This window comes from Pocillopora damicornis, chromosome 4 (genome assembly GCF_964200805.1).
Source record: "Pocillopora damicornis chromosome 4, jaPocDami1.2, whole genome shotgun sequence".
NCBI lineage: Eukaryota > Metazoa > Cnidaria > Anthozoa > Scleractinia > Pocilloporidae > Pocillopora > Pocillopora damicornis.
The window spans coordinates 19794952-19932795 of record NC_142673.1 but is presented as its reverse complement, the minus strand read 5'-3'; the positions used below and the strand labels follow the sequence as shown (position 1 = coordinate 19932795).

General features: G+C 37.1%; 12 protein-coding genes and 2 pseudogenes across 19 annotated transcripts in view; 9 read left to right on the top strand and 5 right to left on the bottom strand.

Moving 5' to 3' along the window:
• The window catches only part of LOC113686147 (selenoprotein F-like), a 6396-nt pseudogene extending 3475 nt beyond the window's left edge, over positions 1-2921 (top strand). The window contains exons 2-5 of the transcript XR_016185919.1: positions 398-461; positions 858-907; positions 1206-1273; positions 1972-2921. The product of XR_016185919.1 is annotated as a selenoprotein F-like (transcript). The remainder of the gene's footprint in view (positions 1-397; positions 462-857; positions 908-1205; positions 1274-1971) is intronic.
• A 96-nt stretch (positions 2922-3017) lies between these two features.
• On the bottom strand, positions 3018-10633 carry LOC113686146 (influenza virus NS1A-binding protein homolog B). The gene is made up of 4 exons (XM_027203749.2): positions 10069-10633; positions 8761-9411; positions 5859-6318; positions 3018-5264 (listed from the first exon to the last, which is right to left on the bottom strand). Exons 1-4 carry the CDS (start codon positions 10087-10089, stop codon positions 4420-4422), a joined length of 1977 nt encoding a protein of 658 aa, XP_027059550.2. The 5' UTR covers positions 10090-10633; the 3' UTR covers positions 3018-4419.
• Positions 10634-21399: 10766 nt separating this feature from the next.
• On the top strand, positions 21400-36134 carry LOC113686131 (anaphase-promoting complex subunit 5). Its single transcript, XM_027203731.2, has 21 exons — positions 21400-22443; positions 22566-22645; positions 24593-24702; positions 24925-25126; positions 25817-25877; positions 26535-26636; positions 26889-27097; positions 27919-28000; positions 28266-28358; positions 28695-28762; positions 29236-29349; positions 29963-30119; positions 30796-30870; positions 31124-31245; positions 31961-32038; positions 32432-32485; positions 32962-33109; positions 33828-33897; positions 34524-34619; positions 35136-35230; positions 35776-36134. The coding sequence occupies exons 1-21, from the start codon at positions 22282-22284 to the stop codon at positions 35893-35895; spliced, it is 2298 nt and encodes a 765-aa protein (XP_027059532.2). The 5' UTR covers positions 21400-22281; the 3' UTR covers positions 35896-36134.
• LOC113686132 (ubiquitin carboxyl-terminal hydrolase isozyme L5-like) lies at positions 35995-43163 on the bottom strand. 2 transcript variants are annotated; one of them, XR_016186201.1, is made up of 12 exons: positions 43026-43163; positions 41777-41840; positions 41161-41266; positions 40939-41064; positions 40233-40294; positions 39348-39478; positions 38507-38570; positions 37909-38023; positions 37749-37781; positions 36974-37634; positions 36729-36861; positions 35995-36176 (listed from the first exon to the last, which is right to left on the bottom strand). XR_016186201.1 is itself a non-coding variant. In XM_089205102.1 (12 exons), the coding sequence occupies exons 1-12, from the start codon at positions 43099-43101 to the stop codon at positions 36132-36134; spliced, it is 1059 nt and encodes a 352-aa protein (XP_089061228.1). In that variant the 5' UTR covers positions 43102-43157; the 3' UTR covers positions 35995-36131. The 2 variants fall into 2 exon arrangements, 1 of the variants encoding a protein (XP_089061228.1); XM_089205102.1 differs by having other exon boundaries at positions 36729-36827; positions 37497-37634; positions 43026-43157.
• LOC113686142 (ribonuclease 3) lies at positions 43164-65553 on the top strand. The gene is made up of 38 exons (XM_089205101.1): positions 43164-43416; positions 43572-44809; positions 45196-45331; positions 46014-46508; positions 47034-47114; positions 47511-47597; positions 47938-48024; positions 48821-48892; positions 49967-50048; positions 50166-50228; positions 50829-50917; positions 51344-51427; positions 51755-51823; positions 52003-52067; positions 52298-52351; positions 53060-53105; positions 53199-53227; positions 53760-53838; positions 54245-54352; positions 54461-54599; positions 55215-55275; positions 56509-56568; positions 56988-57087; positions 57307-57344; positions 57423-57487; positions 58084-58154; positions 58247-58291; positions 58526-58579; positions 59422-59525; positions 60322-60427; positions 60637-60726; positions 61078-61123; positions 61211-61293; positions 62032-62135; positions 62752-62795; positions 63366-63414; positions 63922-63968; positions 64639-65553. Exons 1-38 carry the CDS (start codon positions 43357-43359, stop codon positions 64854-64856), a joined length of 4548 nt encoding a protein of 1515 aa, XP_089061227.1. The 5' UTR covers positions 43164-43356; the 3' UTR covers positions 64857-65553.
• An 852-nt stretch (positions 65554-66405) lies between these two features.
• Positions 66406-83796, top strand: LOC113686139 (ubiquitin carboxyl-terminal hydrolase 20). Of its 2 annotated transcripts, none has more exons than XM_027203742.2 (30): positions 66406-66979; positions 69171-69224; positions 69516-69578; positions 70623-70751; positions 71260-71320; positions 71809-71878; positions 72563-72676; positions 72867-72945; positions 73294-73471; positions 74163-74522; positions 74997-75097; positions 75458-75506; positions 75674-75794; positions 76124-76194; positions 76697-76730; positions 77325-77370; positions 77499-77613; positions 77865-77945; positions 78390-78467; positions 78685-78733; positions 78989-79052; positions 79419-79485; positions 79803-79841; positions 80446-80527; positions 80630-80681; positions 80865-80921; positions 81466-81565; positions 81837-81905; positions 82166-82329; positions 82548-83796. In XM_027203742.2, the coding sequence occupies exons 1-29, from the start codon at positions 66908-66910 to the stop codon at positions 82315-82317; spliced, it is 2607 nt and encodes an 868-aa protein (XP_027059543.2). In that variant the 5' UTR covers positions 66406-66907; the 3' UTR covers positions 82318-82329; positions 82548-83796. The 2 variants fall into 2 exon arrangements, with proteins under 2 accessions (XP_027059543.2, XP_089060911.1); XM_089204785.1 differs by having other exon boundaries at positions 66416-66979; positions 69519-69578.
• Positions 83797-85259: 1463 nt separating this feature from the next.
• Positions 85260-86500, bottom strand: LOC113686135 (torsin-1A pseudogene; annotated as a pseudogene).
• A 662-nt stretch (positions 86501-87162) lies between these two features.
• LOC149047179 (torsin-1A-interacting protein 2-like) lies at positions 87163-88293 on the top strand. Of its 2 annotated transcripts, XM_089204783.1 has the most exons (2): positions 87163-87232; positions 87485-88293. In XM_089204783.1, exons 1-2 carry the CDS (start codon positions 87178-87180, stop codon positions 88201-88203), a joined length of 774 nt encoding a protein of 257 aa, XP_089060909.1. In that variant the 5' UTR covers positions 87163-87177; the 3' UTR covers positions 88204-88293. The 2 variants fall into 2 exon arrangements, with proteins under 2 accessions (XP_089060909.1, XP_089060908.1); XM_089204782.1 differs by having other exon boundaries at positions 87163-88293.
• A 3704-nt stretch (positions 88294-91997) lies between these two features.
• On the bottom strand, positions 91998-95412 carry LOC149047178 (torsin-1A-like). Its single transcript, XM_089204781.1, has one exon. The coding sequence runs from the start codon at positions 95392-95394 to the stop codon at positions 94399-94401; it is 996 nt and encodes a 331-aa protein (XP_089060907.1). The 5' UTR covers positions 95395-95412; the 3' UTR covers positions 91998-94398.
• A 132-nt stretch (positions 95413-95544) lies between these two features.
• Positions 95545-97899, top strand: LOC113686134 (torsin-1A-interacting protein 2). The gene has a single exon (XM_027203735.2). It carries the CDS (start codon positions 95621-95623, stop codon positions 96821-96823), a length of 1203 nt encoding a protein of 400 aa, XP_027059536.2. The 5' UTR covers positions 95545-95620; the 3' UTR covers positions 96824-97899.
• Positions 97900-98049: 150 nt separating this feature from the next.
• LOC149047177 (uncharacterized) lies at positions 98050-104935 on the top strand. 2 transcript variants are annotated; one of them, XM_089204780.1, is made up of 5 exons: positions 98050-98384; positions 98551-98714; positions 100050-100188; positions 100517-100720; positions 101295-104935. In XM_089204780.1, exons 1-3 carry the CDS (start codon positions 98202-98204, stop codon positions 100069-100071), a joined length of 369 nt encoding a protein of 122 aa, XP_089060906.1. In that variant the 5' UTR covers positions 98050-98201; the 3' UTR covers positions 100072-100188; positions 100517-100720; positions 101295-104935. The 2 variants fall into 2 exon arrangements, with proteins under 2 accessions (XP_089060906.1, XP_089060905.1); XM_089204779.1 differs by having other exon boundaries at positions 100050-100720.
• An 8701-nt stretch (positions 104936-113636) lies between these two features.
• Positions 113637-115311, top strand: LOC113686137 (uncharacterized). Its single transcript, XM_089202634.1, has 4 exons — positions 113637-114203; positions 114485-114601; positions 114814-114867; positions 115001-115311. The coding sequence occupies exons 1-3, from the start codon at positions 113693-113695 to the stop codon at positions 114864-114866; spliced, it is 681 nt and encodes a 226-aa protein (XP_089058760.1). The 5' UTR covers positions 113637-113692; the 3' UTR covers position 114867; positions 115001-115311.
• A 4839-nt stretch (positions 115312-120150) lies between these two features.
• On the top strand, positions 120151-127547 carry LOC113667892 (alkylglycerol monooxygenase-like). Its single transcript, XM_089204778.1, has 16 exons — positions 120151-120299; positions 120616-120729; positions 121343-121470; positions 121835-121986; positions 122262-122365; positions 122549-122644; positions 122806-122872; positions 123040-123072; positions 123497-123529; positions 123958-124040; positions 124491-124550; positions 125317-125391; positions 125536-125652; positions 125851-125933; positions 126260-126348; positions 126712-127547. Exons 1-16 carry the CDS (start codon positions 120291-120293, stop codon positions 126816-126818), a joined length of 1350 nt encoding a protein of 449 aa, XP_089060904.1. The 5' UTR covers positions 120151-120290; the 3' UTR covers positions 126819-127547.
• Positions 127548-128689: 1142 nt separating this feature from the next.
• Positions 128690-137844, bottom strand: part of LOC113667890 (exonuclease mut-7 homolog) — a 13475-nt gene continuing 4320 nt past the window's right edge. For 2 of the 3 annotated variants that reach the window (XM_027183752.2, XM_089204777.1), the window contains exons 7-20: positions 137160-137233; positions 136979-137017; positions 136303-136454; positions 135527-135722; positions 135080-135147; positions 134337-134473; positions 133763-133872; positions 132977-133175; positions 132174-132303; positions 131618-131660; positions 131024-131182; positions 130516-130569; positions 129952-130080; positions 128690-129588 (exon numbers count right to left, since the gene is read on the bottom strand). In XM_027183752.2, the coding sequence (XP_027039553.2) occupies positions 129286-129588; positions 129952-130080; positions 130516-130569; positions 131024-131182; positions 131618-131660; positions 132174-132303; positions 132977-133175; positions 133763-133872; positions 134337-134473; positions 135080-135147; positions 135527-135722; positions 136303-136454; positions 136979-137017; positions 137160-137233 (1793 nt within the window). In that variant the 3' untranslated portion in view covers positions 128690-129285. Of the gene's footprint in view, positions 129589-129951; positions 130101-130515; positions 130570-131023; positions 131183-131617; positions 131661-132173; positions 132304-132976; positions 133176-133762; positions 133873-134336; positions 134474-135079; positions 135148-135526; positions 135723-136302; positions 136455-136978; positions 137018-137159; positions 137234-137844 lie in introns of all 3 variants that reach the window. The other variant, XR_016186089.1, reaches the window with a different exon arrangement.

Genomic DNA, 137844 nt, shown 5'->3' with positions numbered 1-137844 from the left:
TGATACTTTTTTTTTAAACCCTTTAACTCCCAAGATCTGATTGCTAACTCTCCCATCTAGCTGCTATACATTTCCTTGTAAAAAAGTTACGCGAATTTGGTGTTATATCATGATAACAACCTCTAACTGATAGGTTTGACTTATCTCATTACCTGTCTGTTAGATAGTGTATGGATATTGTAAGGAGAAGTTACATATAAATCACTTCTGGGAGATGAAGGGTTCAAGTTCTTTTGTATTTAAATGTGTTTCACATTTTTATGCATTGCATTGAATATATGTTGGATTATTATGGTTACAAACTGAACACTTTCCTATTTTAAATGAAGTAAGCTGTCTTGGTAAAAGACAGGTCATTGGTATAACAGAATTTGACAGTTTGTGTTATTATTTGTAGAGATACGCTTTTGGTACTCTTGAAGTGTGCAACTGAAAGCTGGGGAGGTTCCCTCAGATACAGGGTGAGAAAAACTTATCCAATATTCAATTTAAAACTGTAAATTTTTATTATTGAGACTCTATTATAATTATTTAACAGGAAAACAATTTATTGATGTCAACTCATATTTTTTTTTAATATTACTAAATATTATTTGATAATCCCAAAGAATCTAAGAAAGAAATAAGTTTGTGATTTTTCAAATCTGCGTTTGTTGTTGTTTTTTTTTATTTTAAGTTCTGTTTTTAATATACATTTTTTTGCACTTAGTGTCAACCACTAGTTTGTATTACATTTCAACATGAAATTATAAGATATCTCTTCTCTTGAAGGTGAAATTCACTCACCAGTATTAACATTGTTTTAAATTGCTTTATACCTCTGCCTCAGTATCATTATTGTATGTTTGTTTTTACAGCCTTTGTCCGTAGTGACAGGCCTGAGAAGTTCCCTAATCTTAGGATAAACGTGAGTAGAATAGCTCTTAAATTTTGTAAAAAGCAAACTCAGAGAGAATATGTTGAGTTATAAAGAGAGGAAAAAACAAAGGAAAGGAAATATTGAAAATCAAGAGAAGCACTATTTTACTGTATCGATTAATGTTCATTTAGATTTAAGGCATGTGCCCAATTAGGTAGCTCTTTTTAAAGTATTCCATACTAATGTACAGATGAACTTATTGTCCCATCTTTATTGAAATTAGTTCACTAGTCCATAAAAAATTGGATGGTTTTGATAAAGAATTTTTCTAAACTGTACCTTCTAGTTCGTACGAGGAGCCGACCCTGTTCTAAAGCTTCATGATGAGAGTAACGAGGTGAAAGAAGTTCTAAGGTGAGTAAATGATATTTGTGATTAATTTTTAAATTAGTTATAATAATTTTACTGTCAACTAACAATAGGAAGAAGGTTGCAGAAGTACTTAAGTGTTGTTAAAAAGTTGCTAAGCTTATTGCATCCAAGGGTCTTAACCCTTTCATTTCCAGGGGTGTTCAAGATGTAATTTCTCCTCACAATATCGATACAATATGCAGACAGGTGATGAGAATATTGGGAACCATTAACTTACAAATTCATGCTTGACTCAGCACCAGATTCTCTGAACCAAGGTTATAGGAAGGAAATGGCAGATAGTTGAGAGAAGTACCATGATTGGGACCTTAGGGAAAACCCTTTAACTCCTAAGTTCTGATTGTTAATTCTCCCTTCTAGCTGCTGGACATTTCCTTGTAAATTAGTGATGAGAGTTTGGTATTAAATCAAGTGAACAAGGGTTAAGCCAAATCATATTATACCAAATCATGTTATACTCTGACCAGATGGTTCAGATACTGATAACATTTTTCAGGGATGAAAGGTGCAACTTCTGGCTCTATAAGATTTTCTTTTTCCCTTCGATGTTGAATCTAACAAAGTAAAAAAAATAATAATGTTGCTCTGCACAGTAAATAACTAATCATTTTATTTTTATGAATCAAATTTAGGAAGCCTAAAAGTAGTCCTGATTCCTTTTTTTTTTTTTTTTTTTTCAGCATTGAGAAGTGGAACACTGACAGTGTGGAAGAATTTCTCAATGAGAGACTTGCAAAATAAAATTATTTAGTTATTAGAAAAATATATAATGAGAAGAAACCTTGTACATTATGATGAAAACTTCATGTAAAACCATGATAGGTGTATGAAGTTGGAGGAAATTGTGTCCAAAGGACTTCTTTAATATTTGTTGAAAAAAAAAAAACTTTAAAAACAGAAATGTCTGTTGTTTCAGAAGTGCTTAAACACCAGCTGTCTCAATAGATGGCATCAGAGTAGTAAGAGAATGTCAACATGTGGGAATAAGATATTATGGAAAGTAGTTCCAGAACCTTTCACTAGCTATGCCTTTATTTGTTGCGAAACATACTGCAGTGCTTTTCAGTAGCATGCAAACTCCTGAAATTGGGATGACATCAGTGACATTTTTTTAACAGCCTTCAATCACATTATGGACCTTGCAGCAAGCTGGTGCAATGTTTCAAAAGGTTATGAAAGGAGTTAGATCCATTTTTTTTGTTTCTGTCTTTCAATGACTCTTACAGTAATGATTCCTTTCAAAGGAAATTGTAAGTGTGAGTAACAGTCTCAGAGTTTACACGTTTCTGAAAGGCAATGTAATCTTAACAATATTATTGATCTTGTGCATGAAAAGCTACTAGTAAGCAAACTCTAACAAGCTTTTATCCATAAGCCCATTGAAGGTAACACAAGTTATAAATTCTCACAAATAACCTTTTTTTGGGAAAAATGACAGCTAATTTATGCTCTGTTTTCATGATGACTTTACAGTAAACTAGATACGAGTTTGTAAAGTTGGAGGCTTTGAACAGAATGATATTAGTGATACATCCATCTTCAATTGCCTGTTAGATATGTTGTTTTGGGAACTCATTTGGGGACTCTTGTATAAAAATGCTATTTAATAAAAGTATTGTTTCTGGTGGAATCCTGTTTTGCATAACTTACTCAGCAAACTTATTAATGAGTAATGACGTTTTCCAAGAACATCCAACAGGACAATATTGAAAAAAATTATGCTGCATTTCACTAATCATATTTTATTCACACTCATGCAAAGACATAGTATCTTAAACAAGTCCTTGCATGTTAAAATATTTAAAAAAGTTTTTGCAACCACATAGATGGGTTTACTCAATGCTTACTTAAATAGTTTTACATTTACTGTGAAAGTCTTCAAAAATCATTTTTCAGCAGTCACTCTGGCTCTTCAACACTTCCTTCCCAAAACACAGAGCATCTCAACCAATGTGTTAATAAATATTAGTAGTTGTACACTAGAGGGCATATTTATTCCTCTCCCTTCAAGATGACGTGATTAAGCTAAAGCAAGCTGAATAAACTTCACGTCACATTGTTTACTAAAAATTACATAATTCAGCTGCTCCCTAACATGCCAATGCTTTTAAGGTTTTTAAGCATAATAGTAAACAAGAAACTGCAAGAAAAAATTGAATCAAGCCCATGCCATTCAACATTTGTTGACTTTTGACCAGTCATTAATTCTAAATAACTTTCTCTTCTCTTTCTTTCTCGTTTCAAAACACGACTTAAATAAGAAACACTCTGTAAATTGTTTTTGATTGGCAAGAAAATTTTAAGCAGTCAACTAATCAACAACTAACATCAAATAACTTAAAACCTTAATGTAACTCTAAAATCAAATCACAAATTTGCCTTTGGGTTCACTGACAGATCACAGATTACTGCTAAAATTCTGCCAATTTAAATAAATTATGTCAACTTTCATGAGTTCCAAACTCCAATATGTGTTTTCCAACAAAAACTCTTATAACCAGACATAACAGAGGTTTAATTATGGAATCTACTGTAACATTCTGCATCACCACAAAGGTACAAATCAACAACTAACAGCTCATGTTTTAAGTTGTGCTGAGCTTGTTTGCCTTTTTCTAACAGTATTTATATATTAAGTACAGGTTTCACATTTCTGTAATCTTTTCCAGACTAAATGTAAAAAACTCAGTTCAATTCCACTAAAGACTCAATTTTAATGTGACTGAAAATGAGTCACTTTAAAATAAAATATTGTCAGGAGCAAGTACCAAATCTGCAAGGATAAATGTATTATAGGTATGGTTGAAAATACAAAGGCTGAAAAAATCACTGATGTTAATGAAAGAGAATTGCATCACTCATGGTTTGTACTTTTTTTGGAAAAGTGGTGGACTAAACTATGTTCATCAACTCTAAAATATAAAATTTTATAAAATCTACCTCTAATAAATTAATAAATTAATATTAAAACTAATATACTTCCAAAACCTATCCAGGAAGCTCAAATACAAATACAATGAAAAATTAAATCAATATCCTTTCCAGGATTAAAATGAAGTCCACTCCTTTATAATTGTTTTGTAATCAAGATAGATGCCGATGCTGCAGTTTCTGAATGAACTAATCTCTCAATCGGAACTAACAAAACAGTTCCATTTGTCATTTTTTGCGTCATAACATTCAATGCTCTTCAGAAATGATGTGCCACCAAAACCTCCCACGGTGTAGATGTGGTCTTTAATGACCACAGTTCCAACATTATGGCGGGGAATGTTCAAACTAGCCACTGTTTTCCACTCATCAGTTGAGGGATCATAGCACTCTACACTGTTGAGGAAATTCGTGCCATCAGATCCACCAATCACAAACAATTTACCATGAAGTGCTGCTGCACCAGCCCCCCGACGGGCTGTCTTCATGGGTGGAACCAAATACCATCGATCTTCTTCAGGGTCATAGCACTCCACAGTATTGAAACAAGTCCATCCATTGTACCCCCCAATTGCATATAGCTTTCCATTCAAGGCTTCCACACACAGGTTGTTTCTCTCTGTGTTCATTGGGGACACCCTGGCCCACTCCCCTTTCTCTGGACTATAAACTTCAACACTTTTCAGGTTTCTGGGACCTTGGTAGCCCCCAACTGCATAAATGCATCCATCAACGACTCCTGTTCCAAAACTGCATCGGCTTTGTATCATGGGGGGTCCAAAGCTCCAAATGTTGGTAGATTCATCGTAAGTTTCCATGGTGTTGAGTTCAGTGTTTCCATTGGAGCCTCCTATGGCAAATATCTTCCCATTCACCACTTCTGACTCCAGCCGTCCCCTATGCGAGTTCATGCTTGTGACAGGCATCCACTCATTTGTCTCACAATCATACTGTTCCACTGTGTTTAGACAGTCGCCCCTATCATAACCACCAATGGCATACAGCTTTCCATTTAGTTCGACTGCTCCCACACTACAGCGACCTGATAAAAAAAAAAACAGTTACACCTGTCATCGGTCTTCTTCCCACTTTCCTTTTGTTCCAATTACCTACCAATGCAGCACAACAGCTTCTTGGTTAACCTTCATGTACTTCACATATTCATTAAAAATTTAACAGGGTACAAACCAACACTTAGATCCAGGTTTTGAATTGTTCCAGATAACAAATAAGTTTTGTTGTTTGTAACTAGATTTTCTTCAATGTGGCCGTAGTTTATATTTGACTTTCATTTTAAGCACTACCAGTAGCTGAGCCAATCTGAATGCTTTATTCCTGTAAATTCAATTAAAAAGAGTTTTGTGAGTTCCTAGCAGAAACTAATCCAACAACAGATTATGTTACTGTTCATGAAAGCCAGTTACATTCATTTAGCATGGTTACTAATTAAAAAGCAGAAAATAGCTGAATTTTATTGAAAAAATAAATGTTTTAATGTGGATGGGACAAATTTTTATGCTCTCATCTCAAATTCTTAATCATTTACCATCACTCCCATGATTAAATAAGTAACTCTCCCTTCCACTACTCAATACATCCTTGTTAATTGGACAAGAGAATTTACACTGTTACACACCTCTGCTCATTGGGGCTATGAGCACCCATTCTTCTCCAGAGCAGCAGGAGTCACCAGAGTCTGACATGTTGGCACATGTTGAGGCTTGACTATGAATAGATATGGCTACCAGCATCCCTTCGACATGAGCAACACCCACACAGCCACTGTCACTGGTTTGAGTGGCACCGATCACATTGAAATCCTGAATCATATGAGTGTTTCTGTTTCTTTTGTTGTTGTTGTTTTCCATCAAAACAATCAATTCCTCTTCATCTTCACTAGTGCTTGCCTCAGCTTTAGCCAGCTGCTCAAGTGACGTGTAGCGGATGTATTCACGTTGAGCCTCTGTGATGATAAGCTTGGATTTTTCATCTCCAGAGTCAAGATCTTCCATAGTGCACTCTTTTAATTCCTCATTGGCTGTCAGGAACATAATGTGGGTTTTCTCCAGTAGTTCTCTCAAGCTGATATTTCCTTGCTGCCAAACAAAAACATCATAGCAATTGATAAACCAATGTCTCATTTTTAGCCCAAAAAAATAAACCAAAAAAAAAAAAACAGTACAGGTTTGTATGTTATTACATGTTGATCAGTTCAGAAGGGTCAGATTTTATAATAACAATAATATAATAATACTTATATAGTGCCGATATCAATATTGCTATTTTCATCAGCCCTTAAAAATAAAAATATTTCAAAATTACCTTGACTACTTAAATCGTAACAATAAATTGCATAAAACCTAGTAAAAACAAGATTAAAAGGCACATAAAATCACAAAAAAGCTTTCTGAAATAAAAATGTAGAGTGTCTTTTTTAAGATGCTATTGAAGGGCTACTCCTAATTGCATAGGGCAATGAATTCCATAGTTGAGGAGCAGCAGCAGCAGCAAAAGATCGAAAGATAGTTATTGAGGCACATAGGTAACCATTGAAAGAAGGTTACCTATGTGCCCTGTTAAGAGAGCAAATGGTAAAATAACCCAACTATTATGTGAAAAAGCACTTAACAACCAAAACAGAAAGCTTTATTTTAGAGAGACTAAAACAATATGCTTAATAAGACAACAAAAACAAAACAAAAATAAGTCTGAAAGTCTTGTCTCACACATTTAGTTATTATCACATCCACTTTCTCATTTGGTATTGTCTACTGTGCAGAAAATGTACTCCAGCTCTATAAAAAGAGTAACATTTATGGTAATAAAAGCAGACTTCACTACTTTAAAAGAAAAATAAACATTGCACTCTCACAAAACAAGAAGGAGTGAGGATTTTGTCTCTCACAATGATCCAATTTTGTAATTTGACCAAGGCATTTACATAGGGAAAAGTTAGTCAAATATATGGATCTCATGGTACACTTTACGACCCATCATCAGAGAGGAAAAGTGATGTTTGACATAGGAAAGAAATTTACATTTTCCTCAGATGAGTTGATAGAAAATGGCATTAAGAGGATGTCAGCTTATACTAAAATTTTTCTATTGGTCATTTCAAACAGCATAAAAAATCACTGAAATAACTCTTAATCTCTGGAAGAAAACTGCAAGGGCTTAATCACACATACACCAATACCACAAAATGTCACTACCTCGAAAAACGAGAAAACTGCAAGGGCTTTATCACACATACACTAATACCACAAAATGTCACTGCCTCGAGGAAAGTTTTTTTTAATCAAGGAATTAGGATGCCATGAATAATTTAACAACTTCATATAGTTTTTAAAGGGAGTCATTCAATAATATTATTGTTGAGTTTAAAGTTAATGAAATGTCCCACAATTTAAAGCCACAAAAACATAAAACATGAACTCGTGCTACACATACAGGTTCACTGATCCCTACAAAAACAAATCAGGAAGTGCTGCAGCTTCTTCCAAATAAGACCAAGTCTGTTGGAGGCCTTGATAGTTGATATTATGCAAATTGCAAGAAAGATAAAACCTTTGACAGATGTAAATCATTAACACAATGTCTTTCTCTTTCGAGTGTCCTACTGCAGCTCATCAAAAAAAAAATCTGGTTGAAAGATCTCTGGATAACAATTAGGGTATTTGACTATTTGGGGGTTTTTCATATTATTTTGCTTCATTAAGTTTACTCCATTTTCATCATTATTCTCTCCTTTTTTTTTCTGGCTTGGATCCCTCCTTTCCTGATACATTGCCTAGGATACTAATTCGCTAAAACAGATCATCAGTAATTTACAATCAGTCCATGCCAGTGTCTGGAAAGAAGAGGCTTGTCCCATATCCAAAATGATGCACAAATTTTGGAACAACAATTTTCAAGGAAAGTATTTTCAAGGGAAAAATTTGCTATAATATATTGACTTTATAGAGATTTTTGTGGGATTAGCGAAAATTCTACTCCAAAGAGTTTCCTTTTGACAAATTTTGATGTAAAGTAGTTTATGCTAACTTTGCATAAAAATATAAAATAGCTAGAGTAGTTTCCGATTTGGGCATGGCAATAATGACAAAAATCAAGGTAAAAAGTAAAATTAACAAAGAACAGATTTTAAGAGGTCACTGTAAGATCTAAGGGGCAGGCACGAAAGCTGCTGAAACATTTTACCCTAATCCTTGATTAGTCAAGATATTGGATTTCAAGACCTGGCGCTTAATTATTCTTCCCGCGAAACATGAAAATTGGCGCGTAGCGAGCAAAAAGCGCCAAAACTCTCCTAAGTTCTGCTTTCGTTGTGGAACTTTGAGTGTAAGGGCTTTCGACACTTTTACAACAACTGACTGATCGTTCCTTTATTTTTATTTTTTATTTTTGCCCAGATTAAACTACAAGGCAGAATTGTCAATAAACGTCCATAACAAGAATGAACGTTGCTGTCAAAAAGCGGCAGGTGAAGGAAGTGCTCACAAGTAAATATAGAAACGCCTACAAGATTTATTCCTCACCTCTAGCTGCTTCTGTGCCCACGTTAAGGCCATTTGGCAAAGATTTACCGGATCAATGTTTTCTTCTGGTCTATTATTTGTAGTTGCAAGTTCGATCTGCAGCCGAGGTAACTGGAAAAAGTCCTTCTTATGGAAGATGTCCTCCACGTTGTGCGCTATAAATTCGTCGATTGCCGTCATCAAATTAGGGCAGTCGTTTCCCTCTGCAAACGATCTCAGAGCAATCCAATTCAGCGGAAGAATTTTCTCGAGAATAAACTTCTCCGATGAGTCCTGAACTTGTTTCATGCCAAGACCTTTGGCGGCTTGGAATAAGTTCAGAACGCCGTCTGAAGTGACAAGGAGCTTGCCCGTGTACACAAATTCCACCAAAACTTCCACAGCGGTAGGATCTAACCCTTCCAAATCGACTATAAACTCGGTATCACCTTTCTTGACTTGTCTATCGAGGATTTTAGGTACGGCTGCGACCAAAATAGATCGGTGGCCCCTAATCTCTCGTTCGCCAACCTTCAACACTGCATCGCAAAAGCGCGTGCTGTTTCGTTGTTCGTTTAGAGCATCGAAGACTGTTCGAAGATGGCTATCGTTTTCGAATGAAAACTTTCCATCGACCGTGATGTTCTGATTCTCCTCCTTTTCATCGGTGATCTGAGAAATAAAAACCAGACTTCAAATGTAATTTCGCTCGGAAAATGAAAAGACAAATACTAATAACAAACAAATAGGGTTTCGCAATCTAAGCTGTAGTAGAAAAAAGTCGCGAAGAAATATGGCTTCAATTTGTTTCTCAATAAAATTCTCGGTCTAGAGCGAGTGGAGCCCTAATTTCATAAAATCGATGCAATTAACAACTACAGTTAGGCCCACGCTTTTGCCAAAATTTGATAGAGGTTTTTGAAGATTTACGGGAAAGCGCGCGTACGCGCTGGCCATGAATTGGCAAACGGGAAACGAAACTACATGTAAGCAGACTGTTAATTAAAACTTAAACGTTCTTTTCCTTTTTCTCCACGTTTTACACTGGGGAAGGAAAGCAAATCTGAACGATCGTGTCAGACATCGCTTGTCATATAAGTCTTAGAAAGAACAGCTTGAATGTTTTACTTATCATTTCAACAGCAACAGTAATACTTTCGAAAGAAGACATTAAAACTATTAGGGTATACCACCATAGAGGAAACTAGTTGAAAACCCTTTCCGTAAGAGCCTCAAGTTTTCCAACGTTTTTTGTATAATTGCTGGTCGAATACTAGGACCAAACTAATAAAACAGAATTAGAGACATTAACTAATTCAAGAAATTTACCTTCGTCTGAGCTGATTTCATTACGATATCTGCACGAAGCGTTTCGTTCGCTGTTCCTCCTCAAAAAGACAGCCCACAGTTCGAAAAACGATTTCCCAACACGAACACCTCTTGGAGAAGCAGATCTCTGCATGTGAGAAATCTTCGGCACCCAGAACTCACCATTCGTCACCATTCACACAATTACAACTCAGCGAAAGACTTCCTTGCTTTTCACGTGGTACAATGCCTGAAGCCCGAAGAACCTGGGAACTCGTTACCGCTTACCATTGGTTTTCACAGACAATAGGTATCATCATGAATTGTCAATTTTACAACTGTTGACATTAACAAATATAGCCTACGTCACGTACTTAAGCCGCGTTGCTAACAATAATTTTCCCGAACGATTCTGTTGCGGAAAAAAAGCATTTTTAAAACAAAAGCAAAAATTTTTGAACGAATATTGTCATTGATGAGCGACAGCTACGAAAGCAAGGGAGATTTTACCCGAGATTCCCTCGAAATATTATTTGACAAACAAAGTGACGTTCTACTTGACTGACCACGTCGAGTGAGGAAAGTGAGAACGATCACGTTTTAAGTAGAATGTGATGAGGGGCCTTTAGAATGTTCCAGAGAGCACCCCTGCACCCAAGATGTGAGCTGTCGTGTTGCCTGATTTATTCTTAAAATATTTTTGCGACATCCTAGAAGCGTGAGTTATCTCAAATGAGACAGGGGTCGAGTTTGCGTGGACGAATAGAGTTCGGTACGGGCTGGGTTGGATTAAGATTTAATCCAACGAAAAACGAAAGCACTATAGAATTTGCCAGATCAGCCAACTTTTTCTTTTGTGTGGCGTTCGTTCTGGACAAAAAGAAAGTGGAAGATTTAAACAGTTGAATTTTGTACCAAAAAAAAAAACTTCGACAATCATGGTTTAAAAAAATAATCGTCATGGTGGGAAAAAACCCCTATTTTTTTGTCAGGATGTCTAATTTTGGGGCTGAGGCTGAACGTTCTTAATTTTTTATCACTATTTGAGCCTGAAAACGTTCTTAATATGTTCTTAACCCTTTGCGTACCAAGTGGCCATATATGGCCACTTAAATACAGACCCCATTCGGGCGGCCTGAAAAGAGCACTTTGAGGGGCTGGAAACTAATACTACATTTCAATGTAAATTACATAAAGGCGTTAATTAGTTTTTTCGAGGATTTCTTCCATCGAGCTTGTTTTTGGGCGAATTTTGAGGCTTTTTGTGATTTGGACGTTTTGAACGGGGAGATTTAAAAATGGCGGCTCTTGAAGGTGATGCTGAACTACATTTCGACGATCAAAACAATGTTGAAATTCAATTTATCGACGAAGAAGACTTGCCTTTAGCGAATTTCATCGAGCATCGAGCCTCTGATGAGGAATTTTACTCTGGTGCATCGGAATCAAGCTCTGACGATTCTAGCGAAGAGTTGGAAGAGGAAGATCACACTGACAACGAAGTGGAATTGGATGAGGAAGATTGGTCTAGAGAAATTGGACGCAGAGTAGATATTGAGTTTAGTGAAGAACCTGAAATAAATGTCACTACAAGAAATCTGAAATCGTGTTTGGATTTTTTGGAGCTGTTTTTCACACAAGAGGTATGGCAGTTGTTAGTTAGTCAGACTAATTTATATGCAGAACAGAAGAGAGGGCCAACAGAAAGCTCTGTTTGGTATCCAGTCACAGAAAGTGAAATGAAGGCCTGGATTAGTCTGTACCTAAATATGGGGCTGGTTACTAAACCGAACCTTAGTTCTTACTGGAGTACTGATCCTGTCCTAAGTTCTCCTTTCTTCCCATCCGTGATGTCCCGAACTCGATTCCTACAAATTTTGCGGTATCTGCACTTTGCTGACAACACCCTTGCTCCCCCACGCGACTCCGCAGACTACAATAAGCTGTACAAAATCCAGCCTTTCCTAGATTTGGTCATAGCAAGGTTTCAGGAAGTGTACACCCCTGAGTGGCAACTTGCCATAGATGAGACTTTAATTAAGTTCAAAGGCAAAGTGCATTTCAGACAGTTTATCCCTATAAAGCCAGGAAGATTTGGAATAAAGGCTTTCACACTTGCAGAATCCACCAGTGGCTATGTGTTGAACAGCAAGATTTATACTGGCAAGGAGAATAATGAAGTTCAGAAAGACTTAGGAAGGAAGGCAGTTATGTCTGTGTTGCAACCTTATCTAGATAAGGGATTTTATGCCTTCATGGACAATTATTATACTTCTGTTGCTTTGTTTGAAGAGTTAGAAGAAAGAAAAACCCTTGCATGTGGCACAGTTCGGGCCAACAGGGTAGCCTTACCAAGAGAGATTTGTGGTGTGAAGGAAAAAGCAGTGAAAGATCTTAAAAGAGGAGAGTGTTTGTACAGGCAAAAGGGAAATTTGACTTGCGTGACATGGCGTGACAGGAAGCCAGTTAGTGTGTTAGCTACCCTTCCCACCAGTACAATGGACTCGAGCCCAGTTCAGCGGTCAGTAAAAGTAAATGGGAAGTGGGAGAAGAAGCAATTTTCTAGACCAGGTGTTATTGACCTCTACAACACCTATATGGGTGGTGTAGATGTGTCTGACCAGCGAACTGTCGCATATGCCAGACTTATGAAGGGGTCAGTCTGGTATTACAAAGTGTTTTTTTATTTGATAGAGGTGTGTGTATCAAATGCACACATTCTCCACACCAAATCCCAGAATCATTCCAGTCTAAGAGCACTGCAGTTCAGAAAGGAGCTGGTCAGCACATTAGTTCAAGGCAAGTGCTTTCGAAGAGACACGGGATTTGTGGAAACTCCTGTTGCTATCCCTGACATAAGATTCAACCGGGATCATTTCCATTACCTTGTGAGCAATGAAACAAGACTAACTTGCAAGGTCCATATCCAGAAAGTGAAAACAATATACAGCTGTGCAATTTGTGGTGTTAGAATGTGCCCTGAGCCTTGTTTTCAAAGGTACCACACGTTGCGAGACTTTTACTATGATGATGAAAGTCGAAATGGTCCCCGTCGGCTAAAAGAAGGAAGAGGGAGGCCATATCAAAGAGGAAGAAGAAGATCATTAAGAAATTAACTCTTGGTTAATGTGAGAGCATAGTTTTGTGCAAGTGTGGTACATAACTATTGGCTATATAACCGATAAAGAAACTGTTTGCATCTTTTGAATATTTCTTATTTCATTTATATTTTACTCAATTTTTACTTTATGAAAGGCAATTATTAATCTGTCTTAAATTCTCTAAAAGGAGGGTTATTGCCCTAATTAATATTTCTTACCTTTTGAAATTGTGTTAAAAGGTGATTAGAATTTCAAGTAAGAAACCAAAAGTTGGAATTGTTTGTTTAGAGCTGGTGATTTCAAAGTTCCTTTAGAAACTTGCATAATTATGCAAATTATGCTTATTGTGACGTCACAATTTTGACATGTGTCAATTTCTATAATTGTTGTGAAAGTAAATTTTTAATGCACTTCCCAAATATATATAGTTTTATAGGGTTTTGTTGTAAAGAGCAGGCTTGACAAGCATTCTTGTATAATGTACTCATTTTTGTGACAAATAAATACCACCCCCCTTGGTATACAAAGGGTTAAAGATGTGGTATAGTATTTCAATAAATCAGTCTCAAAAATGTCTCTAAGTAATTGAGTTAATTGTCCTGTCAGACCACAGTTTTAAATTTGTATTATCGGACAAAGGAATGAGGTAAAGAAAAAAACTGATCTCAGGTCATGAGTAAAAAGTTAAAAAATAAAAGAAATCATCTGATCAAAAAATGAAAAATGAAAAAAAGATAATAATAATAATAGATATATAATAGAGTATAACTTGGAAAAAATCGTGCAATCATGCTTGTAGCCTAATATGCTACTTTTACAAACCCAGGCCAAGTATCGGAGAGGCCTATCTAGAAAAGGAAAAAAGTGCTCTCCAATAGCGTGTATTTTTAAAGAAATCTAAGGAAGAACTGCGCTAAAGAATATCGACTCGTAACAATCCAGAATAGTGGTAAACTTATGACAAATATAGAAAGAACCCCATGGAGCCCTGCCTGTCAAAATACAAAATCAGCCAGTAGTGGCCAAAATACCAAATCGGCCACTAGTGGCCAAAATGCAAAAACGGCCACTAGTGGCCAAAATACAAAATCAGACACTAGTGGCCAAAATACAAAATCGGCCACTAGTGGCCAAAATACAAAATCGGCCACTAGTGGCCAAAATACAAAATCGGCCACTAGTGGCCAAAATACAAAATCAGACACTAGTGGCCAAAATACAAAATCAGACACTAGTGGCCAAAATACAAAATCGGACACTAGTGGCCAAAATACAAAATCGGCCACAAGTGGCCAAAATACAAAATCGGACACTAGTGGCCAAAATACAAAATCGGACACTAGTGGCCAAAATACAAAATCAGACACTAGTGGCCAAAATACAAAATCGGACACTAGTGGCCAAAATACAAAATCGGACACTAGTGGCCAAAATACAAAATCGGCCACTAGTAGCCAAAATACAAAATCAGACACTAGTGGCCAAAATACAAAATCGGACACTAGTGGCCAAAATACAAAATCGGCCACTAGTGGCCAAAATACAAAATCAGACACTAGTGGCCAAAATACAAAATCGGAGACTAGTGGCCAAAATACAAAATCGGCCACTAGTGGCCAAAATACAAAATCGGACACTAGTGGCCAAAATACAAAATCAGACACTAGTGGCCAAAATACAAAATCGGACACTAGTGGCCAAAATACAAAATCAGACACTAGTGGCCAAAATAAAAAATCAGACACTAGTGGCCAAAATACAAAATCAGACACTAGTGGCCAAAATACAAAATCAGACACTAGTGGCCAAAATACAAAATCAGACACTAGTGGCCAAAATACAAAATCAGACACTAGTGGCCAAAATACAAAATCGGACACTAGTGGCCAAAATACAAAATCGGACACTAGTGGCCAAAATACAAAATCGGCCACTAGTGGCCAAAATACAAAATCGGACACTAGTGGCCAAAATACAAAATCGGACACTAGTGGCCAAAATACAAAATCAGACACTAGTGGCCAAAATAAAAAATCGGACACTAGTGGCCAAAATACAAAATCGGCCACTAGTGGCCAAAATACAAAATCAGACACTAGTGGCCAAAATACAAAATCAGACACTAGTGGCCAAAATAAAAAATCAGACACTAGTGGCCAAAATACAAAATCAGACACTAGTGGCCAAAATACAAAATCAGACACTAGTGGCCAAAATACAAAATCGGCCACTAGTGGCCAAAATACCATATCGGTCACTTAAGGAAAAAAAAACAAATCAGCCAATAGTGGCCAAAATAAAAAATTTGCCACTAGTGGCCAAAATACAAAATCAGACACTAGTGGCCAAAGTACCATATCGGCCACTTAAGGCGAAAATACAAAACAGCCAATAGTGGCCAAAATAAAAAATCTGCCACTAGTGGCCAAAATACCATATCGGCCACTTAAGGCGAAAATACAAAACAGCCAGTAGTGGCCAAAATAAAAAATCGGCCACTAGTGGCCAAGATGCAAAATCGGCCACTAGTGGCCAAAATACCAAATCGGCCACTAAAGGCGAAAATACAAAATCAGCCAATAGTGGCCAAAATACCAAATCGGCCACTAGTGGCGAAAATACAAAATCAGCCAATAGTGGCCAAAATAAAAAATCGGCCACTACTGGCCATGATACAAAATCGGCCACTACTGGCCAAAATACCAAATTGGCAACTAGTGGCTAACATGCAAAATCGGCCGCTAGTGGCCAAAACACCAAATCGGCCACTGTTAGCTAAAATACGAAGTCGACCACTAGTGGCCAAAATGGAAAATCGGCCACTGTTGGCCAAAATACCAAATCGGCTACTGTTGGCCAAAATACCAAATCGGCCACTAGTGGCAAAAACACCAAATCGGCCACTAGTGGCCAAAATGGGAAATCGGCCATTAAGGACCAAAATGCAAAACCAGCCACTAGTGGCCAAAATACAAAATCGGTCATTAGTGGCCGAAATAGGAAATCAGCCACTAACGTTCAAAATGCAAAATCGACCACTAGTGGCCAAAATGCAAAATCGGCCACTGGTGGCCAAAATACAAAATCGGCCACTGGTGGCTAAAATCTAAAATTGGCCATTAGTGTCCAAAATCAAAATCGGCCACTAGTGTGTAAAATCTAAAATCGGACATTTGCGTCCGAAATACAAAATTGGCCACTAGTGTCCGAAACGCAAAATGGGGCCCCAGTGTCCAAAATTTGGGTCCACAATCCAAAATTAGACACTAGTGTCCAAAATCTAAAAATGGGCACTAGTGAACAAAATCCAAAATCGGACACTTAGGTCCAAAATCCAAAATCCAAAGTCCAAAGTCGGCCACTAGTGTCCAAAATTCATAATCGGCCACTAGTCTCCAAAATTCAAAATCGGCCACTAGTGTGCCAAATCCAAAATCGCCACTTGCGTCCCTTATGCGTCCCCCTTGAGGGTAACATTTGACAGTAATAAAACTGATAACTTAATGGCCCTCAAAAAAACAAAACAAACTGATAGCAATAGTTGTAACAATATAAATTGTAATTAAAATAGTATATAAGCCTTTGTACATCGCATAATAAGATTATAAAATGTGGTTATATACAGATTTTAAAATTTACATGAATAATTGCGTAAGAATTTGATTATTTGAAACTATTTTAAAAAGGAAACGCTTTAAGTTTTTGACACTAGTACTCCGTTTTTGAGGTCCACACTTAGTTTGTTCCATTCCTTTGTTACTCTCACAGCGAACGTTCGACCACCTTCCTTACTTCTCTGATATCGAGGGCAACCTAAGTTAAGATTGCAGAAACGGGTTGATCTATTATATGTGTGTCAGAGTTTCTGATATGTAAATCATTTACATATTCAGGGTATTGCCATTCAGCCTTTTGTAGGTTAAATCGCTTCGATTTACATATGATTCAGCATAAAAGGGAATCCACTTTAGGGAGTTAAATAAGCCGACAGAAGGTGTTGTTCTTTGGCCATCGAGAATTTTTCTAGCCGCGCGTTTTTGAAGACGCAGAACTTTCAAAAGATTTTGTCTACTGCAAGAAGTCCAAATCATACTGCTGTAAAGCATTATAGGTTTAATGATCTTAGAGTAGTATATGTCTCGTTGACTGCGTTTTAAATATGGACTTATGTGACGAAGGAGTCCAATGTGTTTCGCCAACTTTTTGCATAACTCCTCAATCTGGCGATTAAATGAAAACTAGGGTCCAAAATTCCAAATTGGACGCTAGTGTCCAAAATCCCAAATTGGCCACTAGGGTCCAAAATCCCAAATCGGCCACTAGTGTTCAAATTCCAAATGGGACACTTAGGTCCAAAATTCCGAATAGGACACTAGTGTCCAAATCCAAAATCGGCCACAGGGGTTCAAAATCTGAAATTGGACACTAGGGTCCGAAATCCAAAATAGGCCACTAAATCCAAAATCGGCCGCTAGTGTTAAAATTCCAAATCAGACACTACTGTCTAAAATCTTAAATTGTGTTTAAAATCCAAAATGGGCCACAAGGGTCCAAAATCCCAAATCGGACACTAGTGTCGAAAATCCACAATTGGCCACTGGTGTCTTAAATGCAAAATCGGACACTAGCGTTCAAGATGCAAAATCGGCCACTTGGGTCCACAATCCAAAATCGGTTACTAAGGTCCAAAATGCAAAATCGGCCACATGGGTCCATTATCCAAAATCGGTTACCAGGGTCCAAAATGCAAAATCGTACACGGTATGCACATTAGTAGCTATATAGACATCACAGACGTAACGATCTTTCCAAGCCTAACGTTAAGTATATCGTTCCGACGAAGGGCTAACGCTCGAAATGTCTCTTTATGGTGGCCAACTTGCGTTATCAACGCTGTTGATAATGCTGAATTACCCTGTTATATTCCCCACCGACGTAGCACCACAGTTTCTTTGGAAACTTTACCCTTTTAACATTAAGTATCGTTACGTCCCATCTAACGAAGAAAAAGGGATATGATCATATAATACGCGATTAGCCAGGAACTTTTCTCTGTTTCCTGGAAATTGTAAAATATTACATATCTTTTTCCTTCTTGTGTCTCTAGGTCAAGGAAACTGACACTCTGTCACTCATTAGCTTCTGAGAAGCGTGGATTTTGTGTGGACTTAAGCCCGTGTCTGCGCGCTACAAGAGACTCTCGCGAGTGTTCTATTCTCTGAGTGCGTGGCGTTCAGGCACTACGTTTGTTCCTGGCTCTCCTTCTAGTCACTACTAAAATCATGAAATACAGAGTCACATCCGCCGACTATCTCTGTCATTTTTGTTTAGGTTATTCATGTTCATTTTAAAGCAGCGCTTCCGATGGGAGGCCGAACAAACAAATTTCCCCAACCTTAACCACCGCCTTCGCTTCGTATTACCAGAGTATGGTGGTTTTCCGTTGTGTAAACTCCGTGTTCATCGGGAAATTGAATTGTTCGGAGTGGATAAGGGAGCGGGCATATCAGGGTTTTTTCGGTTTACTGGGAATCCTCTGAATGTGATGACCTGAGTAACAACGAACTACTTCGAAGAGCTGGATACTGACAATTTTCTGTCATTTCCAAGAAAAAAAAATCGACAACTTAAACCTCAGGAATCAACGTGTAAATTTCAACTTCCGTTAATTTGTCGGTAAACTTGGGACATTTTATCATTCGTAGACATTCATCTATATTTAGTTATTTGTTTGATCTCATAGTTTTCAATTTCGATGTTTTATGACTTGAGATTAGTTAACTTTTTCTTGCTCTCTATTTCTTTTTTGTCCGCAACGAGACGCTATGAAGTCGTGCGTCTTTCCCGATGGTGCGAGAAAACAGATTCCACGGTCTGCCGAAAAGGAATTCCTGATCAGCCATTTCATTCCAGTTAATCATTTACCTGGATCAAGACCTAACATTAATTCTAGATCATAAGCTAGCTTTACCTTTAAACCAATTTGAAACAGAAAAAAAAGCTAGTACTGTATGTTAGCTCAGTCGTCCCTATCGTACTTAATTAAATGATACTGTTGTGTGCAAGGAGAGCCTCTATAGTGACTTGAATTTGGTTATTAGGCTACACACTCCCTTTTTAGTTTTCCAGGTGGCAAAATGAGGTTGCAGGGAATGCAAAATATCACGTTATAGCCGAACCTATTATTTGGGATACATTTTTTTCATTTTCCGTTACGTTTCAGGAAGACATGAGGACCTATGGGTTAGTGCTTAAGGTTAGTGATCATAAGGTTCTGTCTTGAGACCAGCATGGGTCATTTTGCTGGTGTATTCCACCCCAAGACATCCTTTATTTTCTCAGTACCGGTACCTTTATCTACTCAGGATTATAAATAGGCACAAGCTATCTGTCTGGGAACCTATGAAGCCTGTGATTGATTGGGTCACCCTGAGATTGATTGATATCCTGCATTATCAGGAGTGGTTATACTCTATCAACTAATGCTACTGAAACTGGTTCTGACTGCACGAGCCATCTGCTTTTGAGCTAAAATTTACCTCTTTAGAGACAGATCTTCCTTCAGGGGCAAAAGGTTTGATCCTAGCCAAGGAAAATGCTTCTATAACCTTAATGGAGAGATCGCTTCCAATCAAGGGAAATTTTTACTTGGCCTGAGTGTGCCCTTTATACTTACTAGATCCAATGATTCCAACTTTCCAAAATGGAAACCTTAAAGAAAAATATGTCATTGTGCACACTTAACTGTACACCATTTCTGATCAAGGGTCAGTAACCCTTTCACTCCCAGATCAAATTTGTAATTCTCCTTACTGTCTACCATACAATTCTTATAATATTAGTTCAGAGAGTTTAGTATTGGATCAGTGAAATATCCCCAAATTGATATTTCTCTTTATTCTCATCACTCATCTGTTGATATTGTATTGATATTGTAAGGAGAAATTCTGTCTTGGTCATGCATGGGAGTTAAAGGGTTAAGGAAAGAAGCTGTACAGTACAGTAGCTAAGCATAGGTTGGAAAATACACCCTGCTGAAAAAATTTTACACCCAGAAAGTATTAACAATATGAGATGAGATATGATGACCTTGTGCAGGTACATGATAATAACAGGTAGTTGGCCATGCCTTCCTGGGAGAAATAATCCTCATACATGAATGGAAAAATTAAATCACATATTGTGTATATGTGTGAACATTGCCAATAAATCCATTGGTGTACACTGTTTATGGTTCATGCTGTCAAGGTGTCCTTTTTTCTGCAAATAAGAATATATGACATGATGATGTAATGCCTCTCTTTCTGTTACAATAATGATAGTAATAATGATGTGGAAAGCAGCCAGTGGTGATAAAAACTGATATGATAAGCTGTATGATACACTTGTTTTGATTGGCTCTTACTCATGATTTATAACAGAATGGACGAATAATTGACTTAACCATTAACAATAACTTGCTTTCTTATCATAAAGAACAAATACATTCCATGTTACCAAGGGTCTGTACAGTAATAGACCACTAAAGACACCAAAATATGGTAAGAACATGAGTGACACACTCTGCTGCATCAAGTGAGCCTCTTTTTTTGTTCTTACCACACTTTGACATAATCTGTGATGTATTACTGAACAGACTCACAGCAACATGAAATCAATTTGTAAAAGGGATCATAACAATAACCAATTCACCATAGACATAGTTGTTTAAAGTATTTTCCTGGGACTTCACACAGACAAAACTGATCTGGGCTGACACTTAACTAACACTGCATCACCACGCCATGACTAGCTTGCCCACAGAAAGAAACCCCAGTCTCTTCTGCTATTTCTTTTCTTTATGAAAGAAGAAATTAATTCTGATCAGACTATGTAAGGTCAATCATGTCAAAATGATCTATTTACAAACTTTATTTGTTACTTTCCTGTGTTGAAAATTTTATTAATTCAATTTAACTCTATTTTGGCAAATGTACACGACTAACTTTAAATGGAAACAACGCATTTCCTCGATTTCAGCTTTCTAAATGGACAGCTGTCAAATAAATCCATAGCCGGTAACCTATACATTGTTTTCTAATGACAATTTTCCGTTTAACGCGTTTCAATGTACAGAGTAATGTGGTCACAATTACTTAAATGCGCGAATCAGATATTTGTATTTGTCGAGATCGCATGCATGGATGGTACCTTGACTTCAACTTCTACATCTACGAATGTCAATAGATCGCCGTGTTGCCCTCTGTATTTCATCACGTGATGTGGCTGTGCTAGTAATATGAAGTTCGAACGTATGATCATGCTGACTTGGAGTATTTCACTTCGATCATTAGCAGTCGACTTGACAAGCTCGCACAGCGAGGACCAATAAGAGAAGGAACAGGGGAACGTGTATAACAGCATAATCTCTAACAATGTAGTTTTCAAGTCGATGACAGAGAAGTATCTTATAACTTAACAACAAAGTTAACAGTAATAAGCTCCACGCGGTTCTTTTTCCCGCTAAACGTCGATCACCTATCAAACAGAGTCTTATGAAAACGATAGCTGTGAAGTAAGCCACGCATCCATCGCACACAAACAAAGGAACAAACACTGTCCACCATGATAAAGTTCCGCCTTCCAATTTCACGGCAACCAGAACTGAAAATACAAAAATTGCCACTATATGAAGCCACAGCTCGAAGATCGATAGTCCCAGCCATTTTATGACTTCTTTGAGCGTAAAAATCATTCTACGAAAATCGTTTTCGTTGATAGACAAGCCACAAATTCGTGCTTGATGTCATGTACCAACTCTTTTCCATGATTCAGCCGCCATTTTCATTGTCGTTTTGAACGCTACTCGCCAGGGCTTCTGGGTAGTTTCATATTTGACTTAGTAGGAAGGAGGTAGGGAAAACTATCTCAAATGAAACTCACCTTGATTCAAATATAGAATTAAGTGTTTTTTCACCATTCCCTTTACAATATACAAATTAAAATTGAACTTATGGGTAAGTATTTGTTTGAATGAGAAAGGGTCAGTCTTTTACCCCTCTAGGCAATGTAAGAGGTTTTTTTTGACCTACCCCTCCCTAAGTAGTTGAGCTCGAGAGGTTGGCGCTAATGTTCAAATAGGAGAACTTTCAAAATGGCGACAAAGTCACAAAAAGACTGGGTTTCTCCTCACAAGGTATCTCTTTTGATTTTCATCAAGCTCATGGGCTCCACCGATGAGGAAGACGAAGAAGATTTAGAATGTATGAAAAGATGCAGATATAAACTATCCTTGCTTTTATTGGAATTGTTTGAGGTATAGTACACGTAAATGCATGTACTTCATCTACCTTTGTAACTATGTTATGAGAGGTTGCTTGATCTAACTATCGCAGTGGTAAGTGTTAATACTGTGCAACCACTATTTTTCGCTTTCAGACTCCAGATTTGGAATTAAACGAGTTGTGCAAGCGGCTTACTGCGGTGGATGTCGGCCTTAAGGATCTGCTTCTGAAAAGGTCAGACGACTTAATTAATTTAATACAGTAAATGGTTTGAACCCGGGGGTAACATGTAATAGTTGTTGTCAGTCGAATGAGTCAGTCGAACAACAACCTTTCACTTGACTCTGATGATGACTTCCGCTCAGGTTGTCGAAACGTCAGTCACCACTACCGACAAAAATCCTTCTCAGGACTACACTCACCCGGACGATCAAACTACACTATTAATTAATTTAATTAGTTATTTTTTAATAAAGCTTCATGCAGACGTGAGATTCGTTTTTAAGGTGAGATACTTGGCCTTATTTAATTCCTTAAGACTGTTTTTAGCTTGTAGAGCATAAATATGTTGCATTCACTTTCTATGGCCCAAATGTAAGTATGCAGATTCTCCATACTGTTCTCCATACATTTGTTGACCCTTTAACTCCCAAGATCTGATTGTCAATTCTCCCCTCTAGCTGCTACACATTTCCCTGTAACTTAATTATGAGAATTTTGCATTAGATCAAGACAACAACCTGCACCTGATAAGTTTGACAATTCTCACTATCTCTTTGCTGGATAAGGTATGGATATTATAGGGAGAAGTTACATGTCAATCACTCCTGAGAGCTAAAAGGTTAAGGTGCTGACATGGAGAATATGTTTAACAATCAGAGATTCTACCGTTTGGGATCATTTCCTTTAATCTTGTGACCCTAAAGTGTGATGCAGGGTTTATATTATAAGGAGAAACCATTTTCCAGTCACTTCAAGAGATCAAAGGTTTGAGGGAAGAAGGTGGAAATGGAGCCTCTCCTTAGTTACCTTGACTTTTTGGGAAGGTTGAGACCTTGTCATCAGGGAAACAACCACTTCTTGGGGCTTGTAAAATGTCCTGGTTACGAAAGAATCTTATTAAAGAGTGTTTCCTGAACTGAAAAACACCTGTCTGTAGGTAAAAGGCTCTGCAATGACTTAATGCAGGTTACAATCAGAGGCTTTGCAGAGAGTCTTTTGTTCCTCCCACCCTCTCCACCCTTTGCAGTGCTGATTGAAAAAAAGATTTGTAAACCTGAAAATGGATTTCTTGAAGATTTTAATTGGGTAGTGGTTTAGAGAGTGGATGGGACCGAGTATCAAGTTTCACTTTGGGATTCTCAAAGATTCTTGTCAGTTCAGTTTTGAGTTGTGACCCTGGTAACAGTTACCAAGAAAATCTAGCAGAGTAAACAGAAAACTTCAGGCATCAAGGAAGCTGTCTGCTTCTACAAACAGATAATTAAGGTTTTATCAACTGAGTTGATGATATAAATTGGCCACTGCAAAGAGTGTCAAAGCAGACATTTCAAGTGTTTACCCTTTAGATACATAATTATAAACATACACACAGCCCACAAGTCCTCCATTTTCTTTGGGGAAGGGCTAATGCTAAAAAAAAAAAATCAGCTTTGAAACTTGTTATGGTGACCAATTTACATAATTATTTATCAACTGAGGTGATAAAGCCTTGTAATACCCCTCCAGCTTTGCAGCACCACCCACAGTTCATGTAGAAATTTACCCTCTACTCTCTTTATTCACTGCTCCTATACACAGCCCTTTCTGAGCTGTAATCAAGTGTTTTCATACTTTTCTTAAGTTCTCCCAATTGTTTACATGTGTATGAACAAGGTACTGGTTTTATTTTGTACTTTTCGGTCTATATTGAAAGTGACTTTATCATGACTTAACCCTTTAACTGTCAAGATCTCATTAGTCTGTCATACAATTCATATGATGTTAGTTTGGAGACTTTGGAATTGGATTTACTAATAATCCCGTAATTGATATTTTATTTTTCTTTATTCTCATTACTTGGTCTCAGTCATTGGTGGGGCTTAAAGGGTAAAATTTTTATACTATACTACAATTTTATTCACTATGATGACTTACAGCGACCTTTTTAATAATATTCTAATTCTGCTTTATACCATGTAGCTTACAAAACTGTGTGAAGACTGGAGTGTCTGGCCTTTCAGAATTCTTTCAGTCACTGGAGGACCTGTTAACTGGACAAGAGCCTGCTTTGCATAAGAAGAGCCTGTTTGGTATGTGTTGTGCTTAAAAATTGAAATTGGTACATTTGATGTCAATGATAGAATTTTGAGAGTCAAGATCTATCACAGGCTATAGTGAGGATCCTACTGGTATAGAGAAAAAAATGTGTTCTTATTAAACTTAAGAATCACTGTATTTCTTTAAATTCATTACCTATTTTACTCATCCAATATAATTTCAGTTTATGATGACTATTTGACTTTGATCTGAAGGTCTTTTCACAAGACGAATGACTTTATCATTTAACAAGATGACATTTGGTCAAGTGAGTCATTTTGTGGATCAGATGAAAGTTTATATAGGGATGGAAACACTTAAACATAATGCAGATGAGGAGGCATTGGATATCAGTTTAGATGTTAGCATGCAGAGTACAGAAAACGAAGATGAAGGAAAAGTTATCAACATGTCTAGGTTAGCTAAATGGTTTTGGTGTTTCTTGGCTGCTGAGTGATGTCCCTTGCTATTAAAGGGTAGAAACAGATGGAAGGGGGGGGTATATCAACTGAAAATACCATACTTGGGTACTTATATAACTAGAATACTCTCTTTGGACAGACTTAACACAGAAGCATGTTTCTAAAGAGAACTGTCATCATTTCTGGTGTTCAACAAATCTTTCCATTTTATTGCTTGATTGGAATATCAGAATTGTTAGGATAGCCAAGTTTTCATCATCATCATCAAGAAAAGCTTCTTATTTTTTGGGGGGTCAGGGGGGGGGAGTGAGGGTGTATAAGAAAGTCTAAGGATCTCTTGCTGTTTTGAGATTGCAACTGATGCAGTGCAGAAAAGTTTTAGAAGTAATAATTTTGTCATTTTCAAAACATTTCTAGCATTTTAGATTCTAGTTTCTGATATACATCTTGTATAATCTAGGAGTTGTATTTACCAGCACAAGAAATGGGAATGACACACCACAAGAGCATATTACACATTTATATTTTATTTACTGGTTCAGTTTGTGTCAGTGATGAAATAATAGAGTAGTCCCTAAGTCAGAATAGACACATGTCTAAAACTTCATATCTTTAGCCACGCTTATTAGACTAGTATACTATTTACTTAATGAATAAGGATGTGTAATTTCCTGGATGCTTTTAGAAATCCTGTCCTCCATGGTCCAGTTACAAACAGGCAAGCAGAGTTTTTTCTGGCTAATCAGGTAATATAATACATTTATTGTCACTTAGCCTTTGATAGAAAGTGGAGATCCATTAGTTGAATTTTGTAAAGGATATATAAACTAGTAAATTGGAAATCTTGAATTGATGAAACATTCAGGGGTGATCAATTCAAATGATTAATAGATTTCTTTGGTGCAGTTAGGCCAATGGAACATGTAATTTATTTTTCACAAAATTACCAATTGAGTTTACAATATCTCAAATATGAAACAAAAATGCAAGGTTAGTGAAGCTGTTAGGGAAGTGTTTGTCAAGAGATGAATTTTGAGATGTTTATGAAATATGTCTTTTCAGTTAGTAAGAGGGAACTCATATTAGGGCTGCATGGGTTTCATGTGTATTTGTTGTGGTTAAACCTCATTTTGGTTTTTAATTATAAAAATTTTTTGGGGGTTTAAATTTTATTGACTTTTATTAGTGTTTAGGCTTTTTGCTTGTACAATCAATTGAAAATAGACTTTCAACTAGGGATAGAATTGAATCACATTACTTACTTACTGTAAAATACATAATAATAAGTAAACTGCAATAAAAGTTATGTTTTTTCTCAGATTCTAGATGTTTGTGGGGCATTTGAGCATAGGGAAAGGGATTATTACCCACCACAAGTCACATTTATTTTTTTCTTTTTCAAGGTGTCTCTGATACAGACCACTGAACAAGAAGCCCTACCACCCCCTGAATTGCAGTTAAGGATAGCAGATATTTTAACAGCTTCTCCTGACATTGCTGAGACTGTAAGTCTTTTATGTTCATCTATAAATCTTTTAAAGAAACAATAGAGACAGAACTACAGCTCTGAAATTGTAGTTAGATCCTTTATTAGGTGAGCTAGAGAGAACTTGTTGGTGAGCCAGTCCTCATGATGGATTCATAATTTTATCAGATGTGTCTTGCATACTTATACTTTTTTATCATGAGCAAGATCCTTGGAACTGATTATAAAACAATTGGTAAAATCATCTAGTTATGTGTTTCTCTATCAACAGCACTATGCAACTTTTCTCAACTGTCTAAGAGCCAAGGAATTTAAAGGAGCACTTGACAGTCTCTATCATTATTTTGATCAACAACAATGGCACAGGGAGTCAGCCATAAAAATAGCCTCAAGTTCGGAAGGAACAGAGCCTGAGAGGTGCCACAGATTCAGATATGCTGCCTTGAACCTGGCTGCACTCCACTGCCAATTTGGTCACAGGTATGTAGACTGGGGTATCATGTAACACAGACTTTATATATCATAAGTGTCAGTCATGTGGAAAACTTTCTGTGGTCATGTTGCATCTGGAAATAATTTAGCCAACCCTCCTCTGCTGTCAATTCTTGTGAAAACTCTTTTTAGCCCTTGTTGAACCTACAATATAGTCTCCTACTGGGGGTACAGGAAAAGCATTTGGTTAGAGGGAGGACTAATTATTGGGGCAATGGACTCTGGATTGAGAAAGAGATAGTTCAAGACCTTGGGTGTAATGCTGATGTCATTGTGCCTATCCACCTAGGAGTATTAACCCTTTTTTCCCACAAATATCTAAATAGTAATTCTTTGTAGCTTCTCCATATATTGCTTATGATTTTAGTTCTGAGAACTTGATGTTTAATCAAGGAGTATCACCTTGTTGGTATTTTTCTTTCTTCCCTTGACCTCTCTGCTTAAAAAATTATGGTTACTGTAAGAAGAAATTGATTGTTGGTCACTCTTGGGAGTGAGACGATCAATAAGTTAACCTCCAGCAAAATGCTTGGGGCAACCTGAGATAAAGTAACATCCCATCCAGAGAAAGAGAATGGAGATACACCCAGACACTCAATGCTACAGAAACTGGGATACGCCTCAGTCTGTAGCTATATGATCATGAGTCAGGCTTGTTTTTATACTTATCATGTAAGGCTATTAAACAAATTAATGTAATGAACAGAACCCTTGGTACAAACGTTCACATTAGACTTTCTATATCTGTAAGGATGGTTAAATATTGTTACTATTTAGTGAGATAAATGGAATTCCAAACTGTTTTTCAGGGAAGAAGCACTAGCAGCTTTGAAGGAAGCCATTCAAATTGCACAGGAAACCAATGATCATGTTTGTTTGGAGCACTGTTTGGCAAGTTACATTTAACCATTGTTTAGTTCTGTTCGGTAATATTATTAAAGCCAAAAATCAAGCAGTTTATTTGCCAAATCTCTACTGACTACATAGTAAAAATCATGGGTCATAGCTTGGGTTTGTAAGAACAATCAAAATTTTCTATATAGAAAAGAAAGTTTTTCATGCAATTTTGTATACTAGACTTTTGACTGAAGTATGATTTTCAATATTATGTTACTTTTTTTATTTCATGAGATATGATGATTTCTGGCTTCTTCAGGGATGGCTTTATCGGTTAGAAATGGATGGCAGTTCTCAAGCAAAGCTTTTGTTGGACAGATTTGTTGCAAGGGCTGCTGAGCTCAAAATTCCTGTAAGTAGAATTAAGGTGTATTTTGGAATTATTTTTCATACTTTGTCTTGCAGTGGTATATACCTCCCAGTTTACAAAATTATATTGAAGAAAATGCTATGTGAAATACAACTTACAGAAAGTCATAGAAAAGGAGAACCAGTCTTTCTTATGCATTCAGAGACACAAAGTTACTTTTAATTAGATCTTTGAGAAACACCAGCATTGAGACTTGTGTTTAAAAAAAACTGAATTTTGAGATCCCTATACACTCAGGTATATTGTTGGTTGTGTTTGCTTTGTATTTCTTAATTGTATACTTCGCCTTTTTTGTGTTTTATCACTTTTATTGTTCAGTACTTGACTTCTCTTGGAATGTTGAATCACTGTCAGTATGATGCCATGGCTGGAGTACCACCCCCTAAGTAAGATATGGCATTATGTAATTTTAGGTGTTAGAATTTTGAATGCGCATGACAACGACTTTAAACTTGGCTTTAAGCTTCAAGAATAATTTTATCTTATTTTTGTGGATGTGAAGATACGAATTTTTCTTGAGATACTTTAAGCATCTGTAAATAGAATAAGAAAGATTGTATGTTTTGAACTTGTAAAGAAATGAAGAAAGATCAAAGCTTTGCATTTATCTCAAGGTTTGAGGTTTTATTCCTTATGGGAACTCAGAATTTTTTCCTCGTCCCACACTTGTGACAAGACAAAATAGGTCTTTCTCTACATCTGGACTTTCAAATTGCAATCTGCTCTGTTTCCTGAGATAGCTTTTTTAAAACTTGGACAATTTTTTTACCTCATTGATATTTTTGATTTCATGTACAAACTATCAAGACATACAATATCAAAGCTTTGTATTTATGTACGTCACTTTTTTTTTCATCAGAGTTCTACAAAACCTTACCCAAATCAATATCATCAACTCTCAGAAAGCATTAGGTGACTTGAACTCTGCAGCACATGTCCAACAGGCAGCTATTTGGCAGATCTATGGTAAAAAGTAAGTTTTACTCAGTTATATTAAAAGTTTCTATCTCACAGGATATGTACCCTGAGAGGTTTTGGCATCCACTACTTGCAGGGATCTACTTTTCAAAACTCATTTAATTAGCTTCTTTTTAAAACTCTATTGGCAGTACGGGAGAGTTACTCGAAATTGCAATATTTACTTTGGGTCTAGAGAAGGGTTAGTTTGAGTTTTTATAGAATAGATTCTTTAACTGAGTGCCACATGGACCACTTTTGACTTAAGGATAATTTTATTGTTCTATCATATACAGTCCTCATTGAGGGTGGGGAGGTGGGGGGATTTGCATCTGATGTTTTTCAGTAAAAGCAGGTGTAGGGCACTAAAGGTCATATGATACACACCAATAAGAGAATGCCAAAATGCACCAATAGCAGCTAACTATCATGCTATATGTCATATACCAATGCCTAGGCATTCAACCTCATTGTCTGAGAAAGTACCTTGACTCTGTAACTGAGAGTAACCCTTGACTCTACAGTTGAGAGTAACCCTTGACAACTAAACTTTAATTGATAATCTTAACCTTCATGAACAAACACATTTTGTCATTCTCTTTGTTGATACTCTCATTTTCTTTTTTCAGTTGTATTGCAAGTATCTTCACCCAGTTTGCACTTCATCAAAATGCTTCAGCCAGCAGTGACTTAATGACATCTGTTAGTAGAGGTGCAGCTGGTATACAAAGTGCAGAAGCCACATGTCTGTCACTGTGTAGTCTTGCAGAACAACATGCTGACAGAGTAAGCTATACTGAAGAGATTTTAATAAAATTTCCTTTTTTAACTGTGTTAACAACTGCAGGCTAAGTGGAGGTTGGGTGCCGGAGACATCCAGAAGCTTCCACCATTAGCAGCCAGCTCCTAGATGGAGACTGCTGATATGGCTGGAAAGGGAAACAGGCACCCATCACACTGAATAAACAGTGGAAAGAGGGAGGGAAGGGGTGGGGAAAACTGCCTGGAAAAAGCTGCCAATCTGAAAGAGGCTGAAAGTTCATGCTCAAAGCACATGCAAGGAAAAAAGAGCCAAAGATAAGGAAACATTTACATTTGATACCCATTTACTACTACAGAGGAAACTTATTCATGTTGAGATGGCCTTTCAATAATTTCTTCAGTTAATTTTCATGGGCGCTCTGTGACATCTGGAAAAGGCTTTTGGACTATTGACCTTTGGCTCTCTCCTAGTATAGAGCAAGGTCCTCTATACAACTATGTGAATGTTTAGTTCTTGAAAAATAGCCAGCCAACAAACAGGCAATTATTTGCACAACAACCAAAATGTCATAGTAAGTCATCCACTGACAGGTAAAAAGCAGCTAAAATATTCCATATGTGCTCTTCCAATTACCTTTTTTTTTCAAACAAAATGAAGAAATTTTAGTTAACCTCATAAACCATCTGTTTGTTGTTGCAGGGAATGTTTCAAGAGGCCTCAGATATCCTATCATTTTGCAGAACAAAGTTTCCTGAACATTCTAGGTTATCTCAGGTGAGCAGAATCTCGTCAAGTTGCTGATAGTAAAATTAGCTTGTATTTGTTCAATAAAGCACTCAAAGATCAGAATGGTTGTTAGTCTTTGAAACTTCACGCTTGAAGCCCAAAATTTAAGATTGAGAATCTTTGGTCTTTTTTCCATCAGTGATATCATTTTAGCAGCAAGACCAACAAGAAATTGGAGTGCAAAACTTTTCATTTCTACACCTTCCTCTTTTATGTCTTTTCTCTGTAATTGTGTGAACAGCTATGGATGACAACAGGAGCTGTCATAGATCACAATAAAGCTTTACTTCAAGGTAACATGGAGAGAGCAAAAGCGTGTGTTGAACAATTAGCAGCGCTAGATGAACCTGAAGCCGAGTATAGGTAAATAAGTTTTAGTTAATTATTTCACTTGCCATAGGGCTGTTTTTAGGGAGTGTACCATACACTGAGGGAATACGGTTTTTTTCTTACTTATCACGCGTTAAAGTTCTCACTTTTGACTTCCAAAGATCTGAATACTTACTTTTGTTCTCCCTTCTCACTGCAACATGATTCTTCTGGCTGAAACTTTTGTCTGTTGTCTTCAAGTTTTTGATGGATCACGTACTGATAATTTATGGTTAAGTTTCATCCGTGTTTAAGTTATGGTAAACCTGTGGAAGAGAAACTTCCTTTAGCTACATGAATGAGTCCGTTTACAAGCGCAAGGGGCCTCTGGAAATTAGACATTTTAGGAGCTTTTACATTTTGCTGAAATCCCAACAATCTGATTTTTTTTTCTTGCTAAAACTGTTTTAAGCCTTCGGCTTCGGTAGATCATTGAACTGCTTGGCACTGACACGTCACGTTCGTGTGGGACAATTGAGAATCACTTTTTGACAGCATAGGAAAGTGAATTGTCATTTTTGGCAGGAGAGCAAGGGCACAAACTGTGCTTGAGGAGAATTATGATTATTGGAATCAAAACACAGTGTGACGGACGGTACAACTTCTTAGTATTGTAGGCAGTTATTTACAGATCATCTGAGAGCCCCTGGCCAGTAAAAAGAAGAAAAATGAATTAGGCCATGATAAAAGTTATCTTTCTCTCTTTTAGGTCCGCTTTGAATTTGCTTCACTTAGGAGACTACACCACAGCATTTCCTAGGTTAGAGAAGCTACTTGAAAGCTCAAGGTAACAATATACATGAAACTTACACAACCTGCTGTAAAGAGGATAGTTGAAAGTGTTACATCTCTAAGCGGGGACTTACTGGTAATTTTCAGGGGTCATGTCATAGACAAGAGGAATTTATTACACAATCAAAAGCGTGCTAACTTGGTGATCATCTCCTTTTATCTTCATGACCCATATGTTTGATTGAGCAATGTTACCGTTAGGAGAAATTGGTTTCTTGTCACTCTCATGCGTTAAAGAAGGGTCTTTGTGGGGCCATAACCCCAACTATGCAGCAACACAGTTTCTTTAGGAACTTACTCCCTTTATTCTAAGTATAAGTTTTTACATTTAAATGCAAATTCTTTGATTTTTGAAAATCCTTTTGACTCACAAAATGGCTTATTCCAGAGAAAAGGTGTTCCTCAATGATGAGAAGAAATCAGCTGCTGAATACAAAGCAAGGTATTGTGAGATATTCCTTTTCAAGAGCCATGATAACCTTGATAGAATTTAAATGTAAACTCAAAGAAGCAGTCTATGTAAATTGTCAATTGAGCTAGAAACATTTTTTTTAACGTTGCCCTTTAATCAACCTCCAGCTCCCTCCTTCTCTGGTTTCGCCGGGTTTCCAACGGTTTCATGCAATTTTGGACGTTTCCGTGCAATTTGGAACTATTTGCTACACTTTTAGCTAGACATTGATCTTGATCATTAGTGTCTTAATTTACGTATTTGGAATGCTTGACTTGTTAATGAGCTGTTACTGAAATATCGTTTTTGGACCACTCCAATGTCATGCTCTCTTCATGTACTCAAGACTGTTACAAACTTCTTAATCATATAACAGTGTGCTTATCACCAAACAACTGCACCTACCGCAGTTTGACCAGTTCCCGGTGATGAGTATTCATGTCTGTATTGTTTTCATTTACCCTCAGAATTCTTTTAGCCCTAACGCAGCTCTTTTTGTTGCTGAGTGACCCAGTATCTGCATTGCCTCACGCTCTTGACTGCTTGACCACCTCATGCTCACACTACATGGACAACTCCGCTGCTTTAGCCTCACTTTACATTGCACAAATCCAGGTATATGACTTACAATGGCGAGAAAACTATTAACTGTATTACAAGGTATTTTCTTGTTGTTAAACTTAGATATTGATACAAGTTGAGTCTTGGTTTAAATCGGATTCAGTTTTCAGTGAGCCAAAGGAGCGTTCAAGTGAAAAGCTTTGTTCAATTTTGGATGCATTCGTTCGGTGTACGCGTTTTTTTCGTTTGTATTCGTGAATGTAATGCATCGCATCAGTGACTTAAACAACTATTAAAGGTATATATGTTTTTAGGTGGGTTAAAACCTCCTTTCGAACAAGTTCGCTTACGGTTGCACGTCCACAAGCTCTCGAGTAGTCTGGCATTTGTTTGATACAACTTTTTCTTGTCATTAACTTGTTGAATAGGGAATAGTACTTTTGGTTACGCAACCTTAACGTGACCTCAATACCTTCACAACGGCCAATCAGAGGAAAGTAAAGTATCATAAGCAGCCAATCAGAGCTCAAAGTGAAGAGATGATCTTTAGCACGGGAAACGCGAGTAATTAAGTCACGATTAGTTTCAATTCTGCATTCTATTGTTTGTGAAAACAGCACAATCATTTCTTGGCCAATCACAGTCTAGTACCGCAAACAAATTCTTTATATACTCAATAAAAATTAGTTTTATGGTATTATCGAACATCATAAACTGTCATCATTCACTCTAACTGTAGCAGTAACGTAAAACACCACACTGTCTCTTTCAGCTATCTTTAGGTTTACCAGAAAAAGCTGTGGCTCTGATTAAGAGAACCATGGTTCAGATCCTATCACATGGTGAGTTGAGAGCTCTTAATTATGTAAATTCCCACACTGACCATGGTATGTCAATGTGAGGAGGAGGCGTGGTGGCCTAGTGGTCAGTGCGCTGGACTCCGGGTCGAGAAGTCTGGGTTTGAGACCTGGCAGGGTCAATGTGTTGTGTTCTAAAGCTAAACATGTTACTGTCACAGTGCCCCTCTCCACACAGGAGTATTAATGGGTACTGGCAAATTGCCAGGGAAGCAATTACTGGGGGGTAACCCTGCGATGGATTTGCATCCCATCCATGGAGGAGTAGTGATTCTCTTCGTCTCTTCAAGCAAAGGAAACCGGAATAAGCTCCGGCTGGGTGGAGAGTGGGCCACTGGACTCAAATACAGACTTAACTTACGTTTTACTATGACAGTGTCAGGTACTTAAAAACGAACATTCAAAGATTAAAGGTTTCTGTCATTTTTGCAAGAGCTCAAAAATAACTGATTGTATGCAGCGTAAAAATGTCACCCGAATTACAACCCAAGAATTACTGGATCACAATCATCTCCAACGAAGTTATGTTTTCTTTGTAAAGTGATTCAGTTAACAAATTGCAGTCATTCACATGACAAAGCAATGTTACGTCGGTCATTCCTTATCCGCAGGTTCTTTGTACGTGCAGTGCTGTGCTCGGTTTTTGTTGGTCAAGTGTCAGCTGACTGCCTCATCGCAAAATCAGGATAAGAGCCGCCGTGAAACTGGTAACTAGAGCAACGAGAATAGTATTTTATCGGATAATGCATAATGTCGCACTCGCAGTAGTAATTTATCCTGGGTAGTGTCGATGAAGGATGTTAACAAATTCCTCTTTAATAAGTTCCGATTATTCGAACAAGGAATTTGTTTAAAAAAATTTGCGTCTGTGGATAACTTGACATAGGAGGTTTGGTTGATCGAAGAGAAATTTGCACCCGCAAAACTGGCTCTAGCGAAACCTTGCGAGCGAAATTATGGCGCAGGCATTTTGCTTTAAAAATGGTGCGAATTCCCCTTGTACTGGTGGCAGGAAAACAAGCTTCTTCCATGGGTGCTTTTTATTATCTCTGTTGCAACAGTAAAGCCAATAGGCAGCTGTCGCTATTGTAAGAGTGCTTTCGTGTCCTCGTTTATTCGATAACGTCTGTGATACCTTAGAAATGTTGCTAGTGTCTTGAAACGCATTGCAACTCAAGTCAGAAAGAAAAGTTACTTACATTTCTTGTTTCTGTATTCATTAGACTTGCGTTCTGCTTTGCCGACGCTGGAAAGGATCGTGAAAGGATTTAGGAAGTTAGGGGCTGCCGACAAAACCAGAGATGTCTTATACTTTCAGGTGACGATTAAGCCAAGAGTCGCGTCTGATGATTTAGGGGTCATAAATTAAAGCCATAAAAAGTTTCGGATAATACGGAACCAATGAGAACAAAGCAAACACGTGACTGACCTCGCGCTTAGAGGAACATGAGCAACCACCATGCGATGGTGTTTAGCTTTGCATCTGATTGGTTGAGAGAGCGGCTCGAGCTTGTAGACCAACGACAGGGCCATGTAAAGGCAAAACCAAAGCCATTCCAGATTACTTACGGAATTTGATTTAAAATGTGTGTATTAGTCGGCGCGGTGTTTAGGGAAGTTTACTATGGCGAAGATGGGTGTCTCTTTCCTACTTCCGCATTAATACCACGTCAAAAGGTTTTTAAAATTAACTCGGCGTCTTCTATTCTAGCTATCTTCTAAAGAAGGCCCAGAGCCTCAGAACGTTTGTAACTTACTCATTGACAGGAGACAAAGAACAGGGACCTCTTTCTGGGGACTAGTCCCTGCTCAACTTTTTCTTAGCATTTACTTCTTAAAATGACGGTTTTTCTCTTTTCTTAGGCGAGGATATACGATGAGCTGGGTTTCACCATCGAGAGAAATGCCTGTGCAGCTGAGTGCTGTGAAATAATCCAAAGACAACCAGCATACAGCGCCCGGTCTTCACTGTTTGTTTTATAAGTAGATATCGTTTTAGCGGTTGAGAAAGCATAGCAAGGAATTGCAAGCGTGGTGTTGTTAAGGAATTGTCTGCTGGACAAATAAACAAGGAAACAGTGCTTTCATTAAAGGGAAATTTAGTTTAATATTATCCATGGAATAACAGGTGTGTACAAAACATACAGAAACTTTTTAATAACCCATAAATTGCTGCTGTACAGTTGTTGCTTAAGAAACAAAAGAAACATCTCATTGCTTTATTTAGCCTGTTCTGCCTTCTTGGCCTGTACTTCCTCTTTTGCCTGAAAGAAAAACAAAGTATATCTGAACAAGTGAAGAGACTTCCAAAATTTTATTACCTAAAAATCACCATAGGAAGATGACCACAATCCCTCAAATCTTGAAAAATGAGCCAAGTCATTATAAAGATGCTGAGGAGCTTTCACATGGCAATGAACAACAAGACTACCAAAACTTGTCCAGTTTGTGAAACACAAAACACTGTTGTAATAAATTAGCATGAAGTGGAATTAATTAACAAACTAATTCCCTCCCAGATCCTAACAATCACACTTTGCCTCCTGTTCATATGCTTTGCCTCCTTTGTACGCTGGCCATACAAGTTTGGTATGGGATAAAAACTAATATGAAAAACTTGTCTTGACCAAGAATGCAACTACAACTTGCAAGATGTAAAGTGAATGTGGATCTCAATCTGACTCAGTGCACACAAATTCTGTTAAAAGATTTCTTTTTCCAGGGCATTAGTATCTCTTTGTGAGGAAGTTGCATTTCCTTTTGCAGCCAGAGTGAGATAAAATAGGTCATAAAAATGCCTCACAAGGTTAACATACTTTCTCCACCAATGGCACCAGGTTTCCTTGTTTGGCCAGAACTTTTAGAAGTTCCATAATCAGTGGTAGATAATTGTGTTTTCTTCTTATGTTTTCAACCTGAAATTTTCAAGAATTCAAGAGAAAGTTTTTGCTTTAAAAAATTGGATATTTCTGTTTAAACAGAAGAGTTCAATCTTTCTTGTTCAAACAGGAGAGATAAGGAACTTAAAGAGGGGGGGTGGCACATTTACTCATTGTGGAACATCACCTTACCAATGTAAAGGAAAAAGGAGCCATTTTTAATGTGTCAGTTATGCATGAAATTGTGTTTATGATATGTATCATTGAGTGATGACCTCACACATGCAAACAGTGAGCTAACTTCTGTTAGAGACACCAGATTTCTGTTAGAGACACCCGAAGATATGATTTACGTTCCAATGACAGCTTACTCCTTGCTCCTTGCAGGGGTAAAACACTCACCACACTCAGTGATCGATCTTTCCATGTGGCTGCCCCTAAATTGTGGAACGATCTTCCAGGCTCTATCAGAAACACCCAATCTTTAAGCAAGTTTAAGAAGGCCATTAAGACTTTTTTATTTGCAAAAGCTTTTTAATTCTTTGTTTCTAATTTGTATTTTTACATCTTAGTGAACAATTTTGTTATTTTTATTATTTTTTTTCAGTTTTCAGTATCTATCTAGAGTTGAATTTTTAACATTTGATTGTAATGCGCAATTGAAAATTCTTACTTAATCTGCCTTCAACAAGATTCAATTCCTACCTTATATCGCAACATTTTGTCATCTTCTCCAGCAATAAGTGTCTGTAGCCGAGAAAGTTCACCATCGATATTCTTTAAAATAGCCTGACAATCATTGACCGATGTTGCCATCTGGTCTGTCTCCATTCCCTCCCCTCCCTGCAAAAATTAAAAAAAATTGAAGGCTGTATTTCAACTGGTCTCACTATCTTGACAGAACTTTACATCAATTTTAACAGAGTAGAACAGAAAGCTATGGTTTTGAAAAATTACCTCAGCTGAAGTCCGGCTTTTTAATTCTTCCAGCTGAAAAATTAGCATTAGGAAAATTAATTAACTTGTTATCACTTGATGATGGATTGAAAAAGTCAAATTCAGAGGAAAAAAATCCATACTCATCTGACCAATTGTTAGAAATAAAATGTGCTCAGACCTGATCCAGAATATGTTGCTTCCTCTGGTTTAGTCTGTCAATGTCTTTAAGGTGAAGAGCTTTCCTTGATGAAACAATTGCCATGAGATTGAAGTGAATTTCCTCTGCTGAGTATCTGAGATTAGAAAAATCATAAAACAAAGTTGGGTTTTAGTGCATAGTTTTCCTCAATCAAACAGTCGCCATCAGGTTGAAATGCATTACCTCTGCTCAGTATTCACAATGAGATAGTTAACCCTTTATTTCCCAGATCAAATTTGTAATTCTCCTTACTGTCAACCATACAATTTTTATGTTAGTTCAGAGAATTTAGTATTGGATCAACTAATTATCCCCAAATTGATATATTTTTTTTAATTCTCACCACTTGTCTGCATGATATTGGTCACTCACGGGAGTTAAAGGGTTAAGCAAACAAAGCCATGTTAGAGCTTCTCCATGTTCAAACAGCTTCATTTGTTACTGTCCCTGAAAAATCCCACCCTATTTTGTAAAAAGTTGTTTTTAAAGAACCTGGTTGTGCAGAAAAACAAAAATAACCTACTGAAAATAACAGGAACTATAACTGGGAAAAGAAATGCTTTGTAGGACTACATACTTCTGCATTCTTGTTTCAATGATTGGTTTGCATGTGGCAAGCCAGTTTTCAGGAGTACATGGTCCTAACAAGATACAAATAAATGAGTTAGTGTTTAAATTTGCACCCACAGAAAATTAATAGAAAAAATTCAACTGACTTAAACCTCCCTCTGACTCAATTGTTTGCCTAGTACAGATTGAAATGTATAACTTTCAGAAGATGTTGAAACACTAATCAATGTTTGGAAGTTGTACTGTGTGACAAGTTGACTGAGAACAACTTATGTTCAGTTCTGTGAGATGGATACAAAAAATGTTAGAACTGAATGAGAGGCTCATATCTATAGATAACATGATTTGTGTTTCAATATGTATTGCAAACAGCTGTACATAATGTACACGACAAAATTATTCTGGAATGCGATTGGTTATCACCAGCCAAATAAGAGCACTAATAGGACAGTGTGTGCATTGGGCTTGCTATTAGACTGTGTAGTAGAACAGTTACAAGGACAGTTAACATGTCATGCTTGGGTAAATGGACAGTAAGCTTAATGTGTGTGTGCTGTTCTCATGCATTTTGCCAAGTTGACGGGTTTTTTTTTTAACGTATAACAGATGTCTGGTTTCTTTTTCAAATTTTGTTATGGTTTTGATTACTGGGTATGATGACTTTGTGTTGTTCAATTCTCTCAGTAATCATAGTCGTGATTAAGAAATTAGACTCTTGCTTTGCAGTTGTCCAATTTTGACAATCACTCGGACAGCTGTATGATCACAGACCAAACTGGACTTCACTCATTCCTATTACAATTATAAATTGGATTAAATTTGACAGTACAGTTCAATAAGAGCATTACCAAGGTCAATAGGCCCATCTCTTAAGCCATCCAGCTCATAAAGTTTACCGAGAATTGGAACATATGCAACAAAGTGATATACATTGTCGTCTTTTGGAGGAAGTTTGGCATCAAATTCAAACATCTGTTGCCTGAAGTAACAAGAAAATGGATGAGGAATGACATTTTGTGAAACTTGTTAGGGATACTTGAACATTTCCTTTGAATAGTGTTACTCTGGTAATTGGAGAAGCCTTTTGAATTATTGCGTCAATCAATCAATTAGTCACTCATTCATTCAATCAGTTAGTCATTAAGTACACCTGTCAGTAACCAGTCAGTGCATCATTCAATCAGTACACAATGTAAGTCTGTCAGTGAGCCAGTCAGTCAATCAATCTTTCAGTTGATAAGACAGTAGTCAGTACGTTAGTCAGTCAGGAATTAGTTGATGCATCAGTCACTTTGTAAGTCAGTTATAAAGTAAGTTAGTCAATCAATCAGTCAGTAAGTCAAGACAATTTGGTCTTATCAATTGAGTTGATGATGTAAATTGGAGTTTTAAAGCTGACATTCTGAGCGTTAGCCCTTCAACAGTAAGTCAGTTTGTCAGTCAGTGTGTCTGTTAGTGTCAGTCAATCAGTTAGTAACTCAGTACATCTGTCAATCTGTCTGTGAAGCAGTAAGTCAATCAATACCTTCAGTACACAAGTTAAATGCAGAATTAGAACTTGAAACCAAACAATTTGTAGTTTAGGATTTCTAACACACTCTTCAGCATCTTGCTGTCACCTCATCTCTATGATGACCATAAATCCACTTGTAACTTATACTTATTGTGACTTACTTTGAGATGCTTCAAAGTATTAAGAATAAGTTGCACACTTTGTAAATATTGATACAAACCTGGCAAAACCATTATGAACTTGTCTTATAACATCAGAGTTACTGAGACTGAGCCCCTTTAACTGTGATCAATAAAAGATCAAAATGACCATTAACAATTTATTATTTTATTCATTTCATTTATAAATGTGTGTGCATGCAGTAATTGGCTTAAGGCCTAGGAAGGCCAAATCACAATTGTATTGTACTCTGGGTGAAAATCTTACTCTAGAGAGAGTTGAACCCATGTCTGCATGATGTTCTTAACCCTTTGACTACCAGAAGAGACCATTCTTTAGATTCTCATCACAATGCTAGTGATGCATATGCATTCTGTAAGGAGTGAGAATTGAGTAAATCATCAAACTTAGGGACATACTTTGGAATTTGACATGGCAGCATGATCTCAGGACTAGCTAAAAGTTTGAAAGGAATGTTTGGAGATTACTTATTTAAGAGAAATCTAAATGAATGAATGAAATATTTAAGTGTAGGGAAAAAACATAATTATAAAAATTTACCAGAAAAGTTGATTAGAGCACACTTTTCATTTCAGTGAACAAGACATTCATAAATGTGTGGGCATTCAGTAATTGGCTTAAAGCCTAAATAGACCAAAAAAATTATCTTACTGGACTCTTGGTGTAAATCCTACTTTACAAAGAGTTGAACCCTGGTCATTTCAGTTTACAAGAGTGTGATGCATAACTCTAGAAATTGAACTTACTGATGAATCAAATGTTGCTGCAAATTCTTTAAAGCTTGACAGGGTTGGTCCAAGATCCATGTCTGGATGATTGCAGTTGAGAAGCACACTTAAAATTGCTTGTGTTGCACAGGCATTTGTGATAACCTAAAAACATAATTTAAGGTAGATATGCACCATGAGCTCTATCTAGTACTGACAGTGAGGAAATTTAAGAAATGTGGTTTAAAAAGGTGAACTTACTTGCTTTGCAAAGAATATGCCAAGAGATCGACTTTCATGCACAATAGGCCCTGCAGGCTCTTCACCAGGCTTCCATTTGAAAAGAAATATTAAACCATGAACTGGTCTGAAATTAAAAAGAACAGAAAGGTTTTTAACCCTTTAACTCCCAGAAGTGATCAACATAAAACTTCCTCCCATAATATCTTTACATTATCCTGCAAACAGGTAATGAGACTATACAAACTAATTGAGTAGAAGTTGTCATCTTGATCTAAAGTCAAGTTCTCATAATTAATTTATAAGGAAATGTGTAGCAGGTAGAGGGGAGATTGTGTTATAGGCTGCTAAGCCTGAAGCCATAAGGCAAAACCTAAACACAAGAGCCTGACTGCAGGCTAATCAAACCGTGGTTAGAGGTCTAACAGATAGCTGTAGACCAGTTTTTTTTTTAAACCCCTGATAATGAAAAAAAAACATTTATTTCCAGTTAAAATAACTCAAAATGTATAGGTTGTATTCTCCCTGAGACTCTAAGCACAAGAGACTAACGCAACAAGTGAAAAATGCTTGTGAAGATTGCTCATAAATCATATATCAAATTGAAAAGATAGCAGAACAGCTGTCTCAGTATTACCTTAAATCATCGAGAGATGCCTCATCAAGGCTGTAAATCTCTTCCACTTGAATGCCAGAACATCCTTCAGTAAAATATTAAATAGCAAACATTATTATACAGTAACAGCAGTTTGGTAATGGGAAATCGAGATACTTTTATCTAAAGAGGGAAAATGAATGAATGATTGACTACAAGTTGTTCCATTGGGTATTTTCACTAAGGATATACATGTACCATTTCTATAGAATCTAGATATTGACCAAAGTGGGTCCAGTGCATGCCCTTCTATAATCCTGTGGGGATCTTTCTTCAGGAAAAGAGGCTCAAGAGAGGAGTACCCCAAAGAAAGTTTCAATGTATTTTTAGAGTTACATGTACAGTAAGTTGGTGAGAAAATAAAGAAAAGACAGGAAGTGAGGAATTGAGAGAGTTAGGCTATGTGACAAGCAGTAGCTATGATATCCATGGTCACGATAGGCATGTTTTCAAATACTATATTTAAAAAGAGGAACTAAAAAAAAAGTATTAATCCTTGGGCACAATTTTTTTGCACCCCATATGATGATTAGGTGTAAGTGCTGTGAAGCATTTCCTGTCATAGTGCAAAAATCCTGCAAAGCTGTTGCTCTATAATGAACATTACATTTCCTATATTTTCCTCACTTTTTTCATCAACAAACTAACTTCCACGCTATCCAACAGTGTACTGCTTTCAATTAGAATAAGATACAATGTAAACCCTCATGTGGACGACTCAAAGAAAAGACTTGTATTCTGGGAAACTATCCATGAAAATGGCATAAATATAAAATTAATATAAATATATCAAGTTTGAATGTTGAGAAATCACAAAGCCTGGACTAAGGACCTCCCTCTCTATTCCCTGATTTCTTTTGCAAGTGAATGGTTGCATATGAAACAACGACACGTGTTTAATTTGACAGCGGAATACATTAAATGCAAAGAAAAATACAAGAGTTCTGAGAGGGAACAGAAACGTGCAATAAAAGCGATTCCATCTCACTGCGATCAGGTTGATCATCACCAAGTTCATAGCGATTGATAGTGCCTGTTAGGTTGAGAAACGTCTTAAATATCAAAGACTGGCTGCAACGTAATCTTATACCATCATAGTGATAATTTTTTCCCCGCTGGAGGATCAAAATCGAACGATAACAGGATGATCTCGACTCTGTTCCCAATAGAAAACGAGATTATTCGTATTACAAGAGAATGCTACATGGTCAACTATAATCTCAGTACGTACCAAAACCTCGAATTAATTCAGTGAATACACCAGGATCGCTCTCAATCAAACACCATTCGCCTCCGCCAGAAGCCATCTTGAAATAATTTTTTTTTCCTACCAGTGTCCAGGCCCTTAACCTATTATAATGACAAAACCTGGAAACTAGAAAACAACTTTGAACGAAAGATGGCGAATGTGCGGCTGCGGCATCTTGACAGACTTTCAAAATATCTTACCTCTACTTTTAGATGAAGCTTTGGTATTTTATAATTTCCATATCTCTTCGTGTTATGCACGTGAGTATCTCACAGATGATTCTTTGAGATCGCGTAGCTGAGGTCTATTGAATATGTGGAGACCTCCAACTTCTTCCATACCGAGCGCGCAAACGTTCGCTTCAGCGCCTCCGGTAAGCATTGTACTTGATCAATTATTTTAACCCTCACGATTGTTTATTATGTATATGTTAATCTATTGTTACATATCGTTATTTGCCACACAGAACAAACTCCAGCAGAGTTTCGTCATTCTTAACCACAACTCTTCAATGTTCTATTTTTTCAGGCAAATCAGCAACACATCCATCCCAGATTTCAGACACACTTACGACAACCAGCTATCAGACAGAGTCCAGTAACCAAGCCTGGGGTAGTAGCACCTGTACGGCATTTGAGTTCTTCTCCCAGATTACATGGTCCATTTCACCCAGCAATAGCTGGTATCAATCCACCAAGGAGTATTATACAACCCTCAATAAGACCTGCTCCAAACTCTTCCTTACCTTTACAGCAGCCCTCTCCGTTGATTTCAGCCAGAGGAATGACTGTGACCCAACTCCAGCCACATAGATCCACCACTTTGCCCTCACCTGTTACAGTTCCATCTCCAGCCATACCGTCTTCACCTTTCAAGGGCCCTTCATGGCAAGTGAGGAGCCCCCAACCAACTGGACTAAATTTAAACCAGCCACCTTCTTTTATAGTATCTACTCCTCCTTCTGTCAACAGAATCACACCTTCAACCCAGCAGGTGTTTGTGTCTTCTCCTACAGTTCCTCAAAGAGGCACTCCACTTCCAATACAGCATTTACCTGTGAATTTTGCTTATTCTCCTCCAGTAACAAATCCTCCATCTCCAATGCAGGGATTTCTTCAGTCATCTACTTCAACTTCTTTTAACAAAGTTGCTGGCCCAATCCATCAGCCATTAACATCTCCATCAGTCCCTATAATGAGAGGGGTCCAAGCTCCTCCATCTTCAGTATTCAGTAGTCCACTTTTGCAGATGAAGCACCCACAGCCAACCTTTAGACCTCCAGTTCTGACATCACACCCTAGACCATACACATCTTCAGTGTCAGCTGTGCCCAGAGGGATGCTGCCTAGGCCCAGGGGGATGTCACCTGTGCCCAGAGGGATGCCATCTACAGAGGGAGTTCTACATCAAGGACTGCAGTCATCACCTTTGATCAGTTCAGCTTGGCAGGCTAGAAATCCTCAATCTGTTCCAAGCTTTAACCCAAGGCTTTCTTTTGCAGCAGGCTTTGATAGACACTTGCCTGAGCCACACTGGAGCAATGCAGTGCCCAATATTCAACACTTTATTGGTAGAGAAAACTCAGTTCCTTCTCATTTTGGAAAAAGAAGTATTCATAGTAAAAATGAGAACCAGTCCTCTGAAATGCAACAGCCCATTACTAGCAAAAAGAGAAATTCTGAATTCAGTCCTGATGGTAGACCTCTTTATCGAAGGACAGGTTCTTACAGAGATGGACAAAGGGGAAGAGAGCCTGGAAAAAGAAGGTTGAGATATAAGTAAAAGTACAATTTGACTAAAGTTCTTGAATGGGCGATTTCAAAATTTGAAATTACAGGCATAAGATTTCAAAGTTACTGAAAAAACTTTTTAAATGAAGAAAGTCGGAGGTTCTCCAGACCTGGATATTGTATCTTAAAAGAATTTTGGAACCAATCGGGTAAGAAAAAACTAGAAAGGACAATTAACATGTTTGTAATGAACATCCTGCTGGTAGAGATTTCCCAATGATTGGCATTGAAAGTCCAGATGCAAAAATTTATCTACAGACACCTGTAGGTCTTGGAGATACTTAAATGCAAAAATTGTTCACAAATATTTCTGTAGCTCTTCTCTGAAACAATTGTCATTTTGGTCTTTTTCTTCTCTTAAGGAGCTATATTCCAGGTGCAGGTGGCAGAGGTAGTCCTCGAGTTGATCGTTGTTATTCTCCACCACCCCCAGATATTGAGAGAGTGATAACATATCTGGTAACAGAAGATTTTTACATTAAAAAGCAGAGTAATGAGGTATGTCATTCCATTGCATGCTTTGGAGAACTGTGATTATCCAAATGACAGCAATCCTTAAAATTACAGTCAAATCTTTGTTGGTTTGTCATCTTGGCAACCTGAATAGCTGACAGTATTTGTTCAGAGTCAAAAGTTGTCAAAACTCCTGTTTCTAGCTACTGGTTATTTTAACCCTTTGAACTTTAGAAGTGACTAACTTCTACTTTCTCCTTACAATGTCTCCCTTGAATCCAGGAGTAAGGTCACAAGAATAAAGGAAATGATCACCAACTAAAAATCCTCTTGATTTTTATACAAATTCTCCTTGTCAGCACCTTCAGGAAATGTACAGGGAAGTGAATGGAGAATAGGGTGTAAATGATCAGGGACTACCTTCAATGCACTTTGCTGTGATCCATCCATTGATTAAAATGACTAAAAGTTATTCATTTTATTTCCATCTTGTTAAGTGGATAATAAAAAAAAAACCTTTGGGTGTTCAGCACATCAGTTGTGTTGTGAGTGACTTTGCAGATCTACTGGCTTATTAAAAACTAATTGAACCAAGAAAGGAATCTAACCACAGTATTCATATATTCAGTTTTCTAGCTTATGTAGTATTTGATTGGTGATATGATAATTCTTTGTCTTTATTAGATTTATTTTAGTTTCATTTGTGTTGTTTTTTTTTTTTGCTTAGGGTGATATTTCTATTGTTCAGGGAACAGAAAAGCTTAGTGAACTTCAGAACAAATTTCATAAGGAAATAGTTAATATGACAGCTGTGATTGCTGATGACGATGAGGAGAGTGTTGACAGTGAGCAAAGTAACCACACTGAAACAGATGTTGGTGATGTAGAGTTGCTGATGGACTGTGAAGCCAATGACAGCTCTTCTAAATCATGGATCAGACTAGGGTCAGGTGTCAGTAATTCTACAGAATTCCTCAGTGATGAGGAATCTAACATCGATGAAGATGATAGTGAGATTGGAAGCAAAAGGTTGGGCAGCAGCAGCTCTGAATCAGATGACAGTGATGAGAATGAGGATGACGAGGAAAGTGGGAGCTTTGATAATGACAAGAACTTGCATGAGCAAGACCCCAAAGGTTCTTTTGTGGCAGAGACCAGGAAGAGAAAGATAGAAGATCCTTGTCGCCTTCATCCAGAACTTTGGTTCAATGAAAAAGGAGAGGTGGGTGTAGTTAGATGACACTTTTGGAGAGTAGTGTATAGCAGTGGTCAGCTCAACTAAATGATAATTAAAGTAGAATTCCTTTTTCAAAGAGTTTTGGAACAGTTGAGTGTACTGTAGATAAGGGGTCAAATTGAGGGTCAAATTAACTTTAAGGGTCAAAGTATAAATTGAGTTGACTCAAACATATTAACCTTATTGGTTGAACTTTGTAGTAACACACCATCACAGGTTGTTTGCCTAACAGTTCTGCAAGAGAGTGTACAGTTTGTAAATTATAGTTTAACTCAAACTTTTCCACTCTATCTTAACACTATGACAGGCTTCATGGTACCTGTTTTAACGTTTTCCATTAATCTGATCAAGGGATGAAATGCTCATACCACCCTTGCAATTTTTTGTGCTTTCATTTAGAAATGTTGCCCCTGATTTGTAATATAATCTGAGTCCTAGAAAAAAAGTTTTTGTTCAATTTTTATTAAAATTTCTATGAACTCCTTATTGAACAGCTTTTACTTTACTTAGACAAATGATGGTCCAGTCTGCCGATGCAGTTTAAGTGACAGGCAGCATGGAATCCGTCATGGTATCTACCCTGGTGAAACTGTAAGTATAATCTAGATTATTGTTTGTTTATTACAACAGAGCCTGTGGCCCATTAGGGCTGAGCTGATCCTGGTATCTGTACAGGAAATAACTGGGAGTATTGCTACTCCCTCCTGGATGGGATGCCAAACCATCATAGCTTAACCCCCAGCATTTCTTCCACTTTTCCTATCAGTGTGTCATAATCCATTTATACTCATGGGTGAAGAGAGACCATGTCAAAGGAAAGTATCTTCTCCATAAACATTGATCTAATTGGGAGAGTATTACAAAATTGACAGAAACTATTTACCTGTAGTTGGAAATTAATGAAATCAAACAATACTAAATATTTACATAAAATGATCTTCACCTAGTTGCTCAATCACATTCTCTACTCCATACAATTTTTTGCAGGTCATTCCAGCCTGTGACCCTTTAACAAACAATGCAGACAAGTTGGACCATTATTGGGTGACTGTTACACCACACACCAACTTCATGGTATGTTATGCACATCATGGCTTAGGATTGACAGAGTTATGGTTTTTATGTTTTGCCCATTCATGTTCCCACTGCTTTTTTAGACAATGCTATAAACCCACCAACTTATGTGTTGCTACTTTAACTTGTGTAAGTTATGAATAGAAATATTTAGTAGAAATAGCTGAATTATAGAGTCTACAATCCATTGCTGTCTGAGTCACTTACTACATGGTCACGTTTTTCAATTTGATTGTTTTAATTTCCTAATCCGATGAATCATTTTATCTATCACTGTCCAGTTATTGTTGCTGTTCTGTTCCATAACTAAGCTTTATTGTGTCAAATCTCTACTTTTTAGACAGAGAATCCAAGTGTCATCCAGTTTGATGGAAAGGATTACACATTTGAGGGGTTTTCATTGTTTTCCCATCAGCCACTTAAAGATGTGAGTTTCCCTGTTGTCACAAATTTCACCATCAAGATTGTCGATGATACTCACAGATTTGTGTGACAATGTTTGAGGATCTTAATTGGATATCTTACTCATCAGTGGTCCTCAACTATCCCATATATTGTTCATAAAGTTGTCTAAGGCCCCTGGAAAGATTCTTAAGGCCACAAGATTCCCAGAAGATCCAGTAGGCCTTAGCAAATTCTGGTATTCTTTCCATGTCCTTAACATTGTATTGGTAAGATTCCCAATACTGTTAAAAAAATCATAGCTGAAGTATTAAAAGCATGATTGGCTAATTTGCTTATAAAGCAATATTGAGTGTCAACACACACTCAGCTTGTGCGAGCCAAGAATAATTGGGTTGAGCACAAAAAGAGTTGATTGCTTACATAAGAGGTTTACAGTGGGTAAAGGCAAGCATAGGGCAGATTTCTTGAGTTCTGATCCTAAGCCTTGAACTCCCAAGATCTGATTGTTAATTCTCTCCTCTAGCTGCTACACATTTCCTTGTAAATTAGTTACAAGAATTTGGTGTTAGATCCAGATGACAACTTCTACCTGATAAATTTGAATATTCTCATTACCTGTTTGCTGGATAATGTATGGATATTATTGGGAGAAGTTGCATATTGATCACTGCTGGGAGTTAAAGGGTTAAACAGCACAAAAGAATGACATTAACATAACAGAGCCAGGGTGCTTATTACAAATTTTTTATATACACCTTTATCTTGTTATAATTGTATACTTTATTGATAATGACTGTAAATGTCTATTGATTTCCTAGATACCAAGTTGTTCTGTGATAAGATTCAACATTGAATACACTCTTCATTTCATCAGTCAACCAGTTCCAGAGGTCTGTGAGTCAATATCACTTTATTCCAGTGCTGGGTCACAAGCTTCAATTTTATTTGTCTTTAATTTCTTTTAGTTATCAACTCAGACAACCCTAGTTAATTGAATTACACTTCTTATGAAAAAACATTTTTTGCACATTATAAACCAGGATACTGAAATGGTAATAAAAATTGTTGGAGTAAAAAATGACAATGTTATTGTAAATTGTATTCTTTAATAACTACATGGTCTGTGATCAGTTAAGCACACCATACTCTGTGAAGTTTTATATGAAATAATTCATATTTGTACTGCGGTTGTAGATGAAAGTGAAATGTGATCTTCGCAGTAAATTTTCCAATTTAAGCAACTGGAAAGAAGAAGCCTGAAAAAAATCAGGGCTTCAACGGGATTGAAGCCCTGATTTTTTTCAGGCTTCTTCTTTCCAGTTGCTTAAATTGGAAAATTTACTGCGAAGATCACATTTCACTTTCACACCATACTCTGTTATACAGTCAGCAACTACACTTTAAAGCTGTTTTTGTTGCCACAATCTCTTGATGTTCATCACAAAGGGAAAGTTGAAATGTTTTTTTGTCATTTTTTTACCTTTTTAAATGTGCTTTAACAACACTTAACAATGACTTCAAATTGACTTTGCCTTCTTTGGACATGGGTCAGCTATTTGAATCCCTTTTTATGACTAGAAATCAATTCTCTAACTTGTCACACACACAGTTGGCTAATAATTAACTTCTTATTTTCCTCATCTTCCGCTTTTCTCTTATTTGATTAATGGTCTGCATGCTTTGTGCTTAGGCCCTTAAATCAGTGGGCACAAATGCCAATTTTAACTTCTTTTACAGAATTCTTATATGATTATGTGATTATGGGCCTATTAATTTGAAGCTTCAACTTCTCCCCCCCAAAGGCAACCCATGGAGGGGGAGGGGGAAGGGGAAATTTGTGCGAGCCAATCTTCAAAAGTTAGAATGTCAGGGGGGACATTGAAGCTTTGAATAGATTGATGCATCAGTGCATGTAAAGAGTATTTATTATATTTTCTCATCCAACTGGCTTGTTTCAATTTCAGAATTTTTGTGTCAGAGATCTAGACTTGTTTACAGAGTTTTTCTTCTACAAAGTGCTTGAACTGGCAGATTGGGACATAAATGGTAAATACTAGTGAAAGTAAACTTAACATTTACAGCAAAGAGCAATTAGCAAAACATTTGCCATTCATGTTAAATCATGCACTGTAGATTTAAATTTTTGTATGATGCTTTTTGCAGGAAATATTCAAGATTCCTGTCAGAGATTTCACTTTATGCCAAGATTTGTTCACAGATCTTCAAGTTAGTCAACAACCAAGTTATCATTTTTTCTTAATTTGTGTTGAAATCTGATATAGCTGATTACATGTACATGACTTTTTAAAGTGAATTTTAATACTTAATAAGTTGATCATCAATGTTTAGTGAAGGTTCTGACAATTCTTACCATTAGTTTCTCTGCTTTTAAGTTTGCCTTTCCAAATTCATAGTGGGTTAATGATCAACTATGGGTGTCTCAATTTTCCATCATTATAAGCACACTTAACAATTGTTACATATCTTCCTTACTGTAGTATGTGTGCTATGATTAGTCAGTATGCAGACCATGGCTCACTGTTTGGCCCTCTAATTTCAAAAGTTTGTTTGAATTAAAATCTTTCCCCTTTGAACCCAGAGATCATATAGTAAATATCTTAAAAACTTGTTTTCTTGGTCCTTACTTTAAGTTATGGAAGCTAGTTTTTTTCCCTTCTAATTTATGGTCTGTGTATGTGGTTTTGGTGTTAAAAACATGGTCCATTATTAACGGTATGGACCTTGGATTTTGTCAGTATAAGGTATTTAGTCACTGAAGTGGTGGAAAATTCCTTTTACCTTGTTTTTCTTTCTTCCTCTGTCTAGATGAGAATAAATCAGCTGCAAACCATGAACTTCTTCCAATGAGCCATGTGTTGTCCCATATTTTAGACTCTACTGAACCTCTTGTTCAGGTAAGAAATTAGGTATCTTAACACTAGACCTAAACTAATGTGGCCTTGAAAAAGCTGAGGTCAAAATAGATGCTGATGGAGGGAGCGTATCATTTAGAGATTGCAGCATTAATTACTTCTTTGGGAACATATTGCTTATTGCTCCTTATATTGTCCCTGGGTTCATTTGATTGTATATAGATCTAAATGAAGACTAATTGGACATCATATCTATGGCAACATGTCCTGGTTTCTCTGGCTTGAAGTAATTGTTAGTATTGCCAATCTTTCCTTCCAGCAATTTCTCAGGTACCTGGTCATACCCACAGGTGGAGAGGCATTGGAAGAAAATTTACCCTAGATAGAGCTTTGACCTAATAATTTTGATCTGCAGTCAAGAGCAGTAATTTTTTTAAGAACAATAATTTCTTTGATTTTCTCTAACAGCCAAGTGATTTTGCCCTTAATGCTGACAAATTAGGGGAATATTCAAAGTTATGTGTCAATTCTCTTGTCATGAACCCAAACAAGGTGAGTCACAATGTGATATTGTTTAGATGCAAAAAAGAACAAATTTTGTTTTGTCAGATTTTGCACTATACATGTATGTGGGAGAGAAAGTTGATATGCATTTCAGTGCCATTTTGAACTGTAGTTAAAACAAGATATACTATTCAAAGTTTTGATGATCTTTTTTAATATTACTATTATTGCCCACACTACCTTACATGTAGTCATGTCATGTAACATTTATCTTCTGCCAACAACCAAAGATCTGATTATTTGTCATTATCCTATTCAATCTAAGTAATCCAAATCCTGTCCTATACGCATTTTGTGTTTTCACTGTTGTCTTAGAAACCAGCAGCCATCAGAGTGGACGACCTACAATTTCATACAGATGATAAGCGATTGACCAAACGCAAGGTACGTTTCTTTGTGGTTGTCGGCTAATAGTCATTGAAAATAACTTTCCTGAAAGGAAGCTAAGGAGTATACCATCTTGTTTTGTTTTTCTTTTATGGGTATTGTGAGTTTTCTCTGGAAATATTCTGACTTATCATTCAAAATCACTTTATGCTTTTTCTTGTACAAATGGAAAACAGATGTATCCTTACATTGTGCACCACGGTATCAGGCCAGTGCAGATGAGTTTTGCTGGAGATCCTAGGTAAGTATTGTTTTATATAATACAGTTCACACCCAGGTGGAGGGAAGATAGATATCGTGCATTCGCTATTTTAAGCCTCTGTTCATCTTATTTTACCTCGCGTGGATACATATATCTTTCTTAACTTGTCTCTCTTGAGTCTTGGTTAACGCTAACGTCATTTTATCATTGCACGCTTATATATAAATGTACGTGGAATGCATAACCCATACCGTTTTTCTGTTTTCCAGGTATCAAAAGCTATACAAGTCATACGTCAAGTTAAGAACCCTGATATCAAACACGTAAGTGAAAGTGTTTCACTTTAAACACGTTCTTAACCATCTTTTAATCAACTGAACCGAAAATATCCCAGTCACCAGAAAAAGCCTATTAATGTGGGCAAGTTTGCTAAATTTGAGTGCTACTTGCTTGAATATAGTTCACTTTTCAAACCTCGTGTATCCTTCAATCAATACCTAGCTCTCTAGTCGAGGAATTTTTAAAGGCCCACTGTTTCCTTTCTAAATTTTACACATAAATTTCGCATTGTGAACTGAAAGTGGACATTCTTTACTTGTTGCGATGCACTTTCAATTCTATTCAGCGCAATCGATTGTATTATTTCATGTCTGCTATCCTACTTCGTCGGAAGGATGGGTAGTTACGATTCATTCATTAAGAGCATTTTTAGTTAAACCTGAGTGTCAGAGCAAATTTTAATTGAGTGTCAAAAGCTATATAGAATTGCATTGTTTTTGCGCAACTCTCTCAACCAATCAACTGCAAAGCTATCACCGATCACGACTTTGTGGCCCGCATTTTCCCGCGCTTTAGGCGGTCAACGTTTATTTACTTTGAATTCTCATTGGCTCTTAAAGGTATTTCCTTTCTTCTGATTGGCCACTGTAGTTGCTTTGGTTTTGGTTTCACTACACTCAATTGAAAAGCGCTCTATTAGTGTTACACACTCCATGTTTCACATTCATTCTAATTGAGACATTTTTTCCCAGGCCAGTTCCGAGTCGGAAGGACCAAGATAAGCTTGTCAAACTCAAGGTAATTGGATAGCTTGTGGAAAAAGTGTTACCTTTTTATTTTGTTTGTTAAGTATTTTGAGCGACCATGTTATTTCTTTTGTTCTCCCTCTAGACTGACTTGGAGCATATGCGCGTAAAAAGGTGAGGTTAAAATTAATCTGAGCCACACTCTGAAACGAAAGTCTATCACTAAGAATAAAGGGAGAAAGTTTCTCAAGAAACTGTGGTGCTGCGTCGGTGGAAGAGTATAACAGGGTAATTTGTCGTTATCAACTGAGTTGATAACGTAATTTGGGCACAGACTCACGCCACCTTGCGACCGATCACATGCGAAAAGTCAGCGGCTGATTTTGAGCACATGATCGGTCGCAAGGTGGTGTGTGTCTGTGGTCCAGTCACAGAAAAAGGTAAAGAAAAAACAGTACAATGCTGGATTACTTTCAAACCTCGATTAAACTACTTCCATGTGTGCATTTCATAAGGATAAACTTGATCAATATCAGTATCTGGGCAACTGCCCACCTACCCCTCCCCTAACTCAACAACAGTCAATTGACAATAAGTGAAGGTTAATGTTGGGTTTGGGGAGGGGTACGTGGGCAGTTGCCCGGATACTGATATTGATCCAATAAACTTATGTTAACCTGCCTTTATCTCGTGCTTATTTTTTCAGCGCTATGCGCCGTGATATATTAGCAGAAGTCAGCAGCAAAGGAATGATCAAAACTGGCCTTAAGTCTGATATCTGCCAGGTTTGTTAACTCTTTGGTCTCTAAGAATGACTAGCATCTATTCTCTCCTTGCAATATCGTCCTTGAATCACTCATTACGGTCATGAGAATAAAGGAAATGATCACTAACTAAAGAAGCTGTAGATTGTTAGATAATTTCTCCATGTCCGCACCTTAGGCCATGTATGGAAAGCAGTATGGAGAATATGCATATTGATACTGGGATATAATGGGTTGAGCATGCAACTTTTACAAGTAATCATTCTCTTCACATGGTGAAGATAAGAACTAGAATAGCGGAAATAGCCATGTAATTAAAGTTAATTTTCAGTAAAGGCTTGTGTTTAGTCTTTATTTACATCTTCATAGACCCTGGGTGAGTTCACAATTAGCTGAGGCATTGACGGTGATACTTGTTCTTTCCCAGCATGCTCTACTCCTTCCTGTACTCGTACACCATGTACGCTATCACATGTGTCTGAAAACGCTGGACGAGAAGATGGGGTACATATTCAAAGACCGATCTTTATTACAGGTATTTTATATTGCGCGAGGCAAATTCAAGCTGATTTGTATTTACAATTAGTTAAGAGTGTTCTGTTTAAAATTTAATGTGCTTTCTCGTGTTTGTTTTGATCCAAAGCTTGCCCTGACTCACCCTTCCTATCACCTCAACTTTGGTATGAACCCAGACCACGCGCGTAACTCATTGTCAAACTGTGGAGTGAAGCAACCGAGATACGGCGACAGAAAAATCCGACATTTGCACACGCGTAAGAAAGGTAGGGGTAGAGAATACCCATTGATAACAAGAGATGGTCAAGTATAGAGATCGAACTCTCATCACGATACTTCGCGATATTTTTTCTTCCACCAAAGGCCCATTTCTCTGAGGTGCTAATACCTTAACGGGGCTGAGGCCATGTTTTGATATCTCAATCTAAGGAATAGTAGAGCGAGTCTTAACAAAAAAAAAAATTAACAACGAATACGTTCTTTATCTTTATCGTTTGAACTTAAATGCTATACATGATCAACAAAATCAGCTCTTTAGAACTGATTTGTACCGGGACTTTCGAGTGACGGACCCTTGGATATCCCTTGACTATCCATTCATCCTCTAAAAAACCTTCAATTAACTCGTTAGAGACACGTCACATTTACTCACAAGATATAAGATACCTTGAGTCTATATAGCGCTTTTCGACTGAGCGTCGTTAAACCAAAACCAGTGTAATTACAATGGCCAATTGAACAATATTTTCTGCCCTTGGATTTTAAGATAGTTTTTTAAGAACTGGGGTTTTGTTTCAGTTTCTTTTTTTTGGCAAATTCTTATTCGTTTACATGATAGTACTTTAGTTGTTACTCAGTTTAAAATTGTCTGTTTTGTTAAGGTATTACCCAGCTGATACGTGTCATGTCTAACCTCGGCAAGATGGAGGAACACCATTCTATGTAAGCACCTCAAATAATTCTAACAACTAACGTTCCTATCGCCATTCTCATGTACAGCTCTGTTATGTTAAATTTAGGCACTATTATTTTCTTGTATCACCTGTAAGCGACCGACAGTCATTTAATATAGTTTAACTAGTGGAGAACTAGGAAATATTATGTCCATGGAAAGCCCTATTGTTAAAAATGAAGTACAGCAACGAGAATCAATAGGAAAGTCCGTAAGTAATTCAAGTGGTCCATACCAACTGACACTCTTAAGTGGAAAGAACATACAGTACATTGACCGCCAGTGATGGAACCCAGGCCCCTGGATCTGTTGTTCAGCATACTAACCATTCGGCCACCCAGGTGGTGGTGGAACGCTATAAAACTGGACTTGAGTGGGACAGGGTGCTTACAGACATCAGAGATTTTCCCTTATCCTGATTATTCCAAGTGGCGATGTTGCCTTCATGAAGAGAGAACGCTCATGACGTTGGTGTCCAATATTTTGATCATTGCTCTCACAAGCACGTCGACCCAACAGAACAGTTTCTATAGAAACTAAATCACCTAAATTGAATACCACGTTGCCCCCAAAAACCCTTCTGAACGGAATATGGTTTAATGTGCTCTCAGCTTCCTAATTTAATCCTGGTATTACAGAGTTCTGACCTTGGCTTCCAAACTCTCTCTAGTTTTGCTGATGATTCTGGCACTCTTGTTAAATCTAAATCCCTCAGTAAAGCGAGAAGGAGAATAATTGGAGGCAAGATAACGCATTGGTTAGACAGGTAGAGTAGGTGGAGTCAGTTAGGAGTCAGACAGAGACAGGCAGACCGTGTAGACAGACAGACAGACAGACAGACAGACCGTGCAGACAGACTAACTGATAGACAGACCGTGCAGACAGATAAACTGACAGACAGACAAACTGAAAGATGGACGGAAAGACTTACTATGCACATAAACCGACAAGCAGGCAAACTGACAAACTGACAGACAGACACACTCGAAGAAACAGACTGACAGACCGTGCAGAAAGTCAGGCAGATCGATCGACACACCAGACAGAGTGGCTTGCGAAATTTTAATATGACGTAGTTTTAGCGTAATTTAATTAATTGAGGAGAACACACTTGAAGCCTTAGAAGGCGACTGGTATCAGCGTTGTATGAGGTAATTACAAGGTGGGCCATTTTGGCCTCTTGAGCAGTATTTATTGTATGTACTCTTTCCCATTTTCTCCAGGATACGACATAACGAGAGGCTTGAATTCCTTGGAGATGCTGTTCTGGAGTTGATTAGCAGGTGAGATTTACTGGAAAGCTCTTACTCTCGGATAAATTAATACACAAACATTTCGACTTGTGTTCCTCAAAAAACCTATTTCATCCTCTGGTGAATTCTGTGAATTTATCCTTGGAGTATTTCTGTGCTGAAGCTCACCGTGGTTAGATGTGGAGACGCAAACCAGGAAAACTGGGTCGAGTACGTCAAGTCGGGGCATGCTGGTAAATTTGCCGGAAAAAATGAAAAGCTTCCACTTAACGTATTCAACTCAGATCTCTGGGCAAAACACGTCTAAACATATGGAAGTCAGGTTTGGATTTGACGTGGGTAAATTTGGGAAATCACATCAATTCAGTACAAAATAGCCCTCTCATCTGTGCGATAGTTTTGTCTCATAAGAAGCTTCTCTGACTCATTTCTTTTCTACTCCTCTCTAGTGTTCACCTATATTTTATGTTTCCGTCAAAGCCTGAAGGAGGTTTAGCCATGTACCGCTCAGCTTTAGTGCAAAACAAACATCTGGCACAACTCGCCAAGGTACGTGTAAATCATAGCACGTAATGGAAAAGGCAACGAAGTTGGTGGAGGTTTATCACGACCTTGAGCTTAAACTTACCGAGAGATATTCGATGAGAAATTTTCTGAATTGGTAATTTGTCTTTTTACGTTAACGAAATTTGTATTTTCAAAATCATTATTTTGAGCGTATGTTTTCTTCTGATCTACATTCATTTGTCTTGTCTTTATATTCCCTAGAAACTGGGTTTGTCCGACTACATGCAGTTTTCGCACGGGTATGTCACCTACGCTACTGAAATAGAAAGTTACTTTTAACTGGGATTTCACTTTCATTTGGTAATTTTATTTTTCAGTCCTGATTTGTGCGTGGAAGAAGATCTCAATCATGCCATGGCAAACTGCTTTGAAGCCCTCCTTGGTAAGTGCTGAGACGTTTGTTCCCTTATTTTCTTCTTGTTGTTTTGTTACCGGTTGTTTTTTTGTTGTTGTTGCTTTTGTTTTGTTTTTCGATATTTGAAATGTTGAAAGGAATCGCGAGAGAGATTGAAAAAAGGACCAACTGAAACTCAGGGGGTGAAGCAATGGGAGGCCATCTGCCGACTCCCAGTCTCTTGTGTTCTCGTCCTGAGTGGTTCGCTCTGAGGAATTAGAGAGGCTGACATAGAAATATCGGATCAATATCAGTATCTGGGCAACTGCCCACCTACCCCTCCCCTAACTCAACAACAGTCAATTGATAATAAATAAGGGTTAATGTTGGGTTAAGGGAGGGGTAGGTGGGCAGTTGCCTAGATACTGATATTGATCCGAAATGTCCGGCAGATAGTAAGGAAAATGGTAATGAAATCTTGGTTGTGTAAGGGTTATACAACAGTTCCTCAACAGCAGGTGTACCTATGAGTGCACCAGTAGAGTAAATATTTGGCAGCTGCAATTTTATATGTCATGGTAAATAAAATGAAAAAGAAAATCGAATATATGGAACATTTTTCTTACGTGCTGTTGTTTTCGTAGGGGCTATGTATTTGGAGAGTGGTTTAACATCAACTAAGGTTCTGTTCACAAACGTGGCCTTTGAAGAACAGGTTCGCTTTGCTTTATTCTTGCGGTTTTTCGATTTTTGTGTGTGTGTCTTCAATCTTCTCACTGCCCTATTGTTGATACGTTTTATTTTTAGGAACTCAGAGATGTCTGGACAAACTTGCCTAAGCATCCTTTACAGGTGAATAAACGACATGACCACTGTCACTATAATGTACCTTTTTTTTAATTACCGTTTTGTGCTGGAAATTATCTTTTCTAGCGGCGTAAAAGTGGATTCTTTTCAGTAAGGAATATAGAGTTGTAAGGCATATATATATATATATATCTTGATCACCGTAGTTTGTTTTAGGTGTTCAGTAGGTTAACTTGTAATTGAATGAGGGGACTAACCCAAATATCGTTTTCTAAACAGGCTCAACAACCAGACGGTGATAGACACTTGATAGCGTCATCCCCGATTCTTCAGGTTCATCTCGTTCCTTTTTTTTGCCATTTTGTGACTTTTTTCATGGATAAGGAATATTGTCTTATACTTTTAGTGTTAAAATTGACTGAGAAGCTTTTTGTATGTTTATATAAGTATTCACAATAGGCTTTAAAACATCTTATGTCGTAGGTGTACACTTAGAAAACAGCGGTTCATTTCGCGCAGCTTGGCCAATTGTAGCCTGCGCCGGTTACTTTGACTTGTCGAGTACAAATTTCCTTCTTAGTGTTTTTGTTTCGTTTCCTTGTAGAAGTGTAACAGCTTTTGTGCTATTTCTTGGCTATGAGTCCTTCCTAGAGTCTCTTGCACCAGGGGCGGGCAAAAGAGAGACCATAGAAACGAAATTAAACTTTGTGAGCAGACACTTACCCATTTTTTTTTTGTTTGTTTGCTTATTTATTTTTTTGAAGGGGTAAGTTTCTAAAGAAACTGTGGTGCTGCGTCGGTGGGAGAGTATAGAAGGTAATTCAGTGTTAACAACTGGGTTGAAAACGTAAATTAGCCACCGTAAAGAGTAAAAAAGCTGACGTTTCGAGCGTTAGCCCTTCGGCTGACGAAGGGCTAACGCTCGAAACGTCAGCTTTTTTACTCTTTACGGTGGCTAATTTACGTTTTCAACCCAGTTGTTAACACTGAATTACCTTCTATTTATTTTTTTGTTTGGGTTTTTTTGGGTTAAGGGTTGAAATGTTTCTGCTCGTTTTTTAGTGTTCCTTCTAGCTCTATTGTGTTCAGCAGCTGCAGTTGAAATTGCAGCAGCATAGTATAGCTGTATGAAAAGGGGTTCTTGTTGTTGACGTTGTTTTTCTTTTTGTTGTCAGAAACTGGAGGAGTTTGAGAAAGCAAGTGGAATTGAGTTTAACCACATTCGGTTGCTGGCGCGTGCCTTTACCCATCCACAAGTCGGTTTCAATAATCTCACACTGTAAGTGGCATCCAAAGAGATACCAGAGCACGCTCCTTTAAATCGTGATGATGGCGGCTTACTTCCTGACGCCTATTTACGCCTCGTCAGAAAAAAAAGCAGCTAATTAGTGAGCGTTTAAAAGGACCTCTTGTTACAGCGTTTAGATCACCCCTGATGAAGGCACTAGACAGGAGTGTCAAAACGTTGGGTCTATGAACTGTAATTTCTTGGTTAGATTCATTAAATCTTTAAGCCAGAGTAGTATCAAACTATGTCAGATACCAGAGCAGTTAGCCGTTACAAGGAGAAGCCTAAATTGAGCCTAAATCAGCCTGCCGAGATCATACTCTTAAATCTTCATCGCGCTGCTTTTCGCCCGAAATAAGCTTTGTCCTGACTTTTTATGGAAAGAGTTCCTTAATCGCCTAGCATAAGTGAAAGCTAAACAAAGCTAAACAAAGCTAGACGCAAAAAAACAGGGTACCTTGCTATGTTTATATGACCTTAGAGTAGAGTAAATTGCCCGTTCAGTTCAGTTGTATCTACTTAGAGTAGCGTAAATTGCTCGTGCAGTTCAGTTGTATCTACATCGCCAATATCATTCTAATATTTTTACGCCCGGAATAATCATAAATCTTTCTCTTTGTGCTGGATCGATCTTATCGTCGCCCCCAAACCAGGTTTGCCTCAGAATAATTTCCTTTGAGACTGATAGCAAAGGAACTCGATAACGTGACAGCTCTGGGAGACCTTGCACCGTTGTTTTTAGGCAGTGTTGTAATCGTTTTGTAACACATTTATGGTTTGTTTTCAGTGGCAGCAACCAGCGTATGGAATTCTTGGGTGACTCTGTTTTGCAGTTCGTCGTGTCTGTGTATCTCTTCAAGCACTTCCCTGAACACCACGAGGGACATCTAACGGTAGGGCTTGAACAGAAGAGGCACTTTGGGACTACTCTTTACCAAAACGTTACAACTGAACATGCGAAGGTGTCGATCCGCAAAATCACGAGAAAATGTTTCTGATCATACCATCAAGGTCAAAAATCTCAAGTTAAACTTGACCTAACTGCTCTCCAGTTTATTTTTTTCGTTGAAAATTTGCTATTTCTTTCTTTCTTTCTTTTCAGTTGCTGCGCAGCTCTCTCGTCAATCATCGAATACAAGCAGCGATCGCGCGTGAGCTGGGACTGGACAAGCTGATAAACTTTGGAAACCAGGTGTCTATAAGACCTAACGGTGTTTCCTTATTCCATTAGTGGCACACTATGTTCACTTCAGTGAATTAGCAAAATGATGGTCATGTGTTGCTCCTCAAGACTCTCTTAACGTGCAAGGATCTCATGTTTATGTTATACATGAAAATAATTGTGTTACGGCTTTGATTTTAAGTTGAGGTATCTTTGAGCGTTTAGGCTCAAAGTTGCTAAAATTTCCCTTTTCAGCTCCGAACATGAAATTACCTGTTAAGGTGATCCGTTTTTGTTTCACCTGTCCTTGCTGTAAAAACATTCCAACCGAGGATGTTTCTCGTCTTGTTTAATGTCCTATTACTGTGTTTCAAACACCAGGGAATGAAGTCTTTTCGGGAGAAGCTTCTTGCAGATATACTGGAAGGTAAATTATTTTCAGATTTATTCAACAAGGTATTGTTCCAGTCTTTTCTTACACTACTTTCTTGTTTTTTTAAAATTTTTTTTATAGCTTTTGTTGCTGCCCTGTACGTGGATAAAGGTTTAAGATACGTGGAAACGTTTTGCTATGTCTGTCTCTTCCCTCGGCTCGAGGTAAACAAACTTTCCAGTCTTGTTTTGCTCGAGAGCCATTTTGGGTCAGGTTTTCCTACGACATCTACCCTGAAAATGAGATCAATAGCGCTTTCTGGTATTTGATGCTTTCCTAAGGATTAGAATTAGCGGTGTAGTTGTTAAAATTATTGCAGATTCTGATTGGCTATTGAATTTGACGCGGGAGTGCATTGGTTTTTACACGACTTTGCTCTGTGATTAGTTCAGAAAAACTCACGAGACTCTCACAACCAATCAAATCCAAAACTGAACCAACCCGTATTTGCGGTAGATTGACTGTTTTACTCCACTTTCAGTTGACTCCTTGTGATATTTATCTCTGGTCTGCTTGGCCGTTGTAAACAGCCTCGTTCTAGGGATGAAAAACGTGTCAACCAACTATTGGTGACATCCACGAATGGCTAAATGAAAGTACCTGACGTCATGTTACTTGTCACTTCGTGCTACAAAGACCGGAGTAACCTGCGGCGCCTTGTGGTCTACTTGGCTCGAGTGCCCTTTTTTAACCCACCTTTAGTGTCTTGCTACAGTACCTTTTATTGTTGTTGGATTTGTAGTTCACCGTGGCTATATAGTGGCTGTATAGTGTGGCTTAAAGAAATCAACTTAGTTTAGGGTTCTAAAGAAAAAACATGGAACCTTGTTCTTACGCTTTGTTTCTCGTATTTTATTCGCAAAATGTAACTGTGCAGCCAATCCATTCTGTTGTTCCTCTAGGAGTCTATCATTAATCAAGACTGGATGGATGCCAAATCACAGTTGCAGCAGTGTTGTCTAACTTCTCGCGAGCTAGGAAAAACACCTGATCTTCCACAATACAAGTGAGTGAAACATTCCCATGGAGGATTTTCTTTGATAGAATCCACAAGTATGTTGTATACTGACTTTTCCTTAACGAAAGTTATGAAGGGTTCCTCTATACTCTCTGATGAGTGTCAAGTACTGAACCACTAACAATTTGCCCTCTTAAACCAAAAAAACCCGACGATATGCAACATACTTGGTACGTTTATTTTTATGTTGAATGAGAATTTTCGCCGCAATTTAATACGATAACACAAAGCCTTTCCATAAAATTCTATCTCTAAATATGAGAACAGTCGCACCGTTTCTTTGGGCTCCTTGGGTAGACCTTTCTCGAAATCGGTGACCGAGTATTAAAACCATGACCACCGCTGAATGAGCATTCTTAGGTTCTACCATTATTTCAGTCGATGGATGCAAGCGGAAAATTATTGATAGTGTCAATGAAAGTAGTAGGTTTCTAAGAAGATCAGACAACCACCTCTCTTGTAAGCCTGTTTTGTCTCAACTAACCGAGAGCTGGAAGAGTAATCTTACAGCGTTTTATTAAGCTTGAGTTTTTCGGCGGAGGAAATAAGATTTTTAATTTGAAACATGTTTTGATTATTGATATTTTTCCTTTTCTCCTTGAAGAGTTTTACAGAACAAGGGTCCTGCTCATCATAAACGTTATACAGGTAAGTTTGAACTGAAATCAAATCCAGCAAACTCTAACAAACACTAGGATTCGCATCAACCGCGTAGCCATAATATCATTTAGGTTGGTCAAAAATAGAATAGCCTAAATTACAAATCACCTTTTAACAGTAAAACCACCTCAAACAAACCCCTTTGCATGGGAAAAAAACTAAAATTTTGGGCGTTGATCGTGGAATGAAAAATCTAACGTGTCAGCTTATCGATTTATGGAAAGAGCTTTTACCCATTTTCCACCCCTCTAGAACGAGCAAATTCGGAAGGCTATATTGTTTTAGGCATTTCTGATCCATTCGTAATGTTAAGTGAGTGATTCACACTTAATTCTTATGAAATAGAATCAGTATAATGTAGATGAAAACAACGACGTTGTGGCGCCTCATTGTTTCTCAAATAGATTGTAGACCAGAAGGTTTTCTTTATTGATGATTGATCAAACAGGTCTTATAATGTGATTAATTGCTGGTTAATCGAAAATGTCCAGTCTTAATTTTGCTAACAGCATACCTTTCTTTAAAAAAGCGGAATTTTTTTTTTGTCTTCTTCCTCAGTTGCTGTTTACTACAAAGGAAGAAGAATGGGCTCTGGCGAAGGCAAGAGGTATTCGTAGTATAATTTAACTGTTTCCAGCCAATCTGTACAGCTTTCGTTGACAAGTAGTGTTATAGGTCTTCCAGTGGTTTCGTGGGATTTTTTTAGTTGAGAAACATCTTTTGGTAAATTCTTCACTTCTCGCTTTTTTTTCAAAACATATCAACAGCTTAGAGAGAATTTTCTTTTTTTCACTCTGAATGTAACCGGATCTGCTTAAGTTACCGACACGATTATGCTGTACATCTATAAATCTCTTCAACCTTGTCTCGTTCCTTTTTTAGAATTTGTTTACCCTTGTTTAATTGTTTATTTGCCCCACCTTAGAGAAGTGTTCCATTTCGGATGTTCCATCATTTAATTTCCTCTTTTTGAGAGACGAATCATCATTACACGTCTTGAATGTTGAACTTATCTTAATTTTCAGTCCAACACATAAGCTCTTTTTCAAATCTCACATATATTTTACCGAATTTTTGGTAAACTCTGACACGTGTTCTCTTCATCTCCCTTTAGTATTCAACAAGCAGAAATGGCGGCAGCAAAAGATGCTTTGACATCTCGTGAGTACTTTTAATGAATATCGTCATTTGATAACATGATAAAAATTGTTACTTGATGAAATGGTAACGTTGTAGCATAATAACATGATGGCGATGGCATTGTAGAAAATTAGCATGGTAACGTGGTAAAATGAAGATGACCTGTACACATTATAATAAACAATTATTCCACAAGCGCGCTTTGGATATGAGATGATACAAGTGCGAGCGGAACAATTGTTTTATTAAAAACGCCCCAAATATAAATCAGGTTTGACTCCTAACCCTTGATGGCTAAGCCAACGAAAACTCTTGAATTTCATTATTCAATAATCCAGTTTTTAATAATTTATATGGTAACGTGATAAAATGGTCATGAGATAACACGACAGTGTTCTGATATGACGACATGATGATACTGGTAAGAAGGCAAAACGATACAATAATAACGCCCATAACACCATCACGTGGTACAAAGTTGCTATGATTAAGTCACGACGATTATGAAAAGATGATAGCGTAATAACAATTTAAAGGTAACATGGCTACATGACACAGGGATAAAAGAAACGAGCACCTTCAAAGTGCTCATTCCACCTCGTGTACGTAGGAAACGATGGCACAGGGTAATATTTCTCTAAAATGATCCCTGATGTGTGTGTGTTTTGTTTTTTTTTTTCTTTTGTGGTAGACTATTTCCCGGAGCTGGCGAGACAGAAACGTCTTCTTGACCGAAAACATCAGGGGAGACGACGAAATTACTGGAACAAAGTACCGCGGAAAGAATTTGAGGAGAAAGACGATCGGGTGGAGGTAGAAGTTGTACCTCGCTGGGAAGAAAAGGAAACTATCGAAAAAGACGACAACTCAGACGTAACACAAGACGAATGTCAGCCACAAGAAGAGTAAAAAGACATTTCTGTGGAAACGCTAACTGTATTGTCAATGGTAGGGGTGGGGGTGTGGTGTGGTGTGACCACTAGGAATCATAATTAAGTTAGTCAAGGATGCTGAACGAAACCCAAAACGATTCATGTAAGGGGAAAATTGCGTGGAAACCTCCATAGAAAGTAACATAGTTAGCCAGAGAAAATCATTGGATTCTCTTCTAAACGTTGTCCTCTGGATGAAAATTGCTTGCTAAAGACCTTGCGAAAAATACTCCCTTCGTAGAAAATTGGAACAAACTTGCGTATTGGTAAAACTTGAGAAATTCGAAAATCCTCCTTCTTTTATCCTATCCTTCCCCATCTGAGTTTTACTCATGATGAGTTGACTCTGCTTTTATTTATATTAGTTACCCAAGGAAGACTTTTGGAGTAATCTACTATCTCTTCTTGTCGCTATATTCCAATTAATTCAGAGTTAAATATTTCAAAACAGTTCAAAATTATAATATGAACGTATTTAAAGTTTTAACCAACTTATAGTGAAGGAAATATTCTATGTGAAATTATTTGAGATGTAAAGTTTATTAATCGTGGAAAAGCTCTTTTATATGTAAGTATGCACTTCAAGCGAAATACTTTTATTACTTTTATAGAGAAAAAATTATAATAATGGACAAATGCTTCAATAAAAGGTGCTTTAAGACACTCGAAGAAAATGATGATTGACGAAATTTCATTGTAGAGTATTTCAACGTAAAGCAAATGATTTTCTAATTTTCTTAAAACGAAATGGGCTCCGTCCGAATGAATCCATAAAATGTCTCGATGGTACCGTGAACTTGCGGATGATTCTGTCTAATTTCAGACGGTTTTGACCTTGTTACATGGTTTCGTCTGATATCAGGTTCTGTCCGATTTCCGATTATTCTGTCTTTTTTCGGACGGTTCCGTCTGAATTCAGGGGATACCCTCCACATCCCTTGATACACACTGTACTTCACCGTAACTTCTTATGTCGTAAACAGGCCCAAGGACATAACAGAAACAACATCAGAGCTAATGAATAAGAAACGAGATCAGAAACAGATTCGTCAAAATAAACCGATAGGACAAATACTTTTGCGAGTTGGTAATCATCCTTCCCCATTACTTCTGCGGATTTGGATACAAGACTACAGCGTAGTATAGAGGCAGCTAATCAGGGAGATCGATTTTTTTTATATCTTTTGAAAAAAGATTATCACCCTTAAGAGAGGTTTGAAGGATTTATTGACTTCATGTTATTTATTAGCTAGTGAATATTATCTACTATCTCCCAGACTATGGAGACGAAGGAGAGAGCGGCCTAGGGGCAAATGGGTTATGACAATTGCAAAGGAAATAAACTCAATCATTTTCCTTTGTTCAACCCATGCCGGTTTGTGTGTGCCCGCGTTCTCACTCGTTTTCACCAACCGAGGGCTTAGAATAGGCTCCCCTCCAAAGAGAGCTGGGTTGGTGATCTTTTTATCCCGGGGAGAAGGGGCGTGGGTGACCCAGGGTATATTGCCAAGAAAAACCAAAATACCGAAGTGTATTGTGGGATCCATGAGTCAGTCGAAAAAAAACATGGCGGACCAAATTTCTCTCTGAGTCAGTGATCTTCCTGATCAAAACTCGTCGTCGGGTGAGCTGTAAACGTTAGAGTCCTGTCGTAAATTAATTTGAATAGTTTTTAAGACATTAAGAAATTCTGATCATCTGATGTAGGACGTGAACATCCACAAGAAACTAGCTATTTCTGTTCGGTTCTGTTGTCACTAAGTACTCAAAGCGAGACGGTTTCGATTGAATGAGACAATATGTGAGGAAAAAATAGGAAAAGCTGGCTCTTTGCGGGCATTGAGACTTTTGGGACAGCAAATCGAAATCAAGAGGGGGAGGCTTGGTTTGCTGAAGAGTTTTCAACGCGACACAAGCAAAGTGTTGTTCATACTTCCTGTTCTCTTGACCCGTATTCTTCACGCGCCGATTCATGCTCTGCAAACTTTCCTCTTTGGAAGACATTTTGTGGCTGTAGCTTTCAAGAAGATGCCGTCTTGTCTTCATTTGAACTCTACCGATGAAGTAAATGTGGAAGCGATTAAAAGGAAAATGAAAGAGGTAAGGAAGCTCTCATACTTATTATGAATGGATGTTTATCACTTGAATACGGATCGATGTGGTAATTTATGCTTCGTCTGGGTAAATAACAAAAGTTTTTTTTAGAAACGGATTCTTACTTAGTTATTAAGAAACTGCAAAAGAAATATCTTATGCGTGGATTTAAGTTAATCCGTTTACGAGTAATCTATTTTTGATAAAATGTGTGTTCCTGTTATTTTGCAAATATGAAGTCCATTATAAAATGAAGAACTTCACGTGTCATTTGTTATTAAAGTAAATATTTGAAAAAAACGGTGAGTTTTTCTACTTTGTCTAAAGAAATATGTCATGGATTTTGATGGATAGGTCTTATTTTTTGTTGGGATGAATGCAGCTGTTTGGATGGCTACTTACTCTTAAGCTGTTTACAAGGAATTATCTGCTGTGCAGATACATTATTCAAGGCTAATGTCATACACAGTTTAAGCGTTATGGGGAACTCTTCATCATTTTGAATCAGCTACAAAATGAAAATCAAAGAATCAACCAGTAACTTACTTAATAGTACAATGCAAGTATGAATTGGAATTTTTCTTTGCTGTTTGTTAAGGCCCATCTGGTAGAGAATGGTAAAAGCTTTGTTAACAATGTTTGTAGAGAATGCAAATTTGAAATAGAATGTTTCTTTGTTATTTGTTAAGGCCCATCTGGTAGAGAACAGTTAAAGCTTTGTTGACAATGTATGAAGAGTATTTTGCATCAATAATTTTTTCGGAAAAGCAAATCATGGAGATGTTTGTAGTCTACGAGCACAAAGTAGCTTAAAAATACAGTGGATTAATTGATTTAATGGAAGGTGATGCAGTTTTTTAAGAAGAAGGCAAAGCTATTTTCATAACATTCAGTTACAGAGACTTTTTTCACTGCTTGTGTGTAATAGTTGTTTACATTACCTACACATATGTGGGTAAAAGAAGTTTGTGCTCAAATTTGACATACTTTTATACTCATTTTGAGGAGAGAAAATTTGTCTATTAGGAAATTCTCCCTTAACATAAGGTAGATATTATATCTGCTAAGTTGAATGTGAAGTAATTTTTTCATTTTGAAATCTATTACACACTGCAAGAGTCACTTAGAATTTGCATACAGGAAGTTTCATAAAAAAGTTAAGACAACTAAAGGAAAGGATTTAGAGGATATTGAAATTTTGAGGAAACGTTTTCAACAAATATTTGTTCTGTGTTTTGTGAGATAATTTATTTTTGGTTTCATAAATTTCAGTTATAATCATGACAATGATGACATGGTTAGCTTAGAGTGGAAAACTTAGTAACAAATTTCAAATACACTTTATTAAGTTTATTTTGTGAATTGGTCTGTTAAAGTTTTTAACAAATATATGACATGACTTAGCAACAATTTTTTCCAAAAGTGGACATATCCTGATGCTGAATTGTTATATGCAATGAGCTGTGTATTTATACTTTGTGTTTGGATCTCTTGAACATATCTTTATAAGCAGCTGTTCACAAGAAACTAGAATGGAATCTCTCTATATAGACTCTACATGTATGTAAACATATTTTGTCAAAATTGTGTCTAGTTGTGGTGTTTAAAACATCTTAAAGACACTTTTTAAAGCAGCTGTACCATTTGCTGTGTATCAGAAGCAGTTTAGATCATCAGTAAGTCAGCCATTAGATGTGGACTTAAAACTACATGTGGCTGGGTAACACAAGCTTTTCAATTTTTTTTATTTGTAAGCAATGATCTGGTATGATTGGTAAATAATTGGTTAGTCAGTCATTTGATGTGTAGTGAGTGAGTTAGTCATATTATCAGTTGGTTGGCCAATTAGCTGTCAGTTAACCCTTTCATGTCCAAGTTCTAAGAACCAATTGTTCACTGAACTTTCCTTAGAATGTGCACTCCAGCTGGTTTGGTTTTAAATAAAAATATTCCCCCTTGTAACATTCTTGTTTCTTCACATCACCTTTCTGCTGAGAAATGTAGTGGTATTGTGTGGAAAAATTCCATTGGTCACCTCTGGGAGTGAAAGGGTCAATTCATTCAGTTACATGTGCCAGTTAGTGAGTTAAAGTTTTGGACCACATCACTTGAATAACATATTCCCTTGTGTCTATTAACACCTCTGCCTGTCATATACTCTTTTTTTTTTAATATTACTGTATTTCTGTTTGCTCAGGGGAGTTGTGATAATTGTGAAAAGTCAGGAGCAGATTTGTGGGTCTGCTTGCAGGTTTGTTAGTAATCTTTCAAACAATATTATTTATACGTTTATTAGGGTCTCAGTTGTACTGGCCCTTTTTATAAATTATTTCACTAAGAAGATTGATTAACAGTGAGAGACTAGGTAGTGTTTGTAGAAGTTCTGGTAATTATAATTTTAGGAATAAGGGCTTTCAAAGTTTGAATTAATGAGAAGAACTAGAGCGCTAAAAATTTGTAATTTCTCCATCTATGTACTTAGCATCACAATATGTGTACCTAGTTATTTATTAACTAGTGTCATACTATTCTTTCCTTTCAGAAGTGTTGTTCCTTTGTAGGGTGTGGGCGATTTGGTAGCAATCACATTGAGCTTCACAATCAGGTAAAGTGAGCTTTGAAAGCTCCTAGCTTAAAAAATAAGAGAAATACCTCACACCTTTTATATTCTGGATGCAGGTTGTTTATCATACTTTTGACATGAGAGTCCCTTCCCTTATTGGCTATGTAAATGCTTTAACAACCTAACCTCCTATGGGCATTTTACTTCCTGTTATGGATCAAATATGGCTGTGGGTTGTGCTGCATTTTGATGAAATAGTTCACAGAAATGTGTGACTTTAGTTAATACTAATTCTGATCACTTTAGGATAGTGGTCTTTATGATCCATCAAATATTTGTGATCCCTGATTTTCAAACCTTACATCTGCTATAAGTCTTCATTCAAAATTTAATTAAAAAAGAGAGAACATTTCATGGTTGTTACAGAAGAAGCGAGAAAACATCCCACGAAGCAAACAGTGAGCTGTTTGTAAATATTTTCAAATGTGTGTTGCAAAATATTTGAAGGATGATAAACACAATAGCCTCTATTTTGTGGGAAAATATGCTCATATATTTGTCCTTGGACATTATCTGTTCCTTGAAGCTCACAGTTTGCATCGTTGAACAAATGATGTATGCGGACAAAGTTTGTCCACAAAAATATGCACAGATATTTAATATCTGTACATATTTTTGTGCCAAATAGAGGCTTTTGTTGATATATGAATGATTGAGAGCAGCAAGGCTACAGCCTCTCACAATGCCCTATGGTGTTGCAGATTTCATATAACTCCTTAGGACCCACCTTTAACATGATTATCCTCATCACTAACAACTGCAACAGCAAGAATTTGCTCAAGATCAACACAAATTCTCTTTAGTGACTAGTTCCTTGAACCTCTAGGTATTTGTGTGATAATATGCTGATACAGAAGGGAGAAATTAAGCATTGGTCACTCTAGGGGCTTAAATGGTGAAACCAGCTGTTAGATTCTCTGATGGATTCCAACAAGATCACCAGCAGCCTATCACATGCCCCAAAGCCATGCTTTTCATTTCCAGGATACTACTTAAAATTTAATGACAATCTTTTGTGGTCTACAGGAAACCAATCACCACTTGTGTTTACAACTTCAAGATTTTAAAATGTGGTGTTTTAGCTGCCAGGCTGAAGTGCAGCCATCTGATAGCTCTGCAGGTAGTACTGATGGAACTAGTCCTTCAAGACCAAAGGTATTGTAAATATGAATAAAGGGGGTAATAGCCTTGCTGGTGTTGCATTGGTGGGAGAGTATAACAGGGTAATTTGTTATTATTAACTGAGTTGATAACATAAATTGGCTATGGTAAAGAGTTAAAAAGCTGGTGTTTCGAGCATTAGCCCTTTGTCGATCTCTCTGATGAGGGGCTAATGCCCTAACTCTTGAAACTGCAGGTTGGTTTTTTGTTTTTATGATATAGTACACTTTTTGATTGACTGTCAAATCAAATCAAAGTTGTCACTGACAATGACCATGTAGTAGAGAGAAATTTATTGCGGTGAACATTCAAAGTAAAACTGAAAAAATTGGCCAAGTGAGAATAAAGGATTGATCAAGTCATGATTATTGGTCTGGAAGATGGCACAAGTTGCAAACCTGATGCACACACCCTCCACTAGATAAGGGCAGCAGTTTACTCCTTAAAAACATATTCCATTTGTTATGGATTCCAAAATGCTTTTTTCTTTGATTTGCCTTAGACTCATGAGGTTTTGGATATGGAAGATGCTCTAGAATTGGAGAAAGGTTTAAAGCCAAGAGGTGAGAAGACTATTAATATTTTATTTGAGTGCAAATCAAAAAGTACCTGTTTAAAGACACTGACTCATTTGAGTCATTAACAGCTTGTACTAAAAGTTGTTACAGTATCCTTTTGTAAAAAAAAGTATATGAGCTTTTAACAGTGAAGTTACATTCAACTTAATTCATTCAAACTAGTTTTATTGTGAATAGGCCAGGGGAAAGAAATAAACTATTCTTTTGGAATTTTTTTGTCACGGTTATAGCTGTAGGATAAAATAAATAACACAGCTTCATGTACCGTGAATGTGATGTTCTGGTATAATGTCAGGGGAGATTGAAAAATTGGCCTAGAAAATGTTTTCCCTCAATTTCTTATGGAGGATGCTACTCTGCTGTCAATTTAAAGAAACATGTACACCTTTGTCTGCATAGGCTATGTACATCCGTACTTATGCCTTAGATAAATTCTTTGATTAAACGAATTGTTAATTATTTTGCTTTATCAGGGTTATGTGGCTTGTCAAACCTTGGAAACACTTGTTACATGAATGCGGCTCTTCAAGCTCTATCAAACTGGTATGGTTGTGTTCTTATGAAGTTGTGTATGATGCAGTTTAATTAACCCTTTACACCCTAATATCAGTATCCATATTTTCTATACTCTTCTCCATACATTTCTTTTGCCATTGACAAGGAGAATTTATTTGAAAATCAAAGCTGCTTAAGTTAGCGATCATTTTCTATTTTCTCATGATCTTAATGAATGGTTTAGCAGTATTACTGTATGGAGAAATTAGATGCTGGTCACTCTTAGGGTTTAAAGGGTTAAGTTTTATCTGTTTTCATCAGGATAATTTTTATAGTTTACGGCCTCTTTGCTGATGATTAGACACAATCATAAATGAGAATTTTATGCGCAACTTGATTTTTTATTATAACTTAACTCACACAATCTTTCAAAATGAGATATTAAACAATTTGGGTCAATTTGACCCAGAGGAGGCTTTTTCTTACACTTTTTATTAGACCCTGAGGTTGTGTGCTCTAAAGAGGTGTGACTTTATCATTATTTATGGAAAAAACATTTAAAAACATGCTCTCCATTCTGTTATGAAGGCTTAACAATAATTGTTTAGAGGCTTCTCCCATAGGAATGTGTTCTCATGTATACTAGGTTCTGGTCACATTTATCAAAACTAATGCACCTTTTTTTCATGTTGTATTTATGATTTGAAGATGTGGATTTTTTTTTTTTTGCAGTCCACCCCTAACTCAATACTTCTTGGAATGTGGCAGCTTTGCGAAAGAAACAAAGAACTCTTCTGTCTGTAAACACTATTCACTTCTAGTTGATGAATTATGGTCTAGGAAAAGGTATAATTATTTAGTACATGTAAATTCAGAGTAATTGTAGTAAGTGAAATGCTGATATTTTCGGTAATTTTGAGCTCACTCATCAAGTACATAAAGTTGGTGATAATTGCTGAAATTGAAGATTAATGTATAGGTCTTTTTGTGTTTGTTTTATGACTGCTCTTTGCAACAAACATTTTACTATATTTAGACCAAGATATGTTGTGCCATCCCAGCTGCTTCGTAGTGTTCGGCAGATCAACTCACAGTTCAGAGGTTATGGGCAACAGGTGAGATCTGTATTTTTAAAAAATTAATTATTTTTAAAGTTCCTTTAATTTTTTGCTGCTGTTCCAAGTCTCAGAACTGTACTCAAAATTTTATGTACAGCCTTGAAAATTCTCCAACAAATCTGTAATGTTTCAATACTTGATGCACTTGTAAGTTTTGATCCTTGATTCTTTTGAGGATCAAAGACTGATAAAAAACTTCCTAGGAACTTTTAACTTACCTTTGTCTCCTACAGTTCTTACTGGAAGGATTACACCATAGTTGTATCAACCACAAGTACTCAGAGTTGTTAAATTTTTTTTATGGGTGAGACCAAGATCTTTTGTTTGTTGCATTGTTTATCTTAGGATGCTCAGGAATTCCTACGCTGCATAATGGATCAGTTACATGAGGAGATGAGGCAGCCTTTGCTGTCACTGACAACTGACCCAGATTCCTCAGAAAGTGATGATGAAGAACCAAACCATCAGAACAAAAGATTGCTAGGGGGAACAAGCCTGTCTCACACTGAAAACCTGCAAGATGGTACATGATGCTTAACCTTTTACACATAACATCAGTATGCTTATTCTATAAACTGTTCACTATACGTTTCCTGAGGTGCTCAGAAGAGACTTTGTATAACAATCAAGAGCTTCTTTGGTTGGTGATGATTTCCATTTTTCTTGTGACCTTAATGTGTGAGGCAGGGGTGATATTTTAAGGAGGATTAGATGCTAGTCAGTCACTGCAATCAAAGGGTCATGTTCATTTGTGGAAGAGATTTGCACATATGACTGTACAGTATCTGTCTGTGGAGACAGAAAAACAAAAAAATGATAGACTGAGAGAGTTTAAGAGTGTTATAAAAGATAAAAATAGACTGTAAGTAAGAAACACAGAAAATTTGGACAAATATTTCATTACAACAAACTTGTATAATCTCTTAATCTGTCTTCATTGGCAGCACTATCTTCTCTTAATCATTTAACTCCCTTTAGTGACCCAGACAGAATTTCTCCTAACAATATCAATAAAAAGTCAACAGACACTTATTGAGGATTTAGGAAAAAAATCAATTAGGGAATTATTGGTTGATCCAATACCAAATTCTCAGAACTAACATGATGAGAATTTTATGGAAGATATTAAGGAGAATTGCTAATGAGAATTTGGGGGGGAAGGATTAATTTTCTTTTCTGAGCTCAAACTAAGGGGATAGTGTTATTTCTTATAGATGATGGTGATGTAGACATGTATTCAGACAGTGGTGATGATGTCATGAATGACAAACCACTTCATGTTGACACAGCAGAAGAGCAGGCTGACCAGGATATGGAGTCTAATGGGGCCTCCAAATCCAAGCGCAGGAAGACTAACACAGATCCTGTGGATGATAATGATGTGACCGTGTCTGTCGAGGGTGAGACAATGATTAATGGTGAAACAGAGCATCCTGATCAAGTTGATGAAAACATGGACAGTGAGGATGTTGCATTAATCAAAGAAGAAAAGCCTGTAGATTCAGGCACAAAGGAGCATATGAAGCAGCCATCTCATCAGGAAAGAGCCAAAAGGGAGCAAATAGCTGAAAGAAGTAAGATATTCAATTGTGCAGTGTTCCCTTGGTCTGGTCTGGTCTGGTCTGGTTTGGCAAGTTCATAGCATATGTGTTCATTAAATGTAATACAGCTCACAATACTGAGATGTTAGCTCCTGTACTTGGAGTGACTTTGCACTGTGTAATTACTAGCCCCTAGAAATGGCTTTTTATTCAACCTTTGTGGAGGTATAATGTAAGTGTGAGTTTCTAAAGCTTAAGATACTCTACAGTAGCCAATTTTTATAATCAACTCAGTTGATAAAAGCAAACTATCTTGTCACCCACTGATGCAGCATCACAGTTTCTGAGAAACGTACCCTTTCTATGCTTAGAGAAATAGTTCCATAAGATGCATTGTTAATCTGTTAAGGCTTGAGATATGTCTTCTTTTAATTTTTAAATCTTAGTACTAATGGAATATTTGAAGTAAAATTCTATAGACTTATCAAACTCTTTTTTTTATCATAGGGAAGAAAAAGAAGAAAGTACCTTTGAACTACAGCAGTATAGTGACTGACCTATTTGATGGCACAATACAGAGTTCAGTGCAGTGCCTTACCTGTCACAGGGTACTAAAGTGCATTTCTCTAATATTTTACAGTAATTTACTGTGATTAAAAATGTGTATTGATATTAGAGCATTACTTGTATTATGATGTCCGTGTTCTATCGAGGAGCACACTTTTTTATGTGTTGTACAAATTCTGTGTTTATGTCTATACTGCTGCAAAATGTTTTTATTAGACAAGGTTGGGAATCAATTTTTGATCACTTAGGAAGGCAACTTGCCATTTTCTATTCTGTAAGTTTGCATGGGCAGAACTTCACTGGGCAAGGAGGAGGGGGAAGGTCTTGCAGTGGCTTTTTGGCAGATGAGAAGGAGGAGAAATGATTGAGACAAAGCTCACTGAGAAATCTTATATTCATAGGTTTCATCAAGGGCAGAAACATTTCAAGATGTTTCACTACCAATTCCAGGTAACAAAACATTTTCCCTATCATATCCATAAGAAGAAATATTTTAAGTTCTCTTCTTTTTGTTTTTAAATCACACAACAATTAATTAATAAGTATTCATGTTGTAACATGCAGAATTTGCATGTACAAGGTTGTTCTAAGTCTAAGAAACACTTATTTTTTCACAGGCAAAGATGAGCTGACAGTTCTTCATGCTTCACAATGCACACCTTTAGCATCATGCTCATCTGTTATAGACAGAGATCAGGATAAAAGCTGGATGTCAACATTACTTGAATGGCTGAGAAGGTGCAGTAGAGAGAATTGTAGAATTGGCCATCACCTCCTAATTGTATGCTACACCATGTATCAAGGACTGTCTGACAAATAAATTGTCTGACTGACTGATGTACTGACAGCCAATTTCCCTAAATATTTCCCCAGTAGATTAATAACATTTTTCTTTGTCATGTAACCCTGATGTTTAATTACCAGGACCAAGGAACATTGAAAATTCAAAGTTTACTGGGTTATAAAATTGTTTCGCCTCTGTTAAATGTTTACTACTAACTGTGCCAGTAGCGACTCACTCCTAGTAAGTTATTATCTGACAAATTTGTGCTGTTTGTTATCTGTAGCTGGTTTTTAGGTCCACAAGTCACACTTTCAGACTGCTTGTCAGCATTTTTTTCAGCAGACGAATTAAAAGGTTTGTCTACACATGGACACATGCCTCATATTCTCATTAATTGCTAGATAATTAATTATGGTTACATATACATTGTATGCTGGCGATTTGGACCCAATAATAAAGTTCTCATCTTTATTATGTCAGTTTGTTGTCAGTTTTGTTCACAAATTTCCAAAATCTTACTGCATCCTATCTCAGTTATTAACCAGATGTGTTTGATGTACAAGAGGGTTTTCATAATCGCATATATAATAACATCTTCTGCATTGATTTGAAATTCTTCACAGTAGCTCTAGGTAGCACCATTGCAAACTTAGTGTTCTGAAATTTTGCTCAAATGTCTTACTCAAAATTTTGCATTTCAAAAGTCTGCGTGGTCTTCTTTTTAATGTATTTTCTACCCTTACAATAAATAATCTCCTATTCCAAAGTTTAAGGGAGCTCCCTTTCAGAGAAAAAATTCAGTTAATATGGTAATTTATCCCATCTCATTGCTCACCATCGTTTTTTTTTTTTACAGGAGATAACATGTACAGCTGTGAAAAGTGCAAAAAGTATGTTTGCTTCAAAGAATGATTTTCTTTAATCTTATTACAACTGTACAGTATAAAACTCTTCCCGCATAACATTATTTTGTTCAACATGGCATAATTTTAGAAAGTTAACATGTCAATTAATCCCTACAGTTTGCACAGCTTTATGTAAAGTAGTAGCAATAGATTTAAGGTAATCTGATTGTCTGAGTGAGAGAGGTGTAGAAAGGACTTGTGGGTAACAATGACTGGAGTTTTAACAGCCTAAGCAGAAGTCATCATCAGAGTCAAGTGACTCCAATAGTGACTTTGGCTCCAATGTTTGAATGTCAGTCATTACTTTTGTCAAGTATCCTTAGGACTGCTCTCATACAGACTATTTAACTACCTGCCTGACTACTTTTACACCAATGTTCAAAGCAATCATTATTACTCAGTATATGTTCTGAAGCTAATTAATTTCTTTCAACTGGTTAATAAACTGGAATCTTTCATAAGAAATGAAAATAAGTAATGTTCATGGTCAGAAAAATCTGTCTGTAGTTATCAATAATTGTAAATTTGGTTGCTCCAAACCTCAAACTTCAGTCTCTCACTGCTAATTTTACATTTCAGGCTGAGAAATGGTGTCAAACTTTGTAAAGTAATGCGCCTTCCTGAAGTAAGTCTAGCATTTCTTATTAATGCCAAAGAATAACATAATTTTGAATTGTATCAAATGATTTACTATACTGTAGATGTTTTGAATTAATTTGCTCACTGCTTTGTTTTATCTTCTTAAATTTGTAGATTTTGTGCATTCATCTGAAGCGTTTTAAACATGAAATGTACTTCTCTTCAAAAATAAATCACTTTATTTCATTCCCATTGACTGGATTGGACATGAAACCATTTTTGGTTAAAGGTACAGAATATGATGTCAACTTATGTGAAGTCTTGACTTAAGTTTCATGTGTTTTAGTGGAATCTTCAATGTTGTTAATTTCCAGAAACATCAGCAGACGCCAAGACACACATCCATGGTTTAGTTAGAACAGAATGATTGTTAAAAACCTCATGAAGAAGCTGTAGTTGAATATCAGTTGTGATGGACATTTTCCAGTTCATACAAAGTTCTTATCAAATCACAAAGCAAAAACTTTTTTCCCCTTTCAGATTTTCATAAACAGGATCCAACCCAGAGGTGTACCACTTATGATCTTGTTGCCATTATCACACATCATGGCAATGTTGGAGGTAAATTGATGTTATGAAATTTACTTTAATTGCCACATTTGTGAGTCATTTTTGCATCTAAGGTAGTAGGCAGTAGGTGAGGTTAGGGGCTTAACCCTTTAACTCCCATGAGTGACCAAGACAGAATTTCTCCTTAAAATATCACTACAATATTATGCAGACAAGTTAAGAGAATAAAGAAAAATATCAATTAGGGGATTATTAGTGGATCAAATACCAAATTCTCCAAACTAATAGCATGAGAACTGTATGACAGACAGTAAGGAGAATTACTAAATGAGATTTTGGGAGTTAAAGGGTTAAGTATAGAAAGGAAACTAAATTTACTTTTAGTACATGTAAGTCTGGCCTTACTTAAATTTTCATTTTCCTCCTGTTAGATTAATTATTGTAGGTACAATTATATTAATTTTTTAACAAGGATGATTTTTCTTCTTCTTCTAGCTGGACATTATGTTACCTTTGCCAAAAACTATATCAATGGTAAATGGTACGAGTTCAATGACTCCTGGGTCAGTGAAGGTATGTGTCAGTCATGCATTAGAGAAATAAACTTTGTTATACAGTATGATCTAATGATTCAAACCACATGTTTAAGGATTCTGAGTTGGTGAAAGTAAATCCCACCAGCATTGTATTTGATAATATAAACAGAATGCTGTATGAATTTGCTGTTAGCTTTGTGTCTTGTTGAAATACAGAGTTGAATACAGTACACTTCTTTACTTTTTCATTTCAGTTTCTGATTCATATGTTGCTGATGTGGAAGCCTATGTGCTGTTTTACAGGTTAGTTGAATATCTCAGGCTATCCTACAAAAAGGGAGGGTAGAGAAGGGTGTTGGCCCCTTAGGAATAAAGTTTACTTCTGATTTGCCTCACTCTTAACTAACTCCTGCATATCCCCTTTTCACAATGATTGCAATTATTTGGAAACTCATGATTACGTATCTGGTTTCTTAAAATGTAGTCACCCTTGGTGTGGAACACAACTTGTGAAAGTAGAAATTTACATGTCGGTTTGATTTTAAATTTTGTTAACAGGAAATCAAGTGACGAAGCCACCAGAGAACGACAGACTTTCTTCAATTTACTGAAAGATGCTCAGGTATTGCAGCTGCACACTTACTCATAAGCATTATTTCTGTTTTGCTAATCCAAATATTTTTCTGATCTTTGGTGAAGGAACATGCTCTTTTTTCTTTTGATTGTGTCAAGAAGACATAATTTATTACATGATACATGTATTCTTTTAAGAAATGATTTTTATTCCCAGACACTAAGCCACCCAGTCTGTCAGGGCTGTGGACCTCATAGCCATCCTTTCTTCTTTTTAATCACCATTCCTTTTTTTTTACATAGCCAATCTTTTGCAACAAGGAGATAACTAAGTGAAATGTTTGGAAGCTTTTACTAAAGAGTAGCTTTTCATTTGTCATGTTTTTTTATTATTATTATTTTATTTACTCCGTAGACCCATGAATCCAGGTATTTTGTTTCAAAGAAATGGTTGACAAAGTTTCAGTCTTGTATGGAGCCAGGTAATTGAGCATGAGATCATTGATACATGTATGTTAAATGTGAAAATTGTTTCTGACCCTGTACTTACTAAAACTGCACTTTATTCTTTGTATGAAGATTACCCTTTACACACATGAGCCCTCTTAACCCAACAGAATTGTCAGATAATCAGATGAAACTTCTTCAGTGAACAGGCATTGCTTGAAAGGAAATTTTTAATTGGTTTTTTTAATTGTCAAAGATACTTTTAGGGCTGTCATTAAGGACAAACTTCATCACCTTACAATGTTCTAACTGTACATGTATATACAAATTTTTATGGACCCTACTTTTGCAGGTCCAATCACAAACTCTGATTATTTGTGTCGCCATGGAGGTAAGAATTGCTTCATGCAAAGTCGGGTTTACCGTATTAACCCTTTAACTCCCTGATCAAATTTGTAATTCTCCTTACTGTCAAGCATACAATTCTTATAATGTTAGCTCAGAGAATTTAGTATTGGATCAACTAATTATACCCTAATTTATATTTTTTCCTTTATTCTCGTCACTTATCTGGGTGACATTGTAATGAGAAATTCTGTCTTGGTCACTCATGGTAGTTAAAAAGTCAATGGCAAAGTGTAGAAGTAAGGATAGTCTTGTAGAGCATAGTAGCCTAGTGCTATGCACACCAGAGTCAAGAAGTCAGGGTTCAGTCCTGTCCTGGATCATAATGTTGTGTTCTTGGGCAGTCCATTCCACTGTCACAGTGCCTCTTTTCACCCAGGAGTATGAATGAGTACCAACACACTGTCTTGGAAGTGTACAAATTGTTGTAACATGGACAGAAATCCAGTCAAGGGGGGAGTAGCAAAGTTCTCTTTGTCCATATCCAGGATAAGGTGTGGTTAGTATAGTACTTGACCATGTGGGTTGAAAGTGTTCCTCTCCATACATTGTGTGTGGTTCTTGTCAACCATATTTTCTGTTTTTCCTAGCTGTTCATCCACTGAACTTTGAGAAAATTCATGACATTACAGTTCCACTTCCAGAATCTGTGTGGAAGCATCTTGTTAACCGGTGAGTTTACTAACTAAAGAAACCTTTTTGTACCAAATAGTTCACTAAAACACTTTCATGGTAGTCTCCTTTTAATTGGGAATTTTCTTTGCCTTGGTGTAGGTTTGGTGGAGGTCCCCCAGCTACAAAGCTAAACATCTGCAGACACTGCAAGGTACAGTTTGTAAGCTTAGGATGGTACAGAGAATTGATATTTTGAGACCTGGTTTACTCAATGTAAAATGTTTAAGCAAGACATTTACTTTAAAATCAACACAAAAAATTTTAACTCTTATGTTGCTCTATAAAAGGTTAATGTACTGAAATATAACTAACCCTTTTCATGTTATTTTGCCAGAAAGCCTTAGATGACCTTGAAAGAAGAAGACAAAGAGAAATGGAAATGTTCAAGAGGGTTTGTTTGATATTTCTTTTATCTCAACCCCGCATCAATAACTTCTTTGTATTGAGATTCTAGGCTGCACATTTGTATTTTCTTTTATAATTATACTGATTGTCAATCAGTAAAACATTATAACAAGAAGAATAACAGTAACCATTCCACAAGTAGAACATTTCCTTGGAAGCTATAGCACAAGAAGAAGGATGGCCAATGAAGGAGTAGATTGAAGTGGATAGCAAAAAATAGACTTGGTCTAGTGAAATGTAGTTGTGGCCCTTTTACTTCCAAGATATGAACAAATCAGTAACCTCTTTTGCATTTTCTGCTACACTCTTTTCTTAATTTTTGCATTCAGTGAATCATTAATCCCCAGTTAATGCTTATGTGCTTCTCTTTACCTTTCTGATTGATACTGTAAGGGGAAATTCCTCTTTGGTCTGTTCTGGTAGTGAAAAGGTTCATTTTTGAAGATGCATTAATGGTGATATGCCTCTCTTTTATAGTTACATAGTTTATTACTAATTACTTCTTCTAAAAAGTTTTTTTTTCCCCTCAGTTGAATCATGAGTATCCAGCCAATGAAAATGTGGATGTGTATTTCATCAGTATGCATTGGTTCAGACTATGGGAAATGTTTGTAAAAGGACAGGAAGATGGTACATATGACTTATTTAACATTGTCACCCTCATCACCTCATAACTCAATCTTTGTCAAATGCAGTTTCTTTTTAAGTGTTCAAGAGATTATAGATTTTGTTATCCTGTTTGTCTCAACATCAGACACTTATGATAAAGGTGTGATGAGGGTGGTCACACCAGCTAGGTTCAAAGATTGCCGTAGTACACCTGTTTTAATTAACTAGCATGAGGAGACTAAAAGTATTGCAACTGTAAGATAGCTAGTACTAATGATTTTTCTTGTCTCAGATCCTCCAGGCCCTATAGATAACAGCAATATATTTATTTTAAAGGGAAACACAAAAGTACTCAAACCAAGTAAGTTCTTGTAGGATTTGTACCAACAAGCTACTATCATGCTAAAAATTTTACTTTGATGAAGAAGTATTTTGAACATCTTTTGCAAGGTTGGAAAATATATTCCAGTCCTGAGTGCAGATTCAAACCTCAGACATTTTGATTTGTTGGTTGGATGCCCCACAGATTTGCAAGCTAAACCTGTGCATGAACTTGGTTCATACTTTTAGTATTTAAAGAAAACAACATTCTCATTGCATCCTCAAAATGTTTCTTTGTAGACTCTGAAAATGGGCAGCTGTCACAAGAGACATGGACATTTTTGCATGATATTTATGAAGGAGGTCCTGTGTTATTTTATGAGGGAGAAAAGGACAATGAAGAAGAAAAAAAAGACCTCCAGGATGAGGAGGAAGAAATTCAACAGGAGTGAAACAGTTGATAGGTAATTTTAAAAACATTTCTTGAGCACAAAATTAAGTAAAGCTAGCTTGGTTTTAGGTAACCATTTTATTTACCAACAAAGCTAAGTTCTTCCTCCATTGGACTCAGGTTTCTTTTTCATTAACTCTTGGTGCTTCAAGTGGTAATTTTCTGTTAAGATTATTCATAGGTAAGTGATATTCAGCATTCATGTTTTCTGGGTTTCATGATTTATTACAGGTCCTGTATGCATTGACTGCCAGACACTGAACACCTCTGGACTGTCAAACCCTTTGATGAGAGTTTTATTCTCTGCAAGCCTTTAACAACTACATCCTGTATTTAAAATTAGTGTACTTAGCCTTTTATTTTGTCTCTATGGTTCACCAGGATATTGAGTTCAACTAAAGAAACTTGTTTCTGCCAGTAAAAAAATTCATCCCATGGAATTAAAAAATATCCTTATCTGAAAAATTAATCTAAGATATCCTTGAATGGAATGTAATCCAACTGAGTTCATCAGAGAAAAAAAATACATTTACAATACAAAAGAGAATTCAGTAACCACACAGTAAACATTTGATTTATCTTAAGCTGGTAAAGAACAATCTGAACTACTTACTTTCAGTGTTAGTAATTTTCTGACGAAAAGGGGTGATTGTAAGCATATATTGTCTAAAAATAGATATGATGTGGCAGATTCAAAAACTGAACAAGTTTTTAACATGTGAAGAAAAATTTGAAAAATGTTATTCAAATACGAAATACATGTATTTAAACTCATTCTTAATTATATTATCATCTGTAGTTTAACGCCACCTTTAAGACTCCCTTTCACATTTTTCACAAATTTTGTGAATGTCCAGATCAAAGAATTTGTCTTTAAATAAGTGCTGATTAAGATCTTTTACTGATATGAAGATGTTTCCTTCATGTTCATTGAAGCACCTTCTGGAAAATATTGAGCAATTGGAAAAAGTGGTTTAAAAGGCTTTTTTTCTGTTTTCGTTTGCCAGCATGTTTTATGGAAAATCAGATTAAGGGATGTTGAATTAGGTTCTGTTTCTTAGCCATCAACCCAAAAGTCACAGAAATAAATTGGTATACTGTACTATGCACTCACTACTTAGGCTCTCAATAGGTAGTCCCTTCCAAAAAAATATTCTCAAATAAAGCTTCCTAAGTTGAAACGTTTTAAGCAGGGTTAGCTGACAAATTTGGTACCAAACTTAATTTTCCCCTTCCCTCTCCTCCCTTGCGAAGTAAAATCAGGTAATGGTTATTTTGTAAATAATCTAGATCGAAGTATTATCTGAGGTGACATAAAGGAACTTGAACACCTTTTTGATAACCCAAAATTAGATTAAACTTTCTCTCCAAGGTGTTAAGTAAAGTATCTTATACATGCATGAGGTATTCACTAGGAAACAAGTCCTTCTGTCACCATGTCGATATAAAAATGACAATAAACTTCTCTTCTTCATGGAAAGTCAGCTCCGTTTCTATTGTGTTGTGTCCATATATATTCCCCCTCCCTATCAAGATGAGGTTTTCGTGATGTTGGACAGAGACCAAGATTGTTTTGGAATATCCAGCTATGAAGAAAATGAAATAGACCTGATCTTGGTTATCATTATCTGAGTAGGTTTTCAGCTGCAGTGCGAGCAATGTGTTTACTTTTCAGCCATGTTGTTTTGCTACCGTGTCCTTGCCATGTGAGGTAACCCTTGCATAAAAAACAAAATAGCACACCCTACATTCCTAAAATAATAATGATGTCAATTTTGACAAAATATAAAATTTATCCTATAAATTTCAGCTAGTCATCAGTGACACAATGCATGTTCAAGAACCAAATAAAACACTGATTTATTTTCGACACTTTAAATATGGATTATCACTAGAAGAGGGTTCTTCAGACTACCTTAAGTAAGAATACTACTAACACTATATCAACATTTTTCATACATAAATGACTTTACGTAAGAAAGTCTAATGATCTCCCTAGGACAGTGCTAGGTTCTTAATAAAAGAACGGTAATGCACTAATACATTTCCCATTCTTACATTTGCAGTACATCTTTGCATTTCTTACTGTTGATTCACAGAGGATGGCATATTAAAGTGCGCAATTTTAAAACACAGGTGAAAAGCTAAGGCAAGAGTGTCTCCTTCCAGTAGAACTTTCATTTTGATCAGAAACAACATGGTACAAAAGAACCTGATTTGGGATTTGGAGATATTTGGCACAATATGATCTCTAAATTAAACATAGGTAAATCAATTGGCTGCTACAGTAACTTAAGAAAAGCTGACATTTTGAGTATCAGCTCTCACCCTTGTCAGTATAAAACTTTCCTTAGAAACTTAACTACCAAACAGATTTGATTTAGTGCTCAGGGCACTTATTTACTTTTGGTTTCTCAAGGGAGGGTGCTTATTCAAAACAAGGTGCTTATTTCCTTTCTCAGAAATAGTAAAATGTTTGAAACAAAGCTTTGATGGCTACTTGAAAAGAAACAATACGAAGGGAAAATGGAGGTGTTGTCCCTGAATCTTTCTTGGCTAAAACGACCAGCCAAGCAATCATCACAAATTTTAAGACAAAATCATTTATTTAAAGGAACTGTGCACTCGGGTGAACATAATAGTTTAGATACTGAGATGAAGACCACTGTTTTTGTGATGACGCTCTACGTGAGCAATCAAAGAAAGATGAACCATGGTTGATCTCAATGTAGTTGTACTCTACAGTGCAATCACCGAAACAGAAGAGGGGCGCTTATTGGAATGAGAGTCCTTTTTAAATAGGGGCACTTTTTAACCAAAACAAATTAGATGGGGTATATTTTGGAGAGGGGGCAGTTATCAAAACGAGGGTGGTCAATAAAATTATTACACTAGATCATCATTCTCTTGTTCTCTCTCAGATACCTATTCTCTCTATCAGATGATTATCTTCTTTGTATCTAAAACATACTTCCAATTCCTCCATCTCCACCCTCTGCTGAACTTACCCACCCCAATTATTTCTAAATTTCTAAAGGCTGACTCACACTAACTGGAAAGTCATTGACGTAAGTATACGTGACAAGCTTTTATTGTTTCTTCAAAAACCAGTTTCTATTAATTGTCTACACATTATGTCAGCCTGACTTGCTGCCTACTGTCTCAAGTGCAAAGTTTTCAAAATTCCTCACCCCATCACATAGTCAATTTTGCTTGAAATTTTCTTACAACCAGACAGAGAAAATACCTTCTGGTCTTCTGGAAAGTATAACAATTCATCAGCTACTCTGTTTAGGATAGAATCTGTGACTGGGTGTCCTTTCTTCTCTAAATCGGCTTTAGCACACTTTTTAACGTGAGGTCTCTCCATCGGCAAAAACGGAATAAGGTAATCTATGAGATTTTTTTCAATTAGAGAGGAATGCCGAAATCCACCGAGATTGATGACTTTCTCCATCTCTTTAATCGTGTTGTCTTCTCATTTCTTTCCGTCTTTCAAGTGTTTTAGAACAACACCGTTGATAAGATGACCCTCCCGTATTGCTAAGAAATATGAAGATACTTTGACGGTAATCGATCTTGCCTTCATCAGGGGGGTAATGATCCAAGAAGGGTTTAAGCACATCTATGAGGCCTGTGGGCATTTTATCCATTTCGTCAAAGATAAACAGCGATCTGGGGCACTTTTTTACAGAATCTATCACTAGTTCGCGCAGCTTTTCCTTGTAATCATCTACTTTGTTCTGATTAGGGAATTCATGAGTAGCTATGATCTGATGAATATAATCACTCTCCAATCCCTTCTTGAAGATATGTTCGGCTATGATTTTCCTCACAAAGTTCTTCCCTGATCCTGTCCAGCCGTTGAAGGAAAGGGCTAACGCTTTATCAGGTGACTCATTGTTCAAATGTCCGACAAGAGCCTTTAAAACGGTCTCAGCGATCAAGTGTTGACCAAGAACACGCCTTCGAAGGGCTGACTGTAAACCCGTCATGTTGAGTTTAATCCACTTGTTCTTACAGCATTCAGCACAGCATTCAGTGAAATGACAATAAATTTTTGGCGCAAAGTAATAGCCACTTACAAGAAAAACACCTCCAACAATACCTTCAAAAAGTACTGCACTTATCATCGGTGCACACAAAATTGTCATCAGCAGCACAAACCTCCCCTTGTTCTCCATATTTTTGCAGTATTGACGAGCGCTTTAGTCCGCTTGAAGGTTTTCTGAAAAAAAACTTCTGTATTATTTAGAACAGCAATTTTCCCAATCAATTGACCAATGACCTTCCTTGCTAGAGTAATTTAATGTAAACAAGTTGCTAGCGGGGGCCTTTTTTCCGGGAAACGCGCGCTATGTTTGCTGGCAGATTTTCTAGAAAACTTTCGTGTTATTTAGTACAGATGTTTTCATTGGTTAGTCTCAATCAATTGATTAATGACCTTTCTTGTAAAAGTAAATTATTTATAAAAGTCGCTACCAGGGGCCCTTCTTCCGGGAAAGCGCGTTTTGTTTGCCTGTAGGTTTTCTAGAAAACTTCCGTGTTATTTAGTACAGCAATTTTCATTGGTTAGTCTCAATCAATTTATTAATAACTTTCCTCGTCAGAGTAACTAATTTTTACAAGTCGCTAGCAGGAGACCTTTTTCCAGGAACCGCGCGCTTTGTTAATGCACAAACAACTCTCAGAACCTGAGAGTTTGAGATCATCCCTTATTTTTGCTAAGACGATGTCTTCCGAAGAGGTTGGAGATAAACCTGAGGGAAAAGGGGAAATTTTTGAAAGCTCTGCAGCGGAAAGTGTAGCTGAAGGTGTCGAAGACAAAGGTGCAAACAAACGTCAGGTATCTGAGAAGGACATGGAGGAAGGTAAAGAAACGCAGGAACGTAATACACTCACAGGGGAAATAATTGGCAGAGACAATCATAGAGGGAAAAACACACCTGCTCGTGAATCTGTAAAGACAGCACCAGATAAGCGAGAATTAACAAACCTTGACCTTAAAGATAACAAAGGCGATCGGACACTTGCTGATAAATCTCCGGAAAAAGAGTCGGATGAGCAGCGATCAGATCCTGAGAGGAAGCGACAACCGAAACTTATCCACATCGCGAATCCTGGTACCAAGTCGCAATCAAGTTATTTTCCCCTTGCGGGAATTTTAGCCGCCGCAGTTGCATGTATTGCTGTAGCTATTTACCTTGCTCCTCCTAAGAACGATATGAAGACTGACTTTGACTTGGAGAGAGTCTTTGGGCTTGAAGAGTTACAGTTGTCATTCACTAATCAGACCGAACGGTTCTGGAAGAATTTAGGAAGTCGCGGATTGACTCACCTACGGAATAAGGATCCTTCACAACCACTGGTGTTCTTACTGGCTGCACCTCCAGCATCACACGAATGGGTGGATTGCCTGGCCATTAAACTAGCAGAAGTGCTGAATCCAAAAAATGAAAAAACTTTGGCCAGAATTGATGGTGAAAAAGAGAAAGCAAATCTTCCAGAAAAGACCAAAATGACGATGGACAATTTGCTGAAGACAAAAATTGAGGCTCTTCACAAGGTAGTGCTCATCCATCACCTTGAGCTTCTCCCGCCACCCTCACAACTTCTGTTTCACTCTTATTGTGATGATCAAAATGCACCATATAAGGAATTGACCTTTATTTTTACTGTACATATGCCAGAAGAGCCCAGCCCATCTCTGTCTCTTAAGGAAACAGAGGGAAGTGTGGAGAAATATCTTTCAGGTGACGTTTGGGCAAAGGATGATAAGGATGCAGTTGCTGCTCTCCTGGTCCGCATCGCTGATACCGTGGTGCTCATGAATGGAGAAACTAGTGGTTCATTAAGGGACTTGTGTTCTAAATTGTATAACTGTTAGCAGTGATTGGAAGGATAAGTTAGTGAATCATCGTTACTCTTTCAGACATGTAGGATTTACCAGAATGTAGCAAATTTAGAGTTTAGTCAACCAGGGAATTTTGGTTGACTTGATTGAGCACTTAACATGAAGATTAATCCATATTATTATAAATCTAGACATCAATAACTGAGAGGCTTGAACTTGGAACAGGCCGCGTACATATTATCATTTTTCCTTTTCCTTTAGATTGAGCAATTTGTTTAACATACAAGTCATAAGACTTGGGTAGAGCCAATAGCTTTTCACCATGCTAACCGGTTCTAATTTCGAAATTACTTTAGTATATTACCTCTAAGGCATCTGTGCACGTGTCATTAGCAATTAAGCAAGCATGCAAACAACAAGTTTATTTCTAGCTTCTAAGAAAGTTTTAGCTCCATTTCATCAAACTATTCACAATTGGAGAAGTGGGTGGCTAAATGCGCAGGCTGTGGAACCCGATTGCCGAGCATGGCTGGGGATTAGTAGTAGCGATTCCTAAACCGAACTCTTCTGAGGTAAGGCTTATCCACGACTGCTCTCGACCGCATGGGCGTGCTGTTAATGATTTTAGCGGCACGTGGTATTTTAAATTTCAGTCTCTAGATGACGCTATCAAACTCCTAAAAACCTAATTATTTCATGGCTAAAATAGATCTCAAACATGCTTACCGGTCGGTACCCATCCACCCTGTAAATCATCAGGCTACAAGCGGCTTACTGTAATTAACGAAATGAAAATCTGTAATTTGCGAAATGGAAATATGCTCACATGATTTGCAAAATAGAAATCTGTAATTTGCGATTTCTATTGTGCAAATCATAAGCATATTTCCATCTCGCAAATTACAGATTTTAATTTTATTTCGTTTCGTTTCGTTTCGCAAATTACAGTAAACTCTACAGGCTGCAAGTGGTGGTTTTCGGGGGACGATGTTGGCAGTTACTTTTACGACACTCGCCTTTCATTTGGTGCTTAAAGCTCTCCTGAAATCTTTCATCGTCTAACACAGGCTGTTCGGTGCATGATGTGGAAGAGAGGTTTTGTGAACATTATCATTTATCTCGACGATTTCCTTTTCATTGGGGCTACGCAAGCGGAATGCACCCATGCCTATGAAGTCTTGCTACAATTGCTGCAGGATTTAGGCTTTACTATCAGTCAGCGTAAACTTGTGCTACCCACCCGCAAATTAACCTTTCTGGGTGTAGAACTGGATACAATCTCGTATAGCATGGTGCTCCCACAGGAGAAACTTCACGAATGCCAGATCATGGTTTCTAGTTTCTTGCATAAAGGGCGACTGGCAGGTAAACTAAATTGGGCGTGCAGAATTGTTTACGGCGAGTGTTGGTTTCTTCGCCGCGTCCTTAGCATCCTGAATTCCCTTCCCTTGGGTGCTAAGCATCGTTTAGCTCCCTCCTTTTACCGTGATATCGCTTGGTGGGTACAATTTTTGCAAGCCTTTAACGGGAACCAATTCCTCCTGCATGACCGACCAACGGTGGATGTTATGACCGATTCGTGCTCTCTCAGCAGGTGACATCGAATCGAACACGAGGTTCTTTCGTTGGCTGTAAGAAAGGAACAGGAGGAACAGGAACTTCTCACTTGACCACCCAGCTTGGTCGTGTCTACATATTAACCACAGAGAAACTTTAGCCGGCTATAATTCTTGCTGCGAATCGATGGGGCCATCTCTGGGCATCGAGTTGTTATTTACTTATCTCGCGGGTCTTCGTAAAACTATCGCCGATTCGGTTTCGTGCCTTCATGAGCGCCCTCATCTGTTATCCTTTTACTCCGTCTTCACCAGGGACGCTTAGGTTGCGCTGCGGCGGCCAATTTGGCTCTGACGGATTACCTGTCGTCTCACGGTCACTCCTCCCTCGGTTGGCATCAGGAAATACTAAGTATCGGTCTCAGCTCTATACAGAATCCACTAAAGCAACTAACAAAACTCATCGCGACACCTACTCCAGGTTTTCCCTCTACATGGGCTACACCCCGGTGCCAGTTCAGCCTGATCACCTTCTGCAGTACGCTGCTTTCTTAGCCCGCAGTCCTAAAGCTGCCTCTGTCCGAAGCTACATGAACATCGTAGGTATTCCTCACAAGGAGTTTGGCCAGCCCAATTTGCTGCTCGATAATTGGCCGCTTAAGTCGGAGTTCAAAGGGCTAACAAAAAGCCAGAAACACCCTCTACGCTCCTATAGCTCCATGATCGAGGGTCCCCAATAGGTTTTTCGGGATCCGGGATTGGGCTTGTTTGAAAGTCGGAATCTTAAATTCCCGGAGAAGATGCGAAGGCTTTACTAGGACAGATCAGTACCAACACCCAGCGAGTCTTCAACAACACTAAGGAGCGACAAAAACAAAAATTCGAGAAGCTTCTCCTTGAACAGAAAGCAGCCAACAAGTCAACCTCGAAACCCAACGTTGACCAAACAAACTGAGTCATTAACCTGTCTTCCAGAACACACCGCTCAGACCCATAGTGTCCTGTGTCAACACCCTTTGCTTACGACCTATCGGGTCACTCAGCTAGAATTTTGTCTCCTCTCACAGGTAACTCCAACTACACAGTAATTGCTTTTCTGGCAGTTAAATATTATCCTGACCTTTGGAATTATGTGCTGTAGTTCACAAAAGCAAACTTGTATCTCAGATTTGTCTTTTAATTTTTAGTAATGGATTGCATGCATTGATTTTTTTTGTCTTTTTACCATTTGCAACCACTCTCTTTTCCACAACAGGTCAATAACCATTTTTACACCTTTTGCTGTTTATTTACGCAAAATGCACATTCATTTATGTCAACAGTTGAAACTATAAGGCAAATATACATTCATTGGCACTTTCCATGAACTTCATTGACACGAACAAACTTTCAAAAATGGTATTTGCATGTGTATTAACATTCAATAGCAGTAACAGATGAACAATTGCACCTCTGGACAATCAAACATAACAAATATACTTTCAATCTCGTGCAATGGTTGATCATTAACAACTTAAAGAAAATCAATTACATGGTATGACAATCAATTGCATATTAGAGACATACAATAATACAATTTGTATAGAGACGCACAATCAATTGCACCTTCATACAATCATTTATTCAAAATGGTCAATCATTAACGTGAACTGACAAACATGTGTAGTAATAACAATCAACTTGGGAAAAGGAAATTTCAAAATTGCTCAATTAAAGTGTACTGTAATGTAATGTTTTGTAATTTATGTCAGGTCCTTTATGCATGGACTGCCAGACACTGAAGACTTCTAGACTGCAAAACCCTTTGAGGAGAGTTTCATTCTCTGCAAGCCTTTAATAACCCTAACTATATCCAGTTTTTAAGATGAGTGTACTTGTTATTTTGTCTCTACAGTTAGCCAGGATGTTAAATTCAACCAAAGAAATTTATTTGTGCCAGTATAAAACTCAGCCTAAAGAATACAAAAACATTAATATCTGAAAATTAATCTATTGACATCCTAGAATGGAATGTAATCCAACAGAGTTCATCAAAGAAAAAAATACATTTACAATACAAAAGAAAGTTAAGTAACCACACAGTGAACATTTGATTTAGTGCATGAGGAACAATGTGAACTACTCACTTTCACTGTAATTTTCTGACAGAGCAAAATTTTAAAGTTTTCTTGTATAAGGGGTGATTGTGAAAATATAGTCCAAAATTTGATATGCTGTGACAGATTCTTATTTGAAAATGTCATAAACTGAACAAGTTTCTGACAAGTGAGAGAAATTTGAAAAATTTTATTCAGATACGAAATACATGTATTTAAACTCACACTTAATTAAATTATCATCTGTAGTTTAAGATCACCTTTGAGACTCCCTTTCACAATTTTCACAAATTATATGAACTCGTTTGATGGAAACAAACGTACAGCACCGTAAACAGCAGCAAAGCAGTAAGAAGAAATGTCTGCTCTACAGTCCGAAGACACAATAGAAATCAGTTCTGACAGCTTTGTGTTAAGTCACTTAAAATTTACTATTTCAAACTTTTTTGTCAACGAAGAATGTGCTGAAAAGTTACGAAACTTGAACACAATTAGAACTGGTTTTATTACTCAGATTTCCAAATGGACTTCAGGCAATTGTTATGCTAATCTCTTGAATTGCTTGAGTCAGGTCTATGTATTACTCGTGTATAAGTCGAGGGTGAATTTTTAGGTTGATTTTTTGGTCATAAAAGGTCGACTTATATACGAGTAAATACAGTACTATCAGAAGAGGGTTCTTCAGACTACCTGTAGTAAGAATTCTACTTACACTATATCAACATCTTTCATACTCAAATAAAGTTACCCATGAAAGTCTACTGATCTTCCTAAGTAATGGTACCTAGCATAGCTAATCTGTAGGGACTCAAGACACAACCATCTCTCGTACAACAGAGTCAAGAATTTTCTATTTGACTGTCATGTCTCACTGAAAGATTAGTAGACCCAAGTAGATCTCTCTTAAGAGAAACATGCTAAGACAGTGCCAGGTTCCTTGAGAAAGAAAGAAAACGTACTAATACAATTCTTGTTCTTAGATTTTTAGTACATTTCTTTCTGATGATTTACAGAAGATAGCAAATTAAAGTGCACAATTTTAGAATACAGGTGAAAAGCTAAGGGAAGAATGTCTACTTTACTAAATCATTGCTTTCAGTAGAAATTTTATTTTGATGAGAAACATGGTACAGGAGAGCCTGATTTGGGATTTGGAGATGTTTGGCACAATATAATCCCAAAATTAAAAAGATTTAAATCAATTGGCTGCTACAGTAACTCAAGAGAAGCTCATTTTAAGTATCATCCTTTATCCTTATTGATCTGAAAGAACAAGTGGGATTGAAATGCCTGATTTCCTCAGTTGTTTAAGTTCTAAATGTCTCTTCATTAATTTCTAGTCTCTCATCAACCAAGTATTTTTGTTACTCTCTAAAGCAGTATGAAACTTTCCTTAGAAACTAAATTACCATAAAGATTTGATTCAGCACTCAGGGCACTTGGCTACATTTGGTTCCCTAAGTAAGGGTTCTTTTTCAAAACAGTGTGCTCATTTCCTTCTTCAGAAATAGCAAAATGTGTCAAACAAAGCTTTGATGGTTATTTGAAAAGAATCAATTCAAATGGAAAGTGGAGGTGTTGTCCCTAAATCCTTCCTGGCTAGAACAACCAGCCAAGCAAAATTATAAGACAAAATCATGTGTTTGAAGGAACTGTGCACTCAGGTAAACATAATAGTTGAGAAACTAAGAGGAACACCACTGTTTTTGTTATAAGGCTCTACAAGAGCAATTGGAGGGCTCAGAGCAAGAACGATCCCTTGATTTTTCGGCCATTTTTGAAAGTGTCCACATGCCAAAATTCAACTACTTCTGAACACTTTCAAAAATGGCCGAAAAATCAAGGGATTGTTCTTGCTCTGAGCCCTCCAATTAACCCTTTAACTCCTATGAGTGACTGAGACAGAATTTCTCCTTACAATATCAATACAACATCAACCAGATAAGTGATAAAAATAAAGAAAAATATCAATTTGGGGATAATTAGTTGATCCAATACTAAATTCTCTGAACTAACAATATAAGAATTGTATGGTTGACAGTAAGGAGAATTAGAAAATTGATCTGGGAGTTCAAGGGTTAAAGAAAGAGGACCCATACATGATAGATCTAAGTGTAAATGTACTCTGCAGTGCATCACTGAAACTGAAGAGGAGGGCTAATTGGTATAGAGGCACCTATTGGAATGAGAGTGCTTATTGAATTGCCACATTTATTTACAAAAACAAATTGGATGGAGGTGCCTATTAAAAAGGGGGCATTTATTAGAACAAGGGCAAATTATTACACTTGTTTTTCATTCTCTTGATCTCTCTCAGATACCTGTTCTCTCAGATAACTGTCTTCTTTGTATCTAAAACATACTTCCAATTCCTCCATCTCCACTCTCTGCTGAACTTACCCCACCCCACCCCTCCCATTTCTAAAACTAAGTTTTAAAGGCTGACTCACACTTACTGAAAATCATTACTGTAAGTCTATGTGACAAGCTTGTGCTATTTCTTCAAAAACTAGTTTCTATTAATTCTCTACACATTATCTCAGCCTGACTTGTTGCCTACTATGTTTTTAAATTCCTCACCCCATCACATAGTCAACTTTGCTTGAAATTTTCTTACAACCAGACTGAGAAAATACCTTCTGGTGTTCTGGAAAGTATAACAATTCATCTGCTACTCTGTTTAAGATGGATTCTGTGACTGGGTGTCCTTTCTTTTCTAAATCGGCTTTGGCACACATTTTAACGTGAGATCTCTCCATCGGCATAAATGGAATAAAGTAATCTATGAGATTTTTTTCAATTAGAGAGGAATGCCAAAATCCACCCTTGTTATTAAATTCACCGAGATTGATAACTTTGTCCATCTCTTTAATCTTGATGTCTTCTCGTTCCTTTCCGTCTTTCCAGTGTTTTAGAACAGCACTGTTGATAAGATGACCCCCCGTATTGCTAAGGAATATGAAGATACTTTGACGGTAATCGATCTTGCCTACGTCAGGAGGGTAGTGATCTAAGTAGGGTTTAAGTACATCTATGAGGCCTATTGGCATTTTGTCCATTTCATCGAAGATAAATAGCGATCTGGAGCACTTTGATACAGAACCTATCACTCGATTGCGCAGCTGTCGCTTGTAAAAGTCCACTTCGGACTGATGAGGGAATTCATGGGTAGCTATGATCTGATGAACATAATCACTCTCCAATCCCTTTTTGAAGATATGTTCGGCAATGATTTTGCTCACAAAGTTCTTTCCTGATCCTGTCCAGCCGTTGAAGGAAAGGGCTAACGCTTTATCAGGCGACTTGTTGTTCAAATGTCCAACAAGAGCCTTTAAAACGGTCTCGGTGATCAAGTGTTGACCAAAAACACGCCTCCGAAGGGCTGACTGTAAACCCGTTATGTTGGGTTTAATCCACTTGTTCTTACAGCATTCAGTGAAATGACAATAAATTTTAGGCGCCAAGTAGCCACTTACAAGAACAGTACCTCCAACAATACCTTCAATGAGAACTGCGCTTATAGTAGGTGCCCACAAAATTATCATCAGCTGTATAAGTCCCTTCTTCCCCATGTTGCCGCACGATCTCCGTGCGCTTTTGTGCGCAATTTAGTACAGTAATTTTCAGTGGCCACTCTAAACCAATTGGCCAATGACTTACCTTGTTAGAACAAGTAATTTATATGAGTGGTTACCAAGAACACTTCCTGATACCGCGTGCACTGGTCACGAACATTAGTCACGCAGAAACAGTTTTTTGTTTGAGCACTACTCTACACGAGATCAAGTTGTTTACACGATGTCTTCCGAAGACGTTGATGATAAATTCTGCGAAGGGGGAGCGGAATCTCAGCTTGATGGAGAAGGGGGAGCCGATGAAACGTTTGCGAAGGAAAATGGAGCTGAAGGTGACGAAGACAAAGGTTTAAACGAACATGAGGTATTTAAGAAGGACAAGGAGGAAGGTAAAGGGGCAGAGAAACGTAATGCACTCACTGAGGGAAAAAGTGGCGGAGACAATCAAAGAGGGAAAAACAAACATGTTCGTGAATCTGTAAATATAGCGCCCGCTAAGCAGGAATTAACTAACCTTGACCTAAAAGAAGGCATAGAAAATCAGACAGTTGCTGACGGATCTCCGAAAACAGATGAACTGCAATCAGGTTCTCAGAGAGATCAACAACTGAAATTTATCCACAGCTCGAATCCCAGTACCAAGTCGCAGTCAAGGTATCTTTCCCTTATGGGAATTTTCCTTGTCACCGCAATGGCATGTATTGTTGTAGCTATCTACCTTGGACCTCCTAACAACGACATGAAGCCTGACTTTGATCTGGAGAAAGTCTTTGGAAATGGGCTTGAAAAGTTACAGTTGTCATTCACTAATCAGACCGAACGTTTCTGGAAGATTTTAAGAAATCGCGGAAAGGCTCATCTACGGAATAAGGATCCCTCACAACCAATGGTGTTCTTACTTGCTGCACCTCCAGCAGCACATGAATACGTGGATTGCCTGGCCATTAAACTAGCAGGAATGCTGGATCCAAGTCATAAAAGAAATCTGGCAAGAATTGATGGTGAAAAAGAGAAAGGAAATCATCCAGAACAAACCAAGAAAAAGATGGACGATTTCTTGAAGAAAAAAATTAATGCTCTCCACAGGGTGGTGCTCATCCATCACCTTGAGCTTCTCCCGCCACCCTCACCACTTTTGTTTCACTCTTATTGTGATGATCAAAATGCACCATATAAGCACTTGACCATTATTTTTACTGTACATATGCCGGAAGAGCTTAGCCCATCTCTGCTTCCTAAAGAAGCAGAGGGAAGTGCAGAGAAATTTCTTTCAGGTGATGTGTGGGCAAATAAGGCTTCGGTTGATAAGGATGCAGTTGCTGCTCTCCTGGTCCGCATTGCTGACACTGTGGTGCTCATGAATGGCGAAACTAGTGGTTCAGCAAGGGACTTTTGTTCTGAACCATTAACTATTAGCAGTGATTGACAGTATGAGTTTGTGAGTTATTGTTGCTCTGTCAGACATGTAGGATTTATCAGAATGTAGCAAATTTAGAGTTTAGTCAACCAGGGGATGTTGTCTTGATTGAGCACTTAATTATCAGGAGTAGCCAACCAAAAAATGTGAGATTTTCAGGCAGGAGAATTAGTGAAGGGACTATTACTTTTAGGCTGAGGTAAAATATGTAACAATTGATTGCATCCTTTTCATAATAGAAAGTATGGACTTCCCTGGCTACTTTTTGTTTGTTTTCTGTAGAATGTCACTAAACAAAAACTATTGACTGTTCACAGAATACAGTGGATGATTTACAATGCATGCAATTCATCAACTCAATTAGCATTTTTATCTGTTGGTCAAAGCTAGACCTTTCATATACATGTAAATGTTAGGCTGTGTGGCAAACTAAAGATAGTCCACCAAAAGACTTGTCAAATTTGATGAAAATTGTGCCACATTACCAGTAGTTATCCAACTTTTTCCTGTTTTTGACATTCTTAGGCTTATGTTTTTATGCATGATTTTGCACACTATAGTCCAATTTTGATTAGAAGTAATCAATTTTGGAAACCTGTGTTTGATTTTGGAAATGGGTTTCTTATTTTGGACACTAGTGTCCCATTTTAGACAGTTGTGTCTGATTTGAGACACTAGTATCTCTTTATGGACAGTTGTGTTGTATTTTAGACCCAAGGGTCTGATTTTGGACACTGGTGTTTGATTTTGGAGACTAGTATCAGATTTTAGACTCCAGTGTCTGATTTTGGACATTAGTGTTGTTAGTGTTACAGTTGTGTACAATTTCAGACACCTGCATCTTATTTTAGACATTGGTGTTTTAAAGTTTTGACACTCATGGAGAGAAACAAGGACACTATCATTGCAATAGTTTGTATTCAAACTTGATATTATACACAATGTAATTTTTTCTGGTTTTTAATTGTGAGCTCTTAGATATTATCATGATTTAAAATCACTATTTTATTCTTTAAAGTTATAGTTTGGTTCAGGAGGCTGTTGGGAGTATTGAATTAAACCTTAATTTATACTTTTCCAATGAATAATTATTGTACCTTGGAGTTTTCCACTAACACTACAACCATTTTTTTTTGGAAGATCAGTTGTATAGTCATTTGGCTCTTTCCTATTTTTGACATTCTTTGGCTGGTGTCTTTTTGCAAGTCAATAGAAAATGTGTTTTACTTTGATTTTACCAGGTTTATTTTTCCTTCATTATTTGATATTTTTTTTCAAAATTTTTTGAATTCTTATCTCCATCAACAATGGATCCTTTGAAGGAAGGGAAACGGGAATTGATCATTATTTGGCTGGAATTTTATTTGATAAAGAAAATACTATCAAAATGTGTCCTCCACACTTGTTTAATATTATGTTTTGCACTAGTCAAATACCATCCTTAGCATATGGAAGAACATCTGGTCGAGTATTAATGTCTGAGTACAAGTGTGGGATTTGTACCAACAAGCAGCTATCATGGGAAAAAGAATTTACTTTGATGAAGAAGTATTTGGAACATCTTTGCAAGGTTGGAAATATAATGTTCTTGTCCTGGATGCAGGTTCAAACTTCAGATATTTTGATTTCTTTTTGTCGAATGCCCTACAGACTTGCAAGCTGTCCATGAAATGGCTTTATACTTATAGTTAAAGAAGACAACATTCTCATTGCATTCTCAAAATGTTTCTTTGTAGACTCCGACAATGGGCAGCTGTCACAAGAGACATGGACATTTTTGTGTTATATTTATGATGGAGGTCCTGTCTTATTTTATTAGGGAGAAAAGGATAATGAAGAAGAAAACCAAGACCTCCAGGATGAGGAGGAAGTCATTCAACAGGAATGAAACAATTGATAGGTAATTTTTAGGAAAATTTCTTGAGTAAAAAATTTAGTAAAGCTATGCAATCATTTTGTTTACCAAAAAGCTAAGTTCTTCTTCTGTTGGAGCTGGGTGCCTTTTTTATTAACTCTTGGTGCACCTGAATGGTTATTTTCTGTTAAGATTATTCATGGGTGAGAAATATTTAGCACTCATTTTCTTTTAACCAGGGGTTCATAATTAAATTTTTTCACAATTTATGTTAGATCCCATATGCATTGCCTACCAGACACTGAAGACTTCTGGGCTGCAAAACCTTTTGATGAGAGTTTTATTCTCTGCAGGCCTTTTATAACTCTAACAACATTCTGTATTTTAGATTAGTGTACTTAACCTTTTATTGTCTCTATGGTTAGTCAAGATATTGAATTCAACCAAAAAAGGGTGGTTTGTACCAGACAGTATCAAATTCAGCCCAAATAATCCAAGTATATTCCTATCTGAATCTGAAGGATTAATCTAAGATATCCTTGAATGGAATGTAATCCAACAGAGTTCATTGAAGAATGAAAAAGACATTTGCAATACAAAAGAAAGTTTAGGAACGACACAGTGAACATTTGATTTATCTTTAGCTAGTGAGGAACAATTTGAACTACTTATTTTCCACGTTTCTGACAGAGCAAAATTTTAAAGTTTAGGGGTGATTGTGTGCATATATTGTCTGAAATTAGACATGATATGGCAGATTTGTATTTGAAAATGTTATAAACTGAACAAGTTTCCAACAAGTGAGGAAAATTTGTAAAAATTTTATTCAAATAGGAAATACATGTATTTAAACTCACTCTTAATCAAATTATAATTTGTAGTCTAACATCATCCTTAACCCTTTAACTCCCAGATCAAATTTGTCAATTCTCCTTACTGTCAACCATATAATTCTTACAGTGTTAGTTCAGAGAATTTAGTATTTGATCAACTAATTATCCCCAAATTGATATTTTTCTTTATTCTTATTGCTTATTTGGTTGATATTGTATTGACATTGTAAGGAGAAATTCTGTCTTGGTCACTCATGGGAGTTAAAGGGTTAAGACTCCCTTTCACATTTTTTACAAATTTTATGAATGTCTAGAGGTACTTTTCTTTAAGTAAGTGCTGGCTAATACCTTTTACTGATAAAAAGATGTGTCCTTCATGTTCATTGGAGCACCTTCTAGAACATATTGAGCAATTGGAAAGCAGAGTTTAAATGGCTTTTTTCTTATTTTCTTTTGCCCAGCATGTTTTATGGGTGTTTCATGGAAAGTCAGCTTTGTTTTATGGAAGTTAGATTAAGTTAGATCATTTCTTACTGTTGATTCACAGAAGATGGCACGATGAACGATGAATGCTTCTGGAGCCAACGTCAACTTACCTACTGAAAATAAGGTCTCTTATTCTAATGGCTTAATTGGATAGATATATCACTACTGCCGCCATGCTCGTTAGTTCGGGCTCAGCGAGGGTAGGTATGCAAGTCTTTTTCCTCCCTATTATGTTATTATCTTTCTCTCTCTTTTTTATTTCCTTTCCTTTATCCGCAACAACAGAAATCACATTTGACTGGTCGAAATTCATTAGATCTTTTTCTTATTTCACATTATTTTTTCAATTGTTTTCAATATTTTTTTTTAATTTTCAATATTTTATGTTTTATTTTACTTAAGATATTAACATTTAGACGGCCATGTATTTCCAATAAAAATTCAACCACACTATTGTATATTAAAAAGAAATCTAACACGCTCAATACCATTTTTTCTCTTGGATTTGTGATTCGCTGCCTCTAAAAGCGCGGGAATAAGTTATGTGACATACATCCTAATGATTGGCTGTTGCTGCTGAACTATGTGCATGCAAATTCAAGAAATCACACTATACCGTACTAGTCGTCGACGTGAGAAGTGTGGTACTGCCGCTGAAAAAACTTGGATGGTCTCTTCAACAAAAACGTGGATATATGGACTGAAGCTTGAAATTATAAGTTAATATTGAAGGTGAGCATCGTTTAAGATAAATGTGACCTTTATAATTAGTCCAGACCGCTGTAAGGGTTTACTGAATGGGAGTACGATGAGGCAAAGAATTTGGTCCACAAAGAGATGATGTTGTTTATTTCAGGTTTTGGGCGGTTCACTCGTCAAACAAAATAAGGTTTAGCAGCTTATTCTTAAGAATACATTTGTTAAGCAAAATAACCCACATTAAATGTTGTAGTAATGTCAAAAACTGGATAGCTAAATATGATCTGAGCTCAGTTCGCAACGTAGAACCGAACACGTGGTATCAGCTTTCTTAGTTAGATCCCATTAAGTGCATTGCACCGGAATTCTTTTACGTTCCTGGACAACGTCACTTAATCGTGTCTATCGTATCAAAGTAATTGCTATATTGCAAAGAGTAGAAGTCTAAACTCTGGCTATAAAATATTCGTTAGAGTCTAGCTTTTGTTACGCAACGTAAAACAAGGGGCGTTACTAAAAAATCACGTGTGACATAGAATGTAATGATAATATAGCCTCGGGATTTGGCTCAATAGGTGATCATTGAATGTTTCTCTTCGATTTATAGGAAAGTTACCTCTGTGAAGAGGAGATAAGGACAAGAAGATGTGTTAGGAGACGAAACTGGAATCAGTAAAGGTGGAAACATTAGTCGCCAAAGATAAGAACTTCAAACACCTTTTAAAAACTTGATAAAAATGCTGGCTGTAAAAAGACCTAGATTCCAACGGAACATTATTTGTTTGACTTATATAACTCGACGTTTTCATTGAGTTTCCAAAAAAATTGAATTACTGGCATGAAATTTTAAATGAATTTTATGTCAGCTAACATTTTTGAGAATAGCCCACAAACATTACAGGCGGACTAGTAAGAAGCTTTATATACGGTGAGCGATCGAGTTATTCATGTCCGGTATTTGAAAAGATCAAGTCAAATTCAGAAACAAATCAACGTCATCAGGCTATTAAATTTGGCAATTAAATTCGTGTTATAACGGTATAAAATCTCTGCCGGTATGTACTCATTCACTTTCCTTGATCGCTCATCGTCTTGAAGTATGCATGAAGTATGTCAAAACATCACACCAATCCAGTTTATAATATCATACTATAGCAACATCGGGAGTAGAAATTTAAGGTGGCACTTTTATATGAGCTTAATTTGAAAACTCCATCTTGTTTAAATTAATTATTCGTGGTGTTTTCTAAAATTTCATTACAAATATAATGTACAGATTTATGAATATTTATTACGTAGGGAGCCAAATGCGTTTTCCACGTAATTAAAGCTCTAAAAAAAAGGTGTCATAAGTTATTTATTGCTGTTTTGAGATAACAAAAATTGTTTAAAAAACGAAGACTCGCGATAAAACTGAAATGAGAGAGACAGTTTCCCCATAGGAAGTAGGCAAGCAAACTGCTTGAAAATTTTTCATCCGAAAAACTAGAAGGCTTTTCCCACTTAAAAAGATATGAGAGGAAATTTGATCACAGTTTCAGAATTTGAGTCGATTTTGGATATGTACTCTAAAGGGTGATAAAATTTATCATGCAAACTTTGGGGTGTATTAAGAAAAAACAGAGTTTATTAATTTGGTGCTGTTCACGTTTTGTTTAAATTGTAATTAAGATTTTTTAAGAAAAGAGATCAGACCCTTTTTACGAAGGCTCAGGAAATTTATTTTTGGCACATTGTATTGAATTTGTCGGCATTATAGAAATTTAAGAAAAAAAATTAGAAAGTTTTTTCGCTGTTTAAACGCGAAGGTATGCTACAAGAGGAGAGGTGCCTTAGGTACCTCTGAATCATTTGTCAATCAACCGTCGTGGCATTCAGACCTCTTTTAAAAAAAATCAGAAAGTTTTTTCGCTGTTTAAATGCGAAGGTATGCTACAAGAGTAGAGGTGCCTTAGGTACCTCTGGATCATTTTTCAATCAACCGTCGTGGCATTCAGACCTCTTTATTCCAAACAGCTTGAGCTGCAGCCGATGCAGTGCGTGTGAACAGTAGTCGTATCTTTGAAAAGCTCTTATTATTTTCTTTGTTTTCATCACAAGGGAAGAAAATGTTGAGGTTTGTATCTCCTTCCTCCGATCAAAACCGTCTTCTTTTGTGGCGGTAAATTCTGAATTCGAAACGATTCGCTTCACCATCACGTAGTATTACCACAGTGTAACTTGTTATCTGTTCCTAAACACTGGATGTAGGTGATTGCAAAAATTAAAAGGAAAGATGTAGAAATATTAAAAGCCTTTCTTAAACAATGGTCGCCATAATGGATGATTACTGCATTTGGGTTTAAATCAAGGGGCGGAGTCAAACTATTTAGAGCGCGCCTTTGTGTTTGAGAGATCAGGTTTTGCTTCATTTCTTTGAATTGCTGCCAAAAATAATTAAAACTTGTCAAATATCCAGATTATTTCTCACTTGCAACTGAAGGAAAATCTACTGTTACTTTCATTTAACTCTGTCAGCTTTCCTACGAACACAAATCATCATTTATTAAGAGATCATATTCAAATAGTAAGTTCAAAATATCCAGTCAATTTATTTAGAAATTGCCTTGTCAACAGTCTCGTTAACGCATTAGTGGCAAATTACACTTCAAATTATCCTATACTTAAGTTGATGTCACACGGTGCCACCTTAAAATGGTTCTTCCGATATTTATTTGATGTTTATTAGTAGATTAGACGTTCTAATATTGTTATTGTGGGAGAACACTTTTTCTACCTGCTTTCATTGTAACACAGGACAGTTCGGAAAAAAAATTAAAATGACGTACCTAATAAGCAGTTAAAAAACCAATCTGAAATCGGCTGATTCAAACAAAACAGAAACATGAAGCGACAAGCTTTGAAATCATGATAATAGCTTACACAAATTATGAAACGAATTGATTCGAAAGGTTAATTCGACCGAGAATAGCTTTTTTCGACTCGAAGAAAAAAGAGTAGATGATAATAAGATGTGTCCAGGTACAACTGATCAACCCGAAAAAGGGAAATTTTAAAGTAAAGACATGCAGCACAAAGCAATTAAGTTGTGTAAGTTCTTAGCTCCTGAAGGTCAGCCAAATTCAGGAAGATTTGCTCCAAAAACTGAAACTTTTGACACAGATTTTGTTATTGATGCCAATAACTTGTTTAAAAAATAGAACCTGCTATTGCACATTTTTTTAAAGTGTTTAGGATCCATCTGTCTTGTGTTGCATACGAAGCAGTCTTAAAAGGTTTCTATTTAGATGCAACATGGCAAATTATAGCAATCTTACAACCCGAAGGCAGTTTAAAATACAAAAATTAATAGCGAGGCTTTATCACTGGTTTAAGATAACACATTTTTCTGCCCGTTTTCGTTGTATCAGAGGACATTAGGAGAAAACATGAAAATGCGTAAATTTCGGTGGAAATTGTTTTTTGTTCACATAGAACAGCCGCGTGAAAGCCTTTGAGCAAAGCCAAATTCAAAGTTAATTGCTCCAAAAATTTTTTGACTATGACTAAGTTTCTTTTTCTACGAAAATGGAGTGGAGCGCTGAGCAACAAAATTGTGACTGATAATCTCTCCAAATTCTAAAATTGCTACTAGAGAAAAAAAATAATTCTGTATTTGCTAATTTTTTCTCCGAAATAGAAAAAGAAAAAGAAATTTCAGGTACACATTCGTTCAATTTCAGTTTTATCTATCCTCTGCTACATACAGGACGGTTGGATTAGAAATGCAAAAAAAAAGTCAAAGTTATCGATTGCTTAGGTTTGGAGATGAAATTTTTTTGCGAAGCAGATTGAGTATAACTTGCCATGTTGCTTATTATTGTAAAAGTAATGTTTACAACATCTCGTGCAAGGAAAAAAAACAAAACAAGTTTTAATTTTCGATCGAAACTCACCAAGGCGAAACGAGAAATGGTTAGAAATAGGAAAAAAATTGCACGAGGTGTTGTTCATAGAAAATCTGGTAGAAAATTTCGAGTTGGACCCTATTAAAATTTTTGCCGAGATTGTTGTCAGGGGAAACTCTATGCAAATTGATCCAAGTTTTCCCGCCAAAAGTCTTAGGATATATACGAAAAAATGTTTCTTCACATCTTTTGATTAAATAAATTGAAACTCAATCTACTAATTAAAACATTGTAAGTTGAATAAAGATTTATTGAAATACCGTGTTTTGCGTTACTTGAGACCATAAAGAGAAAAAATAAAGATCACAAAGAAATCTGGTTTATTTATTGGATCTTCATCTAAAAAATAATACAAACAAATAAATGACTTTTATTCAATAAAATTTCACTTCGGAAAAAAAGACGGCGCATGCGTATTTTGGGCGCCCGTATTTTTTAAACAACCTGAGCATGCGTGTTACAGAGACTAGTATTTTTTCTAAGTTTTTTGGCGGGAAAAATAAATTTTTTAAACAGCTGTTTACCATGAAATTGTGTAAACGAAGAAAAAAAATTAACGTCTTAGTTTTGATTTCAATAAAACTTTAGATTGGCAAATAAGATTGTCTTAAAATAGTTGAAAGTCAGCTGCGATGCTTAAAAAAAACTGTGGACGTGTTGCAAAATGTTTTTTCTACTTTTGACTTGTCCGAATCCCTTCCGCTTGATCTTTCTGGACTTGAAGAAATATAACTTGAAAGCGTGCGTTAACCTACGAGAGAAAAAGAAAAACTTCGGTTAGAAACTAAATTATGTTGATGTAATAGCCTTAAACTAATAGGCAATTCAGATTTTAGATATTAACACAACATATAATAACATATATGGTCAAAATTCCAGCCCGACGCCAATGATATTGTCCATGCTAAAAATGATTGTAAAGCAATATGAATTTTCTGAAAGGCAGCGCCGTTCATCAAATATTACGTGAGAAGTTAAATTCCATACAGAAAAATGGTTTCAATGCCGTTACTGCAGAATTTAGAATACTTTTGAGAGCTGTGTTTCAATTGTACAATCTTTGAGTATTTCCTGTTTGATTCTCCATGTTGAGAGATGGCTCCGACAGAGTTCTTTTGTATATTAGCTGAGTCTAGGAAATCAGACATAACTTTCACGGTAAGATTTCCTCTCACTCTAAAACAAAGTAGTTGTCCCAAAGACGATTGTTTTTTTTTACCTTTGCTTTCTTTCAGCAAGAACTTTATGCATAGTGAAGTATGGGGCCTTTTATAATATCACAAATAATAAGTATGTAAACCAATAACAGTCAAAGTTATATGAGCTTTTGCCTGGAATTAAATAACCTAAAAGTGCTTACTAAGCATTAAAATATTATTCAGCTACACCGAGAATAAGCGACAAATATTTCCATCTGAATAAAAAACACTATAATTATAAGTAATTGTGCCAACAAAGAAATTAGTACGAATGGAATTCAATGAGGCGCACAAAGCTGAAATTTAAAAATGGTTCAAGTTTCTAAGACAATTTGGTCTGAAATGAGTATATCTCAGTATCAGTGGCTGCTGATTAATCCTGCGAATAATCTTCTTTCACTTTTATTTGATTACACAGGGGACATGAATCTTTTTTTGACCGAAGCCTTCTTAGGTACTTTGTTCACCCAAGGGACCTTATGCGAAAATCCTTCACAAATTTCTTGCTACAGACCTAGAAATTTCCTTAGATTTTTTGAAATACCGTTCTTGTTCTAGGTTTGCTCGGTAACACGATTGTAGACTCTTTTTCTTGTATTTACCATTCCAAGAATGCATCAACAACGATGTTGAACAATAATTTTTTAGGAAAATATTCACAATGCACTAATTACCATCTTAAGGATGAAACTTCCAACTTGAAATCATTCGCCAATCGCCCGATTATGGAGAAAATTTCGATAGAAAGGGTAATTTAACCCATGAAAAATGAGGGCAAATCAATATACCGCGATTACGGTTATTATTAGAGCTTTAACTCACGGTCCTAACCATCTAAATCTCTAAAATATCAAATTGGAGATCAGTTTCTAAATGCTGTCATAAATTCAAGAAATCTTTTCGCGTAGTTTTGAGTATTTGGAGTAGACTTGTAGTAGCCTTGACTGTGTTCTGTTCTGTTGTAAAGTACAAGAGAAGAACTTCTCGAGTAAGAGTTTGTTAGAGTTTGCAGTCATTTGGCGTACTTAAGCGTAGTTTCCCGTAGATGATTTGGATTTGGATTTAATTTCATAAAAACTACTCAAATTTAAGGTACAAAAGCACAATGCACAAGTAGAAAAACGTCCAGTATTGCAACCATACAATAAGGTGCCTCATACATCGCCATGAATCTTAGGTATCCATGATCTGTTTTCAGTACGAAGCTTTCTAAACAACTAGAGCGAGTTTTTTTCTTTTTTATAACGAAATATTCTCAAACTAACAAAAATTCACCGACTTTTGTTTTATTGATAAGCTTAAAAATTCTCAGCGGTGGAAAGAGATCTCTGAACGAATTTTTAACAAATGTCTTGATCTGATTGTTTGCATCCTCTCTTGCTATGATTTATTGCATATTTTTCCTTATAAGCACTATTTGATTAAAAAAAAACCAACTGAATGAGCGTTGATAAACAAGGTACCATTTCCTTGTCTTTCTTAATCTCGGAGTACTCTTTTTTCAAATTTTCAATTTCTCAAGACCTAGCTAAATACGGTATCCCACCCGCACGTTATCAACTCACCATTGTCTTGAATTTGTCCTTTTGTCCTTGATCAGCCAGACTTTTCCTGGATTTTGACATCTATTGAGCCCTCCAATCTTTTTTCTTGATTCTCCCTTTATTTGGCCATCCTAGTACAGAAGAAATATTTCGTGAATACTTTTGAATGAGGCGAGGGTGGCTGGGTCTTAAAGCAGAATGGCTTATAACTAGGCAGTGCTTCTCCCTGGAATCTGTAACACCAAGCCACCAGGAGAATGCTACCTTCTCTTGGGGGATGATAGTCTATTGAATGTAACCGTCTGCCACTATTTTTGCAGTTTTTCTCGGACATTTTGCTGGACTCGAAAAAACGACAGAAATCGAGCTCATGGATGTACCAGATTCTTCCCGTAAACCACCTCATAGGTAGCAGTAATAACATTTGTCATCGCTCATTGACCTTTCAAGGATTTGCCCTCCGTATATAACATTCCGTATCTACCATTCAGTATCTATGGGCTCTATAATCTTTGTACTCCTATCTGTATGGAGTTATCGCGTCACAGATGCCTCCAAATTAGGTAAAGTGGATTAAAAATGATGGGATTATGCCTTCATGGTCTGAGAAATGGAAGATGTAGGTCAAAGACCATTTGCGGTACTGTTTCAACACTCTCCTTGATTCTATCAGTCAGCTACTGTAGACTGGCCTCAGAGAGTACCATAGTAGTTTCCCTTGAGGGAGATAACACAAATCTCTGTAGGCAAAACTAACCTTGCCAGATAACAGAATGGAATATTATGAACACAACATAATTACCTAAAATTTGAGGAAGGCCCTAATCTTGTGGCATCTTCTTGTCCTGGCAAGTCGTCACGTGACTTTAATACGGTTCATTTGCTCTCATCTGTAGTGAAAAGGGACAGCTATGATCATAAACAGGTGACTTTTCGACGGCTACTTATATCACTTAACATTTATCCCATAATATTTAAAATGGTTTTTTAGAATGAGAACAAAGTGTTTGAGACAACAACTTAAACCCTTGGACTGATGTACGAGACTGGCATCTGTTGCGGTATTTAAAGATAGGTTGAAAACAGCTTACCAGTTAAAGTCCATCTAGCCTTTGTACGAGCATTCATTATTAGCGCTGCAGGATATGCGTTTCTCCACCCATAGGAATATTTAAGACGAGGCGAGGAGAAGTTTGCCGGAGGTCTGGCACTACTTATTAGTCCCAGACCCCTTACAGACCTCTCGCCGACTTGCATTACTCAAGGCCTCATTCTTTCCCGCGGGTGAAGAAACTCTCGTGCTGATATGTGATAGGATAATAGTAAGAGCTAATAATAGTAATAAGAGCTAATAATGATGATGATAATAATAATAATAATAATAATAATAATAATAAGAGCTAATAGCAATGATAAGAGCTCATGCTGTTCTCTGCGGAGTGAAGTGAAAAAGGGTATTGCTACTCCAACTGGGTAAGATGCTAGTCTTGTACGAAAAATACACTCCGAGATGGAGAAGCACTTATGATATTACCAGAATAACCATCTTTCATGATAATTGCGTTAATGATGTGCCCTCAAACATACCGCAGACTTGGAAACCCCCCACCAACCCCAACCTTCATACGTTCCATTGTCAGGATGTACGCTTCTCCTTCCTTCCTGCTTCTAAGATAGTAAATAAAGAGAGATCAGATCTTTACTGTCTGATATCAGTCTGCTAAAATCAGCCAAGATAGTTCCAGAACAGTTTCCTTTATTGGGTTAAAGACAAAACAAATATCTTTATGTACAACCAGGAGCCCATTACTCCTGGTACAACTCGTTTTCCAAGATAATAGCAAGGAACGCTAATTACCTAAGCTTTGAGGACAATCGTCATCTTGGAGTGTCTTTCTGTCCGAATGATATTTCACCTGATCCGTTGTCTACGAAGGAAAATATTGTGATGATCAGATACAGGTTAATCATTAACTGCTACCTATACAAATTTACATCTATCCTTGTATTCACCTTATAGTTATCATAATAATTGCAGGAGCTGACCTAGGGCATGAAACCATTGTCTCTATTCGATTCATTTAAAAATTTAACTATTAAATTTTATCAGTAACCAAAACCACACACCATCATTCTGGTGCTTAGAAAGGGAGGACACCTCGCTGCTGAAATGATTGGGGTGGAGTAGGATGGGGGTAGTAATGATACCCTGGAAAAGGTATTACAAAATAACTGAGATATTACTCCCGATCTGATTTGTCAAAAAACCTATTGTTGAATCTACATACAGCCATGTATGTTGAGATAAAAGACTAGACTTTATCAATTCGCGGGTGATATGATCTCCAGGAAGTCACTTCGTCAGTAAGCTTTTAGAAAGTGCGGTGTTCTGGTCGAATCATTTCTGATTTGCTATTAAGCAGGGTGTTTCAAACCCAAGTGTAAATCCCCATGAAAGCTATATTCCGGCCTAAGCTGGGTCACTAGGTAGGTTGAAAACTACCTTTTCGTAAACCCAATCAGTGTATTTGATGGAATCTCTACTGTAATCTTCCACAAGTAAATCTTTCACAGGTTAGATTCTAACACACTTATATTTCCTTCGGTCTAATCACGATTCTTTTGTAAAACAAAAAATGAGTAAATCCAGAATACTCTTGGAGGTTAGGCTATGAAGGGTAAATTTACCCTAAAACCTTGCTTGATTTTCAAATTTGAAGCAGAGAAGTTTATAACGCTACTGGCTGTGTTTTTTACGACAAATTGCCCTTCACTGAATTAATTCTGAAATTGTTTTTTCTTAATTAACCTCTGCTAAAAGCTGCAACATGTAAAATGCCGTCAGTTTATTCAAATAAGTCTAACATACGAGCGGTATCCATATTCAATTCATACTCAATGAGACAGACCCAATGTCCCACGAAGAATGTAATTTTTTACAATCATTTGGAAGCATTATTAAAACATGTCACAAGACGAAAACAGAATTGTTTTGTAAATACCTGTTGGAAAGGGTTATAACGAGTCCATTTGTCCACTTCTTCGTCGTTGAAATCCACGTGTTCTTGTCCAGGAAAGCGACGTTAAGTTCAACCAAAGCAAAACAACACCAAAAAATTTGTTCACCAGCGTACCACTGGACAACCATTACGAACGTATGAGTGATACAAAACATCTCCATTGTGTATTTGGCGAACTGCCGGATTAGTTGTATGTTCGGCCATCTTGTCATTTGAATGTCATTTCAAACCCTCGCGAGGTGCCAAAAAATTAAGAATAAATTAAAATTTATGTTATATCTGAAATTCAAATGAAGGCAACTCCTGGTGTTTTAGAACGGAATAAGAGGGCGTTGTTTATTCGACTTAGCCAACATGGAAATAGGGGAAGCGTGAAGTTAAAAAATAAAACTCACAAGAAGACATTCTGGTCATAAGCAAGAGAGATTTAAATTCTCACTTTACACTACAGAAATGTCGACAGCGATAAATTTTAGCCAAGAGAAGTAGAACCGATGCCTAAATTGTTAAAGTTAATTGACTGCATTGAAGGAAAGCCCTCTTTAACACCACGGACAACAATAAATGGACTATAACAATGAATTTTTTATACACGATTTAACTTTGTAAGAGTTTTAATTTCTAACTCTGGTTTTGACATTCTTGTGCCCAGATTTAGCGCCTTGAAACCATTATGATGTCAAGAAGTGACGACACAAACACGTTACCATGCAACTAGTCATAAACAAATCGAAACTTTGTTTCACCAAAAGAGCTCGGTTCTTATTGAAGCAAAGTGAAGAGGGCTGATTTTTCGTATTTATCGAATGGTCCTAGTGAACATATCAATACAAAATGAACAAAAACATCTCAGGTGAGGAGTCCGTGAAAAAATCCTTTTCTGCGAGAATATTCGACAAAGAAGTTAGTGTCACGGATCGTTCTGCTCTCCAGGTATCACATAGGGCACAGATCATGGCCATTGAGGTGGGCGTTTCCCAATCATTAGGACTTTATTTTCTTTTAAGTCATACGTTTAATAAATTTAAGTTAGAATTTGCTATCGGAAGGGCATTAAGAAAAAAACTTTTTTAACTGATGGCAAGAAGACTTTATTCATTCTATAAGCTGTGAAATCGGTCGTAGATGGTTCAATTCAAATCGTAACTCGGTTTCGTCCGAACTAAGCTCAGTTTTAAGCTTGGTCGACACTGAAGAAACATTTAAACCAATTGGAAGTTTTTTGCAGGAAAGATGTTTAAGTAACTGAGTTGAAAAATTTCCTCGTAAAGAGATGAAAAAGCGCGCGCGACCAAAATTCTTAGATTGTGACGACACTCTTTGACATTCCTCTATCTTTCCGCTGTATGTTGATTATGTATTGTGTCCTCAACTTTGATGATTTTGAAAGTTTTGTTGTCCCTAATGGCATAATTTCTTTCAGTTTGCAAGAGAAAAGGAACAACTTACGCAAAAGATCACTTACCTTGAAACAGAGATTAACGGTTAGTACCACGAAGTCGAATGAAGTGACGCGGGATAACAGAGGTGCGCGCGCGGACTTGAGTCATTAAACTTTGGAGGGGCCGAAGTTTTACTGTATGTCCATGACAACAAGCTCTTTACACCCCATCTCCTTCCCCCGTTCATTGTTCCGTCATAAACAGTTCTTTTTTTTTTATTTTATAGTTCGCGATTTGACTCACTGATTCAAAACTGTAATTTCACTCATCTTTATTTCAAGTATCTTTAATATTTATTTGTATTTTAACAGCTAAGGAAAAGGAGATCGCCATCCTTCAGCAAACTCTCTGTGGGAGAGACAAAAAGATTACTGATCGCAAAGAAAAACTGTCCCAACTACAACAAAATGGGCAAAGAAATAATTTTTATTTTGCCAATCAAATGGCAGCAATGGATAAAAAGCTACAGGAGACAAAGAAGAACATTGCCGAGCTTGAGGCTGGCGTAATTTTCAATGTCATGAAGAATGAAATGGAAGCAAAAGAGTCCCAGAGCGAGCCACAGGCATTTAATGGTGAGTATACAAGGCGCGATGGCGCAGTTAATACGACTGCTTTGTTCTCATGAACTCAAATTATGTTCCAGGAATGCGTCAAGGGATAAAGGTGGGGAAAGAACGAGGGTCGGTATCACCTTTCACTAATTATAAATCGTTGCTTTGAAAGGCCAAGGAAGACTACAAAATACTTAAAATTGCTGTTCACGCCATCAGCGAAATCATCATTTACCGGCCTGATTTAAAAGTACGTTTCCCATTTCACGAAAGACACAACTTAAAATTAGGATATTCCATTCCCTAGATGAGAACAGGCACTTTAACCTAAAAACTTTTTAAGATTCTTTTCATAACGTTTGGGAACGTTTTCTTCCATGCACTTTAATTTTCATTTGTTTTGTTTTTATTTTTCAACTAGGCAAAGATTACTTTGACCATCAACCATCATGGTTTGATACCCTATCAAACAACGGTGGATATCTTGAAGTGGAAAACTTTCCAGTAACAGCCAAAGAGATTGAAGCTATGAAGAATGTTAGATCAAATTCAAGGCCCTCCACTGAGTCAGCTAAAGGTGTGCAGAAGGAAACTTATAAAATAATATTTCACACATTCAACAGACCGCAGCGATAGCAGTGTAGTCTGATGAGTGACAAAACAGTAATACTCTTAAAATTGATCAGAAAAGTGTTCTTTCATGCACTGTTTGATTTTCATTTATCCTTTTTTAATTAGGCAAAGATTATTTTGACCATAAACCGTCATGGTTTGACACTCCATCAAAAAACGGTGGATGTCTTAAACTTGAAAACTTTCCAGTGACAGCAAAAGATCTTGAAGCGATGAAGAATTGCAAATCAAATTTAAAGCCCTCCACTGCAGCAGCGAAAGGTATGAAGAAGGAAACTTGTAAATTGTGAATACTTTACAGTCTACATCTGAGCGAAAGCAGCCTGTAGTGTGATGAGTAACAAAATAGTCAGACACTTAGAATTGTCAAGATACTTTTCAGCTTCAGTACCTCTGCAAAGTACCCTCCTCATTAAGTGCAACGAGGAACTCAATGATTTGGCGATTATTGAGCAAAATGAAATCTTAATGAAAACATGTTATCAATACTCTCTAAAGAGGAAAAATGCAAGGCGATTAAAATTCTACTTTTGCTTTACTAGTCTGAAAAAATGATTCAAGTAAAAATTGACATTTCATTTTCTTTCTTTCCCCTTTACCCAAGATTGTGGTGAGGCGAAATGTCAACAAACACGTGTCCCAAACGGTAGTTTTGTCCGAGCTGAAATGAAGAAAAACTGTCCACCAGCCCAGAGAGAAGATGGATCCAAAAGCATCACCGGTTCAATTAGTCAGAAGGTCAACCCATTTTCTGGAAAGGCAAAACCTTTGGATCGACCAGCACAAAGTCCTGTGAATAAGAATAGGAGACCTCAAGTCGAGAAAAGCAGCCCGCAAGTACAACCGAGGAATATCTCCAATCTATCCTTTGCCAGGCAGAAAAATCCGCTTCCCGAGAAGGCTAAGGCTTTGGATCGACCAATACCCGATTGTGCAGCCGCCGACATCAGAGGAACTAAAGTTGTGATCAACACTCTACCACTTCAGCTCAAACGTGTTCCATCCAACAGTATCACAGATTCCTCTGGTAACAAGGTGAACCCCTTTTCCCAGAGAGCTAAATTCGTTACAAAACCATCGCACATCCCTGCTGCCAAGTTTGCTCAAACTCAAACTGTGATGATTGATGCTGCATTCAAGACTGGAGAGATCAATCCGTGTTCGGAGAAAGCCAGAGGTATGGTCAGTCGAACGCCATTTGATAAATGAAGAGGAGGATTTAATTGTAAAGAGTGAGCTTCTTTAGTGGCTAAGGTAAATCTCGCCCAACTTCACTCAGTTTTTGTTCAGTGAGCTAAACATCCCAGGTTCCTCATATTAAAACGGGAGTCTCTATGTCACAGTCATGAACCAAACAGTTCATGCTATGATAGCTCTTCAAGAAATGTAGAGGCCAATCTATAATTTAATCTGTAATAAGACGAGGTTTTTAACAAAAATCTGTCTTTAATTTTATAGGGAGTCGGTATTCTTTCCATCGCCCATTACCCCCTACTCTGGCGAGCATCGTTCCCTGTGGATCTCAAATAGCTTTCGCTCACCAGCAGATCAAACGACACTCCATTCCTCAAACTGGTAGGTAGCTAAAAATGAAATTCTGCAAACTGTCATAGGCCTGTCATAAACTCCCTGGGGTCAAACTTCGTAAGGGTTTGGGGGGAGGGGGGTTGATACCTTAAAGGTATGACATATATGTGGCATTGTAGAACTCGCTGGGAAACTCGCTCAGAAACAACCGAATTTGGGATATACAACTTCAGTCAGTCTCAATTTTTTTTTTTCCACAGAACAAGGATTGCTGAAGAGAACTTTTAACAAGTGGTTCGGATCATACTTCTGAAGTGAGTGCATAGCTATTCAGTAAATTAAGTGCGACGTACCTGGCAATAATTTGGCATTACCCTGACTGAAGTAATTTACTTTAGTTTGACTTAATACCGTGATATTGACCCTGATATTTTATTCATTCCACAGATCATCTTCAATGCAGATGACTCAACTTTAACTCTTTCTAATTCTTAACAATTTCAAAACCGGGCGTTGTTTGTTATTTTGAGCTTGTTATATGTGATCGTCTTTTGAAAAAATATTGTGAGCAAATTAATCAAACGGCCAAGTCTAAATGGTTATGATTCCAGTTTGATGCTTAGGGTTATGAACGCATTTGTAAATATGTACATAGTATGGTAATATTTGATTATGTTTTGATGAATGTTCACCAAATTCGTCAAAATTGTTCATTTTTTATCCCATAATATACATTAAAGAAGAAATGAGGTATATTTTGAAGAAACAATTCGTTTGACAAACGTGTGTTTAACTTTGATTAGCGTGGTCTATAATGTACCATGCATTATTTATAATTCAAAAACTCATTAATAATTCATAAGCCCATTAACCTATCAAATGGTAGATAATACATCACGTGCAGTGACTTTATATCGATAAACCTCATCCTTATTAGTATGCGGTGTTTTATCAGATATAAAGACACTGCACGTGACTTATGAATATTAATTAATTATCAACACAGAAACTGACACAACAAATGGTGGGAACATATTTAATGTTCTTTTAACAAATTTCACGCAGTAAATTTACTTTTGCACCAAATTAATAGTACAGTTGTGAAATACACATCTGGAAAAATTCTCTATTCCATTAGTACAGTAATCTGGTAAAGGCATATTAGACAATACATCATCTGAAACTTCGAATTCAAGATCAGTTGGCAGAAGTGACTCCAACTCGTTTTCGCTAACCTCTGCGTTTGACCTTTTCGTTGCTAATTTCTAACGTTCACAAAAGCATAATTGTTATGAACTCTCTTGACACACGCTTTTCCAAGAATGTTTTTGAAGCCGTTCAAAAAACTCGCAGCACGTGTTTTATCGGGTCAAAAACCTCTCTGCTACGCCTCGTGGTTTTAAACCCGATAAAACACTCCTGCTCGTTTTTTAAACATTACATAAAAAGTACGTAATAACCATGCAAGGTTAGATGAGTGTTGCAGCATTTGTTTAATTTACCTTTCCCCAAAGATTGTAGGTAATTCAGTCCTGGTGATGACCGTGATAACTAAGATAAGTTCCTGTGAACACGGTGTAACCGCTGTTGACCTGACTTGTTTACATTCGGTCAACTCGTTCTTAGACTGAAAAACCAGAGTCACCCACGGTGAATGACCGCTAAATACAGGTTACACAGGTTAGGGGTATTGTAAAAAACGATTCACAACGCCACTTGATACCATATTTGACACTTAATGTACTTAATCTCGCTCGAAAATACTACTTGCTCTGATTTTGGGAGAGTAACATTGACTCAAAATTACTTAAAATATTATTCTTAGTTTCTCTGTCCAATTTTGAATAAGTTCGTTGCATACACTTTCGGACGATCACCGATACATGACATTCGTATGATTACGGAAAGTTAGCTGATGTCGAAGATGTGTTCCAGCACGGATCCTCACACACTTACCAGCCTGTTTGTTCATTTTATTCTCGACAAAGAGAACTTCATTGCAGTTTACGATCGGATATCGACATCTTAACGTCAGAGTTTGGCAGGTAGACATACTGCGGAAACGTTTACCTCCTTCTAACTTGCATTGGCTATCAAAGGATGAAGAGCTTGAAATGGATAATACATGAGGAACGTAAAAGGGAGAAAAGAGGTAAAAAAAATACATAAAACGGTTAAAGCAAAACAAAACCATTTCTATTTTAAGGAAAAAGAGTCTTTGGCAGCGACTTCTGAGCAACAGAAAACATTACAGGATTTAAAATATAACTAACAGTTAACAAAGTGGCCCGAAAAAGAAAACTGCTCTGAAACAAAAATAAGGGAAAAAGAAAAAATAAGATAAAAATGATGATAATAAGGAGAAAAAGAAGAGAAAAACAGCAAAAACAAAAATGCAATTTCGCGGGGAGGAGTTCCTCGGCCCCCAAGCCAGTTTGAGAGTTACTCCTTGTCCGCAAGCTCCAAATCATACTCGGGGAGAAGTTATTCAGCCCCCAAGCCAGATTGAGAATAACTCCTATAGCGTGATTCGAACCCGCGACCTCGATGACCTCTCTTGCACTCGTTGCGCGCCCACGATTGCCGCTCGACCATCTCGAAACGAAAAGCATGAATTGTCGGTGTGGTGAGTTTTAAAATACCAGGTTGGGGGGGAGGGTGAGGAACTTTGTGTTACTGAGAGTGCAATCGAGCGTTTCCGGTCAAGAATAAAAGAAATAAATCATACAAAGACTGACAAAAGCGATCTACACGAGGAATATTAGCATATGTTGTAATGGCGGACGGCTTCGTTTGCTGAAGCTCTCTAATATGATTCCTCGGTACTGCATTGCACATCTTTAACTGCGCATAAAAATCACGTAATCATAAAGGCGAATAAGCGCGCTTATCGTATTTTAATCCATGGACCAGGTTAAGAGGCTCGATGGTCTTTAGCTCTAGATTGAGAACACTGATCTGTATTTTCCATTGTATAATTTTGGTGTACAAATGATCCCTTTTAGATTGGGAAATCTTATTTGGTCTTTTTGGCTCCAATGAATCCTTCAATAAAGAACATAGTAATCCTTTATAATAACAAACTTTGCATTATCATTGACAAGCTCTTTGAGTTCATGAAAGGATAAAAAGGCGTTCAAGACTTTAACAGAATAAATCTGCAACTTACTGAACTGATGGCTTAAGAGTACCGTGATTAAAAAAACGGGTCGATCTGTATCAGAGAGTTGTGCAGTACAGAAGCAAAGAGAGGAAGTGGTCGGTAGACTTCACATTTTTCTCGCAGGTTATTTGTGACCAAAAATGCAAATTTCCCTCATAAAGTAACCGATGTACTTATGTATTTAACCATCTTCCATTTTAAACCGGGTTTGACGCAAGGGTAATCAGCATATTTATCACTGACACTTCTGATTGTCGCCGAAATTTATCATTACGAAATCATTATCTGAGAGAAAGGAGGTGTAAAGTTTCCAATAACTTGGACCACAAGTAAGAAGAGGGTACTTTTGTTAAAACCTCCTCCCCTCTAATGACCAACAGGAAGGGCCTGAAGGGTGTCAGGAGCCATAGACGGGGATAGAGAACTTAACTACTTGATTTAGTTTACAAACACTCAGTAATCAAGGCGAGCTACTAGAACCAGTTGTATCTGGTTAAGCCTTGACAAATTGTGAAGTTGATGCCAACTAAAAACTTTACTTGACCTGAACGAGCAAACAATATCGGTATAGCAAACAAAAGCAGCATTTCAAGTGTCAAGAACAACATATTTCCTTTTAAACCATGTTTTGAATCTTGCTTCCAGTCAAGAGATGGTATTGGAGTTATTTTCTCTCATGTTTTAATATTATGGGGCTCTGTCCAATTTTGTGTGAGTTCGTTGCATACACTTTCGGACGATCACCGATACATGACATTCGCATGATTACGGAAAGTTAGCTGATGTCGAAGATTTGTTCCAGCACGGATCCTCACACACTTACCAGCCTGTTTGTTCATTTTATTCTCGACAAAGAGAACTTCACTGCAATTAACGATCGGATATCGACATCTTAACGTCAGAGTTCGATACGAAGACATACTGAGAAAACGTTTACCTCCTTCTAACTTGCATTGCCTATGGAAGGATGACGAGCTTGAAATGGATAATACATGAGAAACGTAAAAGGGAGAAAAGAAGTAAAAAAATACATAAAACGGTCAAAGCCAAACAAAACCATTTCTATTTTAAGGAAAAAGAGTCTATGCCGGCGACTTCTGAGCAACAGAAAACACTACCGGATTCAGAATACAATTAACAATTAACAAAGTGGTCCGAAAAAGAAAACTGCTCAGAAACGAAAAAAAGGAAAAAAGGAATATGAAAATAATGATAATAAGGAGAAAAAGTAGGGGAAAAAAAAAAGCGAGAACAAAATGCAATTTCCGCGCGGAGGAGTTGCTTGGCCCCCAGCTCCAATTCATACTCGGGGAGAAGTTTTTCGGCCCCCAAGCCAGATTGAGAATAACCCCTATTGCGTAGTTCGAACCCGCGACCTCGATGGCCTTTCTGGCACTCGTTGCGCGCTTACGATTGCCGCTCGATCATCTCAAAACTGTATCTTACAATAGGATAAATTGTCGGTGTACTGAGTTTTAAAGTACCAGGTTGGGGGGGTGGGTGTGGAACTTTTTGTGACTGAGAGTGCAATCGAGCGTTTCCGGTCAAGAATAAAGGAAACAAGTCTAACAAAGAACTTAGCGTCTTGATTTAGTTAGCAACACGTACAGTCAGTGATAAAGCTGAGCTACTAAAACCATTTGAACTTAAAAACTCTACTTGATCTGAAGAAGCAACATCGGCATAACAAGCAAAAGCAACATTTCAAGTGTTAACAACGACAGATCTCCTTCAATGATTTTTTTAAAATCTTGCTTCTTATCAGGAGATGATGTTAGGGGTATTTTCTCTTGTTCTATTATCATACGGCTCCGTCCAGTTTTGAAGGGTTTCGTTGCATACGATCTCGGACGATTACCGACACATGGCATTTTACATGATTACTGAAAGTTAAGCTAATGTCGGAGATATGCTTCAGCGCGGATCCTCACGCAATTACGAGCCTATTTTAGTATTCTTTACATGGTGAATTTCACCGCAGTTTACGATCGGATATCTAAGGTCAGAGTTCGGCAAATAGACGTACTAAGAAAGGGTTTAGCTTCAGCTTGCATTGCATATTGATTTGAAAACTGAAATGAATAATACAGAAGTAACGTAGAAGAAAATAAATAGGGGAAAATAGATAACACGGTTGCAGAAACAAAATGATTTCCAATTTGAAACTGTTGAACATGGGTTTAGAGATAAATTCTGTTTATTCGAATTTTTTAGTTTGATTTTCGTATCATGTGAGAAAAATTGTCTCAGGACGAAATAAGATGACGAAGTACTCGCGTGACCCACTTATCACACTTCAACAGCATACCCGGGAGGACGGGAGGGCTCAGAGCACCCACATTATTGTTATCAGTTGGTTTAATCGGACCCTTCCATTACCCTCCCCTCGGGATTTCATGTTACCATTAGGACAGCGGTCATCCGCATGAACTTTATTATCAGCGATGACAGTTTCGAAAACTCTCAGGCCGATATCTTCAGTGACCTTGAGTAACCTTGTGTTTCTTTTGAGGGTAGATCTTCAATATCGAACGAGAATACAGCTCAAGAGATAACGGTTTGTGCGCGTCGGCCATGAATAAGGTAAGCATCAGCAGAGATTGGTCATGTTTGCAACCTCTAGATCTCTATGCGTACCTTGATGTAAACAAAGTCCGAATTCTTACTTCTCTGTGATTGCTGGATTCTGCTGGATGGAGAGACTTCCGCTTAACCCCACTCTATTTTAAAAACAAAGCCGTAGTCCCATAAGTAATTTTTTTCCCCATTGCTTTCTTTTTTTCAAGGACTGTAGGCATAATAAGGATGGGATTCGGCGGAAATTTTGAGCTTGATTTAGCCAAACTTTAAAGTGGAGTTTTTTTTTCCAACACGATGTTTAATTTTTCTTGATCGTCAGCCTCTTCTTGGGAATGTATCTTTCACGAAAGGAGTCCGCCGCTTTTTGTATGCAGTGACACCTAAAGAAGCTTCGTTTGCTAAACTTGATGACGTACCGGACTATCTAAACGAAGTGAGTACCGGAATAAAGTGAAATGCATGCAGTAAGGAAAATGGCGTAAATTCGTCTTAATCGTCAAATCCACCCTGCTGATTTAGCTTTCATGAATTGGATGAAAATTCGTCAGATGCCCCAAGCTGATTTTACTTAGGACGAATTTGACTAAGATTTGTCAAAATCGTCAATTCCACCAGGCTGATTCCCTTTGAGAATTTGACCAAAATTCGTCAAAATTTTGAATTCTGCCAAGCTGATTTTGCTTTGCCAAAATCGTCAGATCCATGAACATTCACTCCGTTTGACGAAATTTGTCAAATCTGTCATTTTCGTTACTGCATGCATTTCTGGACATAAGTGAACTAAGGTGCTAAGACCTCTGTTTGAAAATTGGGCTCCTGCTTAATAGACAGGGTACAAGACTATGGGTGTAGGCAACCCTTGGAGAGGGTCTTTGTACCAATTGTCCTGGCAAAGATCATGTAATTCTTAAGGAAAAGCTAGCTTAATTAATGAGTCATTGACAGCTGAGGCCATTCTCATGGCATCTGCACTGTGAGCTGATCCCTTTGTCTGTCATATTTGGCTGGAAAATTAACATTTATTTTACCTCTTTGCCTTGTTTTAGGCTGTTCCTTTCTTCCTTGGAGCTATAGCTTTAGAGTACGTATTAGCTTTTCTGACCAGACTTCCACCAGCAAGGTTGAATGATGCATTCAGTTCCATTGCTGCAGGAACTTTGTCGCAGTTGTCCAAGTAAGGCTGTAACATACACATTTCCTATGGTTAACCCTTTAACTCCCTTGTGTGACCAAGACAGAATTTCTCCTTGCAACATAAATACAACATCAAGCAGACAAGTGATGAGAATAAAGAAAAATATCAATTAGGGGATTATTAGTTGATCCAATACCAAATTCTCAAAACTAACATTACAAGAACTATATGACAGACAGCAAGGAGAATTACTAATGAGGTCGTGGGAGTTAAAGGGTTAAAATGACTCTTACACCTTTCCTCTCATGGTGTACTACAAGTTATTTAAATAATATCTAAAGGCAGGGTTATGAGTATGGACCCTAATCTGTTCTTGACAGCTGGTTTTTTCCTCTTTCAACAGGATAATTATACTGAGTGCTGAGCTTGCCCTTTATGTATTTATTTATGACAATTTTAATCTGATTACATTACCATGGGATTATCCTGGAACATGGTACTTTTGTTTTATTGGAGTGGATTTTATCTACTACTGGTTTCACAGAGCTGCTCATGGTAAGAAAATTATTATTTACAAAGTTTGTTTTTCTTATTTAAAGTCCCTCTGTAATATTATTGGTAATAGACATGTACTATGGGAATAGTGGAATAGTATTGGCCACAAGTGGTCTGTGAAAGGGTAAGGTCTAAAATTCAGGGCTGAGGGTTCCTGTTCAAGATTGTTATAGGATGTGACTTTATTCATGGCTTGTGTTCACTTGACATTATTTAATATTCATCTCTCAAAGAAGATTGAGTAATTAGTGTAATTTATTATTAAATTGTTGCAGAGATCAACATTATGTGGGCAGCCCATCAGGTGCATCACAGTTCTGAGGATTACAATTTTACAACAGCTTTAAGGCAATCTGTTGTGCAAAATTACACCTCTGCGGTAAGTATAGTCTCTCATGGTTGTCCAGAAAATCTCCTTAATGAAATAATTCAAATCAGTGTGGTCAGTTTGAAATAAATAAGGAGACACCATGCACTGTAATTCAGATTAAGTAATTCAGTGGCTAGCAAACAATTAAGTGTAATGATAGTGTAAGTTGAATTAAATCTCTAATTGTTGCAGATTTTTTACATGCCTTTGGCCTTGGTGGTGCCTCCTTCAATTTTCTTTGTGCATAGTCAGTTCAATATGCTTTACCAATTCTGGATTCACACAGAGGTAAGAGTTCTTTTGTTTTTGAATCTGTTAAAAAGAAGTGATGCTCATAGGACTTCATTTAACCTTCAAGTCACTTATTTTGTTTCTGAATTTCTAAAAAATTCAAAATCAAAGTAATAAAAGAAAAATTAAAGATATGTACTCCTTGACTCTATAAACAGATAGTGCGCTCTCTTGGACCTCTTGAGTACATTCTTAACACACCCAGTCATCATCGTGTACATCATGGTAAGAATAAGTGTTATTTTTTTGGATAATTACTGTAAGTTTATATAAGTTTTAAAGCCTTGTTTTTCTGTTTTGATTGAGTTGCTAAAACTAAACTTCTCTAGTATGATTTTATTGTTAAAAATTATTTGTTGCATGATGTGTTTAACTGTTTTTTTTTTTTGCAGGGAGAAATCCCTACTGTATTGATAAAAACTATGGTAAGTAAGTTTTAAAAGTTTCTTCTTTAAATAATGATAGTGAAATTAAATGAACTACTGCAAGTAATGTAAAGTGTGAATGTATGACAGTGCAATCTCTTTTTTTTGTTGTTAATTGAACTTGTTTCCCTTCCTTGCCTGGGCAAAATCATTTCTTGGAATTTTCTCACTTTAGCCTGGCACTGTGGAGAATTGCCAATAAAATTCATTTTTATGAAGAATGTATGTTTTGTTAATTTTTTCAACTATCCCATATCCAGGATTTGTGATGCTGAAATTTTAATTCAATGCTATTTATGACCATGAAGAGAAGTGGTGCAGTTGGTCAAGCAGACCAAAAAAAAGTACTATATGGGATCAGGCTTCTGATACTGGTGCTTAACATAATTTACAGTCTTATTTTGTACATTGTTTTTTTTACCAGGTGGAACATTGATTATTTGGGACCGAATATTTGGTATGAAAATTTTATGATCTAGATAACTCTACTGTGTATGGCACCTGCTGTGTCTTGAGATCTAAATGTGCTTGGAAAGATACTAAATCTTTTGCTTTGAAAAAATTGTATTTTTTAACCCTTTAACTCCCAGAAGTAATTAACATGAAACTTCTCCCTATAATACCATAAATTATTCAGCAAAAAGGTAATGAGAATATTCAAACTTATCAGGTAGAAGCTATGATCTTGATCTAGCACCAAGTTCTTATAACTAATTTACAAGAAAATGTGTTGCAGCTAGAGGGCGAATTAACAATCAGATCTTGGGAGTTAAAGAGTTATGGGCCAGTTGCCTTTCACAATGGGTGGATTTTACTCAAGTCTGGCTTATGTAATTTTCATAAGATTGCAATATTTTTGAGGGCAATTTTGGCTCCAAATTGTAGGAACATTTCAAGCTGAAACAGATGAAGAAATAGCCTATGGTCTGGTTCATCCACTGGCCAGCTGGGATCCCATTTGGACTCAGGTTAGAACTTTTACTGGCACCAAACATTTAAGTCAAACAAGCTGCACATGGTTTGATTAGTGGAGCCATGCACATCTGCAAGATTTCCCATATGGAAGGCAATGAAGTGATGATGTGTACTGCCACCTCGTTTACACTTGGATGCAAAATTTCTTAGCCCCATTGATTTAGTGATAGAAGACTCGCTAGTAATATGAGATACTGTTTTGTTTTTATTACTTTAAGTCATTCCTATCTTTCCCTTATCACAACTGGTCAGGCTCAAGCTTTACTTGCTCAGTGCTTCTTTTTCAGTGCTTTCATGACAGTTTGCACTTGACCTTCCACCTCAATTTACTTCATCTCATTGACTGAGGATTGGGCATGATCATCATTTTATTTAAGTACTTTCTAAAAATTTGTAGTATTTAAGGAGTAAATAATTTAATCAGCTGTTCTCTTTCCCATCAGCTTTGCCACTTCTGTCATATTTGGAAAACATTTTGGGAAACACCAGGACTTAAAGATAAGGTAAAGCACAAAAGACACAATATTACTGAACAGTACTTCTTGTGCCTTCCAGGATATTCCATAAACCTACTGCTCTAGATAAGATTTGTAATGGAAATAAACTTTTAAATGGCCACGCAATTGTTGCAATTTTTATTTCAACACAGTTCTATTACATCTTGCTCTCAGATTTTTCTTCCTTTGATTAGCTAGACAAAGGTTGGCTCTGCAAGCTAAGTGTTCCCAATCACCCAAACATGATTTTCTAGTATCTGAACTGTCCACCCCACCCCACCCCACACCTCCCCTCTGACCCAGGATGGGATGCTAGCCCTTTACTACAATAGTTATCTTGCAGCATGAATCAAGATTCTCCAAGGTGGAGGGTGGCAATGTAAAAGCAAAGTGTCTTGCTCAAGAAAACAACACCATATTTCCAGCAAAAAATCACTGTCTGAAATTTGACATAAAAACAATGGGCCAAAGAATCTCCTGTACAACTCTGTGTTTAAAAGTGTTAACCCTTTGACCCCTAAGAGTGACTAGCATCTAATTTCTCATTACAATATAACCCCTGAATCAAACATGAGGGTCATGAGAATAAAGGAAATGATCACCAACCAAAGAAGCTCTTGATTGTATAAGAAATTCTCCCTGTCAGCACCCTTAGGAAATGTATAGGAAACAGTATGGAGAACATGCATACTGATGTTAGGGTACAAAGGGTTAGACCTGTTATAATGAAATGGTGAATTATTATTAATCTATTCTTGTTTTACATCTGTAGCTGGCTGTACTGTTCAAAGGACCTGGATGGACTCCAGGAAAGCCTCGTTTGGGTGATCCTGCAGATCTACCAGAGGTATTCAGTTTGTGTGGAATCTTGAAAGTTAATTCCTCTTGCAATTCCCCATTTGTTGCATTTATTTTGTGTGCTTATTTGGGCATAAGTGTTGTGTAAAATTGTGCAAGAATATTTGACCAATTGTGTTTTTTTCTGATGCAGATTGAATATCCTATTCAGAGGTATGACAGTTCATTGTCATACTGGGGAAACGTTTATGTGCTTGTGCATTTTGCTGTTACCATTGTGGCATATCAACTGCTAATTGCAAGAAGGATGGTATGTTTCATGTAAAAGTTTACCTTAATGTTGAGTTACTTTAAGTTCTTTCCCATCTTTTGTCAAATTAAATTCAGTTACGAAATGTCTACGCATACAATTCCCAGCCAGATGTAGGATTTGATCAAGTAGCTGGCCAGTAGCCTTGGACATTCTGTTTTTTGAAAGTATTTTTGTTTGTTTGTTTTATGTCTTCAGTTGATGAGCCAACTTCATGTGCTAGGAGTTATCTCATATTTCCTTTTCACAATTTCAAGTGTTGGAGCTCTGTTTGATAACAAGTAAGGACTATTCATTTAAAATATGCTATTGGAAGTTATAATTAAGAAACAATGCCAGTGTAAACAGAGTTCGAACATCTCGGTCAGGAATCCGAATAGCTTACGGGAGTAATCATACGTGAAATATATTTTGGTTCATGCATCGTCAGGAAAAGTTTCTTTCGTAATTGTTCTGGTTTTGGGTGGAAGTTCATCCAACAATAAAATTTTCATGCGAGACACATTTTGTTTCATCCAAAAAATATTGTTCAGTGCTGTTTGATCACAAAGGTCATTTGCCGTAAACACATCTGCTAATTGTTGATTTTTGTTTGTGGAAATTGCAGGTGGTATGCCCCTTACATGGAGTTATTCCGTTGTCTGTTGTTCCTCATTGTTGATCTTGTGCTGTCTTCTCAAAACTTAGACACTGGAGGTAAATGGCAATTAATTTTAACATTGATAATGCCAGTCATAACGTTTCGTTCAGAATGTAACCCCAACGAAAAATCGAATAGAACAACCAAGATAAAGTTACGAAAAAAAAATTCAGAAATAAAAAGCTTCTTTGGCCTCCGAATTCCCATTTACTCGTACCTTAAGTAGATAGTTTAAAGCATTAAGCACCTAAATTTGAAATGTTATTTATTTTGTTTTTAAGCAAAAGGATATTTCTTGCGTAAAGTGGTGTGTGGGTATCTCTCGACTACACTGCTTATGTGCTCATTGCGGACCCATTTATATGACCAAGAGGGAAAACAATAGTTATTTTTTCTGATTTTTTTTTTGTCTTTTTCAGTTCTTCCTACTGCTTACATTGGTGTTATTCGTGGAATTTTCATTGCGTCTGCGTTTCTCTGGATAATTGGTTCGTTGATGAGCAAGAGCAAGTTAAAGATCCAGTGAACCTCGATAGCATTCGCTTACGGGCTAATTGTCGTGATTACGATTTCCAGCCAATAGAAGGTTATAATATCACCTGTTTGCTCAACATCCTTAGATCGTCATGTCGGCATAACAGGATCCCAGAAGGTAGATTACAGTAAACCCGATTACACTCATTATGTAGGTTATATATCTCACTCGGAGGTATAAAAGAACGAACATTAGAGACATATTTATGTTTTACTACCGAATTCTTAATAGCAAATGATTTTCCACATTCTCTACAGTACATTACTTAACATTTTAGCTCCGAGAATTAGATTTTATTTATCAAGCGAGATTCCTTTGGTGATTTTTTAAATTTGTGTCAATTCAAGTACATCACGTCGGTTTTATTGTTTTATCTTCTCATTACCTTCCTTCGTCAAAATGTATCGATGTTGCAAGGAGAAATTCAGTTTTGGTTGCTCTTGAGATTGAAAAGGTTTACAGATTTTACCAGAAAGCGTGACCAGTTCTGGGACCGCTAAAAAAAAATTTAGTTAGATAGGATAAGTAGCTTCACCGTCGCACCTTTTAACACTGAATTGAAAGACTCCGGAGTATTATAGATAATGAGGAGAAGGAAAAGTAATGATGACCTTTATTCAGGTCTATGTTGATACTAAAACTAACTTTGTGACTGATGGAGCCCTTCTAAAGGGAGCCTTACCACTGTAAAATAAATTGAATGAAAACCTGGTACACCTATTTCATGTTGTTGCCTTGTTCTGACAACGTTTGCTATGTCCCAAGTTACCAAGATCATCCCCAGCAATTAGCTCACTGTAAATCACTTCCAAACTAAAAAGAGGGCTTATTTGTTCATAACAGCCTGTAATCGGACAGTCGAATGTGACAGTTACACAGCCAATTGAAATCAATCACGGTTGATAATGTCTATTGGCGGTGAATGATACCTAGTGACGCTGAAAAATGTCTGAGGCGAATACCGAATGATCGCGGTTAATAGGCTCCGGTAGCGATGCTTAATGCCTAATAACGAAGGATGATGTTCACTGACGGCGAAAGATGTCTAGAGACTATGAATCATGGCTGGTGACGGTGAATGATATCTGTTAATGATAAGTGATGTCGGAACGCGCTAAATGATGCCTAGTGACGTTATCATCTAATGACAAAGCTGTGAATGGTGAGTATGTGATGGTTGATGCTGTCTAATGACGGCGAATGATACGTAATCATAGTCAAAGATATCTGATAACGATGAATGACGTCGACTGACGGTCATTGATGTACATTTATGGTGAAAGCTGTGTGGCGACGGCGAATAATGTGCGGTTTCGGTGACTGATATCCATTTAAGGTAAATGATGTGGAATGGCGATGAATTATGTCAAACGATGGTGAGTGATGCTTATAAGCTGGAATCAAACGGTCAAGTGAAGTCATCGATCTACCAAACTAATCATCAACAGGGCTGTACCCAAATAGAAAACGGTTCGATTGAAAGTTGAATTAGACAGCGCTTGTCCTCGTTAAGTGTGTGAAAGTTAAACAAGCATATTTTAGAGTACGTTCACCCTATTTTTTCATAACGTCGAAGTCTTACAAAACAAGTGATTTACGTCGTGATCAACATCAAAGCAAGTGTTCAGCATCAAAACAGTTTAAAAGCTGTGGCATCTCTTAACTGTACGTCTATCAAATAATAGATAATACTTTAAAGTTGTACGTGTCTGCAAAAGTCTGTGCGTCAACAAGGAAAATTTTAAGGTTGTGGTGCCTGTTAATCGCGTTTATTAACAAAAGGCAAAGTTTTAAAGAGGTGATGTCTACAGCATGTCACAAGGTTCAACAAGAGGATAAGTGGAATAAGAGTTTTAAAGTTGTGAAGTCTTAACATGATTTATTTATTTGTAAAGAAAAGGGACGATTGTAAAGTGGTGGTGTCTCTACATTGTAAATTTATGAAAATGTTTTACAGGTGTGGTTTCTACGTCAAGTGTTTAAAACAAGGAAACATTTTTAAAGTTGTGGTGTCCACATCCATTTTTTTTTATCAACGACGAAACAGTTTTAAATCAACGGTGTCTGCATCGTGTGTTCAACAACGAAACAGGAAATAAATCGCAATGTCTCTCCATCGTGTATCTCTCAACAGAGTTGATCAGTCAACAATGTTCATCAACAAAGTTGTGGTTTCTCAAGAATGTGTGTGCGTCAACGGCTAAAATGTTCAAAATTTTCTTGTCATTACAAACAGAGGAACAGCATCTCAATATTGAGTTTATCAACGGGAAGAGTCTCAAATTTGTGGTGTCTCTACCCCGTGTCTCTAAACCACGACACGAGTTTTGGATTCTTCAATCATGTGATAGTAATTTGAAGATCATTCACTTGTTAGACAACAGAAAGTAACGAAATATATTTTTGGGACAAACTTGGGAGGTACTCCACTTAGTAAAGACGGCTAAGATGGGTTTTGCTATTGGGAACTGTCCAGGACGTAAGAAAATTGTGCGTTGACTCTTTTGTGATGTCCCCCTTCCCAGAAAATTTTACCACAAGTGGAACAACAAAAGAACAAATCCACACTGTCCACTACAGTTTCAGGTAATGGACCAAGCTTCAGAGGCACTCCGCTGGGTAAAGTCAGATCCTTAAGATTCACAGGACAGTTCTTTGGCTCACAGCCTAGCAGTGGGGCTCTAAAACGACCATGGAAGATCCCCATGACTAATCGCATGTCATCCTTATGAACTTTCACGAAATCATCCCCATTGCAGACCTACAACAAATTCATTGAAGATGAAACTTAGAATACAAGAATTTGGCGTGATATAATACACAAAAGCTGAAATTTCATTCATCTATCACCTGTGAAATCAGAGAGTTACCAATTTTTCTGATACGAACCCGATTTAACGGCCAGGTTGAAGTTGTTCTTCTAAATCATTCCACGTACGCTAAAGAAATTTTCAACATAATGCACAAGTCTCCTAATTTGCAAACTTGACCTTACCACACGGAAGATGGGTTACGCCCGAAACGAAAAATTATTAGGCATTTCATCCATTTATTTATCCTCATTTTGACTTTACGAAAACCCTCTAAAGAAAAGCTCGCACTAACCACAGAGCCACACACAAACCTGACAGCGACTAAAGATATCTTGTTTCTTTACTTGCACGTTAAAATATTTCACCAGAGCCGATACTTGTTGTCGAATCTTTCCATTTGGAACACAAACGCACATTCCTTCAGGTACCCAGGCACGCAACTAAACAACGAACAAACAAACTAGCATGGCATCAGTCTTTCCAAAAAGTGGTACTTAAGTCTTTATCTCTTCTTTAAAGTTTAAAAGTAGACGAATTCTTTTTTTTTTTTTTTACTTTCTCCATTCACTTGATTATCCCCATCTCCATACACTGTATATTTGTGTCTCTTCTCTGTACACTTTTTTGAAAATCGTACCTATCCCTTGCTTGTATTGTATATCCGCCCCCCTTTTTTTTTCAGACCGTTCGTGGTTGGTGTTATTGGATCGATTGAAAGAAAACCCAATAAATCGCTGATACTGTGGGAGAATGAGTAACTCATGCCAAGATATCTACCTTTAATCTTTCTCTTTCGAGATTCACAACATCCATCATTTATCCGGGATGTTAGTTCGTAAAGAAGGCGGTTGCAAATGTCTAATAACTACGTTTACCTGTTCATATGGCAAGCCCGTTGTCAAGATGATTCTATCCTCAGTTTGGGCGATCTGATAACAGAAACAAAAACCTCAATATATTTAAAGTCCGCTGACCTCCATAGTATGGATACTCCTCCTAAAGGAGACGAGTTTTATACTTTAAGGAAGGTGTCACTATTTACATACTTTAGAGAGAAAACTATACCACCACGGAACGAGAAAGGCCCTCAAAACTTAGCTAACAAGCTTATCGCGTCTTCCTCGCCGCTTTCAAATTTCTTCACTTATATGATTCTCTTCAAGGAATAAATATATTTTTACGGGGACGACGCAACCCTCGCTTTACTTAGTCAATGAAACACTCAGTTTATAACATACGGAATCAAGTATGATAGGGGCGGTGACAACGACTAAAAATTGACAGAAAGCACAACAAAATGTTCCGCTAGGGGGTCAAGCCCAGAGCACTCGGTGCGAAGCGCAGCGCGCGAAACACCGGGCCACTGTTAGACTACTGCTCTACCTTAACTGCTCTTTCGTGATCGCCCTTGTTATCCAGAATAACCACATCAATCCCGCAACATCTCAAATGTTGACCCAGACCTTGCAGCATTGTATCAACCACGACCCTGAGTGACTGAGGAGGAATGGGATCTCTTTTCTTCGCAGGAGGAAGCAAATCCTAAAGAAGAAAGAATGGAAGCCACGTGACCGAGCCTCATGTCTTCATTCAGCACAAACGCCCTCGTATTTGGTGTGCTGTCGGATTCTAAAATCGTGAAAAACCTATTCATCGGCTGTGCTTCGTAAACGCTACGAAATGTCTTTACATAATCACTAAACCCTCTTGATGTCACTCACAACTAAGCATTTCAATATGAACTGCTCAGAAATGTTCTTTAGAAACATTTCAACCTTTTCACTGCAAACGCCACAGAAGTAAAACCTCCAGAGACGATCAGGTGACAACACACACTTAACATACAAAGAAAAACCCACTGCAGATTAAAGAGAAAAAAGTTCATGTTCTTACAAATGTGTTCACATAATTTTCTATTAGAATTGCCGGTTTTCATGTGAAAACCTGTCCAAGTGAAGTAAAATTGTGGCGACTCACATTAGAGCGCGTGCCTGGCTTCGGCTGCTTCCGTCTGCTCCGACTGCAACAAAACACAAAACATCGAGGCTAAATACTAATAATACTAGCAACAAGTAAGGTAAAGGAGTTGCTAACGATGGAAAAATTGCGTGCCATGCATCAAATGTCAATGTTACAAGTTTCTAAACGCTTCGTTAATGTATTAACCAGTCCCAGCTAGGTTCTTACATGTCCAACAAATTATATTATCTCACGGCACTGATAGTTTTTGCAAGACAAGTTTCTTTGTGGTTGGTCTCAAGAGCTTGTGGTCAAGTAAGACACAAAAGAGTGTAAGTCAGAGAAAGAAAGATGTGCTAATCAGAGTTTGATTATCATGAAATGGAATGGCGCGTCCAGCAGGCACTCCAATAAGCACACCTAAGGCAGAAGAACACCTTCATGACAGCCTTCTCTTTGCACACAGGTTTCTTTATAAGCAGACATGCGGACTGGCTATCGTGTAAATTCTTCTTTGTATCAATAATTGGCTTTCCGAATGATAGAGAAAAGAACCACCATAAAAACAACATACCGCTGTTTTTCCTTCTTCGGATGTAACCATGTAAGCACAAGACCAGGCTCCATATCGACTCGTAACCTCGACTCCACCACCCACTGTTTAAGGACCTCGTAAATCTCCAGCAAACAGAAAGCATCTAAAGCTAGGCAGAGAACAGAACAAGTTATTTACAACAAACGGAATTGTCTTGTTTATTTCCACATAGTTGTTTCTCATCATCCTATCTAAAAAGGAAATTGGATGGATCGTAATACACAAGTTTATGAGAGAATCGACTACATTTAGACAAAGCATTATGTTCATTTGATAAGTGATATAAAAGTATTCATACACTACATGAATATATAATGCAACAAAGATGGTAACAGCTAAAAACAAAATTTAATCAATTAAAAACAACACTGTGAAATCGAGATTGCTTCACCTGGCATGCGTGGCTGGTAGTTTATTTTATTGACCACTCGAAAAACCGGCTGTTACAAAAGCTACAAAGTTGTGCTTCGTTTGCTTTCCCACAGAAGAGACATTTCATTTGTAGCGGCTACATGGATTCAACCGGATTCAGCGATCAGTACACACCCGGTAAACACAATGGAAGCAATGGATGAGTTGTTTATGATGATCGCCCTTGACAAAGTGAGTTGCTCCATAAAGATTATGATTTCACCTCGGTATTAAGTTACAGCTCAGTTATGATAAATCTATAATAACCGGGCTCGAAACTATAACAGTGTAATGGAACAATCATCACAATTAAAACTTTTACCCAGTCTCTAATCCCTATTCATTCCTTGTCCTTCAAAAGCAGGAGTTACCTGCATAAATCAGCTGATCCTCGCTTAACGGACGCCGTTCCCAGTCGGAGATCTGATACGTTTTGTCTAAAGCTTGACCAAGGCACAAGAACGCCAACTCGCTCAAGCCACGCTCTTCTTCCATACAAGCACGCTCTCTTGCAGATACACTACGCATGCGGGAGCTGACTTTTTGTTGCACACTTGGCATACTGAGTATCTATGTAAACAAATATATGAAGCCTGTTTTCAACAGGATCACTCACATTAATAAACGCACATTCAGTGGACTTTCAAGTTTGACCACATTGTAAGTCTTTCCATATGAATTCTTGCGAAGTTTTCAAGCAGCTCAATGTGCGTTTATTTATGTGAGTGTTTCTGTTCATAACAGGCTTAATTCTTACATTTCAAGTGTTCACTGGCTCACTGACTCCTCCTGTTTGCTATGGTTAACCAAATATCAAAATCTTACTTACGACCTGTTATCAGAATATAGAGACTAAACTACATGACGAACTTCGCCACATAAAGGGGCAAGTGACGCTGTCAAAATCTGCGTCATCTCTGTTGTGAAATTCAAGGAGTAATTTAAAACAATGTACAAAATGTCATGGACAGATTCTTAATCGTCTTGTGTGTTTTATTCAACTACAGGGGTGGGAAGGAAAGCTCTACATTACAAACAAACGGAGGCAGCTCAAGGTTTCTTTAAGAAAAGCCGAGTTGCACACATAGGCCAACAAATTCACTTAACCCGCAGCTCGGAGGAATCACATTTTCAAAGGAGTTCTAAATCTTTCCTACCTGTTTACTTAATGGACACAGGTCAACAAACCGAGCAAGACGTGTCACAGCATGTTCGCACGGGGGACTCGAAGAAACCAAGTTTCGAAAATCAGAGTCAACTCCATAACCTGTCAAACCAATATTAAATGTTCTATTAACCAACCAAGCATATAACAGTTAATTTGCGCAAAATACAGTACACTTATAACTTTTTAATGTTTCTCGCTGCACTGTATGTTATTTGAAAAAGTGTATGTATGTTTCTGTATCTGAGACAACCTTCGGAAACGCTTCCAAAAAGTAATCGAAAAGTTTTCTTCTGCTGTTTATAGGCCAACGGACGAACGAATATTTGTTAAGAGGAAAAAGTGTGCAGATATATAAATGTGAGGAATCCTTTCAGAGCAAATCAACTTCACCAATTTTTAACTGGCTCCTTCCCCTTCTAGATCAGCTCACCTCTTGGAGATTCTTTCAAAATAACAATGCCTTCAGGTTATTGATGTTTTCGTTTGCACACAACAATTGAACAAAAATTTTTAGGAAGCTGCTGTTCCTTTTTACCCCAGTACTGACAAGCTTAACTCTTTACCTAGCTTTAGAACGCGAGGATTAGCAAAGAAACTTTCAGCAAACTGTTGCATCTCGGCGTCTTTAACGTTGTCTGTCATTGCTATCACGTCCAATATAAACACTTCATTCCATGTAGAAAGCTGAATAATCGAAAGCCTGCACGAAAAAAATATTGTCAAATGACACGGGGGTAAAGAAAATTTCTTCTTCTGAAGCTGATACAGACACTGTCACACATATCAACCAATCACATTTAGCTGTACACCAAAACTAAAGTTTGCGAGTTTGACCTGGTGCGAGATGACCTCGGGCAACACAACCTGAAGTGAATTTGATCTGGAGCGAAACTAAATTTGGGGGCCAGACGACCTAAGGTGAATTTACCTAGGGCGAGACAACCTGAGAGGAAAAATGGCGCGAAACTAACTTTAGGGAAGAAACGACCTGAAGCGAATTTGACCTACGGCATGATGACCTGGGGCGAAACTGACTTTAGAAGCGAGACAACCTGAAGGCGAGTTTAACCCGGAGTGAGAGGACCTGGAGGACCTTTACATCTTATTGGTTGACCAGTCACAAAGCAAATTAAGTTAAAAGCTATGTAATCTTGGATACCTATCGACACCAATTTGAAAATTAGTCTTGAAGCAGTTTTAACATTTTATACTACTCACATTTCTTCGATTACTTTAATTAAGATACAACCGAGCTGAAAAGAAAACTCTCAATCTTGGGTTGTCAAACCGAGCGAGTTCCACTGACCTGTCATCAGTCCCCGCGCGACACATTGTCGGTCTCCACTCAGTGTCAAATCCTACAACATTACCGGGCTAACAAAGACAAATAACGCTCAGTATAAACGCAAAATATATGAATATTTTTGCACATTTGTTTACATAATTTTTTCATCTGTTTGTTTTTCTAACAATCATAACCATTTCAGAAGGAATCTCCTAGCTGAGAAGATGTTTGTCTCAAACGCACAAATATTCGAAAGATTAATTCGTTACGAAGAAAAGGGGATTGCTTGAGAAATATGTCAACAATTGAAGCATCAGATTTGTCGTAAAGACAGTTTGGCGTTTCTTTTACAGATGAACCAAAAAGTGAGTGATTCAAATACCAAGTAGCCTCCCCCCAACGATTTCCTCCATAACCTTAATTCAGGATGTCATGTTAACCTCAAGTACAATACAAAACTGCACGTACCTTACAGAGGACTTGCGTACATTCCCTTAAAGACTGAGTGTTGTCAACCACGAATATCCTATCAGCAGATAATGGCAGCCGATAGCAGTTGGCAGGTGCAGAATTTAATGTTGAAGGTATATCGTTGTACACTTTACGTTCTGTCTTTCCTTCTATTTCCGCTTCCCAGTCTTCAGAATCTTCATTTGCACCTTGCCTTAAAAAATGTAAAAACGATTGGCAATGTCAAGTAGGAAATTAGAAATTGCTTACATCATGTTATACATGTCGCCTGGACATAAGACAATTTTATGAGTGAAAAATTTAGCAACCAAGGACTGAAGAGTCTATCCCAGCCTGGAGAGCAACCGCACCATCTCCCTGAATAGGATGCTTGTATATTGCAGGTTATGATGACCTCCACTGGGTGTTTCTCAAGATTTCTTTACGTTATCTGATCATCACTTTTCTCTTGAGTGGAAAGACGCACTATGTACAGGTATGGGAGAAAGTTACTGATTGCAAAAATTTTTGTGATTCTTGTTCTTTCCATTGAAGCACAGCAATCGTGATCAGGGCTAATGCTTGTCATTTCAATCAAGAGTCTAGCATCATCAGGCTACCTCTGTCTTTTACGGAGAGTATTCTATACAGCTGTATGATTAACAGTGATTGGTAAGTATCAAATCTTCCCTTTTTTGGGGGGTGTGACGGGGGGAGGTTGACCTTTGTTCCGAATATGAGTAGGACATGCTCGTTAGATGAATGTGCGAGAAGAATGAGGCTTTGAAACCTACCAGCTTTCCACAAGATCTTTAACCAAAGGATGAACTGACTCCAGAGGCAGGCAATAGTACCTAGTCCATCTAGCAGCCTCTTCAATATCATCAAACTCAACCAAAATTTCTATTAGTTTGTGCTGAAGCCATTTGTTATCACCAAGAGAACTCTGTAAGGCAAACGACAAATCCGTATATAAAAATAGCATCCTAACCGGAACCGACTTTCTGAACAAACAAGTTTGTCTCTTGAAGAGAAATATGGGCCAAATGCAAAATCTTGGTCCCCATTAGGAATCATAAGTTGGACCTTCCAATTTGCCCTCTGTGGCTCTACTGCTAAGATTCAGAGAACTCTTTGGTGAGCTCACCAAGACATACACACAAAAAAAACAATATTTTTTTCTTCTCTCAAAAACGAGCTCAAAATTTCACAGCTTTTGTCATTCTATTTATCTCTTGACGTGTAGCAATTGCAAAGCACTTTCCCAACTTGAAACAGCTTTAAAGGAAGAATTTCACCAGATTAGATGCAAGATTTAAAAAAAGGGGAATATTAATATTTCCCAATTTTAGCTCTGGCATATTTTTTCATTAGATGAGATGAAAGAAATAATACGCATTAATCAATTACAGATGGTGATAAGTTCTGATGTTCGTGTGATCCAGGAACTTAATTTTTTATACAATATACCTCAATGAGATTGTCCCACTTGTGACTTAATGGTTGTTTCTGAAAAAAAAAAAAAAAACAGAACAAATACAAAGATAAAAATATTTAATCAATTCAAGTACCGGTACTCCAAAACCATTTTACGTCTTAACCATAGTAACAAAATTAAATTCCGCATGCATAGTTCACAGAAAATTATTACCTCTGAATATTTCTTCTGTAAGAGATATCTCAATCCATTTAAGTTCTTTTCTTTGTATATATTGGGGTAGTTCTCTGGAAGAACAGAAAGCAATTCACGGAACATTGCCTTACACACTAAAGAACAGCAGACAAGTCTGTTTTGTTTCTTAAAAAATGCTTATTTCTCATGAAAAAGAAGTTTAGGAATGAAAAGTGAAACTGATTTTAAGATGTATCAAGGGAGATGTAGTGGCCTCCTTGGCTAAAATGCTGCACACTGTCTACAGCACCTGAAGGAAAAGACTTGGTCTGGCTAAAAATGTACAGTACCTCTTTATGATCAAAGAATGCAAGAAATACATGTAATTACATTCCAGCAGGGTGCACAATGACCATTACCCCAACCCTTCCCTCCCAATCCAACCCTTCAAAGTATAAATATTTAAAAAGATAAAAAACAAACAATTAAGACTTAAAATTTAGATGGCGCAAACTCCAGAATCTGAAGAAACTACATGGCATAAATATTTTCCAGTGCAAAATACTTCCATTTTTGTTTTCTAGCAGCATGGATACCAGCCTGCTGATACACAAGTTAGAGCAAAGGTGTACATGCACCACATAATGTATGATGTACTGAAATTTTTAACTGTGACTTTCTTTTTTGAAAATCTCAGCTGAAGCCCTGGTCAGAATCTTACTAC

Bases quoted from the DNA above. Each gene is read 5' to 3' on its own strand.
- LOC113667892 (XM_089204778.1), top strand. The intron at 123,073-123,496 runs GTAAGTAAGTTT...TTTTTTTACCAG, and splicing joins CTGTATTGATAAAAACTATG to GTGGAACATTGATTATTTGG. The intron at 125,934-126,259 runs GTAAGGACTATT...TGGAAATTGCAG, and splicing joins GGAGCTCTGTTTGATAACAA to GTGGTATGCCCCTTACATGG.
- LOC149047179 (XM_089204782.1), top strand. From the start codon at position 87,178: ATGGAGGAAGGTAAAGAAACGCAGGAACGTAATACACTCACAGGGGAA.
- LOC113686137 (XM_089202634.1), top strand. From the start codon at position 113,693: ATGAAGAAAAACTGTCCACCAGCCCAGAGAGAAGATGGATCCAAAAGC. The intron at 114,204-114,484 runs GTATGGTCAGTC...TTAATTTTATAG, and splicing joins GTGTTCGGAGAAAGCCAGAG to GGAGTCGGTATTCTTTCCAT. The intron at 114,602-114,813 runs GTAGGTAGCTAA...TTTTTTCCACAG, and splicing joins ACACTCCATTCCTCAAACTG to AACAAGGATTGCTGAAGAGA.
- LOC113686142 (XM_089205101.1), top strand. From the start codon at position 43,357: ATGTGGAGACCTCCAACTTCTTCCATACCGAGCGCGCAAACGTTCGCT. The intron at 53,839-54,244 runs GTTTGTTAACTC...GTTCTTTCCCAG, and splicing joins TTAAGTCTGATATCTGCCAG to CATGCTCTACTCCTTCCTGT. The intron at 58,155-58,246 runs GTTCGCTTTGCT...TTTTATTTTTAG, and splicing joins ACGTGGCCTTTGAAGAACAG to GAACTCAGAGATGTCTGGAC.
- LOC149047177 (XM_089204780.1), top strand. From the start codon at position 98,202: ATGTGTCCTCCACACTTGTTTAATATTATGTTTTGCACTAGTCAAATA. The intron at 98,385-98,550 runs GTTGGAAATATA...GTTTCTTTGTAG, and splicing joins ATTTGGAACATCTTTGCAAG to ACTCCGACAATGGGCAGCTG. The intron at 98,715-100,049 runs GTAATTTTTAGG...GTTGATTCACAG, and splicing joins AGGAATGAAACAATTGATAG to AAGATGGCACGATGAACGAT.
- LOC113686132 (XM_089205102.1), bottom strand. From the start codon at position 43,101: ATGGCTTCTGGCGGAGGCGAATGGTGTTTGATTGAGAGCGATCCTGGT. The intron at 36,828-37,496 runs GTAGGAATTGAA...TGAAAATTTCAG, and splicing joins ACAAAATGTTGCGATATAAG to GTTGAAAACATAAGAAGAAA. The intron at 36,177-36,728 runs GTATGTTAACCT...TTTTTCTTTCAG, and splicing joins TGGTGCCATTGGTGGAGAAA to GCAAAAGAGGAAGTACAGGC.
- LOC113686139 (XM_027203742.2), top strand. From the start codon at position 66,908: ATGCCGTCTTGTCTTCATTTGAACTCTACCGATGAAGTAAATGTGGAA. The intron at 73,472-74,162 runs GTACATGATGCT...TATTTCTTATAG, and splicing joins CACTGAAAACCTGCAAGATG to ATGATGGTGATGTAGACATG. The intron at 74,523-74,996 runs GTAAGATATTCA...TTTTTATCATAG, and splicing joins GGAGCAAATAGCTGAAAGAA to GGAAGAAAAAGAAGAAAGTA.
- LOC149047178 (XM_089204781.1), bottom strand. From the start codon at position 95,394: ATGGGGAAGAAGGGACTTATACAGCTGATGATAATTTTGTGGGCACCT.
- LOC113686134 (XM_027203735.2), top strand. From the start codon at position 95,621: ATGTCTTCCGAAGACGTTGATGATAAATTCTGCGAAGGGGGAGCGGAA.
- LOC113686131 (XM_027203731.2), top strand. From the start codon at position 22,282: ATGGCGACAAAGTCACAAAAAGACTGGGTTTCTCCTCACAAGGTATCT. The intron at 26,637-26,888 runs GTAAGTCTTTTA...CTCTATCAACAG, and splicing joins CTCCTGACATTGCTGAGACT to CACTATGCAACTTTTCTCAA. The intron at 32,486-32,961 runs GTATTGTGAGAT...ATTTACCCTCAG, and splicing joins GCTGCTGAATACAAAGCAAG to AATTCTTTTAGCCCTAACGC.
- LOC113686146 (XM_027203749.2), bottom strand. From the start codon at position 10,089: ATGAAATCAGCTCAGACGAAG. The intron at 9,412-10,068 runs GTAAATTTCTTG...TTTATTTCTCAG, and splicing joins TGAAATCAGCTCAGACGAAG to ATCACCGATGAAAAGGAGGA. The intron at 6,319-8,760 runs GTGAGGAATAAA...TTTGTTTGGCAG, and splicing joins GGGCACAGAAGCAGCTAGAG to CAAGGAAATATCAGCTTGAG.